The 126313-nt window shown below is 40.9% G+C and overlaps 7 protein-coding genes and 1 long non-coding RNA gene across 11 annotated transcripts; 3 read left to right on the top strand and 5 right to left on the bottom strand.

The window, feature by feature from the left end:
* Positions 1-5544: 5544 nt before the first annotated feature.
* dhx15 (DEAH (Asp-Glu-Ala-His) box helicase 15) lies at positions 5545-31535 on the bottom strand. Of its 2 annotated transcripts, none has more exons than XM_080874417.1 (14): positions 31303-31535; positions 29332-29638; positions 27805-27998; positions 27322-27481; positions 25868-26086; positions 22401-22568; positions 15069-15155; positions 14488-14637; positions 13881-13989; positions 9470-9661; positions 8283-8405; positions 7996-8186; positions 6988-7157; positions 5545-6174 (listed from the first exon to the last, which is right to left on the bottom strand). In XM_080874417.1, the coding sequence occupies exons 1-14, from the start codon at positions 31311-31313 to the stop codon at positions 6057-6059; spliced, it is 2199 nt and encodes a 732-aa protein (XP_080730543.1). In that variant the 5' UTR covers positions 31314-31535; the 3' UTR covers positions 5545-6056. The 2 variants fall into 2 exon arrangements, with proteins under 2 accessions (XP_080730543.1, XP_080730542.1); XM_080874416.1 differs by lacking the exon at positions 31303-31535 and adding an exon at positions 31139-31296.
* Positions 31536-36234: 4699 nt separating this feature from the next.
* On the top strand, positions 36235-40728 carry LOC308391730. Its single transcript, XR_013970690.1, has 4 exons — positions 36235-36423; positions 36935-37054; positions 38251-38371; positions 38678-40728. It is a non-coding gene; the product is annotated as an uncharacterized lncRNA (long non-coding RNA).
* A 1185-nt stretch (positions 40729-41913) lies between these two features.
* ccdc149a (coiled-coil domain containing 149a) lies at positions 41914-56421 on the bottom strand. Of its 3 annotated transcripts, none has more exons than XM_080898912.1 (12): positions 56287-56421; positions 55202-55363; positions 54752-54790; positions 53049-53156; positions 52846-52962; positions 50999-51171; positions 49671-49743; positions 49372-49456; positions 48638-48782; positions 48375-48451; positions 44029-44175; positions 41914-43104 (listed from the first exon to the last, which is right to left on the bottom strand). In XM_080898912.1, exons 1-12 carry the CDS (start codon positions 56335-56337, stop codon positions 42545-42547), a joined length of 1737 nt encoding a protein of 578 aa, XP_080755038.1. In that variant the 5' UTR covers positions 56338-56421; the 3' UTR covers positions 41914-42544. The 3 variants fall into 3 exon arrangements, with proteins under 3 accessions (XP_080755038.1, XP_080755039.1, XP_080755040.1); XM_080898913.1 differs by having other exon boundaries at positions 44029-44133; XM_080898914.1 differs by lacking the exon at positions 44029-44175.
* Positions 56422-57936: 1515 nt separating this feature from the next.
* On the bottom strand, positions 57937-63742 carry LOC308393453 (uncharacterized protein). The gene is made up of 8 exons (XM_080877223.1): positions 63673-63742; positions 63438-63563; positions 60437-62396; positions 60167-60339; positions 59869-60089; positions 59387-59513; positions 59214-59311; positions 57937-59043 (listed from the first exon to the last, which is right to left on the bottom strand). Exons 3-8 carry the CDS (start codon positions 62376-62378, stop codon positions 58833-58835), a joined length of 2772 nt encoding a protein of 923 aa, XP_080733349.1. The 5' UTR covers positions 62379-62396; positions 63438-63563; positions 63673-63742; the 3' UTR covers positions 57937-58832.
* A 9502-nt stretch (positions 63743-73244) lies between these two features.
* Positions 73245-78213, bottom strand: LOC308407716 (serine/threonine-protein kinase/endoribonuclease IRE1-like; the record flags this gene model as incomplete). Its single annotated transcript, XM_080899548.1, has 9 exons — positions 73245-73305; positions 73411-73562; positions 73665-73790; positions 76045-76069; positions 76244-76341; positions 76417-76543; positions 76904-77124; positions 77203-77351; positions 77457-78213. 9 exons carry the CDS (start codon positions 78211-78213, stop codon positions 73245-73247), a joined length of 1716 nt encoding a protein of 571 aa, XP_080755674.1.
* A 7247-nt stretch (positions 78214-85460) lies between these two features.
* LOC308407708 (H-2 class II histocompatibility antigen, A-Q alpha chain-like) lies at positions 85461-86518 on the top strand (the record flags this gene model as incomplete). The annotated part of the gene is made up of 4 exons (XM_080899535.1): positions 85461-85515; positions 85648-85890; positions 86017-86298; positions 86385-86518. The coding sequence occupies 4 exons, from the start codon at positions 85461-85463 to the stop codon at positions 86516-86518; spliced, it is 714 nt and encodes a 237-aa protein (XP_080755661.1).
* Positions 86519-87920: 1402 nt separating this feature from the next.
* LOC308395542 (H-2 class II histocompatibility antigen, E-S beta chain-like) lies at positions 87921-90126 on the top strand (the record flags this gene model as incomplete). The annotated part of the gene is made up of 5 exons (XM_080880425.1): positions 87921-87972; positions 88067-88333; positions 88977-89270; positions 89361-89474; positions 90077-90126. 5 exons carry the CDS (start codon positions 87921-87923, stop codon positions 90124-90126), a joined length of 777 nt encoding a protein of 258 aa, XP_080736551.1.
* A 12318-nt stretch (positions 90127-102444) lies between these two features.
* LOC308411702 (uncharacterized protein) lies at positions 102445-109916 on the bottom strand. Its single transcript, XM_080905699.1, has 7 exons — positions 109295-109916; positions 104667-106602; positions 104407-104579; positions 104105-104325; positions 103808-103937; positions 103639-103736; positions 102445-103279 (listed from the first exon to the last, which is right to left on the bottom strand). The coding sequence occupies exons 2-7, from the start codon at positions 106588-106590 to the stop codon at positions 103030-103032; spliced, it is 2796 nt and encodes a 931-aa protein (XP_080761825.1). The 5' UTR covers positions 106591-106602; positions 109295-109916; the 3' UTR covers positions 102445-103029.
* Between the last annotated feature and the right edge of the window lie 16397 nt (positions 109917-126313).

Below are 126313 nucleotides of genomic sequence, written 5' to 3'. Positions count from 1 at the left end.
ACTAAAGATATTTCATCCCACAAAACACCAGCTTACATTCTGTCCAAAATATGTATCCAAAATGGGGCTTTTTCTTTTTCGATTCTGTGTTCTAACTAATGCTAAAATGTAAAAGGCATGCAAACTTTCAAACCCACAGTGCACCCACACAGGTGTTTGAGTGTACCGTGTGTCTCCTCAGATCTGTGTGGGCCTGTGTACTGAGTTGATTGACATCTCTCTCGCTCTCCTGTTAGTTTTCTTGTGCCTGTTAGTGTGAGGCAACCTCCACCTTTACTATTTGTCCTATATATTCACAAAGACTGCTGACAGCACATAGTTCCCATTTTCCGGCGTAGCTTGGCCTAGCTTCAGCCTTGGCAGAGGTTTAATCATTCGGAATAAGCCAAAACAACTGCAGAGGTAAAATGGGCCTTTACTGTAAACAAAAGTAAGTTCTTGCTGAAGCTTTCTGTCAACTCTTGAAAGCATCTGTACACCATATTTGTCTCACAGAACTTATGTACAAAATGTAACAGCACATGGCACCAGATGAACATATAACCGCAGATTAATTCATTTATTCCCAGATCATGAGATAATGAGTGCTTGAATTGCCTTGTAATCAAAATACACATGCAATTACTCCACATATTTAATAATTTGTCAACTTATACAAAAAATATGGCTAAACTACTTACATTTACATACATAATACACATACTTACAAAGCAAAAAATGTAATTTGACATTTTAAAGGAAAATTGTAGGTTTTTACTGAACATCTTAAGATTTATTAACTCACTGTAGTGTTTATACTGTCTTACTAAAGTTTAAAGTGAAATCATGACGTTGCTGCTGGTGTTACTACACCTCAAAATAGTTTATGTTCCTTTGAAAATCCTGGAGGGTTGACTCATAACTCCAGAGCCTCCATGGGGCTACACAATATATCTAGACAATGCAACAAGGGGGCAGTAAGTGTTCCTTTATGTAAACCTGCTAAACAACTCTAGACACATCACTTGTCTTTCATGACTAAGATTAGTGTAGGTGGATTGAGATATTAAAATTTCTGTTTTAAAAACCCTTTTTTTCTGCATTTCAATCTTCACAACCCTGCTCTCCATGTGTTCTTCAATGCTTTATCATTTTGTAAGTCACAGATAGAGGCGTCAGACTGAATCAAGCCCATTATGACTGATTAAAGGCCTCCCAATTAAAGTGAAATTACAGCTTTAGACTAAATTCCTAACTGCACATCAAACCATCAGAATAATTGTACAGCATTGTGGGAAAACAAGCCCTTAGAAGCCAAACCAGTACAACATTGTGCCACGGAATAAGTGTTACCCGCGTGCAGCCATGCTGAGCACGGACAATCTCTCATTTTGCTGCTAACAGGGCTCATTTGAAGAACTGTCTTTTAGCACACCATTTATTGTGATATGAGACCCATGCAGTCAGACGGGCCTTTCGAGCGTCAGTCTTCTTCGCCGGCCTCTTCGTTTGATCAAGATGCGTGATCTGCACCCTTTTGAAGTATGGTCAATTGGCACAGTGTTGCATATTCTCTTTCCTATGCAGAAATTGTCAAGAATTCACTGCGGCAGAGAGTGGGAGAAAGACAGCGAATGTTTGCTACAGTGACTGGCCGTAACCCAGCCTTCGCGTTTCATCTAGCTCATTGCCGTGAGGCTTGCGAGTGGTGTCAACATCGTACATTATGATAAAACACATTACAATCCTCTGTGTTCGGGAAAAAAAAACTTAAAATAAAGAATTTAGCAAGATTTTGATCTTTCCGTGACACTTGCGCTGAAGTCGGGGGTTGGAATGGGCGGGATTCTGGCAAACCAACTCGGTGTCTCGAAGGAAAGCAGTCTCTGATCTGGAGGCAAAGAAAAAGAATGATGCAAGCAAAACGAATGGCAGCTTGTTCTTTAGCCTTATCTGTCACCATCAGCCATAATCTGTCCTGTGCTGTAGATTAATTTAAAGATTATGGAGCCCTATACATTCGTATGGTGCGGTGGAGTGCCGCAACACGAGAGAAATCACAAATAGCATCCGGCTTCCCTCAGAGTGAGGCGCAGCTCGGTTTGTTCCTATACTTGTGCCTCGATCCTCTGTGTTCTTTCAACTTGTTTCTTCGTCTTGCCCAGTGACACATAAAAGCTTTTCACTGAATCAAATCAGCAGTCTGCGATAATTCAGTGTGACAATGTAACAATTGTGTTGGTGTGATCTTATGTGGGGATACTTCTATCATTCACACATCTCTCACAGAGGCTGCGGCAGCAAAACTGGGTGAAAGTTCAGGGCGGCAACCAGCGTTGTGGGGGAATAAATGAGGTTAAATTTTGTCGCCTCCCCCACTCCCCCTCTGCCCACAGGTGGCGGCTGCACGTTTCTGCACAGGTGCCTTCGGTAGTTGCGTGAGTGGTCCGAAACTGGCAGGCCATTTTTAAACATGCAGTCTACATGCCACGTCTCCCCTACATAACCAATCTATCAAGCCCTAACCCGGCGGTACGTGAATATACTCCCTGTATCACAGAGAAGGCTTGGAAAGCAACTGTCATAGATGGCGTGATTGAATTGTTCCCTTGCACTGTCACCAGAGGGGCTATTACTTCAAATTAGCATACAAATTCAAACCAGGACAGATGGATTTGTCACATTGCGGTCGCCATCTTCCTGGAAGATTGGCTGTGCTTGTGCTGCGCGATGGAGATAAGACACCTGTCTCGGTGCTGGTGGGGGGAAGGACCGGCGTGGGATGGGAGGACTGGGTGGGCGGATGGATTTCCTGAAACGCTGAGGTGTTCTGCAATAAACTTCCCTACCCACGGACTCAAATGATGATGAGGCACCATCCAGGACTCTGTGGGTGGTAGGAGATTGAGCTGTAGCAAGCTGGTGATTCACACTGTTTGGAAACACAGTGAACAATACCTGTCTGGAATTTGTTTGCGGTTGCTACTTTTTGGTGAGTTACTGTCAAAAAGCCACATAAATGTCCTCCACACACGACATCAGCACAAAGTGTAAGGATGGATGCGTAACAGCTGTGGGATTAAATGCAGAGACGACTCTCATGCGGTGCTCCGCAAGCCCTTGGCTTCAACTTTTAATAGCCAAACAAAGGATGAAGCGCATCCCAGCTCGGTCCAGATTTCACTGTTAATAATACAGAGACGCGTATTCATATGTATGAACATCCATCCCCGTGCAGACGCAAGAGTAAGAGCAAGAAAATAAGACCGCTTGCTCTCCTCATGTAGCCTCACATCAGACACTAACAAAATACAACTTGGAGACGTAATGATTTTCATTTGTAATTATGGCAGGGTGAATCAATGGGAAGTATTGAGCATGAAAAACTGTTCTTACCCCAGGATCAATTCCATATAATTTCCAGATCAGCTCAAACTAATGGGTTTTCTATTGGCTTCACTTCGGAGAAAGACTAATCTCTCTGGTACCATTTTGTGGTTTCTGTGGATGTTTCCAAGCAAAAGGCCATCCACTTAAAAACTCGTCTCCCAAAAGTCCAAAAATATTGAAGCGCGCATGCTAATTTCCTGACTTAGCATATTACACAATCTGCAGGCTTAATTTAAAACTCCCTTAGTAGCAGGTCTACTATCTCTGCCTGCCTACATCCAGACACTACAGAGATTGTGAAAATGCTTACTGGTTCATTTTTTGCCTCTATCTTTAGTTGAGGCTTAAGTATATTTCCTTACAATTGATGTAAAGTTGAGATGCAGAAGAGACAAAAGGAAGGTTATGGTGATACGGTCGACAGTCCACCTGCAGGAGAAGAAAGGTGCAGAGAAGCGGTTAAATACATTGCGTTTGTTTGCACATTCACTCGTTCTGATAACGGATTAATTCTTTTAATCGAGTAAAAAGTATGGTGCCTTCTTTGCCCACAGTGTAATGTCCGTTTGCTTTGCTTACTCCATTGTGAAGTCTTAAAGACATCAGATTTCTTCTTAACACCCATTTGAAGTGTCTTAAAATGATGCATTGTTAATTACAGCCAGGTGGGAGCCAGCAGGAAGCTTCACCTCAGCTACTTTAAGTCATTGAACTGGATCCCTCAATTTCTGCCTTTCAGGCATATTCTAGTATGAATGATTGTAGTATTGTTCATATGTTAACTAAGAATCTATTAGCTTGTACCCGTGTCTGTGTGATGCACACAATCTTTATTTAGAATGGTTCCGTGTAAGTCGTCATCACTGCAGTATGCTGCTGCACAACATTCAAGTTTCTGTTAGATGTTATTCACAAACAGTGTTTCTTAACACGTCTGCTTGTTCTTGACTCGTGTAACTGTGGGATTTTAGATTTATGTATTCATATGTACACACTTCTACACACATTTCATATTACATCATTTATAATGTGTTTGCAGGCCACCACGTGCAATTCTTTCTTCCCTGGTTAAAGTTATCTATCTATGGATGCAGCTCGGTAACCAAGATTATAGTGTGACCAAGTAAGAGTCCACACACACCATATCAAGTAAATAAAGACAGTGACAGCTACGATGTTAAAATCCATCCATCTCTTACATGCTCTCTGTGGCAGGCTATATTAAGCTAACCTAAGTAAGCTAGTTCTGGTTACTCCCTTATTCACAAGGGACCATCACAGCAGGTGGCGCCACATATTTGATTTGGCAGGTTTTTACACCAGATGCCCTTCCCAAGATCGTGTATCCCCTCCCTGGATTAAATTGTCTGTTAAGTGTATGTGTATACCACTGCACTACTGAGCCAGTGAAGCTGACTTAAGTGACATTTGAAATATCTTTCGGATTAAAATATACACAAGCACTCCCAATATAATTTGGGAGTGCTTCACTGGAAGCCAGTTTATAGATTAAAGGGTAAAACGAGGAGCTACGTGCTTTCACTCTCCAGGTCAGACAGCACTTTGATTATATGTTAAAAGGACAGAAACTTGTTGTGCACTAAACTGCCACCTGCAAAGCTGTGATGATGAGGCATCAAGGGTGGTACAGCAGAATCTTTTTCCCCTTTAGTCTTGTTCAAGAGTCCTGCTGTTCATACTCCTCATGGTATTCATGCATCGCCAGCCACACAGAGCTTGTCTAGACTAAGCTGCTGACCCACAGAATGAGAGGGGAAAAGCTTCTCAAGAAAGTTTGTCAGAGCTCAACCAACTTCGTTTATAAGGAATCACTTCTAGTTTCTAAGTTTAATCTAGCAAGGCACACTTCTCCCAACCGCAAGGTTTACCTTCAACATTAGAGAGGCAGTGACACAAAGCAGTACAGCCAGAACAGGCTCCAGCGCAGCAGGGATTTCACACTGATCTTGCTCCGAAACATTTGCAATTAACATCCCCCTCTCCCCAACTGTTTCTGAAGCTATCAATATCCGAGTAAGAAGATTTAACTTCCCTCAAGAGCCGGGAAACTAGCTGGATTTGGCAAGTCAGGACATGTGCGCACGTGAGGGTGAAGACAGAAAGTTTATGTACAGATTATCCTGTTATTTTAACGCAGACAGAGGAAGAAACATCTTATTACAAAAGCCATTTTATTAAGTTGAACAGATGACAGGAAATGTGACAGGAAATTATCTCCATGACAAGAGAACATTACATTTCACCTGCATCAAAATGCAGTATAAATTACATTTGATCATCATAACAAAGCAAAACAACAGCCAAGAATCCCAAGGTGGGATTTGTTATTTTGGGTGTTTTTTTTTAAGAGGAATGTTGAAATTCACATGAAACAACATGCTTCAGGTGTAAATGACTAATGACTAAACTCCTGATAACCATTCATCATCTGTAGTCCTTTTTTCTTGTAGTGCTCTAACCATGTTGGCTTAAAGAAAACAAAGTGGCCGTCGAAGGTCAATTCATCATTGATTTTAAAACCATTACGCATTCAATACACAGGAGCAAAAATAGAGTTCAGAACGATGAAAATAAAACAAATAAAATATACAGAAAACCTAAAGAGCGTCTTCATTTTGTACAGGCGGGCGAGGACGCGGCTCCTGCAGCGGCACATGCAAACCTTCTTAGTACTGAGTGTATTCCTTGGATGAGAGTTTTGCAATGATACGCTCCAACTGTCTCTTAGCTTCACACTGGGGGAAGTTACTCATCTCGTAGTACTGCGGGGCAATTTTCACCAGCCTAGAAAAGAAAGCAAGTAAACATTAGTCACAAAAATTGTCTTCGGTGTTTACTTGTGGGAGAGTGTCGTTCTTCCATATTCACACTCCGACTACTGGTGCGGGTTCGACAATTTCATCCTTAATTGGACGAGGTCACAGGGGGAGGAGGGAAACGTGCATACGAGGTTTGTTGCGGTTTTGCTGCTAGCGCAACGATGCTCATAAGTCGACGCTGGTATGACTGCAATCTTATTTTTATTAGATCCTTGTCATAATTGCTTTTGTCAGCCTTTTTATAACCATAAAAATCACAACATTTCAGTGGCTCCAGCTGGTCGCAAAGAACAAGATATCACAATTAGCTTTGGGAATGTGTGATAGGAGGCCTTTTTTTTTATCATTTGATAACATTTTTATGGAGCAAACAATTAGCTGATTGTGAAAATAATTGCTAGATTAACCGATAGTGGCTGTGTGCTGCAGTGACTCATAGCTGAAATGAAAACTTGAGAATTAAAAACATTTAAAGACTTTCACGTGTAGCAGGGTCATTTTTACGCACAACGTTAGTTCCTCATAACCATCAACGTGATTGCCTGTGCTGGTGAAGAGTCTTGGTAAACATTTAAAGTGCACCAATGTTACTGGCAGGAATTGTGATGTTTATGGCGGACACAATTTGCCTTTGAGAAGCAGGCCACAATTGGGATATGTTTGTGACCAGTAGTTTATCGTGCACCAGCACCACTCATTTGAGGCAGAAATGCACAAAGGTAGTGCAGGTTGATAAATTAAAGTGCCCCTTACTCAGAATGAAACTGCTGAAACTCACCACTCGGGTTTGATGTCTGTGCATGTGCGGATGTAATTCTTGGTGGTGAGCACAAACTCGTTGTAAAGCACCCACTCCGGTTTGTGGTCCAGCACGGTGGAGGGGTGCAGCTGTACGACTTGGTTGTCCTTCACGGTCAGGTAGTGGCCTGTGCGCTCCAGGTGAGCAATCTGTTCAAACCGCAGCAAGACGGAAAACCCCATGAAATCCAGAAAAAGTCAAAACAAGTACACACACACACACATCTTTTACTGGTGTGTGTGTGTGCGTGTGTGTTAATCATGCAGTCCCATTACAATCTAAGAAGTAAATTATTAATGCTTTGATTAAAAAAAAAGTAGCAAGACATTTGAGGCTAATTCGTAGTGAGTGAGGTTTTTTTGTGTGTGCTGTGGTCGAGCTGCATTGGCGGCTGTGATTAACCAAGGCAATCAGTCTCAATAAAGGCCTTTCCAAACAAAGACATGATCTCAAACAGTGCGAACGCCTGGACACGAGCTGCAAATTTGTCTCCGAGATAAAGGTTAATGTTGACAAATATTTAAATATTAACGCCATAATTCAACTTGTCAGGTTGCTTGTTTCAGGTAGCCCTGAAAATGGCTTTTTGCAAAACTGCCATTTGTTTTCCTGAGCGAGAAACAAATTGATTTCATTTCTTGTTATGTGCTTAAAACAAGCAGCTCGCTGGTGCGTGTGCACGAGTGCGCGTGTGTTTGCTTGGGGTAGAAGAAGAAGAAGGAGAAGAAGAAGAAAAACAGGCAGCTCTCGGCTGCATTTGCAGTTTGTACAAATGTTTGGCACAAAAATACTTCAATGAGCATCAGATTAGCAGAGGAGCTGTATACAGACAGCGTTTGCTCAAATATGAAATGTCACAAAACAACAACAACAAATAAATAAATAAAGGAAAGCAAAATAATGACACTGGCAACACGATGAGAGACTAAACAGCACATCGAACCTTACAAAACTTAAGAAACAAAAAAGTCCCAGATTCACACTGACCTGCATGAAAAAGCCCGTGACCAGTGCTCGGCGGATGTTGATGTAGTAGTCTCTGCTGCTGAACTCAGTGCTCCTTCGCGGTAGGCTGAAGCGGTCCATGATCCTGGACAGCTGCTGCCGTACGTTATCTGCTGACATCAGCGAGCGGTAGTTGACAAAGTTGTCATAGCACCACTGAGTGGACTCGTGGTCTGTGTGGGAAGAGAGCAACTTAGGGTTAAGGAGCATTTAAAAAAGGAAAAAAATGAATCTAATCAGTGAAACGTGTGGGGAAACAGGCCGCTCACTCTGTTTAAAGGCATGGTAGACGTTGAGCAACGTTAGGTGGTCTCCGTCGATGTGGGCGAAGCGCATCTTGGCCTCGTCAGCCACCTTCTTGGCCTCCGTGGGTCGCACAAAGCACTGTGGGACTAAACAAGGTTGGTATAGGCCCCAACACAGCCGCCCATAGGGATAAGTTAAGCAAATCCCACAGAGAGGAACAAGGCCTCAGCTCAAGAGAGGCACAGAGCACTTCACAGGGCACACTGCATTGCCAAGTGATTACGGTGGAAAAAGGAAAGGAGGGTCCAAAGAGAAGGGAAGGAGGATGGGTTTCTCTGTCCTGATCTGCTACACTCTGGCTACAGCCAGTCAAAACAGTTCCTCCCACCCTACACCTGACAGTGATGTGGACTTCCCCCGGACTCTTTGTTCTGCCCTCTCCCCCTGCACGAACTCGCTCTGAATTGCTTAACGCCAAACCTGCTTGATTGTAGCTTTAATGGGTAAAAGCTGTGTTTATTGAGCCTCATGGTTGGTTGCTGTGGCGGCACCGCTCTCAGGTGTACTTTTGCTGCTTACTTTAATGAACTCAGCAAAAACCTGCCATCCTGAAACACCTGCTTTAAGTGCGCACCACGTCCGAGCACCTAGTTAAATCCATTTCCCCGCTCTCAAAGACCCTCACGCTCCCTTCAAAGGCGTCAAGATTCATCTCAATGAGCAGCATTCTGCTTTGGCAAGCCCAAAGTGCAATTACTGCTGTAGCATGCTGGTGCTGCTCCAGCTACACCTATACATTTTGTACAGACATGTAGTTTTTTTTCCCCCCTCCCCTTCCTCGCAAATAACAGCTGACACCATTGACTTTATCAACTGCTTTTCCTGTACTGAAGTTCAGTAGGTACACATTACGCCAATACTAAGGAGACCTCAACTTCTGGACTGCTGATATTTTAATAACCGCACACAAAACCTGAAACCAGTCAGGGCTTTGGTATGCATCAAATAGACCCATTTAAATCCTTGTGTCACCACTACTAAACCAACAAGAAGGGTCAAAGAATGAATAAAGGGCTCTTAGAAGATAAAGAAGCTGCTCTGTAAATTTCCTTACAGCTCACTGGTCATTTGGGAGGAATGGCCAATGAGCACAGGAAATGGAAAGAGTAGCAGATCAGACCCAAGCAGCGGGGCCAGCCCTGAGCATTACCTGACAACATGGCAGTGATGGAGAGGATCTCATTGGAACAGTTGAATTCACAGCTGGCGATGACCATCTTGGCCAGCTGCGGGTCCAGGGGGAACTCTGCCATCATGGAGCCCAGCTCGGTCAGGTCACCGTCGTCGTTGAGCGCTGCCAGGTAGTTCAGCAACTCCAGGGCTCGCATCAGGGTCTCTGGAGCTGGAGGAGACAGAGCGGGAGAGATGGGCCATTAAAATGCTCCAAGCCCATGGGCAAAACACACACAGATGGCTGAAACAGACAATTTGCAGAACTGTCATTCTTTCATTGCAGCAACACTTGAGGAGGACAGTTTGGGACTCATTCACACACAATTATGTCAGAATTGATTAATACTGCCGTACTCCATGCTCACATTTAGAAGTGAGATAAGAGGTCAAGTTAACCGTTTAGCTAATTTAGCTAAATGTGCTAAATGTGCTAGTCGCAGCTTTGTGGGTTTCATATGACAGTGAGCTAAAACATCTGAGACACGGTTCCTGCCAAGAGAAGTCATTTGATCCTGGAGCTGCAACAGGGAGGAGGAGTGTGTGAAGGTTTCATTAATTTTATTAATGTACTGCTGCTATTTCACTGACTGCAAAAGTGTGGCGGCCACAGATTGTCTGATTTAATCAGACAATCTCATGGCAGCAACTTGATGCACTTAGGCACATAGAAACATACACTTGGTAAAGATGGACCACTGAACTTTAAATGAAACAACATAACAAGAGAAAAAAGGTGCAGAAGAGCATCTCTGAACACGCAAAACGCAAAGGAGATGGGCTGCAGCCGCAGAAGTCTGGGCCCCACTCCTCTCAGCTAGGAAAGGAAACAGGCGCTACAGTACACAGGCTTATGAAAACTGAGCAACAGAAGATTGTCTGCTCTCATGAGCTTTAATTTCTGCTCCAACATTCAGATGGCAGGCTCAGAGTTTGGGATCGACAATGAAAGCACAGCTCCATCCTGCTTGAGCAATGTAAGATGATGAACACTGTAGGTATACTTCAAGCAGGATAACAAACCATGTCACAAAGCTAAAATCATACAAACAGGTTTCTTAAATACGACAGCCATGATTGGCCTCCACAGACACCTGATCGAAATCCACTAGAGCACCTTTGGGATGTTGGTGGAACAGGAGATTCACATTATGAATGCACAGCTGAAAAATCTGCAGCAACATTTTTTTATTTGTAAAAATAGTTGCTGGTAACATTAGTCTGAAATGATGCATTAACTAATGCAAATCTAGAATATAAAAACAAGTAAAATAAAATCCACTTGGCAATGGCCTGGCAGAAAGCGCCTAATCTGCAGATTCGATTATAGCAAACAATATTAATTAACATCCTATTTTGATTTGCACACCTAATAAATTAATCTACTTAATCAATGCCAACTGGACGAAAATATTCAGAGCAATTGAGGAGCAGTCCGACACGCTAGGGTTTCCTGTTTGTGTCTTCACGGTCAGATTAAATTTACAGCTGTTAATTTAAGTAGTACATAAAGAAAATCAATCACAATCAAGCTACTGCATTTCAAAACTTCACTCTTTAAATGTGGGGAAACAGCTGGGTCACGAGTTAAAATGTACTGACTAAAAGCGATTTCCTTATTCAAGGACTTACTAAGACCTGGAAAAGAGAAGCACAGTCCATGGAATCAGTCATAAATTAGATCAACCAGCACATTAAAAGAAGTTAAAAACCCAAAGAAAAGGAAGAAAAGGTAGCGTTTCCATCACCTGCTGCGCTCTGAAGTTTCACTATGTGACGGCCAGAATTACACCAGACGTAATCATGGCAGAGCTCATTTTTCATCCTCCGCTCAGGCAATCCTAAACAACTAATGCAATTACAGGGGAACTTTCTACTTAATGCTTCAACACAAAAGGCTTCCACTGTTTGGTTAAAAGATTTTTCCTCCAGATGCAATTATTGACCTTTGGCTCCCGAGAGCTGAAGCCTAATGACCAGTTGCATGTTAACTGAAAATTAGCTCAAGCGCGGGCTGCGGCGCTCGCTCTCTTTCGTTTCTCTCAAGTGCTTTCCCCCACCCCCCAAAAAAAAAATTCAATTTCAAAAAGCAGGGAGGTGTTTTTTTATGATTAACAAATATTGATTTGGGGCATCAACGCTACTTTTTTTCCTTTCTATACACAAAGTGAGTGCCGGTCACATTACTTAGCAACAACAGTAGCTTGTGTGGGCCTGCACAAAAGGTGAAAATCTGATTTCCAAGTACCGCTAGCGTTAAGAACCCGAGTGGAAATTCAATCTATACCCAACGCGACTCATCAGAAAGTAAGTATTGACTGTCTCAACACACAAGAATCCGATATATTAACCAAGGGCCAAATCAATGAGGCGAAAGGCTAAAGGTACATTAAACCACATTGGCTTTGAAAGGTACTTCTTTGGAAATGTCACGAGGAAAATGAATCCCACCCAGCCAAGTCCTTGTGTAAATCGCTACTGATTTCTTTTTGGATTTTCCATTTGGTTGTCTGGCTCGCACTGTCGCTCCTGTGTTTAGCGAGCAGGAAGCGGGGTGGACAAAGGAAGAAATAACCTACGTACTTGAGCATTTCACGGTAAGGGGGGAGGATTAAGGTTCCAATTCACATTACAGACAAGCAAACACAAAAAACTACTTTGGGTTTGGAGGCTGATCATCACTGGGGAAAAGGCCTGGACTCAAATCCAATATGCGTGGAAATAATAAAAAATGTATGTCGACCTTGTATCCGAACAATAATTACAGTTGCCTCAGAAAGTTGCCAATTTGAAACGAACACCTTTAAGCCAAAAACATGATTAAAGGGGTTCAATGGCCAAAAAAACAAAGAAAAAAAACATTCTATCACGAGACTATTGTCTCACTGTATTTCCCGACTGCCCAGAGACACTACACTGACCTGTATTTTCTCCGAGGCAGGCCTCTGACACGGCATATCACAATTGATCCGCTGTAAATAGCCGTTATAAAACCCTCTCTGGGAACTCCTCAGACTTAAAGCAGACTTCATTTGTTGCACCCAACTAGCTGCAGCTTCCAGCCTGCTCAGGAGCTATTTAGGAGAAACCTTCTGCAGAGAGTGGCTCAAATCAATAAAAAGGTGATCCTCCCCCCTCTCTTTTGCCCGACTGTTCCCGGTTAGACTCGGCCGGTCCTCGTATGTTGATGTATACCCTTGCGTTTTTGCGAGAAACGTGGGAGTGGTGGTGGTGGAGGTCAGTCACGTTTCTCTGGAGGAATATAAAGGGAAGGCAATAGCCAAGGTGATAGCACTGCTATTGATGTAACCAATTTCATTCTCAAAATGGCGTTTGCCACAGTGGACGGGGAGAGATGGGTTTAATCTCAGAGGTGAGATGAAAACTATATTATGGTGAGAAAAAGGGTGGAGGGAAGAGGAGGTGGTTAAGGATAGGGAAAGGAGGGGTGGTCTCCTCCAGAAGACGTGGGAACACACACACACACACACACACACACACACACACACACACACACACACTCTCACTCTCTCTCTCTCTCTCTCTCTCCTGGTGAATGCCATAACTTAGCACCTCGAGGGAGAAGAGGTCTGTGTTTTGGCACAGATCGAGCAGGATTCGGATATAATTCAAGCAACAGTGACAGGCGGTGCATAAACTAAGTGTTCAGCCAGAATACTAACTGCACACATCAGTCATTTCTCAGTCTGAACAGCAATAATAGAAATTTAGAGCGGATTCCTCATAAAAACTGCAAGATACTAGTGTGTAGTCCATGTCTATCACAACACATATCCTCAGATCTCCAAACATTCACTATGTTTTATTTGATGTCTGCCAAGATCCCTTCTTTGCTTTGTTGTTTTTCCCAAGTGACGCTGCCAACCCAGATTTGATATCGTACATCAAAGCAACTGCAGCTCGACTAAATGTTGCTCGATTTCATAACAGTTTGTAAGTGTATTCATCCTGATTCAGAGAGCGCTAATCAAATTCAAGATCTCAATATTCTTTGATTCTTTGGTTAACTGACACCTGTGGTCGCTGTCAGCTGCAAAGTAATATAAATCTACATGAAATCGAACAATAAAGAAGAGCTATTGTGCTAAACCATGCAAACAGAAGGAGGTAGGCTTAAAGGGGAGCTGAAACTGCTTGTTTCAGACTGTGGATGGACATAGCCCACCGTGAGATAAACAAGGATCATTTCAAACTTTAATCATGCAAAGCTACTTAAGAAAAAAATAACATGGTGTTGGAATTGTTTTAAAAAGCAGAAGCATAAGTGATGTATCCGTTTGCGTTCAGGAATGGTTCCGATATTTGTTTTGGATCCAATATGAAGCCGATCATACCCGGAGGTTTTAGAGTAACATTTGTGTTACACTAACCTGGTGGGTCCATGAAGTCGAAATGCACCAGGTCATCAATGCCCAGTTTCTTGAGCTGCAGCACCACAGAGCCCAGATTAGACCTCAGGATTTCTGGATACGTGTTGTCCTGTGCCAGTAAAGAGGTACAAAAGAAGCCCGAGGAACAATTCAAAATGAATTCGTCAGGCCTGCTTATTATCTACTCATGCATCACTCATATGTCAACTTGAACAGAGACCGGGGGCATTCAAAGGGCTATTTAACTTGTTTAAAAAAATTCCCTTTGCCACTCGGCGTGATGTGAAAGAATTAGCTTGTTAAAGTGGAGAACTGGGCCCCCACGGGTCCATTTGTCACAAGGTGGCCGTGTCATTAACGGGGGTTATGAGGAAGGGTGGAAAAAAGGTGCGTTTTAGCACCGGGCTCCTGGAATGATAATTCGCTTGAACTGGGAATCGAGGAGTTCTAAGAGCAAATATTGCATAATAGAAAGCTTTTCCAGCTAGAAGGCTGCTCTGGGGGAATACAAAGTGCTTGTGGCACTGCAGAATGTGAGATATGAGAATCAATCATGTGTTTACAACTTGTACAATTTTAATGGTTTTCAAACTGCTTTGCTTCTTACCTGCATTTCTGTCTTGTAAGCTTTCTCTGTGTAAAGCCGGAAACACTTTCCCGGGCGTGTACGTCCGGCACGGCCTGCCCTCTGCTGGGCTGAGGCCTTGCTGATGGCTGTGACCAAAAGGGATTCCACTCGGATTCGTGGGTTATACACCTGAGAGGGAAACGAGGTCAATGAGTCATTTCATCTGAATAAAAACTAGGGTAGAGTAAAAAAAAAAAAAAAAAAAAAGCTAGTATTTTTTATTCATTTTTTTTAAACCCACCTACAATCTACTATATATACAAGCAGCAAACAAAAAGAAGACGTACAATACACACGCGCGCACAATCCACCTTGGAGCATATATAATCTCTTTTTGTGCCATGTGTATGACTTGGCTCTAGGCTGGTGAAATGTCAGAGGAATAAATAACAGGCTTTTCCATCTTTGCTGCTGTCAGGTGTGCACTGCTGTGTTTATCTGGGGATTCTCAGGCAACAGAAGCAGATGATCGCGGCAGATAAAGAGTGGTGGGAGAAGATGTGGGTGGGGGGGGGGGGGGGGGGGGGGGGGATGGTGGCAGGGAGAAAAGGGAAGCTAACCTTTTGCTTGGCAAATCCGGGATCAATTACAAACACCACCCCATCGATGGTCAGGGACGTCTCGGCGATGTTTGTTGACACGACGACCTGTGAAAACGAGAAGACGCGAGTTAAGAAATGATCCGCCCGGGGACTTTGAAGGGACTGATGAGACCCGAGACTGGTCTGCTACAATTTGATACATAAAACTGCATGAAAATAGTTTGAGCAAACCATTAAGATGCATAAAAAACATAGCATAAATACAAAAACATCATTATACCTATCAGAAAGAAGTTCCTCTGGTAAGAAAGGTTCAGATAACCTCATACAAAGTGCTGAGAAATCAGTGATCCTTAAACATTAGAGAGAAAAACAAACGTGGATATCAGCGTCTGCTCTGATGTGAGCCAGCTCAACGAGTCTGCAGAGATCAATGTTTGCAGGCTGCCGAGCGAGCCCAACAAAGCGACACCACAACAGTTTCTGCAATCTAGTGCTATCAACAGATTTGTGCACAGTGCTGGCTTGGTGCTCGGTGTCTCATCGAATAAAAATTACTCGAGTTTTGTGTGCACACGTGTGTGTGTGTGGCTGGAGTCTCTATCTCCGGCATGTCGCTGGGTTTGTTGGGATGTCAGCTTCCCTCTTTTGGAAAGCTTTTCAAACCCACAGAGCAGTCTTAATTTAATGGGTTCTGTTAGGTGGCCTGCTTTTTAAAACCTGGTGTGCAACAGTGGTTAGCACTTTCATCAAAAACATCTTTTTCCTCCCCTCTAATTGAGGGCTGCTGCAAATCTCTCATGTGAACCGAAAACGCGTCTCTTGATATGTGCGACACCGCTGTCTGCAGACATGCCAACTTACCCCTCAACGCTGCAATGCCGGCTCCTTCAAAGCCACACTTGCAACACAACCAGAGGCAAATAACACTGAAAATATCTCACATTTAATTTAGTTCTAAATATTCTGGAAGACTGTGTCAATCAAAGTTTTGCTACACAATATATGTACACCAATCAGGCGTACCATTATAACCAACTGCCTAACATTGTGTTAGTCTCCCATCAAAGCCACACACGTGCCCATTATTCCTGCTTCAAACATCAACTTTGAGCACAAAATATTCACTTCCTCCCTGATATATCCCACCCACTAACAGGTGCCACGATGAAGAGATAATCAGGGTTATTCACTGCAGTCATAATGTTATCCCCGATCATTGCAAGAGCTGTAAGAAAATAGTAGTTACTTATATCGCTTAATAAAAAAAGCAACTGAATAAATCTGCAGAATTATTTTCATTCCAGGCATTCAGGAGTTATGAGCTGATGGATTAAAAATAGTTTAAGGAAGAGAAAAAACGGGAAAGGAAATAAGAATATAAGTGAAAATTAGCTGCTTGGTTTATGAGATGATGAATGATCCCAAACAGCAAAGATGTCAATGACAAATGACAGCTGAATCGAAGCAAATAAAAAAGATGTGCATTGAATGAGTCACATGAAACTATGGGTCTCTCACTGTCAGCATAAACACAAACAGAGGGAAAGTAGCAGGCAGGCAGATCTACAGCTACACTCACGCAAACCTTGACCGCTGCCAGGCTCAGTTCTGCTTATATAACGCTGGAAACTGACCGGACACAGAAACCTTTTTAACTCATCAAGGCGGTGGGGGCAGTGTCACAGCCCACTCTGCTGGCAGCTGCCAGTTTAAAATTTGAGGGTTTCTGGGGTGAAAAAAATAAAATAAAGATGCCTCCACACTTAGCCCCCGCCTTCTGGCCAGCTCAACATTTACCAGGTCAGGAACAAGCTGCAGGCTGACCTGAGGAGCAATTTGGTGGTAGCTGTCCGCGCTTCTTGGTTAGTCTTCATAATAAAATGCCAAGCACAAAACCAAACAGGTCTCTGTGGTCTTTGCTGATACAGGTCCACAGAACCAATTTTGCACACTTGACACACTTCCTTTGTAGCTGTGCCTCTTCAGCTGTCTTCAAGCTGTGAGCCTTGGAGACTTTTAAATCCCACCTTTTAAGCGAGGATTTTACTTCAGCCACAGAATGCCTGACTATTTAGTTATTAATGCCAGAGAGGGCTTCTTTTTTCCCTCTTTCAGCCCTTGACCTCGAGTAATTCACCTGTCGAAACCACATTCCCCTTAGCATTCAAGCCCGCAAATAGAGAGATGGCAAATGCTGGTATGAAACTGATCACATGGCACTATCTGCCAAATGGCTGGCTTTTATACAAGGAGTTCCTGGCTATTTTAATTTCGATTTAAATGAAAGTACTAGAGGCTTTATAAATAACAGGCCAAACGGTTCAAAAGCTAAAAGTACAATCATGGCCTACTGCCACAGCAATAGGCTGCGAATCTGTGGTAGTAATATAAAACCACTGTCAAAGATTAAAATGTTTATTCCCAGTGTTTCTCACACACTTTGCAAACAACTTCCTGAAACTAAGTCTGCAAAAATAATATCAAAGTTTCAGGTAATTTCGGAGGTTTGAAACAAAGAAGACAGAATGAAAAAGGCTTTTCATGTCATTACAATAGAGTATGCTCATATTAATAAAAATCCCCCTGACTCAAACCTTCAGACTGCTCTAAATGCTCAGTTTAAACTTGGGATGAGCCTCGCTCCAGACCAAGATGCTATTCTTCAAGAACCCAAAGCCACGACTAGACCTTAATTTATTACCGCTTCGATTTTACTCTGCACAACTTTGCTCATATTTGCCGTAAGATTACTTTGAATCTGCGCCGCCTTTTCCTTTTTCTTCAAGGTAATCAATGTGTGTGCATTGTAATTTATCCCGCATGATGCTTCTCAGCCAATTAAAAGATTTATTCAGAGCGCGTGTGAAAAAGGAAAACTAAGTGAGGAGACACAAGCTGTAAGAGCAGTAAGTCTGGGAATCAGAGAGAAAATAGATTTTAAGTTTAGTTTACATGGAAAATGTAGTTGATGAAAAAAAAGAAGGGGAAACCTGAACTGCTTTTTTTTTTTTATTTATGAACACAAACCTTATTTTACTTGAAATAAGAAAAGAACATTTATTATTTTATTGTGAAAATGAATAATAAACATTACTGAAATAATGCTGAATTTAACTTCCTTTTACTTGACAGCCAACTGTTGACTGTATATTAATACTTTATGATATTGCAGAGCTTTGTGTGAGGAAATGTTCTCTAACTAGACCTCATTAAATTTTAATTGAACACCCCTGATCTACAGAAACAAGGGTATGGTCATCTCGTGGCACAGAATGGAGATGAAAACGCTCGTAAGAGGTCAACTGTAACAAGGCTGTTTACAGACAGCTGGAGTGAGAATGGCTCCGAACAAAACTGTTCACGTGAAGTCAAAGAAATGGAGGGTGTAGCATACGGCCAAGAAGTGTAGTGAAAAATATTCTGCATAGTTAACAAGACAATATAACCACATAATAAAGAGCGTAATAATAATACCCCATCCAGGTCAGTAATGGCTCATCCTTTCCTTGTGCTAACTACGTTGGGCATTTCTTGCATTTTATCACAGTGGAAAACAAACAAAGTGAAACATACTTGAGTCAATGCATGTAGTGGAAACGTCTTCTTAAAAGGTCTCTAAGCTACTGGAGACAGGTTTTATGTAAATGTAAAAGAAGGACACCTTTTCCTTTTAGGTATATATAAAAAAATACAATCCCAGGCTCTGAACTACAAAGCAAAGAATCACAAGGTACCTAAAAACGATCCCAACGACAGGTAATAGCTTGAAGGGCTGTTGGTGACCTAAAGTTTGAAAACAGCCACATGACTGGGAGACCAATTACCCGCAGCAGCAGTCTGGGATTAAAGTAGCCGGCTAAAAAAAGGGACGAGATCAGGCGATCGGACAGATATGTCAGCGGCCAACATCTCAGCGAGCAATGAAAGGCATGGAAAGCTTCAAAGTCCAGTTAAAAAAAAAAAGAAAGCCTAGTGAAGGTTGCCACCCTCCTGCGTGTTGGGATGCAGTCAGTTGCTCTAGCAGATGCCTCACATGACACCCTCTCACATTTCATGATCATATGGGTGAGACCTCATTGACTGCATTGATTCTGAAGGATTATCCAGGCCAGGCCCATTACACTGAACGCAGGCTTGCTCCTTCCAGTCTGCTGCTGCACTGGATAACCCTGGCCTCTTCATCAGTAATATCATTAGAACATCATCTCTGCATGTTATGTCTGGGTTATTACCTGCAAGAGAGCAAGTACTATAGCTAACTCGGGCCATCTTTCACATCCCCTGCTGAGGAACGCGTGCTTGTTGACAAATAAAGCCTTCCCCTGACCGAGGGAAGCAGAACGTGCAGAGTCGCTGCACCCACACTCAAAGCTCATTGAAACAGAATAGAAAAGTGACATTTGGAGGAAATATTTCAAACGTGACAATGCTAAAAAACAATCCTAACACTCATCATAGCACACTTATTAGAGACAATCTGTGAGATGCTGGAAAGCAAAGCGAGATTATGGTCTTTATTGGCAATTATTCAATTTCTGACTTGATTTTAAATGATAAAACTGCTCAGAATGGAAGATCAGTGGCTTTCCTGGAGAAATAGAGCAATGACGAGCTAGTGCTTTATGTTAATTGAGGGGTGCCTAATGCAGTCGTTAGCATGCATAGTGGCAGATGTGGCGAACCTTAATTCTTCTTCACTACTTTCTCTTGGGCTGGCTTAGATGACATCTCTGCATTTTTCACTTGATGAGTCGCTCAGTCAGTCACTGAGGAGAAGCACATTTACTTCAAGCGTGGCAACTTTAGATGCCACCTCCACCAATTCAACAGGCACGTGACAAATGGGGGGTGGGGGGGAAGGACAAACTGCTGCTCTGAAGCTCAAAGTGCTCGCCGGCTCAACAGTGAGGACCAGCAAATTCACTTTATTTCATGTATGAACTGAACACATGGGTATCGTGAAGACATCGACGAAATTTATCCACCAAGAGAAGAGCAAGGTAACAACATCACTGTTATTTAAGTGGTGCAGTCCCAGTGGGGTGAGCTCTAGCACATCAGACAAATGTCCATATACAACCGCAACCAAACGGGGGCCATTGCCAGAGCAAAGTAATATTAAAAGGCTTCCCCTAAGCAACACTGGCCATACTTCACATCAACATCCCCTTGAACGGCAAAAGAAAATACTGGCAATGATATCTGAACTTATGAAAAAGATCTTATCCAATACTGGGCCACTTAAGCCTCTGCAGTACACATGCAGCTCATTTAAACAGAAAGCCTGAAGAAATTTCAAGGCTCAGGACAGTAATTGGAGGAGGGATTCGTGCCCAAATGTATGATCTACACCACGAGGGGAGGACCTCTGTGTGGGCCTTGCTGGAAGTTAGGCTTGGGCAGTGCGCTGGTACATCAGGGTATTATACATCCCAACAGTATGATTTTCGATAGTGTTTAAAATAAATATCACAGCTTTTCCTCTTTCTGTTAAAATAACACAGATGTTTGGAAGTGAACAAAAACACAAAGCAAAAAGAAGGAAGTATGTGCTCGTGAAGAGCCAGTTGAAATTACAACTGTTTCCCTCCACAGACAGGTGGCTAAAGAGCGTAACTCTTTAAAATGCCAGTTTGACAACACCACTGGTGGATTGTGTCTATTCAGCCCACTTTGTCTGTGCCTGCAGCAGCAGAGTCACAGGACCGTTTGACAAGTATCTAAGGAAAGAGGCAGTTAGCTACTAATCTAATCTAACTCATCTAAACGTGACAAAACACTGCTGTTAAATGCTGCAGAGCTAGCACTAGCAGCTTTCTTTCTACAAGTCATAGTGTCTACAGTATTAACCTGCACTGGACGTGTCTATGCAGTGCTCCAGCTGTATATAGTAACCACTGTTACATAGTATGGCATTCACGTATTATATTCCCCAAAGTCCTGTGCCTCCATAAGAAACAAAACAATATAGATGAAGAATTTAAAGGACTTTTTTTCTAATTTCTTGTTGATTTTAAAACATTTATAAAGTACTGGAATCAGTGTATACAACATAGTCACAGGAAGAAAAAATAATAACCGGGCCACCAGTTATGCATTTCCATTTTTCTTTTTCAGAACTGCTACAAATAAGTGTTTTACACACTCCTCTATAAATCATCTACAGCAGTTTAATTTAGGATCATTTTTTAAATGAGACACATTGAATAAATTGCTTATATGTGGTCGTTTTTCCTGAAGGAAACGTATATCACACCTGGTTAGTTCGAGGATTGTTGGAAAGTTAAAAATCTGTCCTTTTTGTAACGAAAACATGTATCTGCAATTTCTTAGGTTTCTCTTTTTTGTAAGGAAACATGTCATGTAATAAACTGCTCTTCGCCGGAGTGTAATGGCAGTTTTTTTCTTGGTTTTATTCATTATTAAACATAAATACCATCATATGCCATAAACCCTGGCAAAATGTCAGTAAGTTAGGGAAAAAAAAAAGATACCACACAAGCCTATAAGAAATACAAACTTGATGGCCGACCTGCTTAATGTGACATATTTAACTTTGACAGCCCATAAATATTTTCGCTGCTCATATGTCAGCCTGATCTGCCTCAATTAGAGGGGTTGTAGCAATGAGTCATTCATCAACACCGTCCCCTATCAGATGTTGGGATGAGTGTTTACTCATTTGCTGGCAGCTATGAGATTCGGATATTCTGTCAGATCCCTAGCCAACAGTGTGACGGTGCAGGTGGTGCTGCTGCTGCTGCTGCTGTGGTTATGAGCCCCTGTGAATAGAAACTGTCACACAAAAGAGAGGAACTCTTTCGTGTCTGTATCAATAGAAGGATCATCCACTCCTCTGCGATCAAGTGACTGAAGGAAGATTGTACGGTGTACGGCAAGAAGAGTCCTGTTTTCGGTCATCCCATATAAAGTGCATCTTTTACACGGTTTTATAAAGCAGAGGTCTGAGGCCTGTTTTTTTTCCCCCCAGTACCAGCAGGCTCTGTGTAAATGTAGAGGAAAGATAAAAACGACTGAGAATGCAGTACTTTCCTCAGGCTCGGAGGGCATGAGTAATACCCCAGTTATAATTTAGAGCAGAGAATTGCATGCTGACAAAAGCAGCATATGTTGTGTGAGTCAGTTCTGTGCTAAAGCTGAGAAAGGGAAAAAAGTTTCAGTCCCTTCCTTCCTTCCAGCTCTCTCACTTTACCCACCTTATTCCCCATCTGGCCTTTCTACACCAACCACACTCAATTTCTCTTCACTTAGCCTCCACCCCTCCCGCCCATCTCCCCGTTTCTACCTCCCCCTCTGTGTGTTTTTATAGCAACAGGGCAGCTATACCTTTCTTCCAATGGCGCCATTTGGTTTATTGGGCGGGGGTGGCTCAAAGATCCTCTGCTGCTGCTGTGGAGGCAGCGTCGAGTACAGCGGGATGATTTTGATATCTCCGACTTCGGGCCCCAGGTCGTCAACCTCCCTCTTAATTCGCTTGCAGGCTTCGTCGATTTCCTGAAAGATTGGGAGCACGACAATTAATCCAGGTGCTGCTTGTGTATGCAAACGCCAAAAGAAATAAATAAATTGAGCTGGATGCGAACAACACCTGGATAAACAATGGTGGTGAATCCGGATGACAGAGGGAAGGCAAGAGGAGGAGGAGGAGGAGGCAGCGGCGGCCGGGGGAAAGCGTGATTCCCTGCTACAGTACATTTGTTCTAACTATCGCTCCATCTCACGGAGGAAATTAAACCTGGACTGCAGTATGCTTTGCTGAGCTCCCTGTGGCTCTGTTGTCAAATGCAGCAATCATGGAAAACATGGACGCGCATGCTCTGAAGGCACACGCACAGAGCCAGACAGACTCAAACAGGGTTCATTATTCCACAGTGCAGTATTGTAGAGGGGGAATGTGATATGAGACTACAGCGCTGATGCATAACCAGCGGCAAATCATGGCAGATCAGTTTAGTGAAGCTGAACGTTCCAGAGCCGGTGGGCTGGCAGACAGACAGCAGGCCTGAGTTGCACTAGGAATGAGGAAAGCACCATAGTGAACACTGGGTTAGGGCCTGTTCTCCAAAGAATATGACAACATCATTTTAAATCTACTAAATATGCTTAAATATTCCAGAGCCCTGGAATATGATTATCACTATCACTCTTCCCACAGATATACTTTCATGTCTTTAACATCTCTGAAAGTTTTAAGAAGTTTCTTGCATGGCCCCAAAGAACATTTCTGAATAGCTCCCACCGTTGAGAAACATTCTCTTACTTCCTTTAACACCAATCGTTTAATCTCATGAAGCCGCAGTATTATTAGTGCTACGGGTGTCACTTTACTGCTGATGCTGTTGCACCACCTGCAGGCCCATGGGAGCAATGCAGCAGCGGAGGCACTGACGAGCATGCCCTTTGATTCCAAACTTATTCTAGTGGCGCTCACAGAGATAAAAATGGGCCACATCAGAGGTCTCTACACACCCTTTTCATCCCCAAGTCCGTAAATAAAATATGCATTCTGAACTTCTCGGGGATTTTTCATCCTCCTTTAAAACATACTGTGCTTTTGTTGAGTTTAAGCGTGACTAAAACTGACTTCATTTGGAGCCGCCGTGTGAAGCCACACTCGCCTTGATATGAGAAAAGACCACTGTGAAGCCCCTCCCTCCCTGTTTTTCTTCTGGACTGCGAATGTGTTACTAGCTCTGTTTGTCCCCTTGTTCATCGCATTAAGTCAAACCCCGCTGATGGCCATGTGCTTCTTAATCAACACAGTGACAAGTGGAAAACGGTAAATCTGAATGGATTGGTAAAATTAGCCTCAGTATTAATAGCCTATCAAGCCTCTGGAAGCAGCAGCTGCCATGGAGGGGAAAAAAAGTGGACCTCTTTGCCAAAGTGCTGGAAGCAAGCTGGCTGTCTAGTCCCTTAGGGACATGGAGACAAAGTATGTGTGTTCGTGTCCCCCTGCGTGTGTCTGTACACACACAGGGGCACTTGGCCAGTGTCGGGAACCTGTCCACCAGCTCTCCCTGTGACCCCAGAAGCAACAATCTACAGCCAAGCTAATAACCGACACATTTAGGAACTCCTCTTGACTAGCAAACAACCCCCGCCGCCAATCATGTTTTGATGTTAGCTGCTGAGGGGGAAGCTTAAATATTAGGACTTATCTTTGCTCGACAGCTGTGATAAGTTTCGACTTTCTTGTTTGGAGTTGGTGCTTCAGTTCTATTTGTTTATGGAAGCTAAATATCTCAGAGAAGAAAAATAAACTGCGGAAGAGAGAGGATGGGAGTTGTGTGCATTTCCTCTCCGTCTGTTATAAATTAAACAGTCAGATAAAAAGAGTCTATGGCTTTGCTGTGGATCTGCCTCCCAATCATTAGTCTACATCAAAGTTGCTGGGAGACTGAAGAGGTTAAGAAGCGCTTGAGGGGCGTGCTGCTGCACCCTTTGAACAACCATCTCTGCCAGACCTAACACACATTAACTTCTTTAACCCAATTAGGGGAGGGTGATAATGAACTCACCATGGGAGTGCGGTCAGTAATACCTTAGCTTGACACAGCGTGTGGGTGTGGGTGTGTGTGGGGTTGGACTTTAAATCAACAAATTACATCTAAACTTAAAAAACAAAGGAGAAAAAAAAAAAAAAAAAAAAAAAGCACAGCCTCTCAATATCCCAGACCTTTCTTCTCATTCATCGGAGCAGCTGGGATGCCACTAAATCTAAAAATCAATTAGCGCTCCTCAAAGGAGACCACTTCAAACACCATGCCACCCCAATGACTTTATCCTGTTTGTAACAAGCTGCATATTGATCCTGCTTTGACAAATGAAACCGACGTAGGTGTACTACAACAGCCAAGTAGGTGTCGACTGACAAATAATTACTGCTAATAAACACCTCACTGTCCCATGGAAATGAGAAACCCACAACAACCAAACTAGTACGTTGCAGGAAAGATGGGGACGCGTCATTGTAAACTTACATCCTCCTTTACATCCACCACTAATCACATGATCTCAGCACCATTTTGTCAAAATGCTGAGAGGATATTCACACCAGCACGGCCGCTGCTGGATCTGTCAGGCTTCTCCTGTCTAGTGATCAGGAGATTGAAACATTTGTTGCTGCTTTTCTGTGTGTGTGTGTCTGCGTGTGTGTGTGTGTGTTCACCCAGCTGTGACCAAATTCATCACTTTGGGCATGGACCCTGCCCTCCATTACACATCAGTGGACAACATTTGCAGGGAGGGGAAAAAAAAATAATAAATGACTTAATTTTTGAGATTTGTGGAAAGGGCAGAATCTGGGTCACTTCTCGCTTTTCTTTTTTTGGTTTTCTTTTTTCCTCCTCCCTCCAGCCGCTGTACAAATCCTGGAGGTTTCCAAAAACGCATCTATCAATCTGAGAATTATTAATTTCCTGTGCAGAGAGTACGCGCCTGTGTGTGCGTGTGAGTGCGCTCCAAACTGTTTATGCGAGCGACTGATCTATGTAATTAGATTAATATGATTAATTAATATGCAGATGCTTAACTTAAAGATGAAATTGATTTAATGGTTTCAATTTCTATGAAGCACAGATAGCACACAGTCACGAGTTCCAGCTGCTTAAACCTTTTATTTCATAGCAGATTAACCATATTTGTGTTTAGGACTGTTAGTCTGAAAACTAAATGAATAAATAAATAAGCTGGGATTGGCCATATGACATAAAATTAGAAATTAATAAACTCAGTTCTACTGTTTAGAACATGACACCAGTAACATCAGGAGAATCTGCAAGGCAGTTTACCTCTTGTCCAGTGAGGAAGAGCAAAGCGTCCCCCTCATCCTCCTCACACATGTGGATCTGGATCACGGTGCGGATGGCCGCCTCCAGATAGTCCCGCTCTGGCTCCGGTGTGTAGAAAATCTCCACGGGGTGCGTGCGTCCCGGGATGGTTAGCAGTGGGCAGTTGTCAAAGTACACCTGGAACTTACCGGCGTCGAGTGTGGCGCTCATGACGATGACCTGAACCGAGAAGGACACGGGAAATCGAGAGAGCGACGTGTTAACGCGTCTGTGAGGCTCAACGTGCTCGTGAAAGCGGTTAAAGAAAACGTAAAGACAGCAGAGTGTACATCACCATGGCAGCGAGCACTCGAATGAGGAATCATTTAACATTTTAAATAGCTTGATGATGATTGGAGGATGAGGACATATATTAAGTAGACACACGTGTGAGCAATTAAAGGATAGATGAGGACGGGATGGATAACGCTGTGAATTTAGGTTGAAGCACAAACTCAAGATGGCGTCTATAATGTGGTACTTGGCATTACAATCCAAGTCAGTGACCTACACAGAGCTATGACAGTCCTTGTTCCTGATGTTGGATACACAATGTTCTCTCCAGATCCATTAGATAGAGTGCATTAGGATTCTGATGGGAAACGCGTCTCCCATTTTCAATCTCAAACATTTTCAGGGGCCAGCGTCTTCTGCATTTCGCTTTACGCTCTGCGAGACATCATAATTGCTCTTAATCAAGGCAAATTAAACTTTCAAATTCGGTAGGCGATAGGGATGAAGGAGATAGAGGGGTGTGGGTGGATGATCATTCCCAATAACCTAGACCTCATTTAACAGTCTGCGAACAACAATCTAACCTTTGATTCCACGCTGACAAACAACCAGTCATTATCCATCTGCTTTATGAGAATTATGCCTGGCACGCTCTACCCTATAAAACTCCTGCCTGCTTCTGTGCTCCCATCCACACCGACACGTTTGCTGTTCTGCTACTGGTTAGCTGGTTTAAAAACAGCCCTACGTCTCTGAGAGGCAATCTCCACCGTTGCTGCAGTGCAGAACACATTTCTGCATTTCTGAAGCTAACAGGATTGTTTCCTCCCCCCGTTCCCTCAGCAGATACACAGCTGTCAGGCATGAGGACACTGTCAACAAATGTGACAAAAGAGACGAGTGACAGAAGAGGGACATAAACACCGGCTGCGAGCGAATGTATCCTTAGGCAAGTATTATGTACGTCTCCAGCAGCGTTTTAGAAACCGTAAGAGGAACACATTTTTGCAAATAATGCAAAACAACGATTGACAGATAAAACCGGAACATGTGGAAGCTCGCTCCTTAAAATCAATGTATCAGCTGCCCAAAAGCACTGCAGTAACTAATGATGAAATTAAGGCAATAGGAACAAAAACATTGAGTGAACTGAGTGTATTTCTGAAAGCTGTTTTTTTTACCTTTAGGTCAGGCCTCTGGCGGACCACCTCCTTGAGGACCCCCATGAGGATGTCTGTAGCTAATGTGCGTTCGTGGGCCTCGTCCAAAATGATGACACCATAGCGCTCCAGCAGGGGATCGTTCATGGCCTCCCGCAGCAGCATTCCATCTGTCATGTACCTGGGAGAACAGCATCCATGCAGTAAACACGGTTTGTGAAGCCTGATCATATATTCACCCTCTATCATTACGTAAAACCGCATTATCTGAATAAAACCTGCTTCAAATAGAAGCAAGTGGGGATCCCAAAGGGACATCCTCCCCTTTGAAAGTGCTCTGGGCAGAACTGTGTTAATACATTATACCTGACTACTTTATTACAGCTTATTTATTTACTGAATGAAACTGCAACCAGCAAACTGCTATTGTTATTCTTGCCAGTTTTCTGCAATTATCAGCTTCAATACAGCTGTAGGCTTTGATTTGAAAAACATCCTTCTTACTTGAGGACGGTCTTGGCAGAGCTGCAGTCCTCAAACCTGATGGAGTAGCCCACCTCCTGGCCCAGCATGACATCCATCTCATCTGCAACCCTCTGGGCAACGCTCATGGCCGCTACCCTCCTGGGCTGGGTGCAGGCTACGGCTCTCTTTGGTCCCGGCAATGACCGGACCATGTCTACGCACCACTGGGGGATCTGGAACACAGCGGACAAGTCGGCTTTTGTTTGAACCAAAGAGTGTTTATAGATGTGCGAGAAACAAGAGCAGGACTGCAGGTCAGATAAAAGCAGGGCGCTGGATGTGAAGGTCAAATGCAGATGTCTGATTAAAACCACAGAGAGCAATACTGCATTCATTAATACAACCTGCTGGGTCCTGCAAAGCCTTTACTGATTAAAGTCAAAACATTTACTGCAGATATGCTGCTAAAAACAAAAGGAGCTACATAAGATATTTTTTAGAGTCATCCATTCTCTCCCAGTTCACTGTCTTCTTCAGCAGGAACTGACTTGCTATCCGCAACATCAAGCTTGCCGAGGCTGCAAAGCAGAACAAGGACCGCTGTCGCACAAGTATAAGATGCTGGAGTTCATGTGCAGGACAAGAAACTCACTTAAGACGCAGCAGAATCATTCAATAGTCACAGAGTACATTGCAAATAAAAGATCTGCAGTGAGCTATAGTGTTACAGCAGCTAGTACTGCAGCCTCACAGCAAGAGGGTTCCTTCAAACGGCAGCCAAGGCCTTTCTGTGTGGGTTCTCTGGGTACTCCAGCTTCCTCCCACAGTTCAAAGGTATGCATGTTAGCTTCAACTGTTGGATTTGTGACAGACTGGCAACCGGTTCAGGATGCATCTTGCCTTCTGCCTTATGACAGTTGTGATGGCCTCCACTTCCTCTGCAACCTTGAGCTGGACAATCATGTCCACACATACCCACTAACAATGATTTAATTGAATGATTTATCACTATTAAAGTGATAAGATGACAATCATTTAGCGCACATTAAAAACAACTTTTACTTTGGTGGTCCTTTACTATGGTTGCATCTATATGAGACCGCTTTTCTGCTAGGTTTTAAAATTCACAGTGACTGTGAGGAACACATATTTTATACCATTGCCAAAGCAGAAAGCACTGACAAGATTACACGTTTTCATTTTAACAAGTGTTTGGAAGATACTTTATATTCACCTCAGGAGGAGGCCACAGCTCAGCCAGTGATTTACTCTAATTTTCTCTCATGTTAATATAAAAAACAGACAACCCAGCTCTTTCAAGAACTTAAAATAAACTTAACAACCGCAAACTGGGAATCAGCTCAGCAACGGAACTGTTTAAAATGCATCATCTGTTCATTCCACCCTGTTTTTAAAGATATAATTATACCAATTTTAGTCGCAGAATTTCTAGCTTTCATTTAATGTGACACAGTTTCATCAAAAGATTAAAAAATATATATATATATTGGAGGAGGCTAATGGAAAATTATAGAAATAAAACTGCTGCATATTTTGCTTTTCTACCTGTGTAGTCTTTCCAGAGCCTGTCTCTCCCACCAGCACAAAAGACTGGTTCCGCATCAGGATCTCAGTGAAGCGCTCTCTGTACTCCCACACGGGAAGCTGCAGCCGCTTGTTGAGGATCTCATAGTAGCGTGGCGTGTGGGGCAGGTTAGTGAAGGGGTTGATCTGCTGCTGTATACCGGGTTGCTTAAGGAAGCCGGCGATGCCTGCAGCTGGGTTCGTAGGCACCCCGGACGGCTTCACATCTCTGTCCTTGTCACGGTCTCGATCGCGGTCCCGCGATCTCTCGTCACGGTCTCTGTCGCGCCTGTGAGGGCGAGATGCATGAGTTTAAGATTTCATGAAGCACTGCCACACGAACCAACAGATTTTTTTGCGACACAACAACACATCATTAAACAAAGATACGCACATAATTAGACACAAGAGGCCCAACTCGGGACAAACATTGCTCAAATGTTAGGCCACGTCAAGAGCTTTTCTTTAAAAAAAAAAAAAATCCCATGAAAAGGTTACTGCACATTCTTATTCACGGTGGCTTACCCACTGCAAAAAGCAATCTAATCAAGTGTAGCATGCAAAGGTGACAGATAAACTAATCGTCCACGGTATTCTTGCTTCTTTTGCAAAAGGATATATTAAATGCCTTAAGATCACACGAGAACCATAAACACTGTCGCATCAGCTGCAAAAAGCTTTGAGGTGTCATAACTAGACATTATTAGACAGTGATGCTGGGTACACACACAGGCCAGATGCATCAGATGCTGTGCTTATATAACACGTGACACATTAGTACCTCTGATACACAAGGTGGTGCCCAGTATGGCAGGGCAGCCTTAAACGCTCAGCTGCGAATTTAATCAAATATGTAATACAAATGCAACTAAATTTTAACTACTAAAAACTTCTCAGCTCTACACAACTCTAGAGATTCACTGACAACGAGGCCAAACATGACTGTCAGAAGAGGGGGTGGCAAGACTTTTTGTGTGTGCTAGTAAGCATCTCTTAGCATTCACGTCCTTGACTGTGGGAGTGCTGCAATATACACGCATAGCTCCTTCATGTTCATTTACACTTATTTACGTTAGTAATGGCACTGAACTTCTTATAGGTCACATAACGGGTTGTTTTATCTCAACGCCTCCTGCCGTGTGTTTGTTTTATTTCTCTGTCGCCTAAGGTCAAACGCGATGGGAGATGCACAGCAATGACCCTGAGGCTGAATCTGCAAGAGTCCTCCTCAACTTGCTCCAGGCCCGGCAGGTGCCTATCCACACTGCGGACCCTTGCAGACAAGGTACCAAAGCAGCCCGGGGTATGACAGCGACTGTCAGGGGTCTTCTTTTGTACGCTGACCCAGCCAGCATGGTGTCCCGTGTACAACTCATAAGAAACTTTCCTTGTGCGATTTTTACTAAGCGCTGCACGCCATACCAGCCGAGAACTCAACATCACCTGCTGAGTTTGTGTGACGAAAATTTTGACCTTAGCACTAAAGAAACACTTAGCACCGGTTAGCATGGGACGTTAGCCACGTGCAGAAAGGACCAGGCCGATGGCTGACCGACTGTGTGCTAAGTGCTTTGGTGGAGAACCATTGCTAGATTTCACCTCCATATGTGACCCCATCAGTAGAATAACTGAACACTTTGTTACCTGCTGGAGTTAAATTGTTAGCTGACCGTGTTTAGCATACGTGCTAGCATAGCTAGTTAGCGTCAGAGCAACAACAATCAGGCTGCAGAGGTTTAAAAACAGCACAACGGCTTAACGCTAAAATATGAGGACTACCGTCACATACCCATCGGAGGACCTCTTTTTACTCGACGAATGATCGTCACCCAGATCTAAACGATGTCGCTTAGACATCTCCCACTGGTATCAGTCCAAACAGCGGCTAATTATTCCATTCAGATTCTGCCCAAACCGTTACACACCGGCAAAATGGCGACCGGAAGCTCTTACCTCATCATCATTATCCTTGACAAAAATGACTCGAAAGCCGCGATTTTACTGTGAGACCCGCTAAGCACGCTGTAAAAAGAAAAAACCCAAACAAAATCGTCCCGACTTTACTGACTCGTGCGCATAATGCGGTCCATGAAGGTTATCGCGGTGCCCGCAGATACAGTGCAGCGGGTTTGGGATGTGGGGGAGGATGCAGGAGGTCCGCTGCTTCTCTCGAGGAGAGTCGGGATGATGTGCCCGCCAAACAACATCATACGCACACATACAGACACGGGCACTACTTCAGGCTCGCCCCCTTCAGTTCAGAGCTTTGTGTCAACAAAAGATCAAATCATCTGGAAATATTTTTAATGTGCATACATTTAAAAAATCTATATGAACACATCAGAATGCAAACATTTGTTCTGGGGAGTAAAACTGGTGGGGACCCTTAAAGCCTCTGCGGGGACTCAAGGCTGTATTTTAACCTTTAAATTTACATATTTGTATCTACTTAATATTTTTCACATAACCAGAGCAGAGCTGCCGGTTCACATGCCACTGCAAAGTTGCTTTTCTACGTGCCTAATAAACTTCAAAAGCCTCTGTTTGTGCATGTTCATATATTCTGTTATTTTCAGTTAACTTAAGGCAAACACTGACTTCACAAATAACAAATAACACATGCAAAACAATTTGCAGTTTGATTTAAGTAATGAGCTTATATCCATCGGTTAATTTCAATTTTATTTATATAGCGCCAAATCACAACAACAGTCACCTCAAGCCACTTTTTATTGTAAGTTAAAGACAATAAAAACAAAGTAAACAAGCACTTGGCGGCAGCGGGAAGGAAAAACTCCCTTTTAACAGGAAGAACCCTCCAGCAGGACCAGGCTCAGGGAAGGGCAGCCATCTGCCCTGACTAGTTGGAGGTGAGGGGAGGGAGACAGGACAAACGACTCAATGTGGAAGAGTTCCAGAAGTTAATAATAACTAATGACTAAATTTAGAGTGGTGTATAAACACATCTAGATTGAAAAGAGGTGAGTGGATCAATTCATTCATCCATCCACCCTTCACAGGTCGCCGGTCCGTCGCAGGGTCCTCGTATCCATTTAAAGCCCTCTTAATTAACACTCTTTGAAAACCCTTTTTTGGCTGCCTCCATCAGGATATGTATTGTCATGCACTCAGTTTTTCATTAATGGGTGCATTAGCCTAATTATTATCTTCAGTTTCATACACATGTACCACTTGTCTAAAACTAACCCAATAAGTTTGAGGGCTCTTATCAATAATTCATGCTGTATGTGTGTGTCTGTGTGAATTAAGCAGACAACTGTGGAAAATACTCGCAGGCTCTGTTAGAATGACTTCAAAATCCCTCTTTCAGTCTCTGCAGTTATAAAGTGATGAATAATCCGTCACAGAAGACAATCATCGCTTTTGACACAGGTAATTACTCAGCCTGGACTTTGCTAACAAGCTGTATAATAGCAGATGGTTCATTGCTTATAGCTGATGGATTGATGGTGATGGTTAAAGAGAAGTCAACGCTACAGCTATAAAGTAATATTGGTATAAAAGTTAAGGATAATTTAAAATACTGGGCAATTTTCTACCTTGCTGTCTGCCTCTCTTTCACAGGCTATTAAATATCAGTGCAATTGTGTATGAAATAGCTCTGGCAAACATATCTGGCAGTGAGAGCATGGATGGGGGGCAAATCAACATAGCCAGGCAGTATCTTAAATCTGTCTAGGATAGAACATATGGAGAAAGGATGGCCAGCGCCAGGGATCACAGGGGTCATGAGGTCCTCATCAGCCTTTGTTTTAAGTGAATGCTAACATATCTCGCTTCAATCCAAATCAAATCCAGGACTTTTGTTGAAACTTTCCTTTATATCACCTAAAGTAACATTTCAGAACCTGAAGCACAGAATGACCACAAAGAGACTCAAAGCTAAAGCAGCTACAAAGAGGTGGATGCACAACTGTACTACAAAAGAAATACACAGTGGGAAGCCCAACCTGAAGAGACAGTGCAGCTAAAAAGAGACAGAAAATGACAACAAAAGACTACAAAGTTATGCAAAGCCAGCATAAAGAGATGGCAAATTATCACAGACACACAAAACAAAACTACAGAGAGATGCAAAATGACATTGTAGTTGTTTTATGATTCCTTTTTTTAGTTTGAGAGAGGGGCACAGTGAATTAGCCTGAGTAATTTGTAGTATAAGTAATAATTCTGTAATATTTCAGTTAACTTGAACTTGCTGTGCTACTTAGGTCATGTATTTCCATCTTATCAGCGTGTATCCATGTTAGCTACACATACTTCAAAGCAGTTTGTGGCTTTGCATAATAAACCAATACCGTATTAACAAGAAGTTTTAACAAGCCTTGTGGCAACCAATGAAATATCATAAGGATCAGGCGTTTTGAAATACTGAACAACGGTAAATTCAGTGTGCTTAGCACGTAGGCAGCTGGCGTTGCAGGGAAATATGCTAATCATTTCCCAAACGTTCAGAATGCTGTATATAGAATTAGCTTAACTGCGAAAGTCACTTATTTAGGCAATTACAAACTGAAAAAATGATTCGGGTTTTGATGTCTACAAATGAGCAGGAATCTATGTAAGCACGCTGCAGGTTGTGGGAATGAGGAGGATGTAACGAAGTAGTGAGGATGCATGACGGAGAAGTGGAGTGGGAAAACAAGTCCAGCTCATTCGAAAGTGAAAAGTTAAGACAAACTTGAAGGAAGCTGCTGGTTGTTCCGTCTTTTTTAAACCACAGGGCTTACAATACAGAAGGAGCTGTTATATCATTGTCATGCAGGACTCGGTGAAGAGACTCTTAGGTCTATGCAGGCTTTGTACACCTCGATTTGGGCAGGCTATCTCATTCTTCCTGGAAGATGCTGTCAAGCTTCATCACACTGGATGCCATTTTGTATGGAGGATTAAGTCTGGGCTTTAAGGACAGTCAGACGCTTGTCCTGATGCCAAGGACAAGTGTCTTGGCTTCACGACTCCAACCCAGTGTTGTCTTGGCTGCAAGCTTTGGCAGCATTCACTCTCCCTTCAGCGTAGACTGGCCCCCCCTTGTCCCCGCTGCTGAGAAGCACCCCCCCCCCAGTAGAATGACAACTATGTCTGGCAAATATTAGGCATTGCTCCTCATTTCACTTTTAAAATGGCCACACTGTGGTAAACTCCAAGCAGACTATCAGAAGTCCTTCATGCAAGTTTCCTTCTTTCGGTCTAGCTTCATAAAAACCTGACTGATGGAGTGCTGCTGCGATGGTTCTCCTTCTGGCACATTCTGCCATCTCTGCAGGGGCCCTTCTTGCTTGGTTACTCAGTTTGGCCAGATGGTCATATCCCAGGATTCTTGGTGGATCCAAACCTCCCCAGTTTTGCGATTAATGAGGCCATTGTGCTCCAGGGAGTGTAAAGCTTTAAAAACAGTCCTATAGCCTTGTTTCTGATTTGGCTGCTGTAGTGAGCGTACCCTGTCAGTCCACTATTTAACTCTGCTGTTAATATGTGTCTATGTCCATTTACTGTGGAGGAAGCTATAAAACCTTGTGAGAGGAACCCAACAGAAGTCGATGAGTCACTTCTGACCAATGACAGCGATACAGAGGTGAGTTGTTTAATATATCCTTAACTTTTATGTTGTTTTTGAGTGTTAAGAGGCTTGAGATAAGGAAGCAAAAATAATCAATACAGCATTATTTTTCTCTCTCTTTTAAATGTACTAAAAAAATGACCCACTGTACCATTAAATATGAAAATGTTTCCGCATTAGCAGTATCCTGTAATTACCAAAGTTCTATGAAATCTGAGCATAATTGAGGACTACCTCGCTCTCATCCAGAAAAAGTTCAGTCCAATTCCCCTGTTGGTTAGGGACAGTGACATCTGCAGCTGGTGCCCCATCACTGTTATCACATCAGCAAGTCCTGTCAGCTCTTATCACACTGGCCCACCATCTCCTATCTTAATAGAGATCTGACTGTATGGTGTGACTACGTGCTGACCCTCCGTGTGGCCTTTTTGCTTATCGGCTGTCCACAAGTTCTCGTGCCTCCAACATTCAGAGTTTGCTTTCCTTGCTTCCCAGCAGGGTCCCGGGAGCCATGTTGTTGTTAGTGTTGTCAGTTTCAGTCTTTCCACTAAGACATTTGGAAACTGAATACATTGCAGGTTGCAAAGAACTTTCAGGAGTTGGGCAGACAGTACTTTGTGATGAAACTTCTCTATTACTATGACTGATGCCATTTTTGGTAATTGGTACTGGCCTTTGCCTGGGCTCTAAGGTCAGAAGTTCAGATGGCAGCATAAGGCTTGAAGGAATGCCTAAGTTGTCTTGCGAGGATGTATCTTTATTTTTCATTATTATATAGGTTTATATATTTTATATTTCATCTTACATATTCAATAAACTCTGTTAGCCTCCTTTTTATGTTGCAGCTTAAGCGCTGGGTGATAATGACCTTCATACGTACAAGGGTCCAGCCTGCTCAAGTTAGCTTAGCTTTAGACTTTATTTTAATATATGGTCACTTGACTGTATGTTTGGGGTTGTTGTCCTGCTGCAGAATACATTTGGGGCCAATAAACAATCATTTATATTTCTGAAAGCATTCTTTGTTTACAGCATTTTTTCCACACCTACCTAAAACTTTTGCACAGTACCGTACACTGCTCAGATAAATTACAGGAACACTGGATATCTATACTGATGCAGACTGGTTAATGTGTTAGAAATGCAGGGATGCCACATCGTTTGATGGAAAGGAAAATGATCAACCTGCAAAGACAGCCCAAAAATCAAAATGAAGCAGGAGGTTAGTCTGTTTTCCTGGAATGTCATTGCAGAGCATTGCATACTCTCACCTCATCACGCCTGCACTGTTGTGCAACAGGAGGAACCCAGGACCCACTGCACCAGCGTAGAGTGACAATGGCTCCAAGAATTTCATCATTCTACTGCCTAGTCTGTAGTGAACTGTACATCCCTCCATGGATATGCGTCCCGAGACCATCACTGACCCACCACCAAACTTGTCATGTCGGACACTGCACTAACATCTGGCAGGACAAACCAGATGTCAGGAAGTAAGTCCACTGTCAGAGGCCATAAGAAGATCATTTGTGACCTTCACTAATGTTGTTTCTGTACTGCGATGAATTCTGAATCCCGACTATAAGTCTTCAAATAAACCTTTCCTCTGCAGATGATCAACCAGCTGTTTTACAACTAATCTTTCAAGCACTACATCTCTTCCTTTTGGCATCATATAGCTTAAACAGTAGCAAAAACCAGGGCTGTGACCCATCGGGATTACATGCACATATGCTGACATCATTATATCAAACTTTGGCAATATTTAATGTGGGCATCATAATAAGAATTCAGCCAGTATAGCTGTAACACAGATGGTAAAGAAAAGGATAAACAGTCCACTTTAACAAATACAAAATAAACACACTCATTGCAGCAACAGCTTATATAAAAGGGGCAATTATGCAGAGTGCATCGTTGATACTTTAGAAACTCCATCCTAACAATTACAGAAAAGATGACTGACACATGTATCTTGTGTTTCTTCTTCTTCTATTGTCTCAGATATTAACAGCCTTGTCAGCAACAGAGCAGAAAGTCCTCAAATTGCAGCACCCCGAGAGCAAACCTGCATGGCTCTGTGAACTCTAGTGTCTCAAAGGGACTACATGATATAAAACTCAGGTAAGCGTAAAAAAGCAAGGTGAGTGAATGGTGAATGGATCGTAAGGGCGCTGATCATTACTGGTAGGGGGCACCTGGTTGGTATAGTAATTAACCCTGCTGAATGGTTGGCCTGGAAACTGCTGACTTCAAACGCCCCCATCCCTCGAAGTTGCAGAAGACCCACAGATGATGGGGTGTCAAAATCTCCTACATCCACCTGGCACCCTGCTCACACTTATTAGAGCCAGTGAGCACTGCTGTGACCTGGCCAGTGTCTCCCACTTTTCATGCTCCAGAGTGCGATAAATGGGCGGCCAGGGAACAGAACAAAGCGAGTTAATACTGACAAGCCTATATATAATATATACAATACTACACAAGGCATTTGAACATCTTAAACATGTAAGGGTATCAGATGAGCACAAAGAGACAGAAATCACAGAATGGCCATACGCACACAGAGGAATTATTCTTGTCTTGATATCTTTTAACACAAATATACAGATGCAAACGCACACCTACGTGATTTCAGCACATTTTTTACTCGCAATACAGTGAGGGATGTCGCTGTCAAAGATAAGGGGCTAAGATTACTTTTTGGCATGGGCTACTTCTGTAGCCTCATTTTTATCTGTCGTGGTGATGATTGGCTACAACAGCTCTCAGCAATTTTCTTTTGCTCTCTGGGGGGGGGGGGGGGGGGGGGGGGGCTTAATCTTTCAGCTTGGTGACAAGACCAAACACCCACCAATGAAATTCTGACGGGTAACAGTTAAAGAGGCAGCGTCTCTGCTGAATCCTAAGCAAGTATAAACTCATATTATAACATCATACAAGGTTAATCTTAGTGATAAGTATTTTATCTTCAATAGCAGATCCCGACACTTAACTCATCTTCACTGAGAAAACATTTGAGAGTATTTCTGGCATAACATGGTTAATGCAGGATTTCTGGAGGATGTACTGACCTCAGTGTTTGGTAGATTACTGTAAAACAAAAAAATCAAGTATTAAACAGTTTCTTTATATAGAGCTAGGAAATGGGAAATAGGTGCAGCGATGAAACATTTGCAAACATACATAGAAAAGAAGCGTATAAAGCATAAATAGAGTTTGTAGAATCTAATGAGCTTCAAAATCACAATCTTTGACAATCTTTAGTCTTCAACACAGCCTGAACTCTCTGAGATAAGCTTTCTTGTCATGTCTTTTAGTAATATTCAGGAATAGTTCCTGAGGGTTCCTGGAGGACATTCAAAGCTCTTCTTTGGACGTTGGCTACGTTTTGTTCTGTTCTCTGTGAAGATGATCCCACACCGTTCCAATAATGTTGAGGTAGGAACTCTTGGGAGGCCAATCCATGACTGAAAGTGTTCAATTGTGTGTTTTTACTATCCAGTTATGCTTCTACTGGACTTAGCAACATGTTTGTCATGCTGATTTTATGGCATGGTGAATCAAAAAAAACCTATGCTCCTTTTCTGCACTCATAATTCCATCCGTTTTGACAAGACTTGGATTCAGCTAAAGAAAGGGGAACAAATGGCAGGTGCTGGTCACAAAATGCTTGAACATACAATTCAAAATTGGTTCTTTGTTGTTTGACCATTCTCGCCCCTTTCCACTTCACCCTCAACACAGAGACCTGCCATCTTCAGAAGTTTCCTGATGACTCTGCGATGGTTGAATGCACCAGCTAGGGTGATGAGATGGAGTAGCGGGCTGTGGTGGACTCCTTTGTCTCATGGTGCGAGCAGAATCATCAGCAGCTCAGCGTGACAAAGACCAAGGAATTGATTGTGGACTTTAGGAGGACCAGGAAACCAGCGACCCCTGCTTTAATCCAAGGGGTCGATGTGGACATAGTGGAGGACTATAAATACCTCAGAGTACACACTGACAATAAAGTGGACTGGGTTAAAAACACCACTGCACTCTACAGGAAGGGCCAAAGTCGTCTGTATTTTCTGAGGCGGCTGAGATCTTTTAACATCTGTGAGTACTCGTGATTTTCTATGAGGCCAACAGACTCAGTAAACTTACTGTATGTGCAAGGCCAGTAATGTCATGGGAATGGAGTTGGACTCTCTAAAGGTGGTGTTGGAGAGGTGGATATTCTTTTAATTCTCTAATGGACCTTATTTTTGATTAGTGGCCCATAATTTATACCAGTATAGACATATAGTAAACAAATGTATGGCAGATGTATGGGCCTGGTTTCTGATAATACTTCAGAATCTTGTTTTAAGTTCATGGTTAGAAATATGACAAAACCTCCCCCAAAAAACACGCAACATGGAGTCAGCCCACAAGAGCACCCGATGTGGCTCATTCTTCCACAGTCACCCGCCTCTCCCAACACATTACTTCTTCTCTAACATATGCAAAGCTGACTAATTTCCTTAAGCGATTCACACGCTTGCACACAATCAAAAATTGGTCAATGACTTTATGAGGAAAGGAATCGCAAGCTGGTATCATCTTGCAAACTGATTAGTTCAGTTTCCATCTGGTTTATAAACTTAAACCTGCTGCAGTGTGCCAAATCAGCTGCCTGGCATGGGGCCGATGCTGGGTGCGCACCATGGCTTCCTAGCTTGAATTCTTTCCCTCTCCTCGTCTCTATTTTGTGTCAGAGATTAAAAATAGCAAGTGGCCTTCTGCAGAATAAGCAGTTCATAGATTCTGGCTTTGACGCTGCGTTTGCCTGGAGAGGCCAGCTGTCACCTGCATGCAGGCAGAGTAGGCCTCGCCACTGATTCTCTATAGACACTGGGCTCTGGACTTTGACTGTAAGACAAAACGGGTGTGTTTGCGCATCCACTTTATATTGCAGGACAACTTCTGGTGTTTATAACTTTGTTTATGTTGAAGATAAACAATCACACTGAGCAAAATGTGCATGTGGTTGACGATGTTGATTTTAGAAAGGCATGCAGCAAATAAATTACTGACATACAAGCATCCACTTTTGACCCATAGCTAATGCCAGTATCAATATTTTTAGTTTAATTGATTTTTTTTCATATGTTTTCTCGCTTTTATCCAGAGAAACTGTGAAATTATCATTATAAATAATTGCTAAATGTTTCTTCATCACACTGTCTTTGAACACGTGAGGCTCTAAATAGAGAATCAAGTTAAGCACTTCAAATCTGTCACTCAGTAAAGGACTGAAGCTGCTCCATTTAGAATTAATGAGACACCAACCTTGTGAACACTTCGTTGGAACAAATTTCATTTTCTGGTCCAGAACATCACTATCAAACCTTAATGTGTGTGTGTGTGGAAGCTCAAACAGCTATTACACCAGGTTCACAAAGTCAGCCTCCGTCGGCTGAAGTTTTGATCAGATAAAATTTCTGCCTGGGTGGTTTCTAGCTTAAGAGCTGCTACAAACATCCAACTTTAAATCCCACAAGACCACTGGTTCGCAACCTTTCGCTTATATATCAAAAGCCCTGTCAGATAAGCTGAAGTACTCCTTTGACACAGCCCATCACGTTCCAAACATTTCAATTGATGGTAAGCCAGATGTTCATCTTAACAAAATAAGTGAATATTGTAGTAGTCATATTCTTGTACAGGAGCTGGTTGGGTCTACTTTGTGTTTGTGCTACTAACACTTGGTAGAAGCTGGATGTTCATCAATCACGGCACAAAAATGTACTTTTCACCACCTACTATTTTCATTCTGTAGAGCCAGAAGGCTTGGTATCATGTTTGCAGAAAGCCTGCATTTATGACTTTAGGCTAACTAGTTCAACTATTTTAATGGTTTGGGTCTCGCTGTTTACCGCCCACATAAAATAAACATTTTTCTTTCTTTTTAAAATAATAAGTTCTACTTTTGATGTGTGTGTGTGTGTGTGTCTGCAGGATATAAAGGACCAATAAAGATACGGTCATGTGGAAAAACCAAGTACACCCTTGCTACTTCCACTGGCATTGTCAGGGAAATAGCAGCCAGGTGCTGCTAATTAAATGCACTTGAATAGCTGATCATCAGCAGGTGTGAGCACCTCTATAAAAGGAGAAGTTTGGACAGTTTGCTGCTCTGGCGTTGTTGTGTGTTGACATAATGCCACCATCGTCCCAGGAAAGAACAGCCCAGCAAATTCAGTTGAAAGGCAAACCGGCAATTCTCAGAAAAGCTGCAAAAACCTAAGATCTACAACGTAGACTCTACGGGCCTCAGTTAGGTTAAATGTTAAAGTTCAGAACAATACAATTACAAAAAGCTGAAGTATGGCTTGTTTGTAAGAAGTGCCTGGAGAAAGCTTCTTCTTTCTCAGAAGAGAATGGCAGCAGGGCTTAGGTTTGTAAAGTTGCATGGCAACAAACCACAAGACTTTTGGAACAATTTCCTTTGGAAAAATGAGACCAAAGTAGAGATTTCCATATTTCCATAATGCACTGCAACACATTCAGTGGAAACCAAACAGTATATCAGCACAAACACCTCATACCAACTTTCAAGCATGGCGGTGGAGGGACGACGATTTAGCGTTGTTTTGGAGCCACAGGACCTGAAGACCTTTGAGTCATTGAGTCAACCATGAACGCCGCATACCAAAATATTCTCAGTCAAATATGAGGCCATCTGTCTGAAAGCTAAAGCTTGGTCTGAATTTCTGCTGTGCGTGAAAGTCTACAACAGAATAAATGATGAGACTGTGAGACACTCATAAAATCATATAAAAAATAGTTATGTAACGTTATTACTGCTAAATGTGGCTCTAGAAGCTACTCAATTATGAGGTGTACGTATTTATAAGAGTGCACAGATTCCTATGAAAACTTTCTTTTTCACATGACTGAAAGTCTGTATTAGCTTAATCTGTGAAAAGAAAAGTGACAACCACCAATGCTGCAGGTTTATACATTTATAAATATCAGCGAGTTCCACATATAAGGCACATGTAGTGTAGTTCAAAAATCAACTGTTAAATATGGAAAAATAAAAATGGACTCATTAATAAGATTCACCCATAATGCTGAACAGACATCAATAGAATCTCCGGTATTAAGATTAAATAATTCACAATTATGTGCACATTCATTACAAGTTTTGGTATGAAAATTTGAACTCATCTAAGAGTGACAAAAAATGCAGCATTCAGTTTATTAACATCCCTTAGGAAGAAGAAAGCAAACAAGTGGGATTATCTTATCGCAGGGGAAAGGAAATATGGGGCATAGGAACGCATGTTGCCATATTTGTTATTTTCCTAGCTAAATTCTTCCTGCAGGGCATGAAGTTTGCAACTCCATCGATTTGAAGATTTTCTGTCACTGAGCAGCAACAAGCTTGTCTGGATACAAAGTGCACTTCGAGCTTTGTCAGTGGTGGCTGAAAAAGTGCTTTCTCTCTCTTTTATTGACTAAAGCGGTGGAGAAGACAGCTCGTGAGCACTGGCTGTGTTGTGGGAATGCAACAGTGGATGATTAATGCAATCATCAATAACGACGACAAGGACGAGGATTTAAATAAGCTTCTCGGTTGGATCATGCCAAGTTGTCACTATGACAGGAGTCACTCTGTGCAGAGGGACACTGAACGTCCCACTCTCTTGTACTCGACACCTCTGCAGCCTGGCTCTCTGGAGCTGACACAGAGGCTTCTTCATGTTCAGGTACGTTATCGGACTCACTGTTCTGGGATTCACAGGGCCGCTGACCCACCTCCGAATGACTGACAGAAGCTTGTTTAATTGAAAGCCACTGAAGGTCTGATTCAGTTTGTGGGACATCCAGCGCCAGAGCTGCTTCCTCTCCTTCCTCCACTGTGGAACCCAGCTCTTCATCATCATCAACTCCTTCTATCTCATGCCCTGCCTCTTCCACAGGGCTCCGCCCCTCCTCCAGCTCTACGCCTGCATCTTCTGTAAGGGTCACCAGCTCCCCCCCCCTTCTGTCAATCCCATTCGTCTCCACCCTGTCAAGAGTCTCCAGGCTGCTGTGCAGTGCAGGTGCGTCTTCCCTGCTGACACCATCTGTGCCAAGGTCAGCGCCAGCGGTGTGGCACTCCCAAGATGATTCATGTGAACTTCTGTCGTCTAAAAGAACTGGGAAAAGGAAGATGAGATGACTGGTCATTTTAATCGCTCACTTGATCTGAAGCTGGAGCCAAAAAAGTTTTTTAAAGAAAAATAAAAAAGGAAAACTTTCTAATGAGTAGCTAGAGACAATAATTATTGTCATAACTGATAACAGTAATAAAAAAAACCAACCCAAAAACCACACACACGAAACAATATAACAAAAATTGCATTAGACAAGAGTTTAAAATGCATGAAAAAACCGAAACAGCAGCCACAAATGAAAAAGCCCGTATTGATTCTGCTAGAAAAACTTTCCTCTCTCAGAGTTGGATCACAGTGTCAATGTAGAAACTTATTTCAATTACTTATGTGACTGAAGTGCTTCCATGGCAACAGGCTAAATATAGCAGCGGTGCCCCAGACAAGGGGACGCAAGACAAGTGTGACGCCCTGCATCTCAGCAATAGCAACAGCTTAGTTCTGCTTCTTCGCCAAAATATGCTCTCACTTTGGGGATTACTGACCCATATTTGTGGATGTGCAGGCAAAAAGGTTAAAGACTGCACACATAGAGTCCCCCCACCCCCACGCACACACAGACACGCAAAAACACGCAAGAAGAAAGCAACATTACTTGAAGTGGCATCCATATTTATAGTCCTCCCACCCTGATCCCCCCACCCTCTTTCAAAGAGAACATGGCAGAAGTTTCTGAATGTCAGTGGGCGAGAATTTGCCTCACATTTCCAAAATGCCATGGCATTTGGGCATCTTGCACCAATGAGGAGCAGGGAGAAGTGGAGGCGGGAAGGGAAAGGACTTGGGTTAAACACGGAAGGTAGAAAGGAGTGTTTAGCATGCAATGCCTAATTGCACTGTTTACGCCATTAGCGGTAGGAGTTCTTATCATTGACTGGAGAAGCCAGTCACTCGCAATTACACACTCACCTTTGGGTGGATGCACTCTGGGCTGCATGTTTGGCTGAGACGTGACACGTGTAGGACGGAGCTCTGGCTGAAGGTTCTCATTTAGTGTGATACTGTCTCTTGTCCCTGTAACATCAGCGCCAAGGAGAAAACGCTCCCAGTTACTCTCTGGTCCAAATGAGAACAACAAACAAGTGATATGTAGAGGGTTTTTTGGAGGGTGGAGGAGTGTTAGATTGGATGGAGCACATGTACGATGGTGCATGCAAACACAGGCGCACGTATGCATTGCAGTGCTCACAGGAAGAGGCTCCAGCTCCCTCTCATCTGTCTTCATTAGTGATGGCTGCACGCCTCTTAGGCTGACACCATATGCTACTCAAAAGAGACTGTGCACTATAAACCAGACGTCACGAGTATACACACAAAACTATATGCACAGACACTCGGCTGGAAGTTAGCAGCCTCTGCCGTCGCACGTAGCCTGTGAACAGGCGAACCTCTGCGTGTGTCTCCGACCGTTCAAGTGTGCGACAAGAAAACAAACAGGAGAACGAGAAAATGGATGACTGGAAGACACAATGCATGAGAATCATGAATGGTGAACGGACACCATATTGTTATGAAAACAGTCCATATTGTTATGGATGCTCAATGTTTACACTGACATGGGAACAGCGAGCGAGGGAGAGACTGTTAGAATTCGTCGTACCAGCTGGGTAAATCAAAAGAAGCAAAAACAAAAAAGTCATGTTGTCTAGAAAGTTCCTCTAATTATTTAACTGTGAGACTGTGTTTAGCCATTAATATGCTGTTAGGCTGTTAAACTGCATTCCTTTTGGTTACTTCAATAGGCCACTACTAAGATATTTAAAAATAATAAACTGTCATAAAACAAAACCAAGATCAATTTTATGATTGTTTTTGACTAAAAACAGCCCGATTAGCCAAATATCTGCTAAATAAAGCATAAAAAATCAATACAATATTTCCACAAATCATTTGTGATTATTCTCTTGCAAACTGCAACAACCCAGTACAACACAGACTGATGATCTGTGGAGGCTTTTATATTTTCACCCAGATACACTTTGAGCTTGATCTGGTCTATTTTTGGCACTAATAACAACTGCTGTGTGAAAAAGACTTGACCCACGAATCAGAAAACTGAGCCTGATGATGTTTTATGGCAAGTATTGTCAAATCTAATCCCACACGTAACATCAGATCCATATAAGGTGGTGCAGCAGCTGAGTCTAAGCAAACAGACCAACCCTGAGCCACTGCCATCATTCAAGGCCAAAGATATGCAGATATGGGCCATTTTGGGCAGACATAAAAGTGCCATTTAGGAAGATGCTAGAATGCTGAGCAATATATCGACATCACATAGGTAAGACTGGCCAGTAGTGTGTGAAACTGCATCTAAACTTGCAATTGTGTTAGGACAGTTTAGATTTATTTTTAGGAGAACAGTCGAGGAAAACTTCACCAGACTGCCTTTTGAAGCCAGTAATAAAGCGATGCTGGTTACTGGATATGCAGACGAAGACCCAGACTGAGCACAGCAGCTGTGTCTCCATGAGGCGTGCAGAACTCAAAGATAGGAGGCACCAGTGGTTTGCTTTGAACCCTTACTGACAGCTGCCTGTATCGTCATCTAACCACCTCTACACCTCTTTGAAACACATCTAACAAACACGCAAATATATATGTGTGTTTATGCGCATAAAAAAGGACTATTCCATATTATGTGACACCAGATCATACTGGATATTAAAGACTATATCACAAACGGGAGAAGTGTACATAGCTGTCAGCTAGTCACAGGAGCTTACACTATGCAGTGCTGTCTAGCTCGACATTGACAGGAAATGCCTTCCTCTTAACTGGAAAAAGTCTGTCAGTTGACCAAAACAGGGTGCATTCTGTATCCACCTCTGTCTTTTCAATCTCTGATGCACTCTGACAGGTTTTCACTCGCAGTGTTACATTTCAGCTCACACTCATTCAGCACAGGAGGTGGGGGCGCTGAACTGGAGGACTGGGGTGGGGGAAGCTATCAATCACAACTTTATCTGACTCACCGCATCGATGTCACTGTTATTGTTTTTGGCTCTCTCTCATCCGTAGACAATGTAGTCACCTCTAGTGTTTTCCGGGACTCAGGTAGGCAGCCAAGGCCCTCCATCCTATCCCGTTTGCCTTTAATATCAATCAGCCCAACTTCATCTCGCATCAAGGCCACAGACGCTCACATCTCTCTCTATATCTCTGTCTCCCTAACTGTGGTGGACAGCGTGGTCGTCAGGCACTCTGGGCCCTCGTCTACAAATTCCCTAATAACGGCACATTCCCCTAAATGTGTTTGTAATGTGGGCAATCATTTTCAGTAATGGATGCTTGTCAGTTTTATGGCGGAGAGAATGACGGTCTCATGACAGGGCACCTCCATCCAGCCGCAGCCCCTCCACCGTTCAGTCTGCTTCATAGACGGCACAACATCTCCCTCCAGTGGAGATAAAGGGGAACTGCTTTCTAAGTGAGCAAGCACGGTCCCCTTGTTTCAGGCCGCAAATGTTTTTCTTTTACGTTTGGTAAATAGTTTTATATTTTTGGACTGGTTTTGCTCTACTGAGAGTCGGACGTCTTTGCAGGACAGGAAAAGTCACGAGCTGTGTCTTTGAGGAAAATCTGACAGCCGATACAGCATTTTTTATACTTCAATTTTAAATACAAATATAGGATCAAGGGTTAAAAAGTGGTGCAAAAATTCACTTTCTGATAAAATAATAAGAACTTTGACTTTACACCCTCATATACCAAAACTGTATATGACAAACTGTCTTCAACAAGGCTCTCATCTGTATTATGAGAGCCTCGAATCCTTCTACTACTACTACTCAACAGTACTGTGCTGCCCTTAAAAGAAGCCCAACTGCATCACTCAAAGAAAGCGCTTTTTTTTTTTTTTTGGTTTCTCTTGTGAGTAAAATTTAAGACAGGTCCACTGGACCGAGAGCATCAGTGTGTGGCACTCCGTCGGCCTGATTCAGTCAGCGGTATCATGAACAGACACATGAGCTGGTGGTCAATGGAGTCAACGCATTGTAAACGGTGGGCATGAGGTGACATGTTTTCTGGGCGTCTGCCCAGATTTGTCCTGGCATGACATAGTGGAGGGCATGGATGAACTAAGTGGGGCAGAAGGAATACATACTCCCAATTCCCACAGATACGTGGTAGGTCAAGCCTGAGACGCAGCCAGAGAGGAGAGAAAGGCACAGTGTTATGAACAGAAAAGCTCATTAATGAAAAAGACAGGAGAGGAAATGAATTTAAACCAGCAGGCCAGCTAGAACGATCCCAGCAAAGATCTCCGGGTCATTTAAACAACCTTTAAATGCATCAGATGGACAACACTGAGACAATTATTAAATGATTTTAACTTAAATTGAAAATCATATTTATTATATGGATGCACTTCAATACTGTATCCATGATTTTAGGAGATTTTACATAGACCTTTAAAATAAAAGAGGTCCTAATTTGTTTAAATCAAAATAACTTTAAAGTCATTGTTATCTTTTTCTTGATTTTAATGGAATATCTATGTAGTAGATGATGACTATGATAGTAACAGAAGATTATTAAAAGCTGTTTTAGCTGATTAGCTTAAAGTTTAAGTAGTCGCGTGTCTGGAGCTTCAGCCTGTGTGGATTTAAACAGACAGAAAAAACAAGTCAACTTTCCAGTTTTTCAGTTTTCTTGTTCTTAGACGTGAAAGATATTCCATGAGGAAAAATCCCCAAAAAAATTAAATAAAAATGAAGTACAACAGTGTGCACTTCTCTTCAAAGAACAGAGCAAACTGGCTCTAACCAGAGCAGAAAGAGAAGTGGGAGGCCCAGTGCACAACTGAGCAAGAAGACATCAGAGTCTCGAGTTTGAGAAACAGATGCCTCGCAGGTCCTCAGCTGGCAGCTTCATTAAATGTTACAAACATAACACCAGTCTCATTGTCAAGAGTGAAAAGGCGATGCCGGGATGCTGGTCTTCAAGGCAGAGCAGAGCAAAGACAAAGCTATCTGACACCAGCCAACGTCTGATCTTTTGCTTATCTTAATGTTTTATTGGCTACACACACACACATTTATGTTTTCTAATGATGTGGGAAAGATTACATGTTCTCAGCGGTAGTCTTCAAACGATACATTAATATGATTCATTAGTTTTACTCATCATATGTGATCATTTTTCCAAAAGCACAAAAGTGTCTCAAAATAAACATTGCTGAACTACTTTTAGTTTTTAATGGATTCATAAAAGGTTTGATGGTGGAACAGCTTAGGTGTTCAAAGACCCACCTGGAAGACTCCATAATCCTGAAACCTCCAAGGTCTTCAGCTTCCTTTCCAAATCTGCAACTCTATTTCCCAAGATCCTGCAGGCCAGGTGAGAAGAAGGGTCAGTGTGTGTGTGTGCGCACACTTATGTCATATTCCAGTGTTTGCTTTATAGGAGGAGAATTCTTGTAACAGCTAGACAAACAATGTAACTGTGTTAGGGGGTTAAAGGTGAAATATTACCATTATGATGCCATCAGCGGCAAAGCAGGAACTCTTAATACCTGTTGCTGTGTCTCTGGTGCTGGATGACCAAATTCTTCTCATGGATCGTCTCCAGGAGAGCAGTGGCGAGAGACTTGAGGTCGGCGATTGACTGAGGCGTGGCTGGTAGACTGCAGCCCTGCTCTTCCAGAAGCATCTCTTGAACTAAAAAGGAGGGAAAGGGGGAAAAAATCAGGATGGGAAGAGAAAGGGACAGAGAGCCACAAATGGAGGGAAGAGAAATGCCAATAATCCCCCAATAAAACTTACACAAAAGTTAAAAATAGGTAACAAAGAAAGCAGGGTGATATAACAAGAGACAGGGAACACAGCATGATAAGAGTAAGACAGAGATGGAGAGTTAGAAACAGATGTCTTCTAGGTGACACTCTCCTAACTTTAACTCCAGAGCCCACTGTGCTGCTTCTGCCAGCAACTGTCAGTCATCATGGCAGGCTCATTTCCCTGCCAGTGGTGCTCTTTACCACTCAGAATACAATTAGTAACCCAGCTGGTGTCCGGCAGTAGCTCGGAGGATCGGCAAAAAGAGAAGTTATTAAATAATCCATTGAGACACGGGTAGAAACAAAGGAAGTGGTTGTTATACTGAAGACACGCCATCAGTTGTAGAGTTTATTTGGCCTGAGAACATTCGCATTAGTGCCTTTCTGCAGTTTCCAGATCAGCTAATACTACATCTATTTATGTCTGAGTTTAAAGAACTCAAAGTGAGCTGAACAGGTTGTGTTTTCACCTTGTTTGGCTGAGAGGACTCCAGTAAGAGGACTGTTATTTGATTTCCCATATGTGCTGGAGTTTTTCCTCCTCTCCAGGGCTGTCTGCAGGGACAGAAAAACAAGAGAATAAAGCTCACCCTGCTGATTCACACGAACATTTTAGTAAAAAGCCACTTCCTTTGCATTAAGAACGTTCACAAAACGTTCTTAATGCAAACCATACACATGTATGGTTTGCATACACATGTAAAGAAATTAAATGCACCGAGTCAGGCAATGTCTGTGTCACATTTTAACTGCAGCATTCAATCTGTACCTTGTACTTCATGATGTTTGACTTCAGCAGGTTCACCTCCTCTTGCAGTTGATTTAAACGGTCATGTAAATACCTACAGGAACAATGATTAGAAAGACACCTAGCAAAGTCAAAACACACATGACAGACAGAGGAGTTCCACATTACATGTATAATCGCTGTGCACTGTGAGCAGGAGGCAGTGTCAAAAAGAGCATTTGGTAACGTGAATGACTCTTGTTTATGTTTGTCTTGCTGTTTGTCATTTAGCTCACCCTCTGCCATGTAGAACACAGAAGTCACAACATAAAAAATGCATTCATATGGAAATGAAACCAAGCATTCTCTTTATCCATGCTTTTTTGATCTTTCGTTAGCTAACGTCCACCCCGATTAAACATGACTACCACATAAGACGTGGGTAAAAACACTGAAGCGCATGTACAGTAAGGAAGAACATGTCCAGTACTGCTTAGTTAAGCAACAAGAAATGGCCATCTAAATAAAGAGAGAAACAAGTTTATATTATTTCAAAAAAAAGGAGGTCAGTCAGTTCATTCAGTTTCCCCAAGTGCCATCTCAAAATCTATCAACTGTCTTTCATGACAATTGCCTCCAGACAGGAAGACCAAGAGAGAAGTTTATCAGAATTACAGCCTCACAAGTCAATCATTGGCACTTCAGATTAGAGCCCTCAAGTTTCACAGGAACCAAACACATCTCAGCAGGAGCTGTTTGGAGGACACTGTGCAAATCACACCTTTATCATCTAAGAAACAAGAAATGGACATGCACGTGTCTCTCATTGTTAGTTATGGCAAAGATGGTGTGATACTGTGAGGACATCTGCTAGTGACACTGATGATGATTTACTCAGAATTCATCCTGCAGCAATTTCTGACTTCTATTATTATTGCACAATAGGGGAACATTAAAGCCCCTCTCTCAAAAAAAGGATGGTGTTCAGAATCAGGAACACCTGGCATCCACGGACATCCAAACCTAACCACCGTTGAAAAGGCTTTTGGATGAGATGCACCACAGAGTAAGGAAGAACAGCCAGGAGGTGCTCAGCGTGTGAGAACTCCTTCAAGACTGCTGAAAAAGGTGATGATGAAAGGTAGCTGAGAAAATGCCAGGAGTTTATGAAGTTAATACTGAAGTCAAAGATGTCTACTTTCAAGATTTAACATACCTTTTAGTTGGTTTACACTAATTACGTTTATTAGGTAAATTCGAAGTTTGGTATTAAATAGTTTTGATGTTTTAGAAGATAGTATTGGGACTGAAAAATTTATTTTAAAAAGTGTCAAATGATGACACTTCTGTCTGGCACATCTCTAACTCACTTGTTTTCCATGCACAGGGCGTCCACATCAATGATGCGAGCCTCGTGGTTCCCCAAAATATGATTCAGCTCCATATTTAGTCGCTCCGCCTTCTCTCTGAACACAGTGCGTTCAGCCTTCACGTCCTGGAGCTCGTCTGTCAGTGCTTTCATGTTGTTCTCCATCTCCTCCATCTAGAAAAAGGCATACAGGCAGAACTGTTTGTGAGGGAAGCCACGGAAACGTTCACGTGATGGATATTTCAAAGCTTTTGCTCATTAAAGTAGAGTTTGCTGAGGCTGCATTCACTGTTTTTAGCCTTCAGCAACTCAGGAGCTCCCCTGCTGTTTTAAAGTGAGCAGCTTCCACTCTAGTAGATAACAGTTAAGTGGCTCCACTGCGGGTTTCAAAGAGGAGGAAGTATTGTTTATCAGTCTAATACATTTACTGTGTTTAATGTGCAGAGAGGATTCTGCCAATAATAAAATGTTCTACTCTGAAATTAAATTCAAAGCACATGGACAGTAATGCGCCGAGTGTATTTCCAAGCAAAAAGTGTGATTCACTATGGAAAGTTTTAAACAAAATGAATGAATTACTGAGCTTACGTCTACTGAGGAAATCTATAATAAATGTCTGTCATGAGGCCCTGACTAGAAACGAACAGTTCCAGAAACGTCAGGTTTCTTTAGAAACTTAATAATTAGATAAATCAGTCTTATTAATATGTAGTTAAAAATGATACAAGTCACTACATTGTTCTCTACATAAACTGTAGGACAACTTAACCTTTGAATGAGTGTAATGAACACTTGACCTTTGACTCCTGACCTTGAGCCGAGGTCATGAAGTAGATACACCAATGGAATAGATTTAAAATTCCTACATTGCTTCATCCTCGAGTTATCAAATTCAATAACTTGCATGTCAACATCGACCCATCAGGGTTACGACAATACCCAATCAACCAAGACTATGAAAAGCAGAAAAGAACACTCTAAAGCCTCTACAGTAGTTACAATCTGCACCAGTTACTGGTTTTCAATAGAAACTGTCACTACTGAATCACTTACTACTGGACTCAATTGCCATTTACACTCACCCTGTTCATCCTACATCCATTTACCTAATGACACACACATTTTCAAACCCTGAATGGACAAAAGATTCAAACCTAGATCATTGTTGTGAAGTGACAGGGATAACTAGAGCTGTGCCATATCATGTCATCAGCAACAACACCGGCATAAAGTTTTATGTGATAAAAAAAAAAAAAGACATAAGACCAAGTATATGTTGGAGCGATTTAGTGCCTAAAAAGGGAGCTACTTCAATAATCTCCAACTAAGCACAAGGCTTTGTAAGATATGCAACAAAAAAGTTCCTGCTAAATGTGGAAACTACAAACATGTTTCACTATTCCATCAATCGTCAGTGTCACTGGAGCACTCCCTATGACAGGAAAAGTGAACAGTGGATGGAAATTACTGATGGAGTTATATGTCAGAAAACAGGACTTTAAGCATCTGGTTAAACAGCTCAAACCAAGCTCCACCACCCCACATAGAAAATGCTTTTATTTGTATTATTTGACAGTACTGTGCAACTGCTAATATGTTACAAAGCGATCTTAGGACTTTACCAATAATTAACGTCCTAGGTAGTGATTTTGACTTCTTTTTTTTTTAAAAACAGTCTTTCTTTTGGATTAAATTTGTAAATGACATGTCCCTGGACGGAGTTCCCTCCTTTTCCTTAATCCTGTAGCAACATCCTAATGAATATTCCACAAAAGAAGAAATGGACCTGAAAATGAAGGATTAATTGCCAACCATATCAAAGTGCTTTGAGGTAAGAAATACATCCACCTGTAGCCCAGCTCTCTCTAGCTTGCAAACCAGATCCTCACGCTCATGGGCGGGGAAGTGACGCACCCCGACCTCTTCATCCCCCAGCCTCTGTCGAGTAATGGTCATCCTCAGGAGCTGCAGAAAAGAGAAGTTCAACTTTTTACTTCTCTTAAATAGTTAATCTCCATGTACATTTGTGCGAGTACCCCTGGTTACTTCACCTTGTTATCCCCCTGGGCCTCTGCAAGCCTCTGAGTGAGCTCCTTCACCTCCTCGGCAAGCTGTTTTGTTCGTTCCCTTGAGTCCCTCAGCAGCTGAGCCAGGTTCACCTGCAGAGCAGGAGGAGGAGAAGAGTGAATGCACAACAGCTTGTGCCAGGCCAGACAAGGTTCAAATACCCCAGGAAATCACATTTAATCAGCATCAAACATTTTCCTTCTTCAACTCAAGAAAAAAAAAAAGCCTATCTTAACATCCACAAAATTTCAGAGATAAAACCAAAGCCAGTCCACAATCCTGTTCTAATGAAAGAGACAATTATTTAGTGCCATCTAGTGTACACATTAGTATTTTCATTTTTCATTTCACTGGTGTTTTGTTACTATTTCATTGTATTTTATAGTGCTATTCAACCAGCAACTGTTCAGTGTCACGCTGTCCCTGAAAGCACAATAAGACAGAGTCATGCAGGGCCCTATGTTACAAAGCAAGTTCAGCAGAACATCTTTCTGTTATCTGGATTCACTTAACCTAACACTGGCAGTCAGGATAAGCAGTCACACAAAGCTGGCTATCAAGGCACTAAGTTAATCCAAGGTTTCCCCTGCGCGTTCACATGAAAGGGTTGGCATTGGCAACATTCAGAAATAGCAATTATCGATGGGTTTACTGGCATCAGAGTAGGTCATCTTGCATAGGAAAATAAAACTATACTGTACGAAAAATATGAAGAGGTTAAAAAAACATAATACAGACTAAAACCAACACAAGTGCCTCAGATAACACAGCAGCATGACAGGAAAAGCACTGTACAGCAGTTTAGTGTTGAATGAATGTGTGAGCACTTTCAGAGCTTTGGGCAGTAAGACAGGAAAAGGCTTACAATATTAATAAGGTTTAGGCTATTTGAAGATGCAAACTCTCTATATTAACAAACTTGTCAATATCACGACTCTATCATTAAGTTTAGAGAGCAGTTTCACTTTTTATTTTCTCAGCTATAGATCTAGTGGTGGAAGTGAAGCTAACAGAAAACAAATCATGGAACAAAGTTGCATCTAAGAATCCAGATTTATCACTGATGTTGATCAAGGAAAGACAAAGACTTCAGATGCCATTAAAAAAAAACTTTAGATGCTCCTATTCTGTCCTTCTGTCCCGTGCACAGAGGTCCCATGGATAGTGCCACTATTTTCCAGAAAACTGAGCAGTCAGTAGATGAGGATTTCATGCCTGCTGATCTCTAATCTGGGAAACATCCTGCTCCATAGCAGGTTAGGTTCACAGCATATGTTACCATGGCGATGTACACTGATAAGGAGTGAGCCACCTTTGCAGTACAGAAAAGTCAGGTTTAACCAGGGAGTTACCTGGAAAAGACAAAATCCTGCTTCATAGTGCAGGCCTCAGGACTTGTAGAAGACACACCCACCCTAGAACAACAATAGTCTGGAATTCTCACCTACTTAAGTGCATTCAATAAGGAGAGAGAGAGGAGTCTGATTAACCTACACCCTGATATTTATCCTGCAGCACAAAAGAAATGGCCTCTGTATGCCAGCACGAAGAATTTCAAATAAACAACCAAGCTGTGAATTTAACATAAGCATTGGATTAACTGTTTATGAATTACACACATTTTTAATAGACATTACCTCATTTAACTGTACCTATTAGCATATGTATTAATAAAATTAAAACTTACTTGATTGCGTTTTTCAGGTGGCAAAGAGGGGTCACCATCCTGAAACATGAAAAAAAGACTTTATCATCAGATGCAATAATACAGCAAATACTATAAACTGTAGCAGCGTGTAAATGGAAAACTGAATATCTACGTTTAGCTGCTGCCAAAAAATTTAAAATATTTTCTTTTTTTGGGGTGGGCTTGAATAGAGAAACTCTATCAGAATTACACAAAAAAATCGATATTCCTTCAAGAAATCTAGAAAATACATAAAGACAAAATCAGATCAGGATCTGCAACATTAAGCAAAGTAATGATCCTGTTAACATGACAAAAAATACCACAAGTGTGAAAATGAATTTCAACATCTTGGAGCGGACTGTCGATTCATTTTGCTCATGGCTGTAAAATACTTCATGCTAAAGGGTGGTCACAAAAAAGTACCACCTTGAAGGCTGAACCACTCACAATGAGTTCCCTGTACTTCTTCTTGAGTCCCTGGTGGCGTTCTCTCAGCTGGTTGGCCATCAGCTTGTACTGGTCTCTTTCCTGCTGACAGGTGTCCAGCTCTTTGGACAGGATGAGGAGGGCTTCCTTCTTACTCTCCAACTTCCGCTTACACACCAAGAACTTAAGCAAACAATGCACGAGCCATGGTGCTATGAGATATATTACTGTTGACTGAATTGGCAGTAATGTTTATTTCAGGGACCACAGCTGGACATGTAACATCTGTATCAAGCTTGTTCTTGGTTTTATCATGTATCTTTATGTTTATCTTATTCTGTGATGGGAACGGTTACATTAATTGTGCAAACAAAACCAACCCTAACCTGTTTCCCACAGGTGGAAAAACACACTGGAGTGAAGTGTTTGACGTACAGATAAGGCCCACAATAATGAACAGTGGAGACCGATAGCAGTCAGACCAGCTTATAACCAAATAGCAGCTCCTATCATACAGCACGGTGTGCTGTAGTAGTTTTGTTAAGTTCAGTGCTTGCCATGTCTTTCAGTTACAGTAAAATAAATCAAAACAAACAAACTTTTTTTTTTCATTACTGCGTTAAATGCTAATTATTTTCTTATTTCTATGGTCTGTCAAATGTTATAAAGGTGCAGGTTATTCGATATTTGCGGCATATAGTGCTAATTAAATTAGCCTACAAGCTTAAATTACTGCGTTAGCGTCAAAATATACACACGCTTACCTTCATATATACAAATAGCTTACTCGGTAATACCCTTAACAGGTTAAACGCGAGCCCACAGGTGGGTCTACCCTATCTGTACACAGTAGCATCATCATATAGGGGTGGGTTGGTGTATTTGCACCAACACAGTCGTATGCTATCAGCTTAACGGAATAGCTAGCAGAAGCCATCAATGAAGAGCCCACCGGTGTCAAAAAACGTTGAGCTCGTGCGTGTATTAATGAACGTCCAGGTGTATGAAAGCTAAGAGACAGAGGCTCGTTTCCATATGGACACCGGGAAACATCTATAAAACTGGTCAGTGTCTGCAGCTGTTTACGGTCTCTCCCCCTCACTTACCTCGCTGACTAGCCCCTGCCAGTCACTCTCACTCCTCTTGGAAGACTGCATTATTCGTAATATTTTGCAAAAATGTCACGACACACCAGCCCCCCTCTCCTCATCCGTTTGTTTATCCTGCAACGTCACTTTCTTAGCCTCCGCTGTCAAGTTACGCAGAAAGACAAAACATGGAAACGACTTCCGGTACGTCTGTGAAAATAATATTATATTTGAAGAAATTCAGTTTTGGACAATTTTATACAATGAAGTTCTAAACGATTTTATAAGAACGATTCGAGTTATATATATATATAAGAGATTTGAGATAAATAGTGGGGAATCAGTGAAGCTGACAATAAAGCGGAAATGGGTTCCTTCATAATAAAAGCAGAAAGTCTTCCACTAAAAAAAATTCCGTTTCAGCACTTTTTGGAGAGAAACGAGCAAACCGCTTAAATAATACAAATTATATGGGGAAAATGCACTGTTTTCTTTATGTCTATAGACCCTGTAAAGTTTGTAAACAGTGATGGCCTGGGCACTATAAGGTCTATAGGGGGTTCCAGTAACGTCAGGTTTCTTTAGAAACTTAATAATTAGATAAATCAGTCTTATTAATATACTTTGGGGAGGGATACTCCCACCAGGTTTAAATCTGGGCTCTCCACCATTTCACCTTAGAACTGAAGAAGCTTCTCGGATGAGAGGTGAAACGTCTTCAAGCAACTTAAAGAAGTCCAGACGCTTTTCTTTGCAAGCTCCTTTGACTATAAGGTCTATAGTGATCATTTGGTAATGTGTATAATTTGCAAGAAATTATACACATTGTGTGAAATTATACATCATTTCCAGAAGCTGTTGCTAATCCAGGGACCCTAGGCAGTTTATATAGTAAATTTAATACAGACTGATTAAGGTGTTTAGCCCTGCCCCCCTTTTAACCAACTTTATACCAATCAGATACCCCTCGCAAACACCAGATATCAGCTTATAAAGGCAGGAGCTTGTTGAAAGGCGACCTGTTATAGAAAACCTTGCTGAGAACCATCAGGCCAGGCGTTTTCACTCTAAAAAGCCTGAAACAAACAAACAAACAAACAAACAAACAAACAAACAAACAAACAAACAAACAAACAAACAAACAAACAAACAAACAAACAAACAAACAAACAAACAAACAAACAAACAAGGGCCACTGCTCATTCAGTGTTAATAACATAGTAAAGCATGTGCTGTAAATGGAATGTATTGGCACTATATAGCCACCATTACAGATTAGTATTCAGTTATACTTAAAACAATTGACTGCAGGTCATGAACTCATGAAAAATATTTTTGAGATCATGCACAAGAGTGCTGAGGGGTTATTTTGCCCCTGTACAACTGGACATATTTTCAAAGCCAGTCAAGTTTCTCACCCTTGGCCTTGAGAAAGAACCCAGGTTCAAGACATTTCAGTTTTGGTTTCAGGTTTCAGATCTGCAAGCTACTATGTTTTTAATTGAATGAAATTAAATGAAATTCAGCATTTCCACATTCTGAAGCCTGATTTCAACTATGCTGGCGAACGGAAGAAGCACATCTTTCAACTTTAAAAAAAAAAAAAAAAGGAATTTATTTAGCTACTAAACATTAAATTTGCAGTTTTTTACAATATGAACATGAGATAAAATCTTTAATAAAACATACAAATTCTAATATATTTGGTAAATTCTCAATGACATTCACTTTAATTCAAAATACATGAATAGAAAAGTTGGCATAGTGCATAGTACTAGTATACAGTTGACATGTTATATATAAATTTTCAAAAATGAAAATGCATACTTAAGCTATGTATTTGCTTCACACAACCAAAATAAAATACATTAAAAAAGGAAAAAGTAGGTTTATCATTTTCCTATCTGGAATAACACTGTCTATAAAAACAGAAGTGGAAGAATTTATTCTTAAGTATCGCCAGTGTATTTTTATTTTTATTGGGCGCCAGTTTAGCTCAGCGCGTTGTGCAGACGCCCACATGTCATATGGCCGAGAAGGGCCGGCCCAGGTTTTAGTCTGACCCGCGGTCCTTTGCCTCATGTCTTCCCCCTTCTCTCTCTGCCCCTGCTTTCCTGTCGTTTTTCCACTGATCTATCTACTAAAGCTGAAAGTAACAAAGAATTTTTATCACTAACATTTGCAAATACAGCCACCATAATAGCACATTTTAAATTAACTACTAAATATAAAACCATACAAATAACATTACTGACATCTAGTACTAGTAGCTCCCTTAAAATACCATCTCTCCTTCTATCAGGATTTGGAAAGTGGTCACAATGAACAACAGGTGCAAAACTTTGGCTTATTGTGCAGAACAAATTTTGCTAGTTTGGTTTCTGTGGTGTTCTTATATATACACATATGTTTGAACAAAATAAAGCATCCTTCAAAGCTTTCATTAACATCTGTACTTCTAATAATAGTATTTGCTTATATACATTTTCTCTGAATGGTTGTCATGCTGTACAGGCCTTTATGACAGCCTTCATCCTTACTGAATTCAACTTTGTTTAAAGTCACTATTGAGACTCTTGTACTGGGAAACTCAGAGGGTCGTCCGTACTTGTAGACATTATTGTAAAGGCGGTACAAATGTCCTTTGTTTCTTCTTTTTCAAACATTTCCTTCTTTCCTTCTAAATTCCAGCCTTTATCCTTGGTAAACTTGTAAACACACCCAAAGAGATCAGGAAATAACACCAATACCTCAATGTGAGGAGCGTCCTCACGACTGTGAACAAGGAAAGTTTTATTAATGAGTAGTAACAGAGAAGTAAGCTTCCAAATCTGTCATAGTATCAGAAATATTTGTGATATGTGCATATAGTTACAAGAAATTCATATATATACACATATGAATATGTGTTCATGAAATAATGTTTTTCATTTAGTTTAACTTACTTATGCTCATGGAAATTGCGTATAAAGCGCAGTAATCCCAGTGTGGTTTCAGGGTACGGCTTTCTGCCATCCATCTTCTGAAGCAGCTCTTGGGGAAACTGCAACAACAAAACATGGTGGTCATGAACTGGACTTTAGGAATACAAAAGTTTGACCTCTCATCTGTAAGTCACCTTATTTTTCCACAGTTTGAAGGATCCATTAGCACATGCTTCTAGTGAACCAATCAGCTTTTCATCGGCATTTCGACAGTTTGCCACCTCCTCCCTGTTGCCGGTCTTCCTCAAATATTCAAACTGCCTGGAAATAAAGCTTAAATTACGCTTTATAAGTAACAACATAAAACTAAGAGGAAAATCTTGAATAATAACAGGAGCAGCAAAAAAGAGTCATGCTTAAAAAGACAAGAACAGAAATGTATGAAACAAATTTAGTATTTGCTGCCAATGTTAACGTGCCTGTCTGAGTACAAGACGGTTTGACCTCATTTTCCCAACATATGGATTAAGCCAAGTAACAGACTGAAAACTTTCCACCATGTGTGGGAAAATGATTGAAAATCCTTCACAGTTTAGGCTCTCATTAGCAAATCTATTCTTGCTTTACTAAAGTTAAACTAGAAATCGCAGATTCTGTTACAGCATGACTTCCTTACTCTTTCGGAGTCCAGAAGAAGGGATGGTTTAAACATTCTTCTACTTTGGGTCTGTCCTTTGGCTCTTTGTTGATCATCCACTCGATGAGATCCTTTGCCACCACATCTTGAACATGATCCAAACTGTACTTTCCATCATAAATGTTTGACTCACATTTAAAGGATTTGCCAAATGGATGGTTGCCTCCAGAGAGGATATAATAAATCAGCATGCCTGCCACCTTAACAGTAGCACATCAGTTTAGGTATTTTTACCAAGGCATCTTTCAGTTAATCAAGTTTAATGGACCTGTATTACCTGGATGTCAGTGCTTGACTTGTATGATATGACAGATTCTTCCGCTTCTTCTGCTAAAGTCTCTCGGGCCATCCAGCATCTGGTTCCTGCACTGCATGTACGTAAAGTTGTTTGGCCTTTGAGTAAGCGTCTGCTTATGCCAAAATCAGCTAATCTTGCCCTCCCAGTAACATCTGCAGGAGGAATAAAGTACAAAACTCATGAAAATAAATCATTAATTCATGACATCTGTTTTGTTTTGTTTTTCTCTGAATTTCAAACATGTCTCACCAATCAAAACGTTCTGGGGTTTGAGATCTCGGTGAAGAATTTTAGGATTTCCACAGTGAAGCACCTTTAGACTTTCAAGAATTTGTCTGACAAGTTTCTTTAACATCTGTGGGTCATGGTCATCATTCTTGATATGTTCTTCCAAGGTGTATTCACAAAGTTGCAGACAAAGATATCCAAAGTTCTCGTCCTCTGCAGCATCAACATATCGTACGATATAAGGATGATCGAGTTCAGGAAGTCGTAGGATTCCTTCTTCGTTCTTCAGCACTTCATAGTTGCTTTTAGACATTCTCTTGATGGCAACTTCTGTGCCGTCCTCTCTCAGCCCCAAGAAGACTTCAGTACCATCACTTCCCTTCGCTATTCTGAATTCTGCATCATTCACATAAATAATGCTTCTGATTCTGGATATTTTACTGTCATCTGTGCCAGCAAGCATCTCCAGTTTGTCCTTCCACCTGTTGCTGATTGGAAGCCATTTTTGTTTTTCTGCATTTTTATTGGTGCTGTATTTAAAAGGCTTTAAATTTGAAGTTGATTCCATAGCAGAAACTTCTGTTGTTGGTTCAGTTGCTGCAGTGGAAACTTCATCATTTGGGTCTTCTTGCTTTTGGGCCTTTTCCTTCTTTTTCTTCTTCTTTTTCTTCTTCCTGACTAAAGTTGAGACTGCATTTCCCTCACATTCTGAGCTTGACCTGCTGAAATACTTTTTCAGACTCCTCAGCACCTCTTTCAGTTTTTCATTTATTTCCATTTCTACAGATGTCAGTATGTCCTCGGGCACTGAAGTTATGCCCACTGATTTTAAAATATTTGCTGTCTGTTCAACTGACACCAGGTTTGCGAATATAGCGTACGTGTAAATCCTGATCTTAGTGGAGTGTTGCTCATTTACAAAAGGGGCAACTGTTCTGCATAAGTTCTCTAAAAAGTTGACGTGCCAGTCCTTTGTGCCTTTTGTTTTCTGTGTTATCACATACAGTGTTTGTAGCACTGATTCACAGATGTCAGGTCTCTCTTTTAAGCAAAGCAGTTTCAGTAGTTGTGGAACTACAGCTACTGCATGCTCATTTGATATGTTTTCCATTGTGCAGAAAACTGCACTCAAACTTTCAACTGCCACCTCTACATGTGTCTTGGGGATGTTTGGAAAGCGACTGGCTGCACCTTCAATGTAAGTATTCACATTTCCAGTTTTCTTTAGCCATTTAATGCAAGCCTGGCAGTATTTATCTTTCCATCTCCCAGTAAGAGTAAAAAGGATTTCAATCATGGTCAGATGAGACCTAGGATGCTCTAACAACATGTGACTGTTGAACATTTTAAAAACTTCATCAGATGTTTTTTCACAAATAGCAATTTCCATATCCAAAAAATGTCTAATTTGGGAACACACTCTATCTCCATTTGATGCAAAGTGATTAATCATCTGAGATATTTTTTTACTTTCCATAAGCCATTGAGCATCTTTTTTGGATGGCAGTGTCACCAGAGCACCAGCAGAGATGAGCCTTTTCATGATATCCTCCCTGTCTTTAATGGCTGCAATTTGCATTGGTGTGAATATCTGTTGTTGCAGAGGAGTAGGACCCCATCCATCTAGGCTAGCTTTTGCCTCAAGCAATAGATCTACAAAATAAAGAGGTGCTTCGGACAGTGAGACATAATGCAAAGGTGCCCATAGGAGTTCAGAAGGTACATTTGGGTCTGCACCCTGACGCAAAAGGTAAGAACAGATATCTCTGTTGTGATTTACAACAGCGGAGATCAGTGGGGTTATATAATCACTACACTTGCTACAAGGGTAAACTCCATTAACATTATTGTCCTTCAGTAATTTACTGAGCTCTTTGAGGTCATTGTTAGTTATGCACTGGATTATAGGATGTGTTTCTGTTGGTGGGGAGACTCTCAGTTGTACTTTAGTGATAATATCCATGTTTTTGCATCAGATTACCTGTGAAAGAGAAAGCACTGGCATTAAAATCATTAAAACTGTAGTTTAAAGGATGTTCATTTTGTTTTTTTAATAGCTGTTTATAAATGTCTATCGAAGCCTAAGATTCTATTTAGACTACAAATGGAGGTTTTGTGCGTGCAGCCTTTAACTGTGTTTTAAAGCGTTTACACAGGACCTTGTCTTATCTCCATTCCTTTGTGACTATGGTTTTTTGTGTTATGACATACAGTACCTGGAGAGAAGATGCACAACATCTTGTTACAGTGCAAAACAGTTGCATTAAAACAAACTGCATCTAAACTATCAAATGCCACACTCTTTACACGGGCCTGAAGTATGTATGGGTAGTTCAGTCAATAATTAAGGTCTCTTTCAGTTATCCATAGGCTAAATGACAGATTTTAAGTGTTTAACTGTTGTAGGACTGTAAGAAACTTTACTTTTGGTGTCAGTGTGGGTGTCTGCTGTTTAAGGCATGATCTCTCATTACAGAATGAGACTAGAGAAATTTACTGTTGGGATTTAGAGACGTTATTCCCCCTTCACATTTCCTGTTGAAGGTTTTTATGACATTAGTATTTCAATAATTTAGAAATTTAAACAAAGTGATTTGGTATGTGATCATTATCGTAGAAAACAGTACAAACGGGAGTAAGCCTGTTGACTTGGGTTGTGGGTAAGCAGGGGGCCTCAGGAACGATTCAAAAGGAAGAACAAACAAAACAAAAATACCAACGCAGTCAAATATTATTACAGGGAGCCTCAGCTATGACGATCACAGACACACATTACTGGACAGCCGACTATTACCGCTAACTTCAGTATTATCAGATGTTACGTCAAAACGGAATGAATTGATTATAATGTAGCTACGAAAAAAAAGAGTTATAGATACTTGTAAAAAGGTCATTTCTTTAAATCCTGTTCACTACAGCCTGTTTACCAATATAAGTAAATGTATTACACATAGAAAACACAGAGAAATTATCATATTTTGCTAAAACATTCGGATTACTATAACTGAATAAGAATCCTTACTTTAAATCTCAGGAGGATGCGCAACGGGAAATACAGGCTGAGAACACTGAAGGCGGTAAAACTTCGGCGCAACACGTACACTTTGAAGAATTCAGACTTATCCTGGTCTCAAGTAAGCTTGAAATCCTGTGATGTTAAGAAAAAAAAGTAGGTCTACAATGTGTGCTGTTTTTACGCGAACATAAAGATTATTTTGCAATGCCGTTAGAAGAAAACGGTAAGAGAAATAATTTACCGCGCCAAAGGTGAGGAATTCAAACGCGTCATATCAGCATTTCCTTCCTGCTTCTCGACGCTGTTACTCCTCTCCTCCTCTCTTCCGGGTCGTCTGGTTTAAGCCGTGCAATGAAGTCTGTACTTGCTGTTGTTGGACAGACTGCTGGGAGATTGTTTGTGTTGTTACATTAATTTGGTTTTACTCTTGAATGTTTTTTGGGGTGGGGGAGCTATCAGGTCTCTCGGTTTAATCACAACATACGAAAGTACATTTTGATAAAACAACAAAGATATCTCATATTATCAAAGAAAATGACGGGAACAGATTTCAGATTGACATAGATTTGGTTTAGTTATGCTCAGTATTGTAGAAAAAAAATCACTAGGTATGGTGGTAAAAGGAAAAAAAATCTGTCTTAGTGTTTCATGTTGAACGATGCCCCGATTTCTAAAATGCATCAGGACTTCAGAAGGAACTGTAATCAAGGATGCACAGGCGTATCCTTAGGTTGGCTTTAGTGTAGCTAGAGCAGGTAGCAGGTGTTCTATTAATCGGGAGGTTAGTGGTTTGATCCCTGGCTGTTCAAGGCTACAAGCAACATATTCTTCAGCAAGATACTGCTCCCAGTATTAAGTAGTAAGTTTGAGTGTGTCTGAATGTTAGACAAATACACTGAGGTGTATTTTTTTTTTAAAGAAAACATACAGTTGTGTGACTGCTCATTTATACTTAGAGGTGTAGCACTATTTAAGTACTTTCAGTAGAAATCTGGAATAAATTAAAGTGCAAACAACCGGGTAGTCTTTATTAGTTTTGTTACCTTTGAAAAGGTCCATACAAAGAACATTATCACAGTCTACATGTATTTCTGAGAAAGACGGGGTGTAACCTAGAATATTTATCATGACAAGTGATCTGCCATGGCCAGAGAATAGAGTTAGAACATTGTGTGCAAAAGATAGCTCATACAACAACATATGATAGATGACACGTGGACAGAATATGGTGTCTATGGTGCTTTTCATTCAATAAGGTCAGCTTGGTAAAGAGAAGAAGCAGAAACTACCTTTTGATCACTCATTGATCACACAGGTATTTAGAATTATGACATAAACATCAAGCCATAAAATCCAAGACACAAGACATTCAATTCAATTTTATTTATATAGCGCCAAATCACAATAAAAGTCGCCTCAAGGCGCTTCATAGGTACAGAGAAAAACACAACAATCATATGACCCCCTATGAGCAAGCACTTTGGTGACAGTGGGAAGGAAAAACTCCCTTTTAACAGGAAGAAACCTCCGGCAGAACCAGGCTCAGGGAGGGGCGGGGCCATCTGCTGTGACCGCTTGGGATGAGAGAAGGAAGACAGGATGAAAGACATGCTGTGGAAGAGAGACAGAGGTTAATAACAGATATGATTCAATGCAGAGAGGTCTATTAACACATACTGAGTGAGAAAGGTGACTGAAAGGAAAAACTCAATGCATCATGGCAAGGGCGTAGATTTGGTTTTGGCATTGGTGGGGACGGATGATTCAACCACCGAACCCTGCCCTGTTTCTTTTTTTCCCCCTTTTTGTCTTTGCTTCTTGATAAAAAAGGAGAAATATACTTGCCTACATATGCTATTCTACATGCTTTTAAACCATTTAAAATTACAATTCATAGTATTACATGTGAATTATATAATGTTAAATTACTATTAAACAAATGACTGACTAAGTATTTTAGAGTTTAGGTTACTTCAGCCATATTTCATATAAATCAGGTATCATACAAACATAAACATAGCTTCAAATACAGTCATGACAATAAAAGAATATGACTTTAAGGACTTAACAACATTACTTGAGTTATAGTACACCAACATCTCTTATACATTAGCACTAAGGGAACACTGAATGACCTGGTGGCTTTTGTCCATAAAACTACTCATCTAAGATTAGGGATGGGTATTGATAAGATTTTCACGATTCCGATTCCATTTTCGATTCTGTTTAACGATTCGATTCTTTATCGATTCTCTTATCGATTCTCTTTAAAAAAGGAGAACACTAAGGTCGATTAGCTTAGAACTTTGTTTTATATCTTCTCTTTGAACAAGATAGAAATTTAGGAGTAACATGGCCTTACAAACCCAACAGTGAGATCTTAAGAGATCCACAGCCTACGGCTCTTCAATGGGGTGTCAAAGGGGCCCCAGGAAAAAATATTGTAAATGTAAAATAATAAAATAAATATTCTTCTGTAGCAATAACAAAGTATAACATAAATTATTCTGTAGCAATTACACAAGAATATCCAGTAATGTCCCTGCCTACAATTAAACACATTCACTCAAAATCGGGGGCATCTGCTGTGGCAAATGGGTTCAAGCCTTTTACCACAAACTTAGTCACTGCTCGGTGACATTCGTCTATCCTGGCCTGAAAGGAGACGCTAACGGTAGACTGCAGCGAGAGCTGCCAGCATCTGAGCCAGACTCTGTCTCTCTCATCATGATCACCTAAATGCACAGTAATGGCAGGTTTTGTAATGAGGCAGATCGCGCTAACATAATATGCACTGTTAGTTGATTATTTACCTGCCACATTAACGGGAGAGGACGTGCAAACGTTACCGCTGCTGCTGGGTTGAGATTCACGAGTCCGGAGCGGAATTAAAAACTTCATTTAAGGTTATCACGTGTTTTGTGAGCAAATGCTTTTGCATATTCGTAGTGTTTCCTCCCTTAAATGAAATATCTACTTTGCAAGTATTGCAAGTTGCCCTGTTGTCATCCGTTCTCGTAAAGTATAACCAAACTTTTGAGTGTTTGAGCCGCTTAGGCACCGTGTTTCCTGCCAGGTAAATGACGCTCCGCAACGTGGTGACGTCATTCGGGGCGACTGGAATCGATAAGGGAATCATTTGCAAAAATGGCAAACGATTCCAAGGAATTGAAACAGTGGGAACCGGTTCTCAACAAGAACCGGTTTTCGATACCCATCCCTATCTAAGATTACCACAAAGTAAAAGATCTCTCAGCAAAATTATGCAACATTTTAGGCACTACTGCCCTCTATCAGATCAGTGAGCTGGGATTTTTTTTATTCTAAACATGAACTACTGTTACAGCAACAGACATGGACTACTGGTGTCCCACACAACAACTCAATGTCCACTATGTGAAGGAGCCAAACGCATGCCTTCTCCTCTCGTTAACTGAGATAAACTGCTGGCATATTGGTTTTACATCTATACTGTCCAGTCTTTCCTGGTGGACATAAAGCAGCATTGTTTAATCTCATTTGAGTCATTGTTAACCTTAGCCATCTTTTTAGTCTTCTGAGAGCACTGAAGCTTCTTTCAGCCTCAGTACCTGCGTTTTATCCTCAGATTACAATTATTATTCTGTGCTTGATGTGCCTCACCTTTGGCCCTGGCTCTTCCCCTCTGACTGCACTAGGACATATTGCCACCTGATAAAATAACACATTGATTCGTGCCATATAAAAAGTGAGATGTGTCAATTCAGATTCTTTGTCAAATATACACTAATGAAACAATTTACATCAGCAGGCTAACAACTGTCATGATAATAAATACTAGTTAATCTATAGCACCAAATCATCAGTCAGTCACCTGTGATCTCGCCTCTTCACCTCTGAGCTACAACATGGCAGAGCTGCCTCTGTCACCTGATGAATAACAGTGAGACAATCCAAATACATGCAGTCACACATGTGCTTCACATACAGTCATGAACCAACAAGTCATCATCCAATTTCACCTGTGATCTTGTATCACCATTGTTGGTTGGAATATTTGCAAAATCATGATGAACAAACAGTATCCCTCGTTCTAGATTTTTAGTTCTTATGGTGACTTAATACTGAAATTTCGAGAAGTAGTTTTGCCAGCCTCCACCACGTCGAAACCTGATTGCAAAATAAAAGCCTTTGAATTCTGATTTCAAAATAAAAGCCAACATCAAGTGAATTTAGCTTTAACGTTAACAGACAGGTTAAGTGCATAATAACAAATATCATTAAGTCTTGTTTTCACACTCTAACATTAGATCCAGTTGACACACCCTCATACTCTAGTAGTACCCCGTCATTATCAAGGGGGGCTTCTTTTGGATTTCAAAGTAAAAGCCCTCTGAATTTTCATTTTGAACTACTCTTTCAATAACTTCAGAATGCTCTTAAAAGGAAAGTTTCTGTTTCCACAGGAAAATTGCAGTCTATATCGACAGTATACACCCTCACAGGGATACCATGTCAATATAAAGTCAGTCTGATTTTGGCAATCACAATTTCCCAAAATATTACTGTTGTCTTAAAAGAGTCAAGACACAAACCTTTCAAAACTTTATCTAATTTTGTCCCAAAAGGACAGTGTTGATAACAATAAAGGTACACAAAGGCTAAATGCACATGTCATGTAAATGTGCAGTACAGTTAACGCCCTAGAATGTGCCATGCTGTTTAAAGTCGTTTGTTGGAGGATACAAAAGAGCACATCTTCAAAGTTAAGGATGTAAACTTCACACATGATTGAGGTTTAACAGCACAGGACAAACTTCCATACTTCTTCCTTTGTTTTTACAAGGTCATTGTTATTCATGTCAAGGGTCTGTTCGTGGTACCACCTTTTACATGTGTCACATTGTATCTATTAAAAAAACAAACAAAGGACAAACCCAAAACAACAGTTAAACACTGATGCACAAATCAATACAGTGGTGCCATCCCAATATTTTCCTTCATTAACAATTTTTGGATGAGCTGTCTGCACAATAAGCAAAACACAAATCCCAATATGGAACTTTGTTTGATTCCACTCTGGGCTAAGCTGAATATTTTACAGCTATTTATAAAGTATTAAGTATAGCTTAAAACTTTAAAAAGAACAAATAGAATACAATACTATTCTATACATTTTAATACAATAGCCCTTTATTGTCATTGTACTTGTACAACAAAATTGTGGGTGCTCCACACTGACTGTGCATGAATAAAATATAAGTCCGTGTGTGACCATGGCTTAGTTTGGTGAAGTGGGTGGGCAAGGCTGGGCTAAGGAGGGGGAATAGTGTTTGTTAACAGTGTGAATGGCCCAGGGGAAGAAGCTTTTAGTGTGTTTGGAGGTGTGGGACCTGGTTGACCTGAGTGATTGGCCAGAGTGTAGCAGATCAAACAGGTGGTGCGTGATGCGCAAGAGGTCACCTGCGAGGGGCCTGGTTTTCCTGACAAAATGACACAAGAGAACCTGGCGATGGCCTCCAGGGTTGGCACGGGGCAGCCAATGACTTTTTTGGATGGTGTTAATTACTCTTTGCGCAGCCTTCCTGTTCTTAGTAGTGGCCCCAGCATAACCTTTGACTGTACACCTCCTTCACTCACCGTCAAAGGTGTGCAGGGTGTACAGTAGGTTGCTGAGAACACAGCCTTGCGTGGGTTATGCCCCACCAAGTCAAATGATCTGACCTGTTTTTGTAGTTTTGTTCTGTGAGGTTTTCACTCAGTGTTATGTGACAATGGGGGGATGATACAATCCTTTGCCATGTGGTTGGTTTGCTGGAGCAGACAGGGGTTGAAGGCCAGATTTCTGAAAGATAAGAGAAGAAAGCAGAAGAATTCGGGGGGCACAAAAAGAGAAAAGAATGGGCGAAAAAGTAGAGAATGACGTAAACAGAAGAGAAGACTTCATGATGAATTTTCCACTTTGAAACTACACAAACTTGATGGACATCAGTCATTCATTTGGCAAACTTTTCTTTCAAGGGTTCTTTTACAGTCTTCATACTCTTTCAGCAGAGCAGTGTGAGTGATCTCATACTGGACAACAAAGTCATCCAGTCTGGTGACCTTTCCAGAACCTACAGGGATGTGTTTCATATCCCACTGGCTCTTCTCCATTATCCCCTGGGTGTTATTATTCTCAGTAATATTTTGAAAAACAAAGTATGAAATACTTTAATGTGGATATTTAATAAACCCTTATGTACTGACAATACGGTTTCCCGGTGCCATGTCGTCCAAGGTCATCTTTAGATTTGAAAGATTAGCATAATACAGACATGTGCAAGAACATTTTGCTAAAAAATACTGTCTACTTAAAAATGATTTACCTAGCTTTATTGGAGACCACAATCCAGAATATGGAAGTAGAAATTTGGTGATGTGCTTGCTATCATGTTTGTTTATCCACCTTGAGGAATCACCAGTTGAAACTCTTTGTTTATTATTATAATTTATTAAAGGATTGATCAAAATGATCAAAAATAATGTTTAAAACTTAGCATGTACATGTACCCCCATTTATTCAGGAAACTGCAGTCTGCGAGCAATCAGTTGCGGCCAGCTTCAAGACGGGTGTCCTCTTTTAGCTCTTCATAGTTTCATACGAGAATATGCATCTATCCGACTGGTTGAAACTGGTGGGGAGAAGCTGCTTGATTTGCAGGTTACTGATCTGAGAGGTGGCCGTGACCTTGTAGAAAAGAGTTTAGTGTGGAAGAAGTGGCAAAAATGTGGAGCTGAAAAGCTAAGAGAGAAAAAGAAATTATAAATACATCAATGTAACCATAACGTTAGCTGGCAGGGCTCCTGCTGCATTTTATATATATCATGTTGAAGTTCCTCATGTGATGTGATCTTATTATAATGGTCTAGCTGGTGTGCAGCCATCATGTTAGAGTTCTCTTTCTTCTTCTGATTTAATAAACTTTTTCTGTGATGGTGTCACATTTACAGCAGCATTTGCACCTAAAGGACCCCGAAAAACTGGTGCACATCATTGTGGTGGTTTCAAATAAACTGCAAACACCTGGTGAGCGTTTTTGAGGTGGAGTTTATTAACACTGCAGTCGAGAGAGCACTCAGGTTATTCACCGAAATGGTCTCTGAAAACAACCGCGGTCCGCTCATGTCTTGTAAATGCCTCGACCCAACTCACAGACAAAGAGAATTCATCAACACAGGATGTGAATCTATACTTTCAGTTCAGCTCATCCTTAAACCCCCTCACCCAGAGACAAAGTTATCCTCTATTTAACTGTCACTCGTGATAATCACATTCCCAGTTCTCCAAGAGAGGCCTCTTCCTTCTTCTAGGGATCAGAGAGAGGTCTCGCTGTCTGCCTAGTCCCCTAGGCTCCTGCATGTGTCAGTCTGACTTACAATGCCTCACTATGTGAAAAATAACAAATGACACACGCGATGCTATCCCATGATATCCCAGTTATGCACCAAAGAGGTAATATTGTTAAGACATGTGATCAGTACATAAAATAAAGAAATTTGTCACCACAGCAGCCTACAGAGTCCCGTAAGTGCCACCACTGTAACCACTGCACAAATGCAACACAGTTATTTTCTAACAGGAATCTGCAATCAGCCATTCCTTAAACGAAATCCTAACTTTGTCATCAAGAAGATTAAAAGAACAAATACATGTTTGTAGTGTTTATTCACCTGAAGCTCCACAATTAAAAAAGCATCAAGGCTTTGGCCTTTCTATACGAACAAGTGACGTGTGTAATAATTTGATTATGATAATAATAATAATAATAATAATAATAATAATAATAATAATAATAATATAACTATTACTAATACTACTACTACTAATGATATTAACAATAATAATAAAAACCAAACCATTACTACTACTACTACTACTAATAATAATAAAACAATAAAAGTGTTGCTGCAGATCTGAGTCCAGACTCTGCAGCCTTTTTAGTGCTGCAAAGAAAATACAAATAAACTGAGTGTGAGTGTTTTTCTACAAGTTACACTAAGTATTTGCGCAGACATGCTGACTGTTTGCTGGGAGACGTCACCTGTTTCTCATAGAATACCAGGTAAGCTGTTCTCTGCCGCTGCTCACACACAGACTCACACGTGGCCTGGCACAAACTCGTCATCGTACGTGAGCCAGCTGTCTGTGACGTCGTATTTTTCGGTGATCTGGTGAACCCAATCGCAAACGTAATGTCCTGAGAGGAGAGCACGTGTAATAAACTAATATATTAAAATGTCTTGAAATATTAAAAACATTGAAATCCATGTTTAAATCTGAAATAATAACAGTTACAATATTTAGAAAAAAATGAAGTCAATTTAAAAGGATAGGAATGTGTTTTATAAGTTTAAAAAAGCAGAGTTTAAAAAAGAAGTGAATGTGGTTGTAATCAGTAGCAGGTGGTCTGCTTGATGGTCTTACAGTTTGCGCATACAAACTGACTGTGAGAAGCTGGGGACATTTCTGCTCGAAATCCACCATACAGCTGCTCACTTTTGTTTTATCTCACCAGCTCACCATTTTGGAGATGTTGGCTGATCACTGTGCATTCCTTCGCACATAACTGTGTCTGTGCAGAAAACATGCCCTCTACCTTCTGAAAACATGTGACTACAGAGCCTTTACATGTAGAATCAGTATAAAAACAATGTCCAAAATGAATCTAAGTTTGGCATTGAAAACACGTCCACAACAACATTTAGAATATAAATAACGCATACACCGAGGTTCTACGGACGTTAGCTCTAGGAGTTCAATAGAAGTTAGAAGCAGTGGGAATCTGCAAATCTTTTACCTCGTGACAGCTGGCATAGTCTTCAGCCCCCTCTCCAGCAACCCGTAAGTGCTTAAGAGGAAGGAAGAAGGAAAGGAAGGAAGGATAACTACAGTTTATGATGTCAGCTATGATAATTAAAGGTTTGTGCTTTCTAGACATTCCCTGTAATGGAAAGAGCAGGGGGGTGTAGTACTTCATCACTGCCAGAGGGAGGCACTGTGGAACCATCAAACAAAAGACCACCAGGTATGTGGACACAAAGTATGTGGCAAACTCATCTTTCCCATTGTAATTAAGGAGCTGATATTCATCAGGTCAAAAAGTCAAGAAGTGGAAAAAAAAATCCTACATTCTAACATGTTGAATGTTAGAATTAATTTTGAAACAAATACTGGAGCTAGTGGAACTTGGAAAAAACCCTCCTTTACAATAACAGAAGAAAGTATGTCACTAAATATATTAGTGACCTTTATATTGCAAAAAACAAAGAAACAAAAAAGTCCCAAAGAAACTAAAATACAAAAAAGATAAATATGCTTCATGAGTTCAAAAAGTAAAAATTAGACATAAGAAAAGAAGCATTCATTTATTATTTAAATTAATTGTTTAGAAATTAATTGTTTCTGTTGGTGGGGGGACTGCTGTCTACCTTGGTTAATGTCAGTGCTTTCTCTTTCATAGGCAATCTGAAGCAAAAACATGAACATTTTGATAAAACAACAACCAGTCCCAACCCAGTGCAACTTCACACAATAGGAGGACATGACATGAAAGAAACTGTTAGCCCGACACCGACTGAACCGTGGTGGTTTGAGGCCTTTGGGGACCGATCTGAGGTTCAAGAACGACAGCTCCTCTTCGATCTTCTTAGCTCCACACTGGCACTCATAGTCCAACTATGAGTCCAACTATGAGCAACTGCAGCAGGGAGCAGGAGGAACAGGTACATTAGAGTTGAACTCTTTCACAGATGAATTACATATTTGTGGAAGGCTGCTCACAGAATGGAGTCTCACTGAGCCTCGATGTACCACGTCCAGGGAGAGGTGGAGGTAGTCCTCCCGCCCAAAGAACTGCAAACCACATACCACACATCACATCATTTCAAAGATTACAGACTCACAGTGAAGAAATATCAGCAGCATCATGAAAACATTCAAAGTTTACTTTGTTCCTACCTGTTGCAGCTATTTGTGCTCAACATCTTGAAGCCAATGTGAGCTCTAACTGGACAGATGGAAGGTTTGTCCAAGGCAGCTGCTTCTGTCTGCAGCTTAGAGAACTCACACTGGAGCACGTCCAGAGCACAGACGAGGAACTCGTGGGCATCCTGCACACAGACACACACAGAACAAAACACAGGTCCAGGTGCAAATGTACAAACTATAGCAGAGATGAGTGTGCTGCGTAGTGCAAAAACACAGCTGCTTACTTTCTGATCGTCATCGTCAAACTCTGGATGAGACGCAGCAACCGTGTCTTTATTAAAGGCAGCTGGACGGAGCTTTTGTGCCAGCTGTCGTTTCTGAAGCGGCTCAATTTGATGTCCACAAACAGCCTGCAAACAGCAGAAGTGAAGAAGACACAAAGTTAGTTTTATAATAAAGGACAAAGTCCATCATTAAATATGTCACCGTTTACAGCACACTGTTATGGAATAATAAGACAAACATTTAAATTAAATAACAATTTAAAATCAAATTACACTGAAAATGTAGTTTATATTTGATATTATTTTAACATTTAGTTCACACACATTTAAAGTGCAAAAAACAAACAAACAAAAAAACTAGGTTTCACTTGTCGCTTTGTATTTTTAACATTAATCTGAAAATAATGAAGGGACACGTCCTACAGTCACAGTTTTATACATTTATTTACACAGGAAAGAATCAATCTGCAGTTTACTTTGCGTTTAGTTTTATGAATATGAAATAATGTTTATTAAATATGTGTAATTTATATGTTTTACAAGTTTACAATACCATTCACTAGAAAAAAAACTGTATGGTTGTAGAAATGTAGAACTAAATGGTCGGGACTTTGGCGTTCTTTGGATCTTTGGAAGATGTCGTCCGAGTCAACTACAAATAAAAGCGGTTTAATCTCTGAGTGCATCATTGACCAGGGTTTGGAAAGTGAGCTTCTTAAACAAAACAAGAAAGAGTCACAGTGCAAAATTCCTTCTTAAATCTTTAGTTTTACTTTATGTTCTGGGGTTTTTTTCTTTTTCTTTTATAAGAGTGATGGCATCGATGGGTTTGTCCAGAATATATACAACTCATGACTCAATGTGGACTAAACATTGTCTTACACCAAAGTCCAGCCAGGCAGCCAAACACGGTCCCAGGTCAGGCCCTTCACTCCTACCTTAAAATTTATAATTCATGGCTCACCACCATAAACAGAATTATTAAAGTGTAATTTCTCTTTTCACCTCATGGTGGCAACACCATCTGATCTATGTTGCAACCAATGACTGTATAAACGTTTTATACACTCACACATTACACACAATAGTAAGTCATGTTTAAAATGAACCTGACATAATGATATTCAGCAGCTTCACTGAACTTTTTATAAGAGAGCTCTGATGTAAATACAAATCAATACAAATCGTGTTTAACTAGTTGACAGTTATTAATGAATTATATGGTAAAAAAAACATTTTAATGTGAATAAAAACTTAATAAAACTGTTATCATTACCCCTATATCTTGAACATTGTGAAATTTACACAAAAGTAGAACAGCTGTAATTGACTTTTTACTCAATATCAAACACTGAGCCATGCTTGGGCCATGCTACCATTTACATCACACATCAACATATCCTGACACCTTCACTGATTAATTTGCTCCAAGTAATTTACAATATGAAAATGAGAAAAAAAAATCTTTAATAAAACATACAAATTCCAATATATTTGGTAAATTTGTAATGACATTCACTTTTAATTCAAAATACATGTACAGAAAAGTTGGCATAGTACATAGTTCTAGTATACAGTTGACATGATACATATAAGTTTTCAAAAATCAAAATGCATACTTAAGCATGTATTTTTGAACAACAAAACTAAAATGTATTGAAAAAGTAGGTTAATCATTTTCCTATTTGGAATAAAACTGAAAAAATGTCTGTCTGTATGTAATTAAAAAAAAACTGAATTGGGAGAACTTATCCTTAAGTACTGCCAGTGTTACCATTTCTTTTGGTTCAAAAAGATTGAAATCACTAACATTTGCAAATACAGCCACCATAATAGCACATTTTAAATTAACTGCTAAATATAAAACCATACAAATAACATTACTGACATCTAGTACTAGTAGCTCCCTTAAAATACCATCTCTCCTTCTATCAGGATTTGGAAAGTGGTCACAATGAACAACAGGTGCAAAACTTTGGCTTATTGTGCAGAACACATTTTGATTTTGCTAGTTTGGTTTCTGTGGTGTGCTTATATATACACGCTTGAACAAAATATCCTTCAAAGCTTTCATTAACATCTGTACTTCTAATAATAGTATTTGCTTATATACATTTTCTCTGAATGGTTGTCATACTGTACAGGCCTTAATGACAGCCTTCGTCCTTACTGAATTCAACTTTGTTTAAAGTCACTATTGAGATTCCTGAACTGGGAAACTCAGAGGGTCGTCCGTACTTGTAGACATCATTGTAAAGGCGGTACAAATGTCCTTTGTTTCTTCTTTTTCAAACATTTCCTTCTTTCCTTCTAAATTCCAGCCTTTATCCTTGGTAAACTTGTAAACACACCCAAAGAGATCAGGAAATAACACCAATACGTCAATGTGAGGAGCGTCCTCACGACTGTGAACAAGGAAAGTTTTATTAATGAGTAGTAACAGAGAAGTAAGCTTCCAAATCTGTCATAGTATCAGAAATATTTGTGATTTGTTCATATAGTTACAAGAAATTAACATATATACACATATAAATATTTGTGTTCATGAATTACATCACTTTTCATTTAGTTTAACTTACTTATGCTCATGGAAATTGCGTATAAAGCGCAGTAATCCCAGCGTGTTTTCAGGGTACGGCTTTCTGCCATCCATCTTCCGAACCAGCTCCTCAGGAAACTGCAACAACAAAACATGGTGGTCATGAACTGGACTTTAGGAATACAAAAGTTTGACCTCTCATCTGTAAGTCACCTTATTTTTCCACAGTTTGAAGGATCCATTAGCACATGCTTCTAGTGAACCAATCAGCTTTTCATCGGCATTTCGACAGTTTGCCACCTCCTCCCTGTTCCCGGTCTCTCTCAAATATTCAAACTGCCTGGAAATAAAGTTTAAATTATGCTTTATAAGTACAACAACAACATAAAACTAAGAGGAAAATCTTGAATAATAACAGGAGCAGCACAAAAGAGTCATGCTTAAAAATACGAGAATAGAAATGTATGAAACAAATTTAGTATTTGCTGCCAATGTTAACGTGCCTGTCTGAGTACAAGACGGTTTGACCTCATTTTCCCAACATATGGATTAAGCCAAGTAACAGACTGAAAACTTTCCCCCATGTGTGGGAAAATGATTGAAAATCCTTCACAGTTTAGGCTCTCATTAGCAAATCTATTCTTGCTTTACTAAAGTTAAACTAGAAATCGCAGATTCTGTTACAGCATGACTTCCTTACTCTTTCGGAGTCCAGAAGAAGGGATGGTTTAAACATTCTTCTACTTTGGGTCTGTCCTTTGGCTCTTTGTTGATCATCCACTCGATGAGATCCTTTGCCACCACATCTTGAACATGATCCAAACTGTACTTCCCATCATAAATGTTTGACTCACATTTAAAGGATTTGCCAAATGGATGGTTGCCTCCAGAGAGGATATAATAAATCAGCATGCCTGCCACCTTAATAATAACACATCAGTTTAGATATTTTTACCAAGGCATCTTTCAGTTAATCAAGTTTTCATGGACCTGTATTACCTGGATGTCAGTGCTTGACTTGTATGATATGACAGATTCTTCTGCTTCTTCTGCTAAAGTCTCTCGGGCCATCCAGCATCTGGTTCCTGCACTGCGTGTACGTAAAGTTGTTTGGCCAAAATCAGCTAATCTTGCCCTCCCAGTAACATCTGCAGGAGGAATAACATACAAAACTCATGAAACTAAATCATTAATTTATATTTACCTGACATCTGTTTTGTTTAGTTTTTCCCTGAATTTCAAACATGTCTCACCAATCAAAACGTTCTGGGGTTTGAGATCTCGGTGAAGAATTTTAGGATTTCCACAGTGAAGCACCTTTAGACTTTCAAGAATTTGTTTGACAAGTTTCTTTAGCATCAGTGGGTCATGGTCATCATTCTTGATATGTTCTTCCAAGGTGTATTCACAAAGTTGCAGACAAAGATATCCAAAGTTCTCGTCCTCTGCAGCATCAACATATCGTACGATATAAGGATGATCGAGTTCAGGAAGTCGCAGGATTCCTTCTTCGTTCTTCAGCACTTCATAGTTGCTTTTAGACATTCTCTTAATGGCAACTTCTGTGCCGTCCTCTCTCAGCCCCAAGAAGACTTCAGTACCATCGCTTCCCTTCGCTATTCTGAATTCTGCATCATTCACATAAATAATGCTTCTGATTCTGGATATTTTACTGTCATCTGTGCAAACAAGTTTCTCCAGTTTTCTCCTCCACCTGTTGCTGATTGGAAGCCATTTTTGTTTTTCTGATTTTCCATTGGTGCTGTAGTCAAAAGGCTTTAGATTTGAAGTTGATTCTACAACAGAAACCTTTGTTGTTTGATCAGTTGCTGCAGTGGAAACTTCAGCATTTGGGTCTTCTTGCTTTTGGGTCTTTTCCTTCTTTTTCCTTTTCTTTTTCTTCTTCCTGCCTGATGTTGAGGCTGTGTTTCCCTCACATTCTGAGTTTGGTTTACTCAGATATTCTTTCAGACTTCTCAGCACCTCTTTCAGTTTTTCATTCAATTCCATTTCTACAGATGTCAGTATGTCCTCGGGCACTGAAGTTATGGCCACTGATTTAAAAATGTTAGCTGCCTTTTCAGCTGACAGCAGGTTGGCGAATATACCGTATGTGTAGACCCTGATCTCAGTGGAGTGTTGCTCATTTACAAAAGGGAAAACTGTTCTGCATAAGTTCTGTAAAAAGTTGACGTGCCAGTCCTTTGTGCCTTTTGTTTTCTGTGTTATCACATACAATGTTTGTAGCACTCCTGCACAGATGTCAAGTCTCTCTTTTAAGCAAAGCAGTTTCAGTAGTTGTGGAACTATAGCTACTGCATGCTCATCTGTTATTTGATCCATTGTGCAGAAAACTGCACTCAAACTTTCAACTGCCCTCCCTACATGTGTCTTAGGGATGTTTGGAAAGCGACTGGCTGCACCTTCAATGTAAGTATTCACATTTCCATTTTTCTTTAGCCATTTAATGCAAGCCTGGCAGTATTTATCTTTCCATCTCCCAGTAACAGTAAAAAGGATTTCAGTCATGGTCAGATGAGACCTAGGATGCTCTAACAACATGTGACTGTTGAACATTTTAAAAACTTCGTCAGGTGTTTTTTCAAAAACAGCAATTTCCATATCCAAAAAATGTCTAATTTGGGAACACACTCTATCTCCATTTGATGCAAGGTGATTAATCATCTGAGATATTTTTTTACTGTTAATAAACCACTGAGGATCATTTATGGGTGGCAGTGTCACCAAAGCGCCAGCAGAGATGAGTCTTTTCATGATATCCTCCCTGTCTTCAAAGGCTGCAACTTGCAGTGGTGTGGGTATCTCTTGTTGCACTGGAGCACTCCTTCCATCTGGGCTAGCTTTTGCCTAGAGCAACAGAGCCACAAAATAAAGTGGTGCTTTAGAATATGAGACATAATGCAAAGGTGTCCACTGGAGTTGAGAAGGTATATTTGGGTCCGCACCCTGACGCACAAGGTAAGAACAGATATCTGTGTTGTGATTTACAACAGCGGAGATCAGTGGGGTTATATAATCACCCCATTTGCTACAAGGGTAAACTCCATTAACATTATTGTCCTTCAGTAATTTCTTGAGCTTTCTGAGGTCATTGTTAGTTATGCACTGGATTATAGGATGTGTCTCTGTTGGTGGGGATACTGCCAGATGTAGCTGAGAGATGATATTCATTGTTTTGCTTCACATTGCCTGCGAACGAGAAAGCACTGTCATTAACCAAGTAATATAAAACCAGCTTTACCTAAAATACCTAAAAAATCCTAAAATCCTTAAAACTGGAGTTTAAAGGATGTTTATTTTGATTTTTTAATAGTTGTTTATAAATGTCTACAGAATCCTAAGATTCTATTTAGACTACAAATGGAGTATTTGTGCATGCAAAAATAATATTTTGAAAGCATTTAACTGTGTTTTAAAGTGTTTTGCATGTATAACAGGACCTTTTCTTCTCTCCATTCCTTTGTGACTTTGGATTTTTGTGTTATGACATACAGTATCTGGAGAGAAGATTCACAACATCTTGTTACAGTGCAAAACAGTTGCATTTAAAACAAACTGCATCTAAACTCTTTACACGTGTCTAAAGTATGTATGGGTAGTTCAGTCAATAAGTAAGTTCTCTTTCAGTTATCTATAGGCTACATGACAAATTTTAAGAAAACTGTTGTTGGATTGTAAGAAATTTTACTTTTGGTGTCTGCTGTTTAAGCTATGATCTCTCAATACAGAATGAGACTAGAGAAATTTACTGTTGGGATTCAGAGATGTTATTCTTCCTTCACATTTCCTGTTGAATGTTTTTTTAATGTAAAGACAAATATGTGTATGATTATACACTAGGCATATGCACACTTGCCAAAACATTCGGCTTAATATGACTGAATAGGAATCTTAACTTTAAATCTCAGGAGGATGCGCAACGGGAAATACAGGCTGAGAACACTGAAGGCGGTAAAACTTCGGCGCAACACGTACGCGTTGAAGAATTCAGACTTATCCGAGACTTAAGTAAACTTGAAATCCTTTGACGTTGAGTTAAAACAGTAAGTCTACAATGTGTGCTGTTTTTACGCTAACATAAGGATTATTTTGCAATACCGTTATAAAAAAACTGTAAGAGAAATGACTTACCGTGCCAAAGGTGAGCAATTCTGCATCTGAGCGATATCTTCCTGCTTCTCGAAGCGGTTCTTCCTCTTTTACGGGTCTTCCGGTTTCAGCAGTGTAATGAAGTCTGTAGTTACTATGAAGTTTTTGGAGAGATTGCTACTCTTGAATGTTTTTGGGCTGGGGGAGCTATCAGGTCTCTAGGTTTAATAAAAACATACAAAAAATAACTTTGGATAAAAAAAACAGATATATTATCAAAGAAAATGACGATAACAGCTTTCAGATTTAGATAGATGTGGTTTAGATGTGGTTTATAAAAAAACCCAACAATATGGTTGTAAAAGAAAAAAAAAATCAGTCTCAGTGTTTCATGTTGAACTATGTCCTTATTTCTAAAATGCATCAGCACTGCAGAAGGAGCTGTAATGGAGGATGCACAGGTGTGTCCTTGTATTAGGTTGGCTGTAGCTTGGATTGTTATGGTTACCATGCAGAGCTCTTTGTTCATTTTCTTCTTTTTCTCCTGCTGTTAGGTTCTGAGGAGATCAGCATGCCATGGTGTCTGACCTTACCCAATGCTGTTACTACTGTTAGTGTATCAGCAGTCGTTGCAATTCTCTCACAGTGAAGGAGAAACTGCAACCTTCTTGCCTGAGTCTCTGAGTTTGGCAGTTGAATCAGACTCCCCTTAATCTGAATTTGGGATTAGGTTAGGAAGACTAATTGGGGCAGTCAGCTTCTACTCACTAATTCAACCAAAACAGAGAAAAAAACAAATCAAGACAAAATAAAATCAGGATTTACAATACAATTTACAAAGCATCCTCGTGATACTGTTTACATGACACAAATAGACTTGAAATTTCAAAATGAAATGTAGTAGGCAAAGAGTCTGTGTTTTTTTCTTTTATAAATTACAAACATAATACATAATATTATTATGTTATAATATATACTAATCATATCTCTTAAATAGCCAAAAAAGTGTGATATCTTAAGGAACTGGGGAAAATTCAAAGTACTTCACAAAACATTCATTAAACTAAACAGATCACCAGAGGAAGCTTAAGTACTGACCATTAAAAACATGGTGGCTCTCGAAAAATATCAATGAGCAAAATGACCTGGACTATAAACAACGTAACAAACAACCACACACTTACTTATGATGCACACTCAAAGAATAAACTCAGCTACATCTGGAATAAACAGTTGCATCAGTCAGACAGTTGCAGAATATGATCAACTAGAACAGAAAACATTTAACTATATGGATCACAATACACAGGACTTGAAATATGAAAGATCCATTTATTAACACAATGTACTGTATGAACTTGCTCCCCAGAATTACTAGACCTACCAGGATCACATCACATTGTGGAATTCTCATAGACAACATTTTTAAAAATGACACAGAATTATGAAGTACACACTTATTTAATAAATTAAATATCAGCAAACAAACAAACACATATAACAGTCCAGCAGGTGGGGCAGCAGAAAAAAATGAGTCTTGTAAAGAAAAAAAAAGAGAAATGCTCTGTGACTAAAATACAGAAAATTTCAGTATTTGTATGAGACAATAAATTAAGATAAAGTTTGTAGATTTAAATTTACATTAAATCTTATGTACCTTTTTATACTTTTTATGTTAAATAAAAGTGATTTACATATGTGAAAACAATGAATTGCCTAATAATATGGTGAAACAGTGCTATAATACAATTAATCATAAAATTGTTTTTAAAAAGTGCTGTTATTAATATTTATTAAAAATAAAGTTCCTACTACTACAAACTCCCTGAAAATAATATATCTCATCCTACCAGCATTTGGAAAATGATTACTATAAACACATGCAAAACTTTTCAAACAACTATTCAAACAGAACAAAGTCCCTTAATGCTTTCAATAACATGTCTACTGCTACGAATTGCTTGTGTCTTTTGTTTCCCGTCGGACTGCTTGTTAGACTCTATCAGTAATGGAAAGAGCAGAGGGGTGTGGTATTTCATCACAGCCAGAGGGAGGCACTGTGGAACCATCAAACTACAGACCCCAGTGCTCATAAGGCAAGAGTTGGGGAATGGCTGCAGTCACAGCATTGTAAGATGTTGAAGGAATAGAAATACTTAACTAAAAATGATAAATCCAAATAGATTAAATCACAGTACTGTTTTTTTTTTTTTCACTTTTATGAATGCTAGCTATATTTTCAGGAGAATAGAAGTAGTACTTGTGTAACGGAAGTGCCTGAGATGACTGAGAGCCCATGTTCAAGAGGTGACTGAGAAATGTTACTAATTTAAGAAAACTATGAAGGAGTTGATATTCAACAGGTCATAAAGTCAAGAGGTGGAATGACTATCCTGAGCTGAATCAACAGGTGGAAAAGAAGAAATAATTTCAATGGAGGTAACATAAAAACACTGACACTAGATCTGAGAGAAATAGAGAGAAAATGTGGAAAAAAGATTAGTATATAAAATACAATGTTAAACAAAGCAATTATCCCCTTAAAATGAGATAAATACCATGCATAATCTCTAAAAGTTGATTCTGTTCATCTGGACGTAGAGTTTTGTGGGAGAAAGGTTTCGTCACTCATCCAAGTGACTTCTTCAGTCTCAGCTGACTGCAGGTTTCCCCAATCCTATAAACAGTACATTTGCATAATGACTGAAACCAGCCCACTGAGGAACAATGGGCTGGGAGGTCAGTTCCTTAATCTTAATTATGCAAATTCTCATGACCATTGATCAACAACCACTGACCAAAACCCACTGATCAAAGACCACTGATCAATGGCCATGAGTACCATTCACAGAGAATCTGTACACATCTTGAACATGATCCAAACTGTACATATTAAATGTTGGACTCCCATTCAAATGATTTTGACAATGAAGCACCTTTAGACTTTCAAGAATCTGTTTGACAAGTTTCTTTAACACCAGTGTGTCATGGTTTTTATTATTGATATATTCTTCCAGAGTGTATTCATAAAGTTGCAGACAAAGATATCTCGTCCCTGAAAATCAACATATTGTATGATATAAGGACGATGGAGTTCAGGGAGTCGTGGGATTTCTTCTTCTTTCTTCAGCACTTCGTAGTTGCTTTAGACATTGGCCATTTCTCAGTTCTTAAGTACACGAGTCCGTACTCATATTCTCGCTTCTTTGCGACTTCGTAGTTCACATGGCATTCTGGAGAAATGCGAGAAGGTAGCGCGATTTGTGTACAATTGGAACACCAGTGTAATTGATGATGTTACAGGTCAGCCTAACATGACCAGGCTGGCTCAGCCTGCTCAAATATCAATAAACAATACAATAAAATTATATATAAACATTACTGTGTGTGTTTTTCTTGAAAAATAATGCATGAAAAATATTTCATAAATTACTTTATCTGTATAGATATTTTATATTATATAGCTAGCAGACCCCATCAATGAAGAGCCCACTGGTGTCAAAACATGCGTCTATTAATGAACGTCCAGGTGTATGAAAGCTAAGAGACCGAGGCTCGTTTCCATATGGACACCGGGAAACATCTATAAAACCGGTCAGTGTCTGCAGCTGTTTACGGTCTCTCCCACTCACTTACCTCGCTGACTAGCCCCTGCCAGTCACTCTCACTTTTAGCACTTTTTGGAGAAAAATGAGCAAAACGCTTAAATAATATAAATTATATGGGGAAAATGCACTATTTACTTTATCTCTATAGACCATGTACAGTTTGTAAACAGTGGTGACAAAGGCAATATAAGGGTCTGTAGTGGTCATTTCCAGAGGAGGATATGTGATGTGCATAATTTGTAAGCAACTGAGCGTTATAAAAGTCATTTCCAGAAGCTGTTGCTACTCCATGTAGCCTAGGCAGTTTATATAGTAAATTTAGTACAGACTAATTAAGATGTTTAGCCCTGCCCCCCCTTTAACCAACTTCATACTGATCAGCTACCCCTTGCAAATGTGAGATATCAGCTCTCATGCTATCTTATAAAGCCAGGCGCTTGTTGAGAGGCAAACTGTTATGGAAATCTTGCTGTGAACTCTCAAACCAGGCGTTTTCACTGTAAAAAGTGGAAAACAACAAACAAACAAGGGCCACTGCAAATTCAGTGTTAATAACATAGTAAAGTATACACTGTTTTTCTCTGATTCTCTGTCTTTAAAGGTAAGGTATTGACATAATTTCGTCACCATTACAGGGCGGGGCCCATGGCTCAAAAACTGCAACAGTTTCATACAGGTGTTTTCAGAGAGATAGTATACATTACCTTGTAAGCGCCCCTCTTCTTTTTTATTTTTCTCTTTCTGTGGTCTTAGGAGGACTTCCACCTTTGCACTCACTGCAGCCTCAACAGTTGTTGCTTGTCAGCAAGCAATCATTCATGAATATGCAATTTCAAATACACATGACAGTCTTAAGCAGACATATCTGAACAACACCAGTGTCTGTATCCTGTGCGTGTGTGGGTGTGTAGGTGCATGTGTGTATGTGTTTCCGGCCATACTATACATAGACATTCGACCTTTCAATGAACTTAAACTGTGTGTTTGAGGTATGCAGAAAAGCAAAAGTAAGCGTCTTGCTAAACTATAAAAACAGGAACTTGCAATAGGTCATATCTCAAATGCACATTTGAAGGTGGGAAGTCTTGCACCTCTAAGAAACAGAACAATCTAGTTCCTAAAGCTATAATGGAAATTATAATGTCGAGGCTGCTTCCTCTCATCTCATGGTGCACAAGTGCACACAGAATCTAATCAGACCTAATAAGAATGTGATTTTTATCAGCATACAAATGATTAAATATTTCTAAGCATAAATTATTATATGTTCCTAAGCACAAATGACAATTTAAAAAAAAATTCAATTCTAAATGTAACCACAGTGAATGGATTTATCTGGATTTGTTTTTTTGCTCCATAAACTGTATTTATCTTAGTTTAAGTTGTTCAGCAAATTCTATTTGACTCCTCCCCTCCTCCTGTTCTGCCCAGCAACATTTATATGATTTGTTTAACAATGAGGAAGTTGTCCTGTATCACCGTCAACTTTGATATAAGACTACAGACACAAGGCAGAACACCGCGAAGTACAGACTGAACATGTTCCTTAAAATTATATTTATTTTGTCTACAGCAGCCTGTGTCGAGGCTGAAGGTAGGTATCATTATTTCCCCATTACTGGTTCATCTATAACTTTCATCTTGTAAGATTTATTTATGATTTATTTGTTTGTAATTTAGAGTATTTTAACACTGTGTTTTTAACTGTATTGTCACTTGATCCTAGGAAGTCATACACTTTGTCACATCTATGGATGTTTTGACTCTAGTGATACTCAAATCTGTACAGCATTTGATGGTGATGAAATATACTATGCAGACTTTAAAAAAGATCTTCTGATTTGGGAGAGCAAAATTCCCACAAGTTTTCGTTCACCTGACGCTTACAAATATGCAGTATTATATCGAAGCATGTGCAAAAATGACATGTACAGATGGAAGCCAGACAAGTCTGTAATAAAGAAAAAAGGTCAGTGAAACTCAAACTGTTATGTTTCCTGTTCAGTTTTCACTGTTTATGCTGCAAGTTTTTTTAGATCTTTTTTTTTAAACGAGAAAGTTGAATTTAAGCAAATCATGTGTTCATTTAATTTAGAGCCACCAGAATTCATCATCTACTCCAGAAATGAAGTGATAACAGGGGAAGATAATACCCTCATCTGTTTCATCAACCACTTTTTTCCTCCTTTGATCAACATTAAGTGGACCAAGAATGATGTAGAAGTAACAATGGAAGACCCTTTCATCAAAACTTTGTCCAATCCTGATGGAACTGCTTATGTTTTGTCCTACCTCAACTTTGTGCCAGAGAAAGGAGACATCTACAGTTGCACTGTGGAACATGAAGCAATGGATGAGCCTCAGACCAAGTTTTGGGGTGAGAACAAAGAAGCTTCAGATATTTTAGCACATATAATACGATTTAATGTTTAGAATTCATCATTTCTTTCTGCTGTTCTCTAGAGATGGTTGAAACAGAGGAGATCAGCAATGGTCCAGCTGTCTTCTGTGGATTTGGCCTGAGTCTTGGATTGCTTGGAGTTTTCTTAGGAACCTGCTTTTTTTTTAAAGCAGTGCACTCTGGTCCCACTGCTTGAGATGTATACTACATATTGTATAGAGCTGCATAATCCTTCCTTTGTTTCCAGCAGGCATAACTTTCCTCTGTGGTTACTGACAAACATGAACTGTCTCGTATTTGCATCACCTGTGTAATGGCATTAATGGCTCATATGCTGTTAAAAATAAAACCATCGTTCTTTGGCTGATATGTCAGTGTTTCTATAATAAACCTTTCGCTTTCATACTGTGCAATAAAGCTGAACGGTGATATCAGCACTTTTCCCACAGACATTTTCAGACGTGACGCGCTGCTGCACATTTTTGGTTCGTAGCATTAGTGCAGAGCTTGAAGTCTGCATTACTGGTATTCTAGCATTGAAATATGCCTTATTAATAATCCATCACTCTAAAATCATATTAGGTGCATTATGTCAAGTAGAATGAAACTTGAAAAAAACTATGCTGTTTTTCTTTCAACTGAAATAAAGTAAAAACCAGACTAGAAAAAAATAATGTATCCATAAACATATTAAACACATTGTTGCTGAGACGTCTACCTGATTGTTAGTCATTACACTTCATAAGTATTATTACTTACTCCACTATTATTAACAAGGATGTGAAAACTAAGTTTAAAAAAAACATGTAAATAAATCGATACAAGTGAATACATTCTGGAAAATTACTAGAAATGAAATAATAGTTTGTAAGAAGTTTGTAGTTAGTTGCAGAGATTTTTTTTCACAACAGAATATGAGGTTTTGTGATACAGTTCACTTTACTGAAAAGAAAACTTCAGTAATGTTTTTCACAAGAGCTGTAAGAAAAGTGAAAGCATATCGTTTTCTGTAGGCTGAATTCTGTAATCTATTTTAACCTCTAAACATTCATTTGCTGCTAGAGTCAGGTTAATATCGGTCTCTTTATATGAATTTTTCATCTATTTAGCATCTATTTAGAAAATCTAACAGAACAACAATGAGGTGAAATTTTAGCCAAAGGTCCAGAACAGCCGAAGAACGAAAGCCAGAAAACATTAGGCTGTAACATGAAGTAAAACTTGGTGAGGAAATTAACCAACTTGTCAAATCTTTATGATTTATGCAGATTTGATCTACAGTTTAAAACATTCTTCTTTATAGTCTCAACACAAAATGCTCCCACGTCTCTCTACTGTTTCTGATTGTCAAACAACAGTTTGATTGTCCACATAAGTCACTTCACCTAGTATTAGTGCACAAACAAGTGCTAGCTGAACAAAGGAGCAAAGTTGTAATTATTAGCAGTTATTGTCATAAATGTAATGGATAGAGGGAGTTTCCACTAAATGTTTCGCTGTTATATCAGCCTATCTGCTTTCATTTCCTTGTTTTGGTGAACATATAAATGCTGCAGATTAAGTCTTCTTCCTGAATCATCGTACAACACACGCGAAACATGAACACTCATAAGTTTGTCCTGTGTGTGGCTTTCTCTCTTTTAAGTCCAGGTGAGCTGCAAAAATCTTCTCTTTGAACAAATCAGTGAAATTTTAAAGTAATTATTATTTTTAACATCAGAACATTTCTTTCTTTTTATTTCAGTTCTCACAGATGAAGACTTTTACCAAGTAAGAGCATGCTGTACATTCAAAGGGTCACACTTTGAAGAAACCGAGTACATATTAACTAGTTTTTTTAATAAGAACTTGATGATGGAGTACAACAGCACAAGAGGCAACTGGACGGGATTCACAGCGTATTCAATTGAAGCAGCAAAATGGTGGAACAGGGATCCCTTTGATGCACTAACAAGAAAGATCGAAAGGAAACTGTTGTGTACGGACATGTTAGATGCCATCCAATCCGTAGGTAAGAGATTTGTTTCTTAATAATGTTTTAAATCAAATGTTAAATAGGGTTTTGATGCTGTGAACCTTTTACATCAAATATTTTTATGATCATTTTTGATGACATAAGATTATTATATTTGTTTTACTGTAAATAACAATAGTGCTTTATGAGTTTTGCTCAGTTGCATGACATTACAGTTGATTTCCAAGTAAATGGTAAATGGTCTGCATTTGTATAGCGCTTTACTCAGTCCCTAAGGACCCCAAAGCGCTTTACACTACATTCAGTCATTCACCTATTCACACACTGGCAAGCTACATTGTAGCCACAGCTGCCCTGGGGCGCACTGACAGAGGCGAGGCTGCCGGACACTGGCGCCACCGGGCCCTCTGACCACCACCAGTAGGCAAACACGGGGTTAGTATCTTGCCCAAGGATATTTGGCATGCAGCCAGGAGGCAGCCCTGGATCGAACCACCGACCATCTGATTAGTGGCTGACCTGCTCTGCCACCTGAGCTACAGCCACCCCAAGTATGCCATAATTGACAACATAGCCACGATACATTACATTATGTACATTTGAGGAATACATCTGTGAACAGAGAAGGTGCAGTAATGTATTTTTCTTAATCAGAAGCATGAAACTTATTTTTTCACAGATAATCTGACAACTATACCCACCGTCAAACTAAAATCCTTGAAAAGGCCTAATGGCGAGCACGCATCTACGCTTGTGTGCAGTGCCTACAACTTTTATCCAAAACAAATCAGAATGAGGTGGATGAGGAACGGCAAGGAGGTGACCACAGATGTCAATTACTCTGACGTGATGCCAAATGGTGACTGGTGCTACCAGACTCATTCTCACCTGAAGTACATCCCAACTTCAGCAGAAAAAATTGCCTGCATGGTCGAACACCTTGGTCTCTCCGAGCCGATGTTTGTGGTCTGGGGTAAGTTTGCTGCTGTGATGCCAATTAAAGTCAGAGAGATAAAACTGAAGCTGCATAATTACAAGTTTCACTTTTATCTCACTGTTTCAGACCCCTCCCTCCCAGTGGAACAACAAACTCAGATAGCTGTTGGACTGTGTGGACTGGTGATTGGATTTGTTATTGCAATATCTGGAATCATCTACTACATCACTGTGTGTCAAAGTAAGGAGTTTGTTAGAAGTGTACATAATATAACATATTCTGATCTAAGACTGAAAGCCTCGGTGTGCCCAGCACTCAGTAACTTTCTTGACTTCGTCTCTTTTCTGTTTTCAAGAGAATCCTAAAAAAAAAAACTATTCCTATTCTTACTACAGCACATATCATTATTAAGTAGATCTGTTGCCTCATCATCATCATCATTTTTTTGTATGCTGCTATTGCTGTGTTCATAAATTGGGCCTTTTCTGTGGTTGCAACAACATTAAGTTTTGCTTGCATACACTGTAATAAAAATCCTAATATAAAAGTATTGTACTGTGTATTTTACAGTTTTGTTCTGTTCTTCTAGAATAGCATTAAATTTACACAAATAGACTGTGATTCCCCATGTAAATCCCATGTAAAATTAGGGCAACAAACTGTATTGTCATTACTGAAAATAACCGTATTTTTATGAGAAAGTTATTTTCTATTTTTTTATGGTATTATTTTGGCGCCCCAGCTGCAGGAATATTACTGTTTTTTCAGGATTTTTTTTTACAGTGTAGTAAATCTGACCAATAGAGTTGTTAAAATGATAAATATGTTCTTGTTTTTAACAGGACAAGTGTTCATTCCTGTGGAATCCCCTCCTGAAGCTGGAGCAACTTAACAGCCTGAGCAAACACTATTAATACGGGAACGCTCCATCCAAGGTGCCCCAAATATCACAGCTCTCTGAATAATGATGTCTGTTGTGGGTGTTTGGGGCTTTGCATCTTTTACCCTACAGGACAGAGGATACATTTGTAATGTAGTTAATACTCTTATACAGTATAGTAATATATTTTATAGAAAAATGATTACACTGTATCTACTGGCATTAACCCTCATTAAGCAGTAAACCCTGTGAGTTAACCAGTGGTGAAAGTGGAAAAGTAGAAAAACCCTGGCACAATATGATGGTTCAAAAGCTACCCACAGTGTGCACACCCACATGGTACCTTCCTAGCAATTAAGTAAGAGACTGATTATTTCAAACTATATAGAACCAACTAACATTTTGTTTATTAATCTGAATACCCTTAAAATTTAATGATTTATTTGAATATACAATTGCACAGATAATGTATAAAGCACAAAATAACTTGCTTTGCGTCAGCACTCAGAAGCTGTTTTAAAGTCAGAGAGAGTCAATATGACTCAAGGGGAACATGTTTCTTTAAAAAAAAAAACCAAGATAACCCTAGAGTATTAGAAAAATATATAAATCAAGAATGAAAAGAGCAATAATAATAACACTGAAACTCTTGGTTGTTTTGCTTTGATGTAGTTACTTATCGAAGGTGGAACATTTTTTTGTTTTGTTTTTTGTTTGTTTTTTTTGTTTTGTTGCTTTGCTTTGTTTTTTTCTTTGCTTCGAGCCCTGTGTACAGGAGCCGCATGCTAAAAGATCTTTTGTTAAAAGGGTTGGCGTCATAAGCATATGCTTCAGACAATACCTTTTGATTAGCCTTGTCTCATGCTTTCTTGCTTTGTGGTAATTTTTATTGTGTATTCACTGAGATGTTTGAATGCTAATCAAAAAAAATCTCACCATCGAGGCATCAAATAAAGATCTACCACAGGACCGACCGGTGGGGATACTTGCTGCTATACCAACAAGGAAGGCTAATATATGAGAAGATGCAGTACCCAGAAGGTAATACAAAGAAGCAACATTCAGCGTATGGAAGTTTAAACAGCTGGAAAAATAGCTGAAGCCGACCTGATAATAAATCCACAACGTCCACGGATCACTCTATAGACAGACAGAGAGATACTTTATTGATCCCACAACAGAAATTAATGTGTTACAGCAGGAGGATCAAAAGAATAAAGAATTAAAATTTTATATAAATACAACAATGATTGAAACAAAAAAATCCCCAAAGAAAATAAAAATTAGGTTAAGTTAAAGGAAACGTAAAAGCACGACTGTGAGCAATTTCAGAACAAACAAGAAGCACTCAGAGTGCAAACCTCTGCCACGGCCTTCAATCTGTATCAGTATTTACTTTTAAGGGAATAGTGTCACCTAAGTGGTGAACAGTAAGAGGATAAACAAGTTTTAGTAAAAACAAAGGTAGCATTGTGTAAAACAGGAACTGATCTGTTTAAAAGATGTTCAGCAGCACTAAGAAATAAACCAGGTTGAAAACCCACAGGCGCTCATTTCAGCACACCCGTTCTTTGATGGAATGTTATCGCTTTCTGCCAATCACTCTGTGGCCAAGTACCTTATAAAGGCACTTAATTTCAGCCTTACACCATTTGGCAAATAGTGATGGGATTTCCAGCTCTTTTTAGAGAACCGGCTCTTTCGGTTCGGCTCACTAAAAAGAGCTGGCTCTTTCGGCTCCGAACCGGCTCTTCAGATTGTTTTGTTGCTTTAATTAATTTATTATTAACAATAATATAAGATTATGCACAAAAGGAATTACTAATGTAAAAAAAGTGGTTTTATTTATATATGTTTATATATAAATATATGGGGTGGCCCCTAGAGACAAAGCATGCACAAACTCCAAAACACATTCCTAGCATGAACTGAACTTCCAAAACAGAGCTACCTAGATCACTTAAATTACACAATTGAAAGCATATGTGTGTTGTTTGTGTATTTATACACAGGCACTCATATATTTAAAAAAAAAATTCATTTACCTGTTACTACCACACACCAAATCCAGTCGTTGGTACTTGCTGGCTTGTGTAGCCACTAGGTAACAAAACATCAACACTGCACCCTAGCATCCTGGAGCACTTCTGTTGTGTTTTGTACGTGCTTCGGGGTTTGTACATGCGATGGAGTTTTTACGTCTTTTGGAGTTCGTATTTGTACGTGCTTTGTCTCTAGGGGCCACCGTAAATATACTTTTATTTATTCACTCCACATAAACTGTAATAAATAAATCATATAATACATTTCAACTTTTAACTATTTAAATTTTCAGCTTTCCGTTACACAAATTTAAAGTGAAACAACACAAAACACTTCAAACCACAACACAATTAAATATAAATTATAATATGAAAACAAAAAGAAGATGCATATTCTCTGTCATATGGGCCTGCATGAATAAACTTTCTGAATCCTTTATCATCAGCAACTGAAAATAGTTGTGGATGATTACTATACCTTTCTAATGTGACACTGTTGTCCCTGGCTCTCTTTCTCTCTCCTTCTCTCCTGCTCTGTTCCTGTGCTACTGCCAGTGTAACTATCGCCCCTCCCCCCTCTTCCCAGTGCAAAGCACATGGCTCGCGTGCGGAGTGAAGCGGGAAAAAAGTGTGCGAGAGAGAGAGAGAGAAAGAAAGAAGAAACCCCACGGCTTGCAATAAGGACCCGGCTCACTTCGTTCACGTCAAAGATCCGGCTCTAAGAGCCGTTTCATTCGCGACCGACACATCACTAATGGCAAAGGCCTAGTGCTGTCACTTTACACAGCCTGATTGACACGCACACACATTCTGAATTCACCTCTTCAGAATGAGGAAACTACAGTTTTTTATAAACCACATGCAGATTTGAGCGTTACAGACATTCAGGCCCTTTCTCAATATGCGTACTTGCGTTCTCGTGTACTCGTGAACGTCATCAGTCAGAGACCAAGTACTGTTCCAATCCGAAGTACGCATCAAGCCGAGGACGCGAAAAAGTCCCGGATGTGTTCTCGCTCCGCCTGTTTTATCGAGCATGCATCGGTGGTGACTTGTGTGTACTTGGTACAGCTAAATATCCCAGAATGCATTTCGTCCAAAACTCAAACGCGGCAATGGCGGACGAGCGGAGCTGAAAACTTTTAAATATTACTCTTTCTGGGTCACAAAATAAACTTTTAAGTTATTTTCAAGTAGGAATGTAGCTGTGTAAACTTCAAATATCTGCTCGATTTATCAAGATATCATATATTTCCAAACGTGCTCTGACGTTTTTGGAGACGTGTGTGACCCGCCAGCTCCATAGCAGACAGCGAGGTCGAGGATCACGCGAGAACAGCGGACTCCCGGCACATCGTTTTCAACCCCCCAGCGGTCTTTACGCTACTCAGGTTAAACAAACCCCAAACCCAGCGTAGTGAGTCACAGGCGGGGAACGAGCAAAAAACATGTTTATTTTTATTTTTCTACCTCATCTGATTCAGACAGGAACTCTTGCATGATGTCACTTTCTCCAATGACTCGGACAGAGCACACTGCAGATGAAACACACATTATATTAGATACAGTTTTTTTTTTTGTGTGTGTGTGTGTGTGTGTGTGTGTGTGTGTGTGTGTGTGTGTGTGTGTGTGTAAGTGAAATAAAAGTCATTATACAATGACATCTACGACTTCACCACCTGGCCATAAAACTGCTTAGCATTCAATTGTCACATTAATTCTGAGCCTCTGAAAATGGTGTCCTGTTTATAAAAATGTGTGTAATCCTTAAAGAGGTCATGCAAATGTTTTGGAAAACCCCTTGAATAATCACGTGTTGTTTGTTTGATTTACAATCAACTGTGGTGGCGTTCAGAAGCAAAACTACAAAGCTGTATCTTTGTTCCAAACAATATGGAAGGCAACTGTAAGTGAGTGAACTGTTTGTGTGCTAGCCCTATGAAGAAAGCCTGATTGTCCTTCTCTCTTCCTCACCTTTCTCTAGATATTCCTCCAGGCCTCTGCATCGTGCATCCAGCTGTTGCTCTGAAAGGGAAAAAGGCCATTTTTCCAGGCAGCTTGGGGAAAGTAAAGTTAGCAAACTCCCTCTTCAGGTTTTGGTGTAGAATCACAAACTTCCGATAACGCTTGGAGCACAGCTGTCTGCCTGCCATGTACACATTATACACCTGGAAGAGTTAAAGTGGAAAAATGAAAATGAAAAGGCGGTGATCTTTAGTCAGCAAGATAGTATTTATAATATCCAGAACATTAGGTTGCTCACAGACCTGAATATAAATACCTCATGAATGTAACAATCGCATAAGCCTTGAGTTGTGACTGGCTGTGTCCAACTACAAAAACATTTTTATCCATCCAAGTGTTTTTGCACGAGTGTACCCACCACAAACTTTTCATGGTTGAGTTCAGTGTGTTTGTAGCTAGGAACGGAGATGGGCACTGCCTGCTTGTTGGAGTAGTCGTAACAGGACTGGGCCGACCCGTCGTCTCCGGGATCCAGGCAGTCGGCCTCCTGGGGAGGAACGGACAGCACAGTCAGCACCAGCTCTCGCTCACCGGCCCGGATCAGATCAACCACCTGCTTGTGTGTTGCTCCTTCTACGTTCACCCCATTGCTGTTGAATAAAGAGATTTATACACTAAAAAAACCCCAAACAAACCCCAGTAGCTGTCTATTGTACTAAAATAAAAATAAAGGCGTTCTACATCTCACCTGCTTGTTTTTATTAAGACATACATGTACACTATTTTTATTAATAGAGATTTCGCTACTGAGGTTAAACATTATATATAAGTAACTTAGATCACTTCTAAATGTTAATGTTTGGTTTATTCAGTGTTTTATTTGTTCCTGGCTAAACCGGTTTGGCTGTGATTAAAGTTAAGCTTCATAACATGTTACTCACAGTTAAATTAAGACGGAACGGCAGTAAAAACTCCGGACCTGTGACATCATCAAGTACGCTGGTGTTCCAATTGTACAAATCGCGAGTCCGTGCTCGCGTTCTCGGCAAATCCGTAATCCTGTGCGGTCTCGGCAAGTCCGGTCTCGCCGAGAACGCGAGCACGTACTTGCGTACTTAGAATTGAGAAAGGGCCTCATACTTCATGTGGCCTTCATATTAGCTCAAGAACAGTGCATAGAGAACGTCAACAACAACACTCAAGACAGAGCTTATATCTTATCACTGTTCAAGTACAATACTGTTGTACTTACTCTTAGATTATCTTATTTCTGAATAGTTGTAAGAATGTATGTATATTTGAATTTTCCCATTTTATTTTTACAGTTTGCACCTTTGATCCAGGACGATGATATTTCGTCGCACTGTATGCTTGAGTGCATGTTGTTGGGTTGACAATAAAACTCTGCTTACTTTGAATTAAACTTGTGCATTAGCCAATGAGGCAATGAGCCTCTACAGGCCTCAGACAGCATGTTAAATGTTAACATTCGTGACAGTTTAATTAGAAAAAGACCAAACAAGTATGGCTTGTTTGGAAGGGCCAGACCTCGACCTGACTGAAATGCTGTGTATAAAGGAATGCTTGCAAATGTCAATGAATTGAAGTTATTGCTGCTAATCTGGAATTCTTGGCTGAACAACTGTGAGGATCACCAGCCCGAGGAAAACACAAAATACACATGACTCCGTAACAAAGACAATTCATTCTTGAATGAAGACATTGATCAGACACATTTAAAATGCAGCCAATTGTGTTTATTATTAAATTCTTGAGGAAATAGAAGGGTGGGAGGGTGGGTCCTGTGGAGGTGACAAGACAAGACTCAGCAGTCCATCTGCATCTTAAGGATAAAGGACACTCTTTCGAGGATGCCAATGTTCACATTTTGGACAGAGAGGACAGATGGTTTGAAAGAGGAGTGAAAAAAGCCATCTATGTCCACTGTGAGCGACCATCTTTGAACAGAGGCGGGGGTTTACCACACCAACTCTCTGCCATCTATAATCCAGTTTTGAGATCCTTTCCCAGATGCCTTAACGCCCACTCACATCCTGGGCCATCTGATCTCAGGAATTCGCATGATAAGGTGGGGCCAGGTTTCACAATGAACTCACCCGAAACTCTGGCTGATTGGGACCCACACCCAGTTTCACACCTTGGCTCAGGCGATTAGAGGATCATCAGGGGGTCCTTTTGTCCCTCTGTGGGGGGTTACTCCCACTAGGTTTATATCTGGGACTCTCCACCATTTGACCTTAGAACTGAAGAAGCTTCTCGGATGAGAGGTGAAACGTCTTCAAGTAACGCTTTTCTTTGCAAGCTCCTTTGACTACGATGACCTGGATGACTGAGAACCTTCACAGACATCCTAAGCTTAGATTTTGTGTAAACTTTTCTAAGTTAAATTCTGTGTCTGCTTTTGATCCTTATCCAATGCCGAGGGTTGATTAACTAATTGATCGTTTGGGAAGTGCTAAGTTTCTGACTACCCTTGACCTCTGTAAAGGTTATTGGCAGGTTCCCTTGACAGACTCATCTAAGGACTTAACAACATTCAGAGTGCCAAGTGGACTGTTTAGATTCACAGTGATGACCTTTGGTTTGCATGGAGCACCAGCTACATTCCAAAGGTTGGTGGATCGAGTGTGAAAGGGTGCAGAACAATATGCAGCTGCATACATTGATGACATTGTTGTTTATAGTGGTACATGGGAAGATCATCTGAAACATCTTGCTGATGTGTTTCGACGTATCACAAATGCTAGACTTGTCATAAATGCCAAGAAATGTCACATCGCCAAGCCCAAGGTGCAGTACCTGGGTTATGTAATAGGGGGTGGAGGCATTCGCCCTCAGGTGGGAAAAGTGGATGCAGTTGCTGCAGCACTCTTGCCAAACACAAAGAAAAGGTTGAGATCATTTTTGGGATTAGTGGGTTGGTACCGCTAACCCCTCCTTGAATCACTACCTTATCGTGGTGGAGGGGTTTGTGTGTCCCAGGGATCCCAGGGGCTATGTTGTCTGGGGGCTTTTGCCCCCTGGTAGGGTCTCCCATGGCAAACTGGCCCTGGGTGAGGGACCAGACAAAGAGCGATTCATAAGACCCTTATGAAAAGGACACCGAGGGAACAGTTTACCCTGCCCGGGATAGGGTTACCGGGGCCCCGCCCTGGAGCCAGGCCCGGGGAGGGTGCCCGAGGGCGAGCGTCTGGTGGCCGGGCCTTAGTCCATGGGGCCCGGCCGGGCACAGCCCGAAGAGGAGACATGGGCCCATCCTCCCGCAGGCCCACCACCCGCAGGAGGTTGTCCTGGTTGACACGCCTCTGCAATGTTGCGTGGAGATCAGGGGCAGTACCTGTGGACTGGCAGACCGGGGTGGTTAAGAAGGGGGACCGGAGGGTGTGTTCCAACTACAGGGGGATCACACTCCTCAGCCTCCCTGGGAAAGTCTATGCCAGGGTGCTGGAAAGGAGAGTTCGTCCGTTAGTCGAACCTCGGATACAGGAGGAACAATGCGGTTTTCGTCCTGGTCGCGGAACACTGGACCAACTCTTTATCCTCTCCAGGATACTTGAGGGTGCATGGGAGTTTGCCCAACCAGTCTACATGTGTTTTGTGGACTTGGAGAAGGCATTCGACCATGTCCTTTGGGGTGTCCTGTGGGAGGTGTTGCGGGAATATGGGGTGTCTGGCCCATTGCTACGGGCCATTCGATCCCTATACAACCGTTGCAAGAGCTTGGTTCGCATTGCCGGCAATAAGTCGGACTCGTTCCCGGTGGGTGATGGGCTCCGCCAGGGCTGCCCTTTGTCTCCGGTTCTGTTCATAATTTTTATGGACAGAATTTCTAGGCGCAGCCAAGTGGCGGAGGGCTTTCGCTTTGGTGGCCTCAGAATCTCATCTCTGATTTTTGCAGATGATGTGGTTCTGCTGGCTTCATCGGGTGAGGGCCTCCAGCTCGCACTGGAACGGTTCGCAGCCGAGTGTGAAGCAGCGGGAATGAGGATCAGCACCTCCAAATCTGAGGCCATGGTTCTCAGGGTGGAGTGCCCACTCCGGGTCGGGGATGAGTTCCTGCCCCAAGTGGAGGAGTTCAAGTATCTCGGGGTCTTGTTCGCGAGTGATGGGAGAAGGGAGCCGGAGATCGACAGACAGATTGGGGCTGCAGCTGCAGTAATGCGGACGCTGCACCGGTCCGTCGTGGTGAAGAGGGAGCTGAGTGTAAAAGCGAAGCTCTCAATTTACCGGTCGATCTACGTCCCTACCCTCACCTATGGCCACGAGCTGTGGGTAGTGACCGAAAGAACGAGATCGCGGATACAAGCGGCGGAAATGAGCTTCCTCCGAAGGGTGGCTGGCCTCTCCCTTAGAGATAGGGTGAGAAGTTCGGCCATCCGGGAGGGGCTCAGAGTAGAGCAGCTGCTGCTCCACATCGAAAGGAGCCAGCTGAGGTGGTTCGGGCATCTGACAAGGATGCCCCCTGGGCGCCTCCTGGGTGAGGTGTTCCAGGCATGTCCCACCGGGAGGAGGCCCCGGGGCAGACCCAGGACACGCTGGAGAGATTATATCTCTGGGCTGGCCTGGGAACGCCTTGGTATTCCCCCGGATAAGCTGGAGGAGGTGGCTAGGGAGAGGGAGGTCTGGGCCTCTTTGCTTAGGCTGCTGCCCCCGCGACCCGGCCCCGGATAAAGCGGATGAAGATGGATGGATGGATGGATGGATGGATGGGTTGGTACCGTCGACTAATTCCAAATTTTTCATCAAGAGCAGCTTTATTGAATGACATGACAAGAAAATCTAGTCCTACAAAGATCAGGTGGACGAAAGATGGTGAGAATGCATTTAATGATTTGAAAGACTGTGTCAGAAACCTGTTTTGCAGTGTCCAGATTTTAACCTTCCCTTTACAGTACAAACGGATGCCTCTGAGGTGGGTCTGGGAACTGTTTTACTGCAAGGAGAGGAAGGGCAGCAGTTGCCTGTCCAGAACATCAGCCGAAAACTTTTTCCAAGGGAAATGAGGTATTCGACCATTGAAAAGGAAGCATTGGCGATCAAATGGGCTCTAGACACCAAAAAGATATTATCACGTTGGGAAAGAGTTTGTTCTTGAGACTGATCATTGAGACTGATGCAATGGATTCATAATATGAAAGACACTAATGCCAGGATAACAAGATGGTATTTATCTCTCCAGCCTTTTCGTTTCCAGGTCCAGTATAGACCCGGACATAAGAATGTCATTGCTGATTTCCTGTCCCGTGACTCAGAGGAGTAACGGTCATAAGAGGGGGGAGTGTGACAAAGTGGGTGAGAAGACCATTTGTCTATATTCTTAGTTAACGTTCTTGTTTTGATTTAACCATATTTCACATGTAATCTGCAACAGGCAAACATCTACTATCCCGGGTTTGTTTATGTTTTGCACTTTTACAGATTATATAATATAACATCTTGGTTTAAATCAATCCCTACAAGTTTGTTAAGTTAACATGTTCTTTATTTCAACTGTTAATTTGTATTGTTTAGAACTTACCTTACCTACCTGTCTTCCAGAAACAAAAGGAGGAAATGTAGTTTTACTTCCTGCTTTATAGCTTCTGGGTTCATCTGAGGTCACAGGAAGAGACCAAGTGCGAGAGGGGAAGAACTCTTATAATTTAATAAAGTTGATTTTAGAGGGTTTATGAATAGATTTATTGTTGTAATATGTATTGATTACACCACAGAGTTAATGTTGCCAGTAAAGAGGAGTAGTAGAGGTTTGAATATAATCATGTTCATCTTACCTACCTTCTGAATGGAATAGTCCAGAGGAGAAATTGTTTGGTTAAGTGGACTATTTAAGCAGAACTCAGGTGTTTCAAGAAAAAGATTCAGGTCAGTGTAGCTGTGTGCAGTTTGACCTTAATTTCCGTTGATTTAAGTTCAGTTTTGTTTATTTGAACTGAGTTAATTATAGAGTTGAGTTTCTTATTTGTTTCTTTGTAAATATTGTTTGGGTCACAAAATGGTGAATAAATCACTTGCTACACTGGACAGCATCAGTCTCCTGCACTTCTTTGACCGCTTAAGTCAAGTCCTACCACAGGCATAAAGTCTGTAATTACCTTTTATCGCACACTGTTATGGAATAATAAGAAAAAAATTACAATTAACCTCCTAGGACCTGGCGTCCACATATGTGGACATCACATTTTGGGTTAATTAGACCAAAATACTAAATCTTGCTCTACAAGGGCCTGATATCCACTTACAAGGACATTATACTGCAACTGTTCTATCACAATTTTAAATGAATATCCTCATATGTGGCTCTCATTTTTCTTAGAAACAAAAATATAATCTGGTAATTCTTTGTTTTTACATTCATCGGGTCCCAATATGCCCAAATATCAAAGAGAAATTAAAAATGCATGCCGTGGAAGAGTTCGGGTCTTAGGAGGTTAAATAATAATAATAATAAAACTTAAAGTGTAGTTTATATTTTAGTTCTCAGACCTTTAAAGTGCAAAATAGCTGAAACAAAAGAAAGCTAGGCTTTACTTTTACTTTGTATTGTGGTGAAAAGATTTAAAATTCAACAAAAAACCATGAAGGGACACGTCCTACAGTCAGTTTTACAGATTTTACACAGAAAGAATCAATCTACTGTTTACTTTGTATTTTGCTTTAGAAAACATGATGAGAAACAAAATACGAAATCATGTTTCTTAAATATGTGTAATGTATATGTTTTGCAAATTTGCAGTACCATTCACTAGAAAAAAAAAACCCTGCATGGTTAAAATCTCAAACTCATAATATTTACTAAAGCCACTTGTGGCTCTTAATATTAAGTACAAAGATTTTTTCAATTACTATGTGACATACATGTTTGTACAGTTTGAATCTGTCATAGGCTCGAGGTAATTTCCACAAAGCAAAAGGCATGTCCAACGTATTTATTCTGTTTATAATCTGTGAAAGGCTGCGATCAGAAATGGAAGTATTTAAAACTATAATAGTGTAAACTGCTGCTCCTTTATTACCTTTGTATTTGTGGAAGAAATCAAAAATGTCTCTATATCTGGAACTCAAGGACGTCTAGCATCATTTTGTGTCTGATATAAACGCATACAGAAATAAAACAAACATGGCTTCTCCTGCTAAGATACAGAGCCAAGATTAAACAGTTAACAAGGTACATTTTCCCTCTTACCCACAGAGATAGTATAATACAAGTGTGAACTCAAATACATACAGTGCATGACCCCCAAAGAAACAGCGCCATCCAGTGGCATGTCCCATAATATCGACCTTCCACCTGGCTACATTACAGTTTTTCTCAGTCGCTTTGGTGCGTTCCTCAGAACACCATTAACATTTGCACAGCAGTTAGTGCATTTCCCAAAACAATTAGTGCAAACTGCAAAACCTAGTGGATAGCCTGCAAAAGCACGTCACATGCACAGAATTGATTATCCATACCTCAAAAGCAAGTATCCATGTCAACGAAACAGTCAGTGCCATCAAAATGAAAAGTCTTGACACCATCTTTATGAACAAGATAGTCAAATGGCATTGTCATGTTTCCACTATGACAGTTTATAATTTCAGTGTTTCCCATTGCAAAAACAATTGGTGACACCTGAAAATGCTGACAACAGCACTATGGCCTACCTGTACAGCCATCTGAAATGTGCAGTAAAGTCACTGTAGATGTTATGGGAGTCTTGGGAGTAACTAAGACACTGAATACGTACGTTTCACATTTCCATTGTGTAGAAGTGTTTGTAATCCTACAGAATTGTGCAAAAGAAAAATATGCTACAGTCACTTGTTCACTGTAGAATACATGTAAACATAAAATCACCCATTTGGTAGAGCCTCCTCATGAGTGACAGCTGTAATTCACCTGAGATCAATTGTTCAATTTCGGAGACATTTCCAGGAACAATGATACAGAAAGGTATAGGATTTGCTTGACAGATGGCCAATATTTGGCATGTGATAACTAGTTCAACAATTTTGTGTGTGATGACTTAAGCAATGGATGTATGACTATTAGTTTTATTGGGAATGACTATTCAGCATCCATAGGTATGATTACTTTTGACTGACATGACATAAGCAAATGGAAATGTCAGAAAGCAGCAGGGAAATGTATGGAAGCAACTGATTCATGTCCAAAATCATTTGCAGTTTGTTCAGAGAGAGGAGAAATTGCTACTATGATGTGCACAAATGACTGAGTGTTGTGGAGGTTGAACTAATAGTTATGAGAATTTCAATTCTGATCTGAGAAACGCACCAAAGCGACTGAGAAAAACTGTAACATTACAATGAAGATTAACTGAATAAAAATATAATGGTATTTTTTCTAGAGCTAGCTCTCTGTTTGCTACTCATCTTACTAAGTTCCACTCTTTAAGTACACCTCATTGTTTCTTCTTGTGTTTCTTAATGAATGTATGAATGAATTAGAAACTACAACCTAAAAGTAGCATAACTGTGTGTAAATACAGTACACAACCTCACAAAAACAAAATTAAATCAAAGAGACTCGAAAAATAGTAATTCTAATCTATTTCTTTCATACTTTTAAAAATCAATAACTACTTTTTTAAAAACATCAGGCACTTGTTTTACACAAGACAGTATAAATCATACACCGTGTCTAAAATCCATTTAGCTGGTTTAGTCTCAGGGTCTTGGTCGTGGCTCCATGAAGGCACAAATCTAACTTCAAGTTGGTGCATTATTAGTGCTGGTGAAATGTAGGGCTGTGTGAGGAACAGCAACTATGTGCAAACATGTGGATCACCACAGCAGATCAGTGTCTTCTGTCGTGATGCCTTAAGAACTAACAGAGCAGCAGGAGGCACACCGGCATGACATCTCTGCTCTACTTGCAGTTATTATTTTATTTTTTATGGCTGCTGACAACTTTGACTTCACTGGGTTGAGACTCTTGAACGGGGACATCCAGGGACTCCTCCGTGCTTTTAGATGGCATCATCAAAACTGTGCTAATATCCTCGCTGTCTTCTCTTTGAAACATTTCCTTTAATGGTGTCTCTAAATTCCAGCCTTGGTTTTTTGCAAATGTGTAAATACTCCCAAAGAGATCAGGAAACAATACCAGAACATCAATTTGGGCTGCTTCCTTGGCACTGTGAACAAGGAAGGTTTTATTACTGTATGATTGATAGATAGATAGATAGATAGATAGATAGATAGATAGATAGATAGATAGATAGATAGATAGATAGATAGATAGATAGATAGATAGATAGATAGATAGATAGATAGATAGATAGATAGATAGATAGATAGATAGATAGATAGATAGATAGATAGATAGATAGATAGATAGATAGATAGATAGATAGATAGATAGATAGATAGATAGATAGATAGATAGATAGATAGATAGATAGATAGATAGATAGATAGATAGATAGATAGATAGATAGATAGATAGATAGATAGATAGATAGATAGATAGATAGAATCATTTAGTTTAACTCACTAATGTTCATGGAGATTGCGTATAAAGCACAGTAATCCCAACGTGTTTTCAGTGTAGGGCTTTTTACCTTCCAATTTCTGAACCAGCTCTTGTGGAAACTGCAACAAAAACATTGGTTATGAAGCAGATTTTAGGAATCTAGACATTTGATATTTGATGTTACAGTCACCTTATTTTTCCACTGCTTAAAGGATCCGTCCACAGCACATTTTTCTACAGAATCAATCAGCTCCTGTTCAGCCTTTCTATAGTTTGCGACGTCGTCTCTGTTACCGATCTTTCTCAAGTATTCAGTTTTCCTGGAAAGGAAATTATTAAAAATAAATATAAAAAATAATAATAAATAAATGCAAAAAAAGCAGCATTGAGCATTTAAATTTTTTTGAACATCTGTATCCCTCTTTGACAGGCAGAAATCAAGAATCATAAAAATATGATTTTTATTAATTGTCAATAATTCCCTCACTTTTCAGAAGTCCAGAAGAAGGGATGTTTTAAGCATTCTTCTACTTTGGGTCTGTCCTTTGGCTCTTTGTTGATCATCCACTCGATGAGATCCTTTGCCACCACATCTTGAACGTGATCCAAACTGTACTTCCCATAGTAAATGTTGGACTCGCATTCAAAGGATTTGCCAAATGGATGGTGGCCTCCAGAGAGGATATAATAGATCAGCATGCCTGCAACCTTAATAACAACACATATTATCAGTTTAGGTATGTTTACCAAGTCATTTTTCAGTTAATCAAGTTTGTGTTCAGACTTTACCTGGATGTCAGCGCTTGACTTGTATGATATCACAGATTCTTCTGCTTCTTCTGCTAAAGTCTCTCGGGCCATCCAACATTTGGTTCCTGCACTGCGTGTACGTAAAGTTGTTTGGCCTTTGAGTAAGCGTCTGCTTATGCCAAAATCAGCTAATCTCGCCCTCCCAGTAACATCTGCAGGAGGAATGATATTAAATAAAATCATATCTGGTAAACATTAATTAAAATGTTTTTTTTTCCTGAAATTTAATCGTGTCTTACCAATCAAAACGTTCTGGGGTTTGAGATCTCGGTGAAGAATTTTAGGATTTCCACAGTGAAGCACCTTTAGACTTTCAAGAACTTGTTTGACAAGTTTCTTTAACATCAGTGGGTCATGGTCATTGTTCCTGATATATTCTTCCAGGGTGTATTCACAAAGTTGCAGACAAAGATATCCAAAGTTCTCGTCCTCTGCAGCATCAACATATCGTACGATATAAGGATGATCGAGTTCAGGATGTCGTAGAATTACTTCTTCGTTCTTCAGCTCGTCATAGTTGCTTTTAGACATTCTCTTAATGGCAACTTCTGTGCCGTCCTCTCTCAGCCCCAAGAAGACTTCAGTACCATCGCTTCCCTTTGCTATTCTGAATTCTGCATCATTCACATAAATAATGCTTCTGATTCTGGATATTTTACTGTCATCTGAGCCAGCAAGCATCTCCAGTTTGTCCTTCCACCTCTTGCTGACTGGATCCCAGTTTAGTTTTTCTGATTTTTCAATGGTGCTGTAGTCAAAAGGCTTCACATTTGAAGTTGATTCTACAACAGGAACTTTTGTTGTTGGATCAGTTGCTGCAGTGGAAACTTCAGCATTTGGGTTTTCTTGCTTTTGTGTCTTTTCCTTCTTTTTCTTTTTCCTTTTCTTTTTCTTCTTGGCCACAGACGATGCTGCATTTCCCTCACATTCTGAGTTTGGTTTGCTCAGATATTCTTTCAGACTTCTCAGCACCTCTTTTAGCTTGTCATTCATTTTCATATCAGCTGATGTCAGTATGTCCTCGGGCACTGAAGTTACACCCACTGATGTAAAAATGTTAGCTGCCTGTTCGATTAACCGTAGGTTTGCCAATATACCGTATGTATAGACCCTGATGTTAGTCGAGAGCTTCTCATTTACAAAAGGGGCGACTGTTCTGCATAACTTCTCGAAAAAGTCTAAGTCCCAGTCCTGTGTGCCTTTTGTTTTCTGTGTTATCACATACAGTGTTTGTAACACTGCTTCACAAACACCACTGTCTTTTGAGTCAAGCTGTTTCAGTAGTTGTGGAACTATAGCTACTGCATGCTCATTTGTTATGTCATCCATTGTACAGAAAACTGCATTCAAACTTTCAACTGCCAGCTTTACATGTGTCTTAGTGATGTTTGGAAAACGACTGGCTGCACATGCAATATAAGTGTTCACATTTCCAGTTTCCTTTAGCCATTTAATACACGCCTGGCAGTATTTATCTGCATCTGGCCCTGTAACAGTAAAGAGAAGTTCAATCATGGTTACATGGTTCTGAGGATCTTCCAACAGCATCTGACTGTTAAAAGTTCTGAAGACTTCTTCAGGTGTTTTTTCGGAAATAGCAATTGTAGCATCCAAAAAATATTTGATTTTGGAACAGAATTCATTTCCTTTGGATGCAATTTTATGAATCATCTCAGATAATCTTTTGTTGTGAACTGAATGCTCAGGATGAGTTACAGGTAAGAGTGTTACCGGTGCACCAGCAGAAAGAAGCACATTTACGACATCTTCTCTGTCATTCTTGGCAGCAGTAAGTAGTGGTGTGAAATCATGGCATCCATTTGGAGCAGCCTTTGCTTCTAGAAGTTTCTCCACAAAAAAAAGTGGAGCATTGGAAAGTGAGACATAATGCAAAGGTGTCAAGCCATATTGAGAAGGTTTATTTGGGTCTGCACCTTGTTTCAAGAGATAAGTACATAATTCTCTCCTGTGTTTTACAACAGCAGCAATCAATGGTGTTATGCATTGACTCCACTCTCTAGAAGGGTAAAGTCTATTAATGTCATTGTCCCTCAGTAATTTCTTGAGCTTTTTGCAGTTATCGTTAAATATACACTGTACTACAGGATGTGTGTCTGTTGGTTGGGGGAGTGTCAGTTGAAACTGTGCCACTGGAAAATTCATTTCTTTGCTTGCCTGTGGAAGAGAGAAAGAATTAATATTAGCAAAGTGATACTGAATTTGGTTCTGCTTTAAACTTGGTTTCAGAAACCTAAACAAAACTCTGCGCAAAAATATCAACTTGGAATAGAGAGCAACAGATTTGGACACAAATAATAAATGCAATATCCATCTTCTTCCGCTTATATGGGGCTGGGTCATGAGGGCAGCAGACGATGTAATGTTATATTACAATATAAAGTAGTACATTTGTATTTGGAGACAATTTACACGGGTCCTTAATCGCAAAATTCCTAAGATACTGAAGTATATTCTTAACAATGATATCTTAGACAAGGGTTGCCATACCACTTAAACTTTGAACTTCCTTGTTGAACAAAGTGAACAAACATAACCCAACCTATGAGGGGCTGTACAAGCCAAAATTCATACTTTCACTCTCACATACACATACAATGTTGGATAACACCTCCCACCCACTCCATGACATGCTGGTCAGTCACAGGAGCACGTTCAGTGAGAGACTGAGATTACCGAAAAGCACCACTGAACGACACAGGAAATCTTTCCTGCCTGTGGCCATCTCCCTGTACAACGCATCCACTTAACACACGGTTTGCTGCTACAACTACACGTTTCTTTTCCAGCTATTTATTTATGAGTGACTTATGTATGTATGTATGTATGTATGTATACATATGTATATATTGTACTATTCTTAGTTAGTGTATTGTCTGTCTTGTCTTAATGTTGGTTTATAATGGAGCACTGTAACAAAAAATAATTTCCCCCAGGGATAAATAAAGTATTCTGATTCTGATGATTCTGATATATTCTTCTTTCAGGCACATGTATTCTTATTTTTATTTTCTATGACAGTATGTTTGCACTGAAGCACCGCAGCAATTTCTTAATGTTGTAAATGAAGGAAAAAATGTCCATCCCGGTTTTCCCTCCAAGGCACGAGCGATAAGCAGAGTTCTGTCCTTTCCTTCTAAGATTCCTAATTATTCAAAGTAACACTCAGGTATGCCATTCAGCGTGTTAGTACGAGCTCGGGAGCAGCTTGGGAGAACAAGAAAACAGAGACTGCTTTAGGTTGCCTTCCCAATCGACTCAAAGGTTTATTTAGTACATAACAGCTTATATAGAGGAAAAAAAGGTTCGTGTGTCAGCAAGTTCTCAGTTCAAACCAGTACAGACCAAATAAGGAAACGTCTTCCTGCCTTGTGAGCAAAGAAGTATCCTGTGTGTAGTTTATCAGTTCAGCTACAATTTATGATCATCCCAGCAAAATACACTCCTAGACATAGAATACAGAGTTCTTTCATTAGTGAATTCTGAAACAAACCACCTGGCCTTTAACGAGCCTTTTTCTAAGAGATAAAGAAAAAGGGAGGATGGGAGTAAGGAAGTGGTCTCGTCTCTGTGGTATTTTCGACCTTGGGGTACCAGCCTGTGAGTCTTACACATCAATTCTTGGGTCAGAGAGAAAGAGAAAAACAACTATTAAATGGGCCTTATTGAGTAACTCTTTTCTGTATAATATCACAATAAAACAATATCCTGTAAATGCTACCATGGTATCAAAATATCACAACAGTAAACCTGCTCAACATTTGGCAATAAAACCCTTTCTGATTCTGATGTATTGTCACTCTCACATACATACATATATTTTCACTCTCACATACATATATTGTCATCTCGCACACCTTTATTCTTATTTCATATCCATGTATATTCACTCTCACATAAATCCATTAATCTTCCTTTCACACACATGTATTCTATTTTTCTTAATGCTACATATTTTTATGCTGACATATATTTATTCTCCTTGCAGGTGCAGCCCTTTCTAGTCATACATATATATACATACACTTTACCTTTCAACACATATATATTTGTACTCCTATACTCATATATACATACAATCCCAGTGTTTATCCTTTACCCTTGCATACATACACTCTGACATTCACATCTGCATTTCCTAACACAGGACGTTAATCCTTTAAGCAGGAAGTTATTCTTAAACCAGGAAATGTAATACACTTGGAGAACTTACTTGACATACCCAGACCTAAACCAGAAGAACCAAGCAATGAAGCTGTTCAAAGTCATCCTGCTTTCTTTGCTAGTATTGCAGTTAATTTGTCGAGTAAGTAGTAATGAAAATGTGTAAACATGAGAATAAAAATATCTAAATATAAAAATTAAAATAAAACTACGTGAGAGTGAAAATATATGTGTGTGAAAGAAGAATATATGTGTGTGAGAGTGAAAATATATGTATGTGAGAGTGACAATACATGTGCCTGAAAGAAGAATATATGTATGTGAGAGTGAAAGTATGAATTTTGGCTTGTACGGCCCCTCATACCAACCCAAACATTGCAAATGGGATCAAATTACAACCCAACACTCCCCGTTAGCTCAGTGCTTTTCTTAAGCAAGCAGAGATTATTTTACAATACTTTTGTGTGTGTATATATATATATATATATATATATATATATATATATATATATATATATATATATATATATATATATATATATATATACACAAATCCACCCCAATGTCTTTTACTGCCTGTCTGCCCTCTGCTCTCTCTCCCAGTTTTTTCAGTCTTTTCTCAATAAAGCTAAAAAACAACAACAACTTAAACAACAATCAGAGGATTGTAAGGAAATGAACTTACAGCGTCGACGTAAAGTACAGCTGTTACATTTAGGTCAAGGTCTCAGGTATCTTCCGGCTCCTCCTGCGGGCGGTTTATCCTTCAAGCTCGGGTCCTCTACCAGAGGCCTGGGAGCTTGAGGGTCCTGCGCAGTATCTTAGCTGTTCCCAGGACTGCGCTCTTCTGGACAGAGATCTCCGATGTTGTTCCCGGGATCTGCTGGAGCCACTCGCCTAGCTTGGGAGTCACCACACCTAGTGCTCCGATTACCACGGGGACCACCGTTACCTTCACCCTCCACATCCTCTCGAGCTCTTCTCTGAGCCCTTGGTATTTCTCCAGCTTCTCGTGTTCCTTCTTCCTGATATTGCGGTCATTCGGAACCGCTACATCGATCACTACGGCCTGACTGAGCATGTGACCCACATGCTGTAAGGCTATAGCAGAGCCCGGAAACAAATCCACCCCAATGTCTTTTACTGCCTGTCTGCCCTCTGCTCTCTCTCCCAGTTTTTTCAGTCTTTTCTCAATAAAGCTAAAAAACAACAACAACTTAAACAACAATCAGAGGATTGTAAGGAAATGAACTTACAGCGTCGACGTAAAGTACAGCTGTTACATTTAGGTCAAGGTCTCAGGTATCTTCCGGCTCCTCCCATTTATATAACACATACAGCAAAATTGTTAGATAGGGAGTGGGAGGGGTTGAGTGTATGTCAGGATACAAGATATTTTTGTACTGCTGCTGCCAACCTAGCCTGCAGGTTAATGATTTATTCCTTACAGCGGTATTATCAAATATGAAGATTTTGCTGGCAGCAAACATCCTGCTACAGTTGGTAACATGTTTTTCAAAGAGTAAACCTCCAATGTTCTGTAATGGTCCCTTGGCCTTGTACTCAGGGTTTTGAGTTTTGGGGATGATGAGGGGGTTTCTAGCTTGTGTTTTTTATAATCTTGTATTTTGGTCCTTTATTCTTTATTGTTACTTAGCCTTGTGGTTACAGAGTTTTATTTAGTTTCTTGGTGCTTATTATGATCCTGTATTCTGTGCCTTTTGTTCTCTGCTTGCTTTAGTTGTTAGATTTGTCTCTTCCTTTTATATTTCCATTCTGTTCCTTTTCTCTTGTTTCTCTTGTCTGTTTCAAGTTTGTGTGTCTTAACCCAGGTTTCAGTCTTAGTTATTTCCTGTGTTATTCTGAAAGTCTCGTGTCTCGTGTGCTTTGTGTTCAATTCTACTTTCCCGGATTCTTTATTTTAGTTTCAACTGTCTTCTCACCTGCTCCTAAACCTGCTTTTATTTCTTTAGAAACTTAGCAACAAAGCTGTTTTTGAGTTTTCTGCTTTCCTGCACTTTTGGTCCAATTCTTGCCCTCATATAGCTCACACTGACATAATCTTTGTTTAATAAATATTATTTCTTTTCTGTTATTTTTTTTTTTTAAAAGAGCCAAAAAAAAAACCCAACAACAACACAGTTTCATTGTATATGTGACAATACAGACAGTAAAAGACTATTCTATTTTGTTCTATTTATTCACATTCTATTGTAGTTTCCCTTAAAAAAGTGATTCATATTTTTTCTGAGTTTTAATCGATACTGTATCATAAACCCATTGACAACTCCAATGATTAACACATGATAAAACACAATTTACGATCATATTTTCATACATTTATTGATAATTAACTGATAAATCTTAGTGTAGGCCTATATCATTAGAGTAACATTCAAGTGTAAACCAAAATCTTACAAAAAAATGTTTGATAACATTCACACTGAAGCATTTTTCTACAGTCATTTGTTAGTACCCACTGCGATCAGTGACATTGGAGTGAGATCTTTTATATTTAATTTTTGAACGTGCAGTTTTGGTTCACTGTGTCTACAGAACGTCTGATGTTGAAATCCAGAGGACCTCCGTGTACCGGCTATTTATAGTCCAAGTGTGGTAGTTGTGGATGTCTTTTTAACGTCACGTTTTTATACTGCTTCCATCGGCTCTGTATTCACGTTTCCAGAGGGTGGAGGGCATGTTTTCTCTACATATACAGTTATGTGTGAAGGAATGCAGAGTGATCATCAGAGATGTCTGAGATGGTGTGGGCTCTTGAAATAAAACAAAAGTGAGCAGCTGAACGGTGGCTTGGAGCAGAAATGTCCCCAGCTCCTCACAGTCACTCCACAAAATATGCACATCAACAAAGACTGTCGAGCAGATGGTCATTCATACATACACACCTACACAAACTTCTTGTACTTTCAGTCGCAACTTCTATCAATCCAGCTACTGATCACAAACACATTCACTTCCCTTTTAAACCTATTAAACATATTGTATTACTTTTAAAAGGACTCCCAAACCTTTTCTAAGTACTAAAATCATTATTTTACATTTTAACATGGAATTCCACATTTTTAATTTCATGTAATTATAATAGCATTCATAGATGGCCTTACCCAAAACTCCTTAGAACAGGTGTACAGAGTGTAATTTAATAGTTTAAACACGGTTTTTGGTACAATAAGTGAAACACCAAATGAGCCTGAACTGGCTATAGTTCTCCAACACTGATATCTGGGAATGAGTTGCTAACATGTGTGAACACAGGGATCCTTTTACACATGAAGACTTTAAAACACAGCTAAGGCTGTCAGTGTTTCTAAGTTATTAGTTTTGCTTCCATGAATCTTTCAGTGTGGCAGCCTGAGAAGAATTTAAAATTCTGAAAACATTAAGAAACTCAGATTAAAAAATAAAATGTTCTTCTTCTTCTTTCAACTCCTTCCATTAGCATAAAAAGAACAAAAAGGTGCAGAACAAGAGGCAGTTGCTGTACTTCAGCATCTAGCCAGGAATACAAAAGAGGAGTGAGAGGAGCATAAAGAGGACAATCTTTTTAAGTAGCAGGTCGTTTCAGATGCAACATTTCCATCAGCTCAACAAACATCAGCAAACACAATCTTTGAATAGAATAGAATAGAATTCAACTTTATTGTCATTGCACATGCACAGGTACAGGGCAACGAAATGCAGTTTGCATCCATCCAGAAGTGCTTTAGTGATATAGATATATTACAATATATATTAGCAATAATATAGATATGTGAGTATATTACAGAAATGGGTCTATTATGGTATGTTATAATGTACACGGTATGAAGTATGTTGTGAATATTCTATAACTAAGTATGTACAGGCTGTAGTGAGTACAAGCTATGTACAGGCTATGAACAGGATATAAATATGAAAAACTATACAAAATATGAAATAAATAACTTTACAGAAATCTGAGATATACAGCTATACAGAAATGGGAACTATGCAAGTTGTAACAGTTGTTGGATTAAAGATTATTGAATGTACAGAATGATTATTTACACAGAGCTATACAGTAGTGCAGTTAAGATAAGTGAGGGTGTAGGTAGTTTCTACAGAGGCTATATAAAGTGCTAGTGGTTGTGAGTGGTGGTGTTTGAAGTGTGCTGCTAGTGAACGGTCCAGCTGCTGTTTTTCACTCAGAGATGGAGAAAGATAAGAAAGACAGGAGAGCAGAGGAAGGAGAGAGGTTCGATTTAAAGGTAAGGACTGCTGAGTAGGATTTGATAAACTGGAAGTTTAAATATTATATGTAAGTCCTCACGTTTTAAAATCACATATTGGATCTGTACATGTGACATTACATTTTTCAATATATTGAAAAGTGCTGCAAAACAAGCTAAGCTAGACTAACTATAAAGGTTGCATGAAAATAATCTACAGTTCAGTACAGGATAAACTGGCTTGCAGCTCGCAGTTTAAAGTAAAGCAGTGTGTTGGACTGGTGCACGGTGGTTGTGGTGCTCATGGTGAGAGTTGGGTCACATCAAGTGCAGCTGAGATGATTTTGAGCTGACGATGCTTAGATTTATTCACTGAGTACCCTTCATACTGTTTAGTATAAACACAAGATAAACAGTGTGCTGTCAGTGTAGATGATGGAAATCAGCCTGGACAACTCATAAAACACCTGCTTACTTCTTGTTAAATTCAGGTGTGTAAATCCACAAAGAGCAATAAACCTCAGAGCCAGTAGCGGTTTTAGATACGGGCGACACGGGCGGTTGCCCGGGGCGGCATCGTGGTGGGGGGCGGCATCACGGGCATCGGCAAAATAAAAATAAAAAATTGCTCCTACTCATGCTGCCCCGACATCAGCCAGCGCATAGTGGGAATGGCATAGGCACGGATCGGTTTTCTATCGCCCATTTGCTGGGTGTAAGAGGACGGTGGGGGATTCTCTGGCTGGCTGGAACGGCATCTAATAACTAACTAATAACTAACTCGCAAAATAAAACAAAATAAAAACAAAACAACAAACACAAAAACACCAGACATTATGATACAGACTTATAATTTGCACCGATGTTTTTTCGAAATTCTATATGTTCAAAGTGAGCGCGAGAGCCCTCGGTGCGCCTGCTCACTGCCGAAGTCAAAGTAAACTTTATTGTCATCTCCGCTACATACAGTCCAGTATATAGAGAGACGAGACGGCGAGGCTCCAGTTACAGCAGTGCAAGTAAACAAACAATAAATATAAGAAGAGTAAGAAAATAAATATACACTTTAGGACTCGGGGTAAAGGGATCAATAACTATTTAAAATTTACAGTTTGATGATTTAAAGTCTCACACACAACCTGTTGAAAGGGGAGGAGAGCCCTGCTGCTTCCAAATAGAGCACATTTCATTCATAATGTTGTAAATCCAAGCCCATTATGTATTCATGATTTGAATCCTGGGTTGTGTGAAATCCCAGAAATACACCTTAGACAAAGTGAATCTGTGAACTAAGGTGTAGGTCTCTTAGGTTATGTTGTGGCGATCCTCAGGTTGGGGAATGGGTGCTCATACTGGAGTGCAAAATTAAAACCAATGTAAGATGGACACGAAAAGTTCAAAGCCATCAGGTGCTCAGTTTAGAAAAAAGAGAAAAGAAGAGGAGGAGAAACGAGCAAAAGATGCAGGTAAGCAGATGTGTCATTGGATAATGGCAGGTCATCCTGAAACAATCAGAATCAGAATATTTTATTAATCCCTAAGGAAATAATGTGGATTACAGTTGCTCCAAAAAGAAATGGTAAAAATAGCAACAGTAACAGACTAAACTCCAAACAATACATTATGTTACAGATTTTAATATTAATTAGTCATTGTCAATTGTTGATTTGTCCTGTTCTCATTGTATGACGAATTATGATGGCTGTTTGGTAGCCATTTGCATACAATGCATACTCTCCCTCTCTTCATATGTGAGTGTGTGTGTGTCTCTGGCGAAATTCAGTGTGGTTCTGACAACAGTTTTATGTTAATATACAATCCTTGATATGTTTTATGTGTGTGTGTGTGTGGGGGGGGGGCCACTGCTCAGAGCACCAGCAGCCCAGATCAGCTGATCACAGCCTGTACACAAAGAAAATCTGCTGGAACTCTGAGTAGAAATTGTGATTCTTTTTCCATTGCTGAGCCACTACGACTGATTTTAGAGTTCTCCCACCTGCTGAACCCCACTTTAATAATAAATGAATATAACACAAGTTTCAATTAACTTTGGACAAAAATAGCTGGTAGAAAAATCCTCAGACCCGCCCCCTGGAAGAGCCCCACCCCGATAGGAAAGAGGTCCAAGCCCCCCCAGACACCCAGCACTTGCTGACAGCAAGTGCTTCAAAAACAGCACTTTGTTCTCCTGCAAACTGAATGTAAATTGATGATTTTGAAGGGAAATCCTCTTTCTTTCTGTTATTTAAACCAGTTAACAGAAGGATGACAGGATCACATCATATATGCAGTACTGTGCAAAAAATCTTTAGCCAGGTGTAATTGATTTATTAAAACACAGAAATACAGCATATAATGAATGTTTGCAATTCTAAGGAACTTCAAAGTCAATGATTAGCATGACAGAGCCTATGTTCCAGCAGTGAGATCATTTCTGATTCAGTGAAAAGTAGATGAATCAGCTGATGGTTCAGATGCATCTCTCAGGTCCTGTGTGGAGACTTTGCTAGACTTCTGTCTGTTTCTTAAAGACATGACTTTCAGATGCTATTCAGCTGGTGTAGATAGTGGGGTTTTTAGATCTGAAACATATTCTTTTGTCCTCCATTCATCCAGTTTCATGAGATAACTTTTTGGTACAAGGACTGGACTGAAAAAGACCGAAAAGAAAAACTTTGACAGAGCTTCAGAAAGCCTGGAGGAAAATCAGTGCTTGTTTAATCAAATGTAATAATACACATTGACCAAAATGTCCCAAAGTAAAGCGATCTCTCTGCTTTCTTATCAAACAGCTTCTGTCATAAAGCTTTGCAGCCAACCTTTACTTTGCCGCCATCTTGTGGCAGCAGCTGGCTACTGTTATTTCCACATTCGCATTTTGGTTTTCTGTTCAATCATGTTTTAAAACAAACTCCTTGAACTCATTATTGGATTGAAGTACTATATGAAATATTAGTGTTAGGTAAGTCCCCCATTTCAGTTTATTAAATTTGATTTTGCTGACATGTCCTGGAGATTTACACTGACAGCAGGTCTGCATTACATCATTATGTTAGAGAGGCTGATGGAGGTGTAAACTCCCTCCACTACGGTGTGTATTGGATATGAGCTACATTTAATCACAGTTTTCTCATTTGTCTGAATATTTGAGTTGAATCAGGTTTCACTGTGTAAGTTGTAGATTTGTTCCCTCTGTGGAGTCCACAGCTCCATGAGTGAGCCGCTTCAATGACAGCTGGCACAAAAGCTCTGTCCTGACTGCTTTTAAAAACACAGTCACCAAGTCTCATCAAGAGTTTGACGATGACGATCAGAAAGTAAGCAGCTGTCTTTGTGCACTACGCAGCACACTCATCTCTGTTTGTACATTTGCACCTGAAACTGTGTTTTGTTCTGTGTGTGTCTGTGTGCGGGATGCCCACGAGTTCCTCGTCTGTGCTCTGGATGTGCTCCAGTGTGAGTTCTCTAAGCTGCAGGCAGAAGCAGCTGCCTTGGACAAACCTTCCATCTGTCCAGTTAGAGCTCACATTGGCTTCACAATGTTGAGCATACAGTTCTCTGTAATCCCGGAGTGGTGAGCTCGGACACTATGCTTGACATTTGCTCAGAGAGGACAAAACAACTATAAAGCACACCAGTCTGTGGTTGTGAATGTTTGCAATGTACTGTTAGATCAAGTATCATGTTTCACATACTTTATACAGTCACAAGGTTGTACAAACCTTTTTGCCAACTCCGCAAAAGATTTAAAACAAATGTTATTTATGCATCTACAATGTGCATATGACTGAAGAAGTCACTTGGATGAGTGACGAAACGTTTCTTCCACTGAAAATGTCCAGATGAACAGAATCAACCTTTTGGGATTTACTTACCTGGATAACTGAGCATGCATCAAGACATATAATGTGCTTACATTTTTTAGATGTTGGAATTGAGTATATTTATTTTTTATGGTCACAATGATACTGATTGAAATACTGACCAGTATTCAGGTTTTTCAATTGTTGTGTCCATTCATTGAAGTGTACATACCTGCATATAGTGTGCCATGGCAGTCCTTTAAACATGGAAACTGATCTACTATTGATGATGCGAAAATTGCCTTTATTCCTAAAGTTGGGCTGTAAGCAAGACCAGTTGCATTTAATTGGTTAAAAAAATTGGATAAACAAAAACTTCATGTAAAATAAACAAACACAAAGAGCAGAAGCTTTGGGGGGGGGGGGGGGGGGGAAGAACCCAAATATCTTTAACTGATCCTCTTTGTCTTCATCAGCCCAGTGCACACACTTCAGGAGCTGCCACTGGTGTCATTTTACTTGGGCCAGCACAGCTCAGTGTCCCTGACGTTCTGATCAAGAAGCCCCTTTATGTATAAGAAATAATCAGCTTTCTCCACAGCGCTCCATTAAGTGTTAAATAAGTATCCGGGTCATGCATCTTTCATGTTTGGATATGTGCTCGTTTTCTTCAAGACTGGCAACCAAGGATGCACCTATGGATGTTCTAAAGTTAAATAATTAAAGTTAAAACCATTTCAATGTCAATTAACATGGTCAATTGTTAAAGCAAAATATAACATTTCTCATTTTTAATTTTTATTAAAATGAATGTATTTAGACAGACCCAGCACACACTGGAGAGATTATATCTCTCAGCTGGCCTAAAGTGTTCCCAGGCTTGGGAACGCGTGTTCCCAGAACTGGATATGTCTAACCTTATATGGTCTTGGTGGCCTGTCTGGGCCTCTGGGTTATCTTTGCAAGAAAATTGGCCACTTCCTTGATCATGCTTATCATGATTTTTGTTTGTTTGATCTTTTTCATGTGTTAATGATGCATTTTCTTGAAAGGATACTTTCATTTCTGTTTATAGATTAGTTTCCACACAGAAATGGAAGAACTGAGGCAGCAAATGCAAAAGAAAGTCTGTGCTTTCTGGGAGGCACTTCTATATGTGGAGCTTCATTTGAAATGGGTCTAGTTTGTTAACAGGAAATCCACCATTACATGGGCAGGAAATGCTGTTCAGACAAAGAAACAAGACACATAATGGAAACAGATTCTGATAACATTACAGCTGCTACACATCATGCAAGTTTTCTCACAAGGAGAGAGGAAGAGCCTCACTGACAGAGTGATGTCTCTTACTGATATCCCCAATAAACAAAAATTGTGTTGTATTTCAAATAAAACACTTTTTTCGAGAATATGCTGCTGCTGCCTTTACAAACTGAAAACTGAGAAACACTACATTATAATACCAGCAGGCTTTGGACTTGCATACTGATAAATTCAAGATACAGCTGTTCATATTGCCAAGAAAACTATCCTCATTTACTGGAGAAAAAGTAAATGTTTCCACTGTTTTCATAATTCCATAATTATGAAAAAGTTATTATATTATAAATTATGTGTTTTCCAGTTGACAAAATACAGGAACTATGGGCTAAAAAAATCAAGTTCTAAACTCCATCTATATGATCCAATCAGTAATATCAATTTGAGAATCGGAGTCTAATTAAAACATTTTCTTTTGTAATTCTTCTTCTTAAAGTTGGGCTGTGAGCAAGAACAGTTGCATTTAATTGGTTAAAAAAATTGGATAAACAAAAACTTCATGTAAAATAAACAAACACAAAGAGCAGAAGCTTTGGGGAAAAAAAAAAAGAACCCAAATATCTTTAACTGATCCTCTTTGTCTTCATCAGCCCAGTGCACACACTTCAGGAGCTACCACTGGTCAGAATCAGAATACTTTATTGATCCCTGGGGGAAATTATTTTTTGTTACAGTGCTCCATTATAAACCAACATAAACCAACATTAAGACAAGACAGACAATACGCTAACTAAGAATAGTACAATATATACATATATATACACATACATAAGTCACTCATAAATAAATAGCTGGAAAAGAAACGTGTAATTGTAGCAGTAACCAGTGTGTTAAGTGGATGTGTTGTACAGGGAGATGGCCACAGGCAGGAAAGATTTCCTGATAGAGAGTGCGAGGACAGTATCAGGTACCCAAACCTCTATGAGAAAGGCAGCGAGAAAAGACTAATGATCCAGCATGTGGAGCCAGTCATTCCAATAACATGGACAAGTACGAAAAGGTGAAGAAAATTGGGGAAGGTTCATTTGGAAAGGCTATCCTGGTCAAATCCAAAGATCGTGGACACCAATATGTCATCAAGGAGATTGGCATATCTGGAATGTCCAGCAAAGAGAGGCAGGAATCTCGGAAGGAAGTTGCTGTTCTTGCCAACATGAGTGTGTGGTTTTTCCCATATTACTAACATGCCAATTTGTTTGTTGTGATTTATTATCAGCCAGACTCATATTTGCTTTAAATGTCAAATTTATTTAAGACGGAGTGATTTATCTAAGTCTGGGGTGGTACGTGTTAACGGCCGCTCATAGATCCTACCTGCCGGATCTTCTTTTCATTGATATTGCTGTTATGACTGATGAAGCCGAGCTGTTGATTACCTGGCTTCTGTAAAGGCACGGTTACTGTTACTGGTGTTAGTTTATGCTTGTGCAATAAAACTTATAAAAGGCAGCAATCAGATGTCCGAGCCTGAGTACGACACAGTTTCATCAGTTAAAACACACCCGGTGGGAGTTTACTAAATTAAAGGTAGTTAGCTTAGTAAAAACCGTACAGTAATCAACACTTAGCCCCCCCCCCCCCGCGACGGAGAAGTGCAGGAGGGTCTGTGTCGACTACGGAGAATCCAGCAATTAGACGGAGCCCAGCCGATCGTCACGGCCGATCGACGTGACTTCGTTCTCAAAACACCGTCAAGCCCTCGTACGTGAGAGACTGTGTGTGGATTTCTTTGCTGGGACTATTAGGGCGCTGGCGTAGGATAAGCCAGCCGCCGAGAACGAACTTTTAATTCAGTTACTAGCCGCTAAGCAACCGGAAGTGGGTCGCCGCCATCTTTGTTGAGGGCAAAGGAATAACGCCGGTAATAAACAAGAAGGAAAAAGTCAGTATGGCATGCCGAGAAGAATTGAAGAAAAGGCGGTCCTCTGCGCAAGCAGCTTTCACTAGGAAAGCCAATTCCATTGCCTTTAACATTGACCTTCTGACTGAACATGACCTCATGTCTGAAAGTAGGACACTCAAAGACAGTTATAGTGAGGTTTGTGATAGCAGTTTTGATTACATCACTGCTATGGAAGAAGAAGATGCAAGTGGGCTTGCAGCAGAAATAGCTGAGGTGGAGAAGAAGCTGCAGGACTGCCGCTCAAAATACCAGACCACAGAAATGAGGCTAAAGGAAGCGTCATGGTCTCGTTGTGCATCAGGTCAGTTTGACAGTCTAAGAGTTGACCTAAAAGATGCGATTAGCCAGGTGGAGGCGCTCAAAATGGGTCAAATAAAACAGGATCAGTTTGATTCAATGCTCCCTGCTGTGGAAGGCAGAGAGGAAGCTCTGAGTGAGTTTGTGCATAAGTGGGATCGTTATGTTACAGAGAAAGAAGTGAACGTTATGCGAGCTTGTCTCAAAGAGCTCAAGGAAAGGAGGAGAGTGGCTATGGTGGTGCTGGCTACCACCCTAGATGGAAGAAGGAGATCTGGGTGTGGCGACCTTAGAAGCAGGACTAGCAGTGAAGGTGAAGGCAGTGATGAAGGTGGCGCTGACGGTGGAGTGACGACCAGCACTAGCAAGCCCAGTGGGCCCGCTGCGACTGGTGGAGATGATGGCCCAGCGCATGCCAATGGTGCGCTAGATGCTGAGGTGCGCTAGATGCTGACGTGCACCCTGCTGCATGCCAAAGTGCCGCAGTGGGCAGTAGTAACCAGGTTATTGATGAAGGTGGCCCTGATGGAGCACGAGCTGCAAGTCCTTCCATTGCAGCCCTTCAAGCGCCACCACAGGGACCACTATCCCAGGGTCTGGGGAGTCCTGTGTTCAACCCTGGCCCCTCAGGCACGCCACAGCAGCTTCGAGGAGTGCATGGTGTAAGACCCAATGGCGCTGGGGCAGGACAGAGCACGTCTACCGTCTCTCAAGGATCACTCGGAACAAGGATCGCACTCGCACCCCTGAGCCTGCCAAAGTTCTTTGGGGACAGGAGAAGCTACTGGCGCTGGAAGAGTAACTGGGGGACCCTCCAAGCATTAGCGGAACCCACAGGTTCCCCGGAGTGCAGGCTCGTCCACCTGATGGACAGTATTGCTGATCCAGTAAAATGTGAACTTAGGCTGTCTCACTGCCGCACTGCGAGTGAGGTTTTCCGGGTTTTAGAGGACTGTTATGGTGACGTATTACAGATAGCAGATGATATTGTACTTGAACTACAGGAGTTACCGGCCGTGCGCAACAACAAACCCAGAGAGGTTTTACAGTTGATCCAAGCTGTAGAGAGGGCGCTGTTGGACTTAATAGACCTAGGTTGTGAAGATGCCATAAAAAATCAGTTAGTGATCCGGTCACTTGAGAGTAAGCTGCCGGACAGTATGAAGGAAAGGTGGCTTTTGTACCGATGTGATCCTGTCAATGATGTCAGTCCACAGAACCGGTTTGATAAGCTATGGCAGTTCCTGAAAGATCAGAAGACAGTTCTGGTGCAACTGGAGCAGTTGCAATCCATCAGACAGTCTAATACTGCCAGGGCAGCTGATCCGAGCCCCCGCGAGAAACCAAAAGAGAGACCAGATCGGAGGATGGAGAGACGTTCGTTCACCAAGGCTACTGCGAGCGAGACGAGAGGTGAGCTGTCACAGAATCCTTGCTGTTTGTGTGGCGAAGAGGGTCACACAGGGCGTTTATACCGCTGTAAGACGTTTAAAAAGGCCAACCCGTCAGAGCGGAGAGCTTACGTGAAAAAGACAAAAGTATGTCCCAGGTGTCTCGACTCCCATGGGAGTGATGACCCGTGTAGTAAAAACTTTCTGTGTCGTAATGAAGGATGCAGAAGGGGTGATGCCTCATCGGATCACCATTTTTTCCTGTGCCTTAAAACCCCGACTAGGAAAGATGCAGCTAGGCAAGGGACAAAAGGGGATAAAAGGAGAGAACCCCGAGGCCCGACGGAAGAGCAAGAGGCTGTGTTTGCTGGCCTAGGTCTGTCCCCGGAGCAGCTGGAGGCTGTTCGAAGGGCTTGCACAAACAAAGTAACTTCAAAGTTGTGGGCTGACAGAGGCTTGGAAGATGAGAGTTGTCTGAAGGAGCTCCCGGTCCTCATGATGTTGTTGGACGTCACCACCAAGAGGGGAGACTGGATTGGAGCACTCATCGATTTAGCCTCTGACACGAATTACATCACCCACCAGGCAGCGGAGAGGCTTGGTCTGCCTGGTGAACCAATCACCTTAGTTGTTCATGGTGTTGGTGGCATGGAGACAAAAGTAGAGACAAAGAGATACCTGGTGAGCATAAAAGTAGCCACAAAGAAGGGGACATGGCGACTCCATGAGATGGTTTGCTATGGATTAGAAGAGATTGCCAATGTGGGTCACGTCGTGGACTCGGAGCGCCTGGAGAAGTTTTTCCCAGGCTTCGTCGAACCGGGGGAACTGATCCGCCCGGAAAAGATTGAGCTACTCATCAGCACCCGGGAGGGTCGTCTAGCCCCCCAGAGAATGATGAGGTGCGGTGACTTGGTTCTGTGGGATGGTCCGTTGGGGAAAACCATCAGTGGCGCACACCCGGATCTGTTTGAAGATGTGGAGGTGACTGCACGACTCTCATCGACCCATTTTGCGTGCTCCATGAGGGCGGAGTCTCAGAGAGTTGTGGCCCTCCTTAACTGCTGCCCAAAACCAAGGAACAGCATAGAGATCGGTACCACGGCTACATCCAACACTGAGATCATCAAATGGCTGCAGTGGGACAGTATTGGCGCCGCCTGTGATCCCATGTGTGGCGGGTGCCGCTGCGGGAAGTGCGCCCCTGGAGGGAAGGAAATGTCACTTGCTGATGAAAGAGAGTTGGAGATCATCAGAGGAGGTCTAACCTTCAAGCTGAGTGACAATCATAGTGACAAGCCCCATTGGGATGCTAAATATCCCTGGAAAGAAGACCCTGCGACCCTGCCTAACAACCGCAAAGCTGTGGAGGCGACTTTCCTGAAATCAGAAAAGCGCCTCGAGAAAGATCCGCTATGAAAGGCAGCTTATGCTAAGCAGGTGTGTGACATGCTGGCTAGGGGGGGCGCTATCCAGCTTTCCCAGACGATGTTGGATGAGTGGAAAGGAGCCGTGTGGTGGATAAACCATTTGATGGCGCCCAACCCACACTCTAACACCACGCCGGTGAGGCTCGTTTGGGACAGCAGCCAGGTGTACAGAGGTGTTAGTTTGAACAGCATCTTGATGAAAGGCCCAGATGTTCTGAATCCCATTAGGGCAGTGCTGCTCCATTTCCGGGAGGGAGAGCATGCGGCAATAGGGGATGTTTCCAAAATGTATAACTCTGTATGGCTGGAGGATCAAGAGGTGCATGTTCTCCGCTTCTTGTGGAGACATTCCCTGGAGGAGGACATCAAGGATTATGCTGTGGTGCGTGTGAACATGGGTGACAAGCCTGCAGGTTGTATCGCTCAGGTTGCCATGCGAGAGACTGCCCTTCTGCCAGAGTTTGTCAACAGAGTGGAAGAAAGACGTGTCATTGAAGAGGATACCTACGTGGATGACATCCTTGTGTCCCACAACGACCCTGAGAGACTGAGCGAGATCCTTGAGGGGGTTGAAACCATTCTCAAGCATGGTGGGTTTTACCTCAAGCCTTGGGTGCGGTCTGGCTTTAGTGGGAGGCAAGGTGCTGTTCCTGCCGAACCAGAAACCATCATGTTGCCCAACCAGCTGCGGACCGAGGACAACAAGGCCTTGGGTGTGGGTTATCTCGTGGAAGAAGACAAGCTCTTCCTCATGGTGGCTATTAACTTCTCCGCAAGAAAGAAAAAGATGCGTACTCAAGTAGACCTCGCTGAGGAGAACATAGGGGAGAAGACGCCGAATCCCCTCACCCGCCGTATGCTTCTAAGTCAGGTAGCAGGGCTCTATGACCCCCTTGGTCTGGCGACGCCCCTGAAGCAGAAAGGTGTTATTCTTGTTAGAAGAGCCTTTCAGGAGGCCGGGATACTGACTAAGGATACGTGGGATAAGCCACTGTCTAGTGAACTACGTGGGAGAGCGATCAAGCTCTTTGAGGAGTATGCGCGGCTGAGTACCATCACCTTTCCCAGGAGTATTACACCATCCGGCTGGGTGGGTAAACCCTGGGGGATCACGTTCTCTGATGGAAGTTGTGACTCATACGGAGCGGTCCTCTACCTGCGCTGGGAAACGTCTGGAGGGGTCAAGACTCGGCTCGTGGAGTCCAAGGCCAAATTGACTCCAATCGAACAAAAGGGAGATGCTGTCAAGGCAGAGATTTGTGGAGCTGTTTTTGCCACTCGCCTGAAAGGTTACTTTCTGAAGTACGGTCGGTTGGAAATAGATCGTTGGTACCATTTTCTGGACAGTCAGACTGTGTTAGGTGCCATCCAACGGGAGAGTTACGGGTTCCAGACCTTCTTTGCCAATCGAGTGGGAGAGATACAGAAGGCTGGGCCTGTGACCGACTGGTGGTGGCTTCCCGGCCAGTTCAACATGGCTGACCTGGTCACAAGAGGATGTTCCCCTGAGCAGCTTGGTGAGGACTCTTCATGGCAGACCGGTCCCATGTTCCTAACCAAGCCAGTAGAGGAATGGCCCATAAAGTCAGATGCAGAGGTGGCCTCTGGGACTAGAGAAGTCGTCAGTCGACTCCAAGGAAAGGCTTTTTCTGCCATCTTAACAAGGTCGCAGGAAAGAGCGCAGACTACTCCAGATGGTTTTGATAGCGTCAAAGCCGTGGTCGACGGCCGAGTAAGTCCAGAGCCTTTGCCATTCAGCGACAAGGTTACGTCTTTTGAGACTAAGGGGCCTCCTTCTGTTGCTTCTAATGTCTGCAGGATCAAGGAGTATTGGGGTTCAGCCTTGATAAATCAAGTAGATCTTTCACGGTTCAATTCCCTAGCCAAGCTCTGTGGGTTCATAGCTTATGTCCACAGAGCCTTGTGCTTTTGGTTATCTGGCAGGGGTCGAACTGCTGTGGGATTAAAGTGGGAGGCAGTGCCCACGGCTCAGGAGCGAGTAGAGGCGTTTCAGGACTTATGCCTCGCCGCCCAAGCAGGTGTGACTTTCCCTACGACGACGCTCAACCGCCTGGTTGTGCGCAAGGATAAAACAACGGGGCTCTTGATGTGCTATGGCCGGATTCAATCCGTTGAAGAGGAGAGGTCCGGGGTCCCTGTGATCCCCTACAAGTGTCGGTTAAGCTCTCTCCTCGCTGAGGACGCCCATCGTGTCAACCTCTGACCAGGGGACCAATTTCGTGGGAGCTAAACCTGCACTGAGGGAGCTCTACGATTTCCTTGCGAGTATCGACAAAGAAGAGATCCAAAGAAAGGCAGCCGTAGTTGGGTCTGACTGGATGTGGGAGTTTAGTCCAGCGGACTCCCCACACCGGAATGGAGCAGCAGAGGCAGCTGTTCGCGTGTTGAAAAGGGCGTTGAGTAACGTTGGTGAGGAGGGAAACTTGACTGCTCTGGAATTCCAAACCCTCCTCTATTTGGCGGCCAACCTCACCAATGAGAGGCCTATCGGGGCCAGAGCTCAAGTTCAGGAAGAAATTGTAGATGTTTTGACACCAAACTCTTTGTTGTTGGGTCGGGCAGGGCCCAGGGGCGACAACATGGGTTTTGAGTTCCCTGCCTACCCACTCAGTCGTCTATGTGCAGTCCAGGTGGAAGTGGACACGTTTTGGAGACGCTGGAGTCAGTTGGCCGGACCGCACCTGTTTGTTCGGCAAAAATGGCATGCCCCAGCGAGAAATGTTTCTGTTGGGGACCTTGTCTGGGTGGCAGATCAGAACGCACTTAGGGGTCGTTTCAAGCTGGGCCGCGTGGAGGAGGCAGATCCAGATCACCTAGGTGTTGTTCGAGATGTCAAAGTAAGGATTTGTTGTAGTCGTCCCATCAACTGGTCTCAGGCAAGGAAGGACAGGGAACCATGTCATTCCACCATTCTCCACAGGGACGTAAGGAGGTTGGTGGTGTTACTGCCAGTAGAAGAGCAAGAGGGATGTGGTTCATTCCCCTGAGTACTCCAGAAATACTTGCGGATTGGGGACTCTTGGGTGTGGGGACCAGGCCCAACCTGTTTAAAATACTGTTATAAGACTTTTTGTTTTCTATATTAGTGTTTACTGCTACTGGTTGTTGTGGCCTACTTAGTCTGGCACGTAGCCCAAGTGGGAGGTGTGTGGTTTTTCCCATATTACTAACATGCCAATTTGTTTGTTGTGATTTATTATCAGCCAGACTCATATTTGCTTTAAATGTCAAATTTATTTAAGACGGAGTGATTTATCTAAGTCTGGGGTGGTACGTGTTAACGGCCGCTCATAGATCCTACCTGCCGGATCTTCTTTTCATTGATATTGCT

This window comes from Rhamphochromis sp. 'chilingali' (genome assembly GCF_963969265.1).
Source record: "Rhamphochromis sp. 'chilingali' genome assembly, chromosome: 1".
NCBI classification, from domain to species: Eukaryota; Metazoa; Chordata; class Actinopteri; order Cichliformes; family Cichlidae; genus Rhamphochromis; species Rhamphochromis sp. 'chilingali'.
This window is presented reverse-complemented; position numbering and strand designations above follow the sequence as displayed.

What these genes read in the sequence shown, in the direction of transcription:
- dhx15 (XM_080874416.1), bottom strand. Translation starts at nt 31,206, where the DNA reads ATGTCTAAGCGACATCGTTTAGATCTGGGTGACGATCATTCGTCGAGT. An exon ending in TCTTCCTCACTGGACAAGAG is followed by an intron (nt 22,569 to 25,867) that starts GTAAACTGCCTT and finishes CCAATCTTTCAG; the next exon opens with GAAATCGACGAAGCCTGCAA. An exon ending in ACAGACATCAAACCCGAGTG is followed by an intron (nt 6,175 to 6,987) that starts GTGAGTTTCAGC and finishes TTTCTTTTCTAG; the next exon opens with GCTGGTGAAAATTGCCCCGC.
- ccdc149a (XM_080898912.1), bottom strand. Translation starts at nt 56,337, where the DNA reads ATGCAGTCTTCCAAGAGGAGTGAGAGTGACTGGCAGGGGCTAGTCAGC. An exon ending in TAGAGAGAGCTGGGCTACAG is followed by an intron (nt 51,172 to 52,845) that starts GTGGATGTATTT and finishes GCCTTTTTCTAG; the next exon opens with ATGGAGGAGATGGAGAACAA. An exon ending in CAAACATCATGAAGTACAAG is followed by an intron (nt 49,457 to 49,670) that starts GTACAGATTGAA and finishes CTGTCCCTGCAG; the next exon opens with ACAGCCCTGGAGAGGAGGAA.
- LOC308393453 (XM_080877223.1), bottom strand. Translation starts at nt 62,378, where the DNA reads ATGGATATTATCACTAAAGTACAACTGAGAGTCTCCCCACCAACAGAA. An exon ending in ACCCCAGAACGTTTTGATTG is followed by an intron (nt 60,340 to 60,436) that starts GTGAGACATGTT and finishes TTCCTCCTGCAG; the next exon opens with ATGTTACTGGGAGGGCAAGA. An exon ending in AGTCAAGCACTGACATCCAG is followed by an intron (nt 60,090 to 60,166) that starts GTAATACAGGTC and finishes GCTACTGTTAAG; the next exon opens with GTGGCAGGCATGCTGATTTA.
- LOC308411702 (XM_080905699.1), bottom strand. Translation starts at nt 106,590, where the DNA reads ATGAATTTTCCAGTGGCACAGTTTCAACTGACACTCCCCCAACCAACA. An exon ending in ACCCCAGAACGTTTTGATTG is followed by an intron (nt 104,580 to 104,666) that starts GTAAGACACGAT and finishes TTCCTCCTGCAG; the next exon opens with ATGTTACTGGGAGGGCGAGA. An exon ending in TTAAGCAGTGGAAAAATAAG is followed by an intron (nt 103,737 to 103,807) that starts GTGACTGTAACA and finishes TTTTTGTTGCAG; the next exon opens with TTTCCACAAGAGCTGGTTCA.